The 117,372-nt window shown below is 40.7% G+C and overlaps 4 protein-coding genes across 9 annotated transcripts; 2 read left to right on the plus strand and 2 right to left on the minus strand.

Annotated features, from left to right (window-relative positions):
• Positions 1–16,171: 16,171 nt before the first annotated feature.
• LOC104099628 (MA3 DOMAIN-CONTAINING TRANSLATION REGULATORY FACTOR 2) lies at positions 16,172–20,959 on the minus strand. The gene is made up of 4 exons (XM_009606677.4): positions 20,438–20,959; positions 19,641–19,735; positions 17,491–19,334; positions 16,172–16,580 (listed from the first exon to the last, which is right to left on the minus strand). Exons 1-3 carry the CDS (start codon positions 20,685–20,687, stop codon positions 17,502–17,504), a joined length of 2,178 nt encoding a protein of 725 aa, XP_009604972.1. The 5' UTR covers positions 20,688–20,959; the 3' UTR covers positions 16,172–16,580; positions 17,491–17,501.
• A 1,165-nt stretch (positions 20,960–22,124) lies between these two features.
• LOC104099629 (uncharacterized) lies at positions 22,125–30,902 on the plus strand. Its single transcript, XM_009606678.4, has 15 exons — positions 22,125–22,280; positions 22,382–22,441; positions 22,524–22,608; positions 22,898–22,970; positions 24,490–24,535; positions 24,889–24,999; positions 25,400–25,487; positions 25,900–25,993; positions 26,516–26,576; positions 26,669–26,799; positions 27,584–27,701; positions 28,306–28,429; positions 29,270–29,374; positions 29,518–29,592; positions 30,673–30,902. Exons 1-15 carry the CDS (start codon positions 22,224–22,226, stop codon positions 30,726–30,728), a joined length of 1,284 nt encoding a protein of 427 aa, XP_009604973.1. The 5' UTR covers positions 22,125–22,223; the 3' UTR covers positions 30,729–30,902.
• Positions 30,903–32,700: 1,798 nt separating this feature from the next.
• Positions 32,701–43,578, plus strand: LOC104099630 (pentatricopeptide repeat-containing protein At4g17616). Of its 5 annotated transcripts, none has more exons than XR_011415527.1 (3): positions 32,701–32,875; positions 33,794–42,171; positions 43,073–43,578. XR_011415527.1 is itself a non-coding variant. In XM_009606679.4 (2 exons), exon 2 carries the CDS (start codon positions 33,887–33,889, stop codon positions 36,029–36,031), a length of 2,145 nt encoding a protein of 714 aa, XP_009604974.1. In that variant the 5' UTR covers positions 32,701–32,875; positions 33,794–33,886; the 3' UTR covers positions 36,032–42,482. The 5 variants fall into 5 exon arrangements, 1 of the variants encoding a protein (XP_009604974.1); XR_011415528.1 differs by having other exon boundaries at positions 33,794–40,998; XR_687048.4 differs by having other exon boundaries at positions 33,794–36,600.
• Positions 43,579–44,090: 512 nt separating this feature from the next.
• LOC104099631 (co-chaperone protein p23-1-like) lies at positions 44,091–47,804 on the minus strand. 2 transcript variants are annotated; one of them, XM_009606680.4, is made up of 6 exons: positions 47,647–47,804; positions 45,046–45,232; positions 44,780–44,939; positions 44,654–44,691; positions 44,506–44,557; positions 44,091–44,390 (listed from the first exon to the last, which is right to left on the minus strand). In XM_009606680.4, the coding sequence occupies exons 1-6, from the start codon at positions 47,649–47,651 to the stop codon at positions 44,260–44,262; spliced, it is 573 nt and encodes a 190-aa protein (XP_009604975.1). In that variant the 5' UTR covers positions 47,652–47,804; the 3' UTR covers positions 44,091–44,259. The 2 variants fall into 2 exon arrangements, with proteins under 2 accessions (XP_009604975.1, XP_009604976.1); XM_009606681.4 differs by having other exon boundaries at positions 44,091–44,372; positions 47,647–47,803.
• Between the last annotated feature and the right edge of the window lie 69,568 nt (positions 47,805–117,372).

Genomic DNA, 117,372 nt, shown 5'->3' on the forward strand with positions numbered 1-117,372 from the left:
TTCTAACTCTTCTTTATTCTTTTAACTAGACTCCTCGATACCTAGAAACCATAGGTTGGAAGATATGCCACTGACGATGCCACTATAATTCCTGGATATTGAATTCACGCGCCTCAAGCCTTCTATCCGAAGTATGGACTATTCACAACCTTCTGCACTTGAGTATCTCGTACGTTGTTCACCTTTACGTTACTTGCCTTAAAATCTCGCATCACATCTTTTATTTCTTTCACGACCTTCCTTCCATATAGGTATAATTTACATCCATAACTTGAAGCTCTATTATAATACTTGTACCTCTAGTGCGTACACAATCCGGTGGGAGCTTCATACTGACTTCTTATGACCATGGTACTCTTCTAACTGGCTTTCTTGAGAGCCAGTATAGAATATAGTTGTTGTACTATCTCTCTTGTACCTCTGATATTAAGAGTGACTGTGTTATGTTCTCGATCACGGTTTCTATAAGTTTCTGGGTCCAATAATCAGACTCCTGATTTACTTCGTTGATGTAACTCTTTAGTTTCCTCTTCCTTCTGATCAGCCTTTATGTAGGCTTAAGCTATCTTCCGATTTGCGGCTCATGTTATTACTTTAGCCTTTCATGGATGCTATGAAAAATCATGATACAATATTCTAATAATTTAATCCTTTGTCTATGACCTGGACTCAATTCCTTCTTATAATTTATACCGGAGTCTTCTACGGCTGATCGATAATCGAATAATTCCTTTCGTTCCTTCTCAACTTTCTTCAAACGTAAGCAATTGCTTTTCCTGGTCTTTTTGCCCCTTGTTGGGTGCGTACTTAGCTTATCTGAGTTCTCAGACATGCCGAAAATTTTGTGCAACTCATATGGTCTCGAATATTACTTTTGGTTTTTTTCCTACTCATTAGCCATGGTAGGTGCCACTTTCTTTTGGAGTGCATACAACTGTGTAGTGAGACTATTATTACACGACCATTTTCGCTTTAGGTCATTGTGCTTAGGTTGAAACCTTCTTCCTTATTTTCTCAACTAGTCTTTCATTGTAGTACTTAGGGAGGATCCTCTGACTCTTGTAAAGCTACGACTTATTGCATCGTATACTTGATGGAATTTTTGAGGTTCTTCCTTGCCTATAATTATCTGTAGTTACTTATTTCCACGCCCTTGTGCTACTAGGGTTGCTCATGAACTGAAGTTTTGACTGTCTTCCCAGTGGCATTCTCTTTTATTTACCTTTAACTATCCCAACTCCTATCTGAATATATCTCAAGGATCACGATGTCATATCTGCGAGACTGAATTCCCATGTTGGGGTTCACAATGTTTATCTTGCACGATCTGTTGATTTGTCTGTAACCTCTTATCTGGCCATAACTAGACTCTTCATGAGTCAACTACTAACTGCTCGTTGGTCCATTTTCATATTTGTATTCCGCGCAATCCCTCTTGGGTTATTCCCTTTGTCTTAACTTACGTCTTGCACTGGCTCATTATTTATCAATAACATCTTGGGTAGGAACCCTTACTTCCTTTCCTTGACATCGTGTTTTCATAATATTCTGGGATCGTAGCATATCTGCAGGATAAGTACAATCTCATTCCTTTCACATTTTTTTATCGCATTCTTCCTTTACCATTCCATAGTTACTAAAACCACTTAATTCTGACTTAATGCCACATCACTTTATATTCCCCCCTTTAGGGGAGTACTAAGAGTTGGAGCTACGACGATCTACCTATAGATGTTTTACCTCTTCATCTTTGGCATCTTTCCACATCATCGACGACCCTTACTCACCTTGCGCTAATCCTTATGTACCAAGGATAATAAAATTCCTTACTCAAAAGGGTGACACTTAGTGTAACTGGAACATACAGTCTCTTAAGCTTAACCATTGTTTGCTTTAAGGAGGCATCTTCCTGAATTACCATTCTCTGAATTTCTCATGAATCTTCTTATGTTGTCCATTCTATTATCGCCGGAACAAAATCCAAAATTCTCATGATGTCGACCATTATCAAATCACTCAATCCCTACTTCATGTTTAGTTTACCTTGTTCACCAGTCCATACTGATTTCTATTACTCTAGGGTCTAACCTTTCCTTTTGGTAATCACGTTAGAGTCACGAACTTATTTTTCAAAATGAGGACATGACTTTATGGCCTATATTCTCTATTTATCTCAAGGCTTGTCACCTCTCGTCTTTTCCTTCACTTGATTATAGACTCTATAATACTGTCATCATTTTTTGTTTTCTACCATTATTATCCATGTATCATATCTTATTCATAATGCTTCATTGACCATCTTCTTGTTTTCCGCTAGCATCTATGTCTATTACTTTATTCTGAAAACTTCAACAAGACATTTTTTTTGCTTTTAGCTCCCCTTACTCCATCCATTGGCACTTTGAATCGCCTAACATTCTTTCTCTACTAGGGACGGGAGTCACACTAAGATAATATTTATCCTTTTCAGACTTCCAATGTCCATCTTTGTAGTACTCATATCTAGCTGTACCATTTTAGAGTACACCATCTGGGTGTCTCACAAGGAGATCTATTGGCGCATTTGCAATATCCTTCGAAAATGTCAGCTAACGCTAACAATCCATCCACTATTTTGGGTTACCCTAACCCCAGCTAGATCCTGACATCTTGCCTTCTCTTATACTAATTCTGTTAGCCCCCATAGGGCATAAATGAGATGGGTGTGGCCGATTGTACATACCTCTACTACTGTTGAAGGTAACTCAAAATGCTTATATCTCCCTATCTGAATGGTAAATAATGATAATCTTCACTAGCTGGGTACCTCGTACCCTTTTTCATCTTGCTTCTTTTACTTGTTGAAGCTTGTATCTACCTTCTGAATCTCTTGTTGCTTTTTACCATATGGGTGGATAGGTATTCATGCCTTAGGTCTCCTTTTCCAGAAGCTTACACATCTTAGTACACACATGATCTGCTGAATATCTCATATTTATCCATCATAAGCATGATGCAAAAATCGAGCTCCTCTGACTCAATTCTTCCACAGTTATATCTCTTACCAACCATCTTTCTGGATGTAGGCATCGTCGTATTATGAACAAGATAGAGTTTAGGAAATGGAGTTCTTACAACTAAGCTCTACCACACGATCTAGAGTAAGAAGAAAGAGTGACAGTCCTAAATTCTATGTAGCCTCCTGCTTATAAGTGTGGTGCACGACACACCCATAAACAAGACTCTACTAGACATGCCTTGTAGACTCCCTAGGACAGAACTGCTCTGATACCACTTTTGTCACGACCCAAACCGATGGGCCGTGTCAGGCATCTGGTGCCTTACTCAACCGAGTACCAACGTACCGTATCTTTCATATCGTACTATCATTGGCAAATGGGCCAAACGGACCATCATGGGCTAACCAGAATAAACATAGAATGACCCAACATGATATAGAAACTTACATACGTGACATACTAAGGCCAACATGATCATTTGTAAACTCAAAATATAGGCTGACAAAGCCATACCAGTATCCGTACATGACATCTGTCTACAAGCCTCTAAGAATACATAATTGTCATAAAGGTCGAGACAGAGCCCCGCCATACCAAACAATACACATCTAAATCATACTGACCAAACAAGAAACTCCGGAGCAAATGAAGTGCACAAACATCTTCCGCTGAGCTGATCGCCTACTTGGAGGACTCTCGACCTATCTATCAAGACCTGCGGGCATGAAACGCAGTATCCCCATGCAAAAGGGACGTCAGTACAAATAATGTATCGAGTATGTAAGGAAATAAAAATCAGTAAAAAATAGACATGAGAGAAACATGGAGTAAAAGACTTGATATGTACGTTTGCATAGCTCTGTGAATTATTTCATTTTTATAACGTCATGCATATGCGTATAAATGTCATACCATGCATAGGTATATGTATTCATAACATCATTAAGACTCTAAGGGCATCCCATCATATCATTTCGGCCACTGTGGGTAAATCATCAATGTATACTAGCTGATCAGGTGGTGGTGCGTATATAATGCCATAACCTTTTTTTCATATCCCATATACATATAATATATGCGTATATAATGACATCTGATCATGGGTCAATGTAAATGAATGCAATTCATGCGAAGTACGTTAATAAAATCTCTCGGAATGTCATAAGACCATTATGCCTTTCAGATAAACTTTATCAAATACGTATTTTTCTGAGACCCATGAATAAAAGATATAATAATAATTCACGTGGGGAATCAAGAATATAGACACCCCTAGTACTTCTATGAATAGAGTCATTTATGAAAGTTGCGTATTTTGCTCGTTTTATTTGTATCATTTGTATCATGCCAAAAGGAAAGATGGGATAGCCTTAACATACCTGGAGTAGGGAAAAATCCGTATGATATTCTTAGGAAAGATTGTACCGTGCTCTCTTAGAATCACAAAATCCCGTTACGATTACATAGTATAATTTTGTATGAGTTCCTTTACTAACCAAGAACTCCCGTTGCTGTTGTAATATGAAGTCTCCTATGAAATTCTAAATCTCTTCCAAATTGAATTTTTTGATATTCAAGACAAAGTGTAGTGTGACTAACACAAAGTCCACTTATTACGTGTTAGTATGTAATGATTAGGATATTGTCCAAATGTCTTCTTAATTCAATGGTCTAAAGGCTTAGTCACTTAGTTTGAAGGGGAGGCTGCAACCTAATGAAATTAAATCCTTATCCAATATACCCTTAATTAATTAGGTAATATCCCATTACCCAATAATTAACTAATTACCCACATAATGAGAATTATCCAAGATTACTTAAAATACTACTGACTTTTAATATACCCCATACACCTTACTATCATAGTCATGTGGTACGTTGTATGACACTAGTCCATAAATACCGTGTATTATAGCTTGGACCGTATTTTATCTCAAAATGTCAAACTTCGACAAAACTCATTTTCTTTGATTTGTTTATCCTCTTACCTTCACGAATTTACTTATCACTTGTTTGAAATAGCATAATGCTTATAATCTCAAAATAATCTTATTCCCGAACTTACGTCGATTAACTTACGACGAAACTTTAACGTACGAAAAATGCGGGATGTAATATCTCATTTTCGAGCTTTCATCAATTTACTTATGGCGTACTTTTACGTACGAAAACATGGGGTGTAATAGCCTCGTAGTTCCAAAGTAAATATACAAGACAGGGGGATCTCCCGAGGTACCGCCTCGTAGTCTCAAAATAAATATGCAACAACAACAATGCCCCCAGGATATCACAAGTCATCACAATTCAATTCCCGACATAGCCCACCTTGTCTCGCCACACGCGCATAATAATATTCCCACCTTGTCTCGCCACATGCGCAAACCCCCCTCCCCCCACACACACACACACACACACACATATATATATATATATATATATATATATATATATATATATATAGAGAGAGAGAGAGAGAGAGAGAGAGAGCGCCTTGTCACGACGCATGTGCATAAATCAATAGTAATAATAGCACTGCAGAAACCTCGTGCAAACACCCGAACAAAACTTTACAACAATATAACGTGTCAATATCACATCTCATAAATTGCACCTCAAGTGCTCAAATATTACAACATATCATAGATTTGTACATCAAGTACTCAAATATTATAATTTATCACAGATTTCACATCAAGTGCTCAAATATTACAACTCGCCACCAAATTCAACAATACATTATTTTCCACAATAAGGAGCCCATGGCTCGACCATAATGTGCACAAAAATCTTAACAAATATATCCGGGAGTGAACAACTCAACAAAATAATATTTCACATAAAAATCAAGGTGGCAATAACACCAAATTATCATATAAAAACAAATCCGACAAAATAAGAATTTAGGCAAGACAATTAAAGGATTTAATAAGTGCCAATAATTTCCAATTTAATACATAAGGGCGTCTAAGGATCTTAACCAATGTAAATTGCACATATAAACCAAGCACGTACTCGTCACCTCGCGTACATGGCTTTCAATTACACAAATTACACATAAGACTCAATGCCTAAGGGAAATTTCCCCCACTCAAGGTTAGGCAAGATACTTACCTTTTTTGGAGTTATGCCGATATTCCAAAATCGTCTTATTACTTGAATTGACCTCCGGACCGATCAAATCTATCAAAATTAATTGTATAACTTCATTACAATTCATCGGAAATAATTCCGGATAATAAAACATCGACTTAAAAATTTATTCTAGAAAGCCAACAAAAGTCAATGCAGGGCTCGCCTCTCAGAACCTGATATAATTTTTACCAAATCCGAACCCCCATTCCGATACGAGTTCAACCATACCAATTTTATCCAATTCCGATAACAACTCGATCTCCTAATCTTAAATTTTTGGTTTTGGAAGATTTTAAAAAATCTTGATTCCCTCCATTTAAAGCCGAATTAAACGATGAATATAATCATAGATTCATGAAATATAATCACTTTAGGATATAGAACACTTACCCAAGTCAAAGTCGTGAAGAACCTGTAACGACCCGGCCGGTCGTTTCGAGAGTTATAGCCTCGTTTCCCCCAATTCTGCTTCTTTTGTGCTTTACAGTTGTATTATGTCTTACCGGGTTGGTTGGTTCGGGTCCGGGGTTGTTTTGGAGTGAATTGAGACACTTAATCTCTTAATTGGAAGCTTAAGTTGGAAAAATCGACCGGATGTCGACTTGTGGGAAAACGACCTCGGATTTGAATTTTTATGGTTCTGTTAGCTTCGTTAGGTGATTTTGGACTTAGGAGTGCATCCGGAATGTGATTTGGAGGTCCGTTGTAGAATTAGTCTTGAATTGGCGAAAGTTAGAATTTTGGCGATTTTGGTCGGCAGTGGAAATTTTGATATCGGGGTCGGATTGGATTTCCGGAAGTTGGAATAGGTTAATGGTGTCATTTTTGACTTGTGTGTAAAATTTGAGGTCAATCGGACGTGGTTTGGTAGGTTCGGTGTCGTTTGTGAAAGTTGAAAGTTTAGACATTCTTTAGGCTTGAATCCGGGTGTAATTGGTATTTTGTTGTTGTCTTGAGTGATTCAAAGGTTCGACTAAGTTCGCATGGGGTTTCATGACTTGTTGGTATGATCGGTTGAGATCCCGGAGGCCTCGGGGTGATTTCGGATGGTTAACGGCTTGATGGGAGTTAAGGAAATGCAACTGAAGCTGCTGCTACTGGTGTAACCGCACCTGCGGAGTGGGAATCACAGGTGCGAGTCTGCATAAGCGAAGAAGGAGCCGTAGATGCGTCCAAGAAGGAGTTGGGCAGGAGTCGCAAGTGCAAAGATTTTCCCGCACCTGCGAGGGTCGTAGATGAGGGCAGCTGGGCATAGGTGCGGAGGATGGCCGCAGGTGCGATGGATTCCCGCACATGCGATAGGCGTAGATGCAGTCTTAAGCCGCAGGAGCGAGGTCAAGATTTTTAAGTGAAATCCGTAACTGCGATAGAATTTTCGCAGGTGCAGCATCGCAGAAGCGACAAGATGACCACAGCTGCGATATTTCTGGGCAGAAAAACACCAGCTCGAGGGTTGGACTTTCATTTTCGATTTTTGGACTTGAGAAGCTCGGGAGAGAGGCGAGTTTTCGAGGATTTTCAAGGAAAACGTTAGGTAAGTAATTCTAAACCGGATTAGTCTAAATTTCGTGAATCTATGGCTTCCTTCATTACCTAATTATGGATTTGAGTTGGAAATTTTGGGGTTTAGGGCTTGGGAATTAGAGAGTGAACTTTGGGGTTGGGAGGGGCAATTGAGTTTGGATTTTTATAAATTTGGTATGGTTAAACTCGTGAGTGAATGGGCTTTCAGGTTTTGTGACTTTTGTCGGGTTTCGAGACGTGGGCCCGGGGTTGAGCCGATTTCGGATTTTGGGCTACATTTTAGTAGTTTTCTTGTGGAATTGATCCGTTTAACCAATATTGATTATCTTGTACTGCTTATGGCTAGATTTGGAGCGTTTGGAGATTGATTCAAGGAGCAAAGGCATTGCGGAGTAGGATTTTTGCGCGTTTGAGGTAAGTAACAGTGTTAAATCTAGTTTTGAGGGTGTGAAACCCTGAGGATTGGTATGATGTGAGTGTTTGGAGGTGACGCACATGTTAGGTGACGGGCGTGTGAGCGTGAACCATGAGGGATTGTGACTTGGTCCGCCTCGTGAGACTGTAAAGTCGAATAGCCATTGTTATTACTTGTTTTTTCCTTGCCTTTGAGCAATTGAATGCCTTTCATGTTAGAAACCATGCTTAGGCCTTATGATATCACTGTTGGGACCCGCAACGGTCGTATACTAGTTGAATTGACTGCTAATTGTTGTCTTGTACTCAGTCACAGTCTTACTTGTGTGTTATATCTCTGTTCCCTCTCGTTTCTTGTTGATACTTGTTGTATTCTCTGTTTGGGTCGATTATTATGATATTCTGTGAGCCCGAGGGGCTGGAGAGGTTAGTGACTGAGATAGGGTCTGAGTGCCGAGCTGTGAACTATGTGAGGGTATATGGATCGGGTTGCACGCCGCAACGAGCCTGATAGCTACTTATATGATTGGGTCGGGCTACACGTCGCGGCGATATAGTGCTTGGGCTGGAAGGAGCCCCTCCGGAGTCTGTACACCCCCCAGTGAGCGCAGGTACCTATTGAGAGTGTGTATTGAGGGCTGAGAGCCGAGAGTATGAGCTGATGAGATGAGTTGAGTGACTGCTGCCTTGAGAGGCTGTACTTGCTTTTATTTATTGTTGCACTTAGTTGCTATCTGATGTTGTTGTGAAATTTCTGGAAGATTCATATCTGTTTTACTTGGGCTCGAATTGATTTGACTTATACCACCGGATTTGAAAGCATGGTCACTCTTTACTGAAAACTTTTGAAATGATCTGTATTATTATAGTTCGTCACTGCTTCTCGGTTCCTTATTTAATTCTGTTACTTGCTGAGTTGGTTGTACTCATGCTACACCCTGCACTTCATGTGCAGATCCAGGTGTGTACGGTCCTGGCGGTCGCTGAGTTCGTGCGCGGGCTGATTATCGAAGACTTACGAGGTAACTGTCGGCGTCCGCAGTCCATGTTTCTCCTTTCTTATTATCTTTTCTCTCTTGTATTGGCATTTGGCATACACTGTAGTAGACTCTGTTTCTAGATTGGCTATTAGATGCTCATGACTTAGTAACACCCCGATGTCGGGCTATTTTTACGCACTTATGTTTTATTTGGGTTTACCCCCCATTTTTATGAAAAACTCCGGTTATTTAAAATATCTTAATTTATTTCTGTTAAATTTTGAAAGTGTTTTAGGAAGGTCGGCTTGCCTAGTATCACGATAGGCGCCATCACGACGGGTTAGGTTTTGGGTCATGACAGAACCCCTCCAAAACCGAGCTCCAAAATCTTAATCGAAAATGGCAAAATGACCAATTTTGGTCCTTAATGTTTCTGTCCATTTCCGCTTCTATGGATAAATTGGTCGTATTTGCGAGCTCGCTTCTGCGAAGGTGCACTGTCCAGCCAAAGGTCACACCTGCGGACAGAGTGCCGCTTCTGCAGTCCCGTAGGTGCGGAACATGCATTGCACCTGCGACCTCTGCCCAGGCTTCCCAATGTCGCTTCTGCGAGCTCGCTTCTGCGACGAGGCTTCCGTAAAAACGAAAACACCAGCAGCAGATTTCTAGCAGTTCCTTCAAGTCCAAAATCAATCCGTTAACCATCCAGAATTCACCCGAGGCCCTCGGGACTTTAACCATACATACCAACATGTCCCAAAATACAATACGAACTTAGTCGAGGCTTCAAACCAAGTCAAACAATGCCGAAATTACGAATTGCGCATCGAATCGAATTATGAGCTTTCAAATCTTCCAACTTCTATATTTTATGCTGAAACGTATCAAATCAATCCGGAATGACTTCAAATGCACACAAGTCATAAATGACATAATGAAGTTATTCCTATTTCTAGAATCGAAATCCGACCTCGTTATCAAATATTCAACCTTCGGTCGGTCTTTCCAAAAATCTTCTATTTTCCAACTTTCACCAAAATATGTCGAATTGTCCTACAGACTTCCAAATCCAAATCCGGATATACGCCCAAGTCTGAAATCACCATACGAAGCTATTGACATCATCAAAATTCCATCCCGGGGTCATTTGCTCAAAAGTCAACTCTCCGGTCAACTCTTTCCATTTAAGCTTCTAAATAAGAATTGTTCTTTTAATTTAATTCTGAATCTTCCGAAAATCAAACTCGACCACACCCGCGGGTCATATACATATTAAGAAGCTGCTCGAGACCTTAAGTCACTGAACGGGGCTTAAATTCTTAAAACGATAAGTCGGGTCGTTACAAGTTGCGTAAGGGGTGAGATGCTTTGTTGTTAGTCCAAGTACCCGTGTGAAAGGTCTAGAACTTTCCCCGAATGTGTTTCAAGACGAAATCCTAAGTTTTGCTTAGCTTGAGAAGTGATTGTAGGCTTTACTTGGCCTATTTGAGTTCTCTATTGCCTACCAATGATGTCATCCCTAGTCAACCTCTTCGGGCCTTTAACCTTTCTCATTTGATAACCACGTTACAAGTCTTTACCCATTTTATTGTGAATCTCTCTTGGCACGCGGACTTTACTTAACACTCATGTGAAACAAATGGATAAAAACATAAGTTTGGGGGAGAGACGAGGAAATTGAAAAAGGGTATCAAGGTACAAAAAGAGAAAAAGAAATGATGAGAAGAAAAGGCAAAGAAAAGGAAAGAACAAAAAGAAAATTGCAACAAAAATGAATAAGTAGAAGAGTTGAAGGGATTCAAAGAAAGGCAATGAGCTCACACATGGAGAAATATGAGTGTAATGATCAAGAAAGAGTGATGTTAAGTCTTTCTAGGCCCCTAAGGAAAAGAAAATGTCTCAAAGAATTGGCAAGGTATGAGCCAAGAATAAAAAGATGGAGTGCTTAAGGAAAGGTATAACTACTCAACCATATTGTATTCATCCCTAACCCAAAAGCCTTCATTACATCCCGAAAGAAGTCCTACCTAATTTCAAGCCGAGTAAGCTTACATTAGTGGCAATCTACATGAGGGGCAAGCCTATGGTACTTGATGTCGTACTTGCGACATTCTCTTGAGAGAGATGAGTGAACCTTTCATAAGCCTTTGGATTGAGTGCGAAAATTCTTCAGTGAGCTATGCAAACAGAGAGTAGAGGAGGATGAGTTTAGAATCCATAATGACCTACATGAGAGAGCGAGCTTCTTTGATGAATAAAGTCAATTCTTGATGCTCAAGTGTCACATTAGAACTATATGTGTATAAATGTTCAACTTGTCGCCTTGTTGATAATACATAAGTAATGTGGGTAATTTTTGGTCCCAACTGATGTGTGAATGGCTCACCTTTGAATGGCTGAAATGACCCTCAACTTGTGGATGTGGGAACTATTTTGTTTGCTTGAGGACAAGCAAAGACTTAAGTTGGGGAGAGTTGATAAGTAGGGATTTTGACTACTTATTAGCGCCTTTTAGCTTTTGTTTTAGTCTAAAAGCAGGGAATTGCGTTCCCGAAACTAATGAAATGTGTAAAATTGCAGGAATATTGGAAGTTGGACTCCCGAGATGAAATTCGGCTCAAAGAGGAGTAGTCCGAGCACAAGGCAATAAAAGGGCACAGAAGCATACAAAGTTCAGTCCGCAGAAGAAATTGCGGTCCGCAGAATTCCACCTGCGGCCGCAATTAACGAAGGAAAACTCATTAGACTTTCTAGAAAATTGCGGACCGCACATGAATTGTGCGGCCGCAAAAGAAGAGCTTGAGACCAACTTCAGAGGGTGTGCAAAATTTCCAAGTTCCGAGTCCCTCAGAATTGCGGACCGCACAAGAATTGTGCGACCGTAGGGGAAGTGCCTTGCGGCCGCAGACATAAAAGTGCGGACCAAAGAAGACTAGGTTACGGTCATAGTTCTAAATCTGCGGACCGTAGAAATGTTATCTCGCGGCCGCAGTTCAGAATTGTGCGGTCGCAGAATCCTAGCTCCTGCAAGACGAAGAATTCTGCTGACCGCACATGAAATTTTGTGGCCACAGAACCTCCAGAAGGGCATTTTTGTCCGAAATTTCCAGCCTTGTATAAATAGACGAGTTTCATAAAATTAGGTTAAGTTTTGACTTCAGCAAGATTTGTAGCCATTTTTCTTTGCCTCTTTTGGAAGTTTTCTATATTTTGGTGTATTTTACTGTAGATTTTGTCATTTTAACTTTACATTATGAGTTTAATTAGTATTTCTTCTTCTCTTTCTTCAATTTCAAGCATGAGTAGCTAGATTTTTACTAGGGTTGTGACCCAACCCTAGTGTGTTCACCTTATGGGTAATTAAATTAGTGCTTGTTTATGATTGAGTGTTTATTATTTAGCCTAGTTCATACTTTAATTTGTGGAATTAATGGTTGAATACATTAGTCCATGCCTATTTGACTTAGTTTCTACTTGAGAAAGAGAGATTTAGTCTAGAAAAACTTGGCTAACAAGGAATTGGGTCAATCGAGAGATTGATTAACCCAATTAAAGGGTTCAACCTAGAGATAGTAATAACCCAACTTGAGCTTTTATCAATTGTATTGTGTGATACCCATTTGGTCTTGAGAAAGCCAAATTGGGCAAAACTATTCTCTGACCGAGAGGTATTGAATGTGAAATTGAGAGTTGATAGCTATAATACACCCCGATCAACAAAACAAGCATTAAGATTTTTATCCCATTAGGCAAACACCTAGGTAATGGTCACATCCCTAGGCCTTTACCTATTTGAAAAAATATCAAAAATAATTATCTTAGTCTTATTTCTCTATTTTGTAAACTTTAGTGTTAAAATAGAAATAGAAACAAAACATTTTCATGTGGAAGCGCAAATTAAGATAATTCAATTTCACGCATTAGAATATATACTCCTAACTCCCATCTAGCTCCCAGTGGACTCGATCCTGACTCTTCGTTGGATTACTATAATTGCAATCAACTATTTAATACCTTATTTTGAGGTGTGCATTTGAGCACGGTTCAGCGGTCCCGGGGTTGAATTTTTTGACTTTTGTACGGGGTTAAAAATTATTTCTAATTGATACGTTATGGGGTTTTGAGTATGTTTTGACTAATTAGCATGTTTTTGACTAGTTTCGGGTTGTTCAACATCGGTTTGAGGTGTTAGAGCTGCGTACTAGCCAATATCGGATTTCGAAACGAGGTAAGTCTCTTGCCTAATTTTATAAGAGGGGACTCATCCTCGTAAGTGTTCTATCTGCTATTTTCTACGTGTTATGGAAGCTACGTACGTACGAGATAATGAGTGTATGTGCGTATACTAGATTTTGACATGTCCTGGTAGACTTAGAGTTATACTATGCTTTAGATATACTACTTGAGTTAATCTTGCCTGTTTGAATGCTTTAATTCATGACTTAGCCTGAGAATAGACTTGCGTAGTCTACCGAGCTTTGCCATTCTAAAAACTTGGCGTGGTACTAGATTAGCCGTAGAATTATACTTTCTCTTGCGAATTTACTCATTGGTTGTACTTATGTGTTCAGAAGTATCATTACTCCTGACGGGATCGGGCTATCGTCTCAACAATACACTTATGAAAATACCTCAGTGTTGTTCTTATGGGATCGAACTGATCGCATTAGCACCACACTTATTGGATTGGGCCATTTGCCTCGACAGGATTATGTGAAGTATTTTCATTAGGAAGTCAATACGTACATGAGCACCTTGACTCGGATTTAACATTTGCACCCGACATTAGTTCCATTTACTACATTCAGACAGTAATTGGTACTTGACAGTTTTGTATTTGGTTCTTTTATTAAATAGCATATTGTACTTATTTATTTGCTTTGTTGCTACTTGACATGCCTCATACCTGATTTAATTTCTCATGTATATTTGATTCTTTTTGGACCACTAGTAAGTGTCAGTGTCGACTCATCGCTACTACTTCTTAGAAATCAGACTAGATACTTACTGGGTACGTATTAATTTACGTACTCATACTACACTTCTGCATAAATTGTGCAGGTCCTGAGACAGGTCCACCTGGTGGTTATACAGGCACGTATGCACAACTGCTGAGGAGACTTTGTAGTGAGCTTCTTTCTAAGCTCCGATCTGCAGCACATGAAGTCTCTTTCCAATTTATTTACTGTATTTTATCTATGTTTTTATTCCAGACAATTGTTATAGTACTATTGTATATTACAGTAGATGTTCCTACACTTGTGATATTGAATTTTGGGATTGTGGACTGCTTGATCTTATTTTTGATATTGGTTGATTTAGCATTTGGCTTGTAATTGGATCGTAGTACAAGTTTTTTTTTGTTAAATGCCTGATATCTCATGTATGGTTTAGAATGTTTTTTGTCTCAAAATGTTTTAAGATATGTAATGAACTATTCGTTGTGGTGATTAGTTGTTGGTTTATCTAGCAGCGGCGTCATCACGTCCTATGGTGAGATTTGGATCATAAAAGACAACGAATTTGCCATTAGTACAACTTTGTTCCTTATTGAATTCGACTCTGAAAAAATGACTCCCAATTTCTTCCATGTGTTGTGGAGTTAAAACTTCATCTAATTCCGCTCTAGCAAAAAACATGGCCATGTCCTCAACAACAATTGGAATGTCCAAAGTCATATCCTCTGCTGAGACTATTAACACTACAAATCCATTTACCTCCTTTCCATATGAGTATGCACTTTAGTCAAGCTAGTGTTCCTTACCTAATTAAACTGAAGTTGTTGTTGTTACCCGCATGATCAAACTTGGTCGATGAATATCGTGGTAGTGTTTTTCTTTTATCTCCTTTCCATATGAGTATGTGGTTTCAATCAATCTAACTGCCTTAAAAAAATACAAAGAGAAACTAGTAATAATATGATTTAACTTCAAGATATTAAAGTAACCTGATTATTAGCATTCAGTTCTCTTACCATAGATGTGAGTTCGAGTCACCCCAAGAGCAAGATGAGGAGTTCTTGGAAGGAGGGAGCCGGGGGTCTATCGGAAACAGCCTCTCTACTCAGGGTAGGGGTAAGGTTTGCATACACACTACCCTTCCCAGACCCCACTAGTGAGATTATACTGAGTTGTTATTGTTGTTGTCTCTTACCATAGATGTATTGACTGAGTTTGAAAATAAAGCTTATAAAAGTAATGAATAATCCATTAAATGTCAGGCCAAAATTTCCTTTAGAAGGTTGATCTTACTAAAGGTAACTAAATTATTTAATTCCATTTCCACAGATTTTGGCAGTCTTACATGCCTTGAAGTTTTAAATGGAACTTGCAAATAAGGCCTATAGAACTCCTATATAAGAAGTGTAAAAATGATATATACATCCATTCCCATTGAAAAGATAAAGTTGGCAAAAGAAAATGGAGCTTGACAAAGCAAAATTGCTTGCAATTATCAGCCTTATGTTATTTTTTCCATCATCCTTTTGTACTTCCATTGACAATGAGATCAAGTGGCTTGTTCCTAGTGGTCCAGATCCGATTGAATCTCCTTTGACTCCATTTTCGAAAAGGCATCCTTCAAACATAGAGAAATTGTATGAGTTTGATATCAAGAGGCGTGTTCCTAAAGGTCCAGATCCTATTAAATCTCCTCCAACTCCTATTTCCAACTCCAGGCCGAGTTTAAGTAATTATATTAAGGTCAAAAGAGGGTAGTTTTAAACTATGGTGTTAAGACAAAAGATGTTCATTGTTATTCTTCAAAAATAAGCATTCATATAAAATAATGTACTAGCTGGTATGAAGAAGGATTTTTCTTTGTTTTATTTTCTTATTCCACTTCTATTCAGTTATTTTATTATTCGCATGTAAAATCTTCATTACCCCTCACTCGCTCGCACGCATAGAGATAAGGGCAGTCCTGCGCAAGGCATCCTGCATACACGCATGGTCCGGGTAAGGGCTCCACCCAAGGAATGTAATATAGATAGACTACTCTAATACAAACATTAGTAGCTTCTTCCACGACTCGAAAACTTTTTCTTTTATAATGGTGCCTCGGTCTAATTGGAATATAAGAAAAATTAATCATGATCTTTGTCTCTACATAATGGAATGAAAATTTGAAAATGGAAAAATATTATATTAAAAATATTCATTAGTACATGTAACAAGTCAATCACACTACAAAACAATTTATTAGCGGTTCTCATAACCCTATTGTTGGAAGGTATATGTTATAACTAGAAAGAAAGAATGCAGTTATATCAAGCCTAGTTTCTTAACCATTTGATATGGTTCACATGCTTGTAATAAATTCACAACATCAAGCAATTAACTTAGACATATAAAGATTATGTAAGTTGATCTCTTCTGCTGAGCACTTGTTTAGGGCTTCAATCCCAGCTTCTTCGAATTTTAGAACATATTCATGATTGTCACCTCTTTTTATAATCTCTACTGGCCATGTATAGAAATCCAATTTGCTAGAAGAAAACACTTTGGTTGAAGTTGTCAAAAAAATATGGTTCCTGAAAAGAGAAGAGAAAAAACGAAACTTAAAGTTTGAATTAGTGAAAAAGAAAAATATGAATCACTTGAACTTTAATAGATGGTTGAACTTGACTAGTCTCACATTATCCATTTTAAAGATATATATAGAATATTAAACCATATTCTTCTTGTTCTATGAATACTTGATGCTTAATGATTCACTTTTAATTTCTTGCTTTTGACTCAGAAAATACAAAGTCAAATCAAGCCCTGATCCTTCTAAACAGATCTCTGATCTTTTTCGTGTGATCAAGAACGGAAGAGAAACTGAACATATATACATAAAAATACTGAGATGAACCACATTAGAGACGAGAGAAGTATTTACCACATCATGTGCGCGCATTCATATGCAGTTATGCACAAACTACAGTTTCATGCAACATTTACATTCACCTTGTAGTACTATTCTAAGTTGCGCAAACTTGATTATGTTCTAAGCATTCCTACGCATAGCGGAAGCTTAGTACACCAGGTTGCCCTTTTAAATGCATTCCTATGCACCTAGCTAAAATATTACACCTACAAGAGTTTTTAGGTAAGATACATTCACCTTGTACTTTTTCAAGTTGTAAATATGGTTATGTTCTAATAAATTCAATATAAAAAGATATTTATTTTATTATATTCCGCAAGAGAAAGAAAGAAAAAAGGATCTAATTTAAGATCACCTTATAAAAAATGGCAGCCCGGTACACTAAGTTCCAGCTATGCGCGGGTTCCGGGGAAGGGCCGGACCACAAGGGTCTATCGTACGCAGCATTACCCTACATTTCTGCAAGAGGTTGTTTCCACGGTTCGAATCCGTGACCTCCCGGTCACATGTAATGCCGCTCAAAATACACAGATAGTGAAGTTTGCTCAAGTAACTAAAATAACAGAATGTACCTTGAAATCAATCAGCAAAAGCCATTTTCCATTGAATGTCCAAGCCTGTTGAAACTAACTGTGGAGTCTAACCATCCTTCAACTTTTGCTCTTTCAACATAATCTTTAAATTGTTTTTCAGCATCTGGTACATCTAGAGCCAAATCATCAAGAGATTCTGCAACTCTAGCAAATCCCTTTGTCATCTGATACATAGTTATAAGTCCCATACTAAAACATTCCTTAAGAAAACCCCATAACCTCTCATTTTTCTTCTCAATAATAATCACTAATGATTTTTTAACAACTTCATGATGAAAAAATGGCATCCCTAATTCCTTTATGCATCGATACGCTTCCTTTGCATCTCCTCCAGATTCAAACTCCTCTAATAGTTTTCTTATTTTATCCTTAACATCTTCTATTGCCCATCCATTTGAACTACTTCCACCACCACCCCAACACCTTAATATTCTCTCACCCGATAATCTACCTTTTAATAAAGATTTTGCCATTAGTACAACTTTGTTCCCTATAGAATTCGGCTCAAAAAATTGACTACCAATTTCTTCCATGTGTTGTGGAGTTAAAACTTCATCTACTTCTGCCCTAGCCAAGAACATGGCTAAGTCCTCAACAACTATTGGAATGTCCAAAGCTGTATCTTCTGCAGAGTCTATTAACATTACAAAGCCATTTACTACATCATCTGCTGGAAAACAAACAGATGATAATAAAACAGAAGCCATTTCTTTCTCTCTGTTTTTCCTGTCCATAGCCAAAGTGATTAACTTCTTAACAAATATGGCATTTAGCTCGGCCAAACACGAACTGTTCTCCGATTCTAAAAACCTACTAACTTCTACAATTTCACCTGACAGAAAATACTCTTTGATCATTGATTGTGCTTTTAGTTTGAATTCTTTCACTAGCTTTTCATCAATTTCTTGTTTTTCAATTTCCTTTGATAATGACTTTAGAGATGAAATACATAACCAACCCTCAGATGCTGCCTTAGAAATTATAGACTGCAAAATCACCCTTGCATTTGGTATATCAAGTGACAAGTCATCAATATTGTCAATAATCCTATTAATTCCCTTTGATAATTGGCTTGAATTTATCAAACCTTCTTCTGCAGCTTTCTTTAGTAGATCCAAAAGGCGATTTTCGGCTTGTTGCTTTTCCATTACCATAATAATAGCCCTCTTAACAATTTCATGGTGAAAAAATCGCATATTCAAATCCTTAATACATCTAAAAGCCTCTTTTTTCTCCCCACTTACCACATACTCTATAAGTAAATTGTTGATCTTGTCCTTAACATCTTCAACTGTTTTATTCTTACTTCCACCCCAACGACGCTCGATAATCTCAGCATGTAAAGGAGCTGATAAGTAACTTTTTTCAGCTCTTTTGATAACCTCAATTCCCTTTGAATCTTTAGGTAGAGAAGAATTTGCTTTTGCTAAAAATGCAGGAGGAAGTATATCATCAACTACTGCTCTTGCAATGAACAACGCAAGAATATCGATTGCATCAGGTATGTCTACAATGAAATCATCTGCAGATTCCAAGAGTTTACTAAAACCTTTGTAAACTTGTTGGGGTTTAATAACTTCAGCATAAAGAGCGGATAATAAAACAGCTGCCATTTCTTTTTCCTTGTCATGTCTATCCATTGCCATGGATACTAATTTTTTAACAAAGTAGAAGTCATAAGAAGACGTCCCAAGTTCTCTTAATTCGTTGGCTGTGGAAGTTATATCATCATTCTGAAAATATTCTTCCACTAATATTATAGCCTTCTTTTTGTAGTCCTCAAATGTTGCAATCATATCTTTACTACTTGTTCTCTCAATATCCTAAAAACAAGTTAACAAAAAGTTTTAGTTAGTTAATGATGTGTTGCAATAAGAACAACAACAAACTCAGTGTAATCTCACACGTGGGGTCTGGAGAGGATAGAGTGTACGAATACCTTACCCCTACCTTAAGAAGATAGAGATGTTGTTTCAGGTAGACCCTCGACTCGGTGAGGTAACAGCAGTTAGTTAATGATGTGTTATTTATGAAAATTTCTAATACCATGAGAAAAATCCTAAAGTCAACAGAGTTTGCTCTGAGGCATAGGAAGCCTATCTTCAAATATGATAGCAAAAATTACATACCTCACTACTAGTGTAGTTTGGATCATTGGGGTCAATAGCATGGACATCATCGGTATCCATTAATCCACCCCAAGTGCCTTTTCCTCCACAACCTCCTGTATAATCATAAATATAATGAGAAGAGTCAATTTGACAACAACTGCTACTACTAATACAACTCAATACCAAGCTAGTTGGGGCCGGCTATATGAATCCTCAATATCATAAATGTTGTTTGGGATATAATATTTCAATACTCCATACTTAAGGATTATCTAACACTAGAGGTTCTTTAATATACAAAATTAAAATCTTTACTAAATGCAGTTTCAATGTTTTTTGTTTTTGGTTTCTCACCCGATGTCTGGTACCAGTATTGGGACCCCACTAACTATGGATTATGCCGGGAAGTCCCATGTTGGAGGATAAAGCGCTTCCTAACAAAGGGGACTCCATACCCAGGACTTGAATCCGAAACTTCTGGTTAAGGATGAAGGAGTACTTATCACTCCACCACAACTTTTGTTGGTGTAGTTTCAATGTTATAATGAAAAAGAAGAAGCAAACAGATATAGTAGCATACAAGAGAATGACATGAGTAAAATCATGTTTATGCATGATAATATAATATGATTATCCATTGACGGATTGAAATTTGAAATTACATGGTTTTAAATACAAGGATCATGAGCATTATAATTCTTACTTAAAGTTAGTTATTTTTGTACCATTATATTGCTTAAATGCAACGGTCTGAATAATCTTGTCAAAGAAAAACTATCCCGTTTCATGTGCAATTGAGAAATTACTTAAGTTACCTTTCTTTGGACGACCATCTCGGGGAGAATGAGAGTTTCTTCTATTTTTGAGTGGACTTCCCCTCTCTGTGACAGGCTTGCTCTGACGATCACCGGGAGATCTAGGAGACTTCGGGGAGCGCGGTGATTTTGGAGATACTTTTAATGGAGATATCTGTAATGGAGATACTGACAATGGATCTGCACTTTCTGAAGCAGATCGCAGTTGTTCTTTATGCTCATTTGATAATTTCCCATCAGTAAATTCCATATTAATAATACTGTAAGAAGTAGGATATAGGAAATAACTGCATATATATGTCTCTCTCTCTCTCTCTTCTTTACTTCCAACTCCAAGCTGCTGTAAGATTTGCAATGTCGCAAACTAATTAAAGACCCTATAACTAAATGGATAAGTAAGCAATAGCCAAAAGCAGTCTCAAATTCTTGAAGTGATGCGCTCACTACATAGAGAGTGTTTTTGGCTTAAGTTTTTAATCTTAAACTTTTGGTTACAATTGTTGTGATTAGTTAGATAACAGCGGAGATCTGTAAAAGAATTAATTGATTAGGAAGAGACAGAGAGTACTTAGGTTGCGCCTTTTGAAGCGGCAAGTTTGGACAAGTTGATGGTCGAATAACTGTCATTGTAACTGAAAGCTTTGACATCTGTACGTGTGTACATGTTCTTTTTTCTTCTTTTCTTTTTGTTTCACTACAAAGAAAAGTTGGACAATGAGTGAATCCACATTTCTTGTTTTGTGGCCAGTAGCATTAAATATATTGAACTTATTAAGTACTTACGGCATCAGTAAAAGGTTATCTGGCAAGATCTATCCGTACGTCTATGGTAAATCGGATATTTACCCATAATCAAATAATTTAATCTGAATAAATAAAAATTAAAAGTGACAAAATATATCGTTTAACTAAAATTAAGTAATAAATATGTGTATAAAAGACATATCTTTCCATTCGTTAATTTGGCATAGACAACCGATGAGAATAAGTTTTGAACATATGTGTATTGTGTAACATATGTGTATTGTTTTGTACATAAGCCTACACACTTACGACGCTTGAAAAATACATTTTAGTTTAATATTAGACCATCACCTATAGGGCTATAGTCAAACATAAATGATTAAATAAATAAATTGAGAGAGAAAACATATAAGTAATTAAAGAAAATCTCGTGACATAATCAAAGAAATATAGGAAGTGATTTCGTCTAATTTCAATACTTCTTTAATAAAAAGAATTTGTTAGTATTTGTCTAGCTTTGGATTATTAATGCCATCTTTGCAAAAGCAAACAAAATCATGATATTCATCTTATTCTAATAGTAATTCATGTAGGGATACTCTAATTAGTTTATTGAAACGTAATTATTTATTAATAAACTACCTTATTGGTTGCACCTTTTAAGGAAGTTTTTTGAAAATTGCTAGGTAAACTCATTCCAAAATAAACTTTTTACCTTAAACACTTGTACGTTAAAGTCGAATGAATAATTTGGGGAAATTAATTCTTACAAAAGAGTTTAAACAAGATAAAATTTCAATATAACTTAAATCCTAATAGTACTTGTTTAAACCCTAAATTTCATCATTATTCTTAAACTCTTAATTTCATTCCGTTTGTTTTATTATTCCTTCTTTTGAAAGAAAAACAAAAACTAAAATAATGATTACACTAACATAGAAATCCAGCTAAACATTTTTTATAGGAGTACTATACTTATAAAATAACTCGTCGGAGCTCCGTCTCTGAAATTTGGAGCTCCACAAAATATCCGGTGCCGGAGATGGACCTCGTAGCATCCCTACAGTCGGAACTCGAGACTCTTCGAAGCAGGATTAAGGTAACCTTTTGTTGCTAATTGCAAAATAAATTATTTCAAATAACTCTTAATGTTCCAAAATCACTATTTAATGTGTTTAAAATCTTCAATTGGAAACACAGGAATTGGAATCCGAAAATGTTAAATTATCTGCCCGGCTCTCGCATTGCAGTTGTCAAGAGGTTATTGCTTCTTCTTCCTCATAATTCAACCACATTTATAAAATTTTAATGTGAATTTTGATGTGCTGTTATTTCTATGTAGACAAAAGAGAAAAGTAACGGCAGCCTTGTGAAGAACGGAGTTTTGGATGGTCATGGAAAGAAGAAAGATAAGCTCAGAGATTTAGGTTTGTATAAATAAAAGTTTAGTGACTGGAATGTGTTGCTGTAGTTTTACGTGCAATGTGAAAGTTTTCGCGATGGTAATTTAAGTGTTAAAATTAGTTAAAAGAGTTGATTCGTGTTGCTAAGGTTGTTCTTTTTTATGTACTGAATGAACTATAACTTTCTTGTTTAAAAATAGAGTTTACTGTGTTAGCTATCTTTGCAAGTTTGATACTGTAATTCGAATAGAATATGCTGAAATGTCGTAATATGGAAATGGTTTTGCTGAAATATTCCTTTTTTTGTTTATAGGCTGTGGCGCAATGGTTATGCATCAGTTCCCAAAAAGATATGTCGCTTTGAAAGTCATGTATTTTGGTCCAAGGTATTATTATGCTACTAATAGTTTAGTAGGATTGTGTTGTCAATGTAGCAAATGGAAAGAGAGGAAGAAAGTTCTTAGTTGAGAACATGCAAAAGGCTTTCATTTGCTATTTGCCTCGGATTAGCTCTTCATCAGTAGCAGTTAACTGTGAACTACAAGTAGAGCAAAGAAGTTTCAGCAGAAAGGCTAAAAGGGGTTTTTGAATATTTTGGTCAAGATAAATTTGAGCTGTTCCTTGTCTTTAAATTTCTTTTAACCCATAAGACCATCTTGTTAGTCTTAAGCACAAAGGATATTAGATCTCAAAAGGGACCAAAAGAAGAAAATAAGAGGTAACAAAGAGATTATACAAATTTCAATGGATTACTAAATGTTAAGTTCTGAAATCTGAAGCGCAATACTGTCTTCTTCAGAAGATATCAAATTGTAATATAGATACATAAAATTAGGTGTATAAATGAAGTGGAAACATTGGAAACAGTTGAAGAAAAGCTAAATGAGTTTGAAAGAAGAATACTGGAAAAAAGGGGCAAGGATCCTTGATTTCTTATTAAGCCTATTTTGCATTGAACTCTAAAAGACTTCTCGCACCGGAGAGTTTACTTCAGTCTTAACAAAGCCTCAAACAAGCCAATATTTCATAGCACAACACTCTTTAGGAAGCATCTAATCTGTTTATTAAGTAGGGTTCCACAACTGAATAGTTTAAATTTAAACACCAAAAATAGTACTTATTGTAATTCTTGGGTTTATTCAAAGGCTTTTTCCATCTTAGTTCCCAACAATAAGGATATCACAAAAGATATCTCATCCATTAACCAAACATCATCTTGTTTGATCATATTTTGTAATTTGACATATCACTTTAGCCAAAGGTGAGCCACGTATTAGAAGACATTTGTAAATTTTAGGTATATAATTTTATTAAGGAGTTTCAATCTTCTTTACTAAAATAATGCCAAGATGAGATAAAAGTGTTTCGGAAGAAAAAGAAAGAATTGTGTTGTTCTAATTTGTCAGGAAAGATGTTGAATGAGGTGGATTAATTCATGGAATACACTTCCAATGTTTTATCTAGTATTACCTCAGTTTTGTGATAGTAATTTTTTCTACATATTTCATCTAGAAACAAAGATGAAGGCCATCTATGTTACCTGGAAAAGGGGTTATATATAAAACCACTTTAAGTATTGATTGCTAAAACTGCCTCCTGGTCCTAACTCTAAAGTGTCCCTGTTAATAACTTTGCATAGATGGTCTAGTGGTCACGTGAAATATGAGGATGGAGCTCCTTATTTCATTCTGGAATCTAATGGTTGCAGGTGGATCTGTCACTTTTTTAACCCTATTCAGTTTAAGTATAATTGACGTATTAACTAACCAGAAGGTGCATGTTACATTGCGTTTCTACCATTCTCTTTTAGTAGGATTGTGGATTTTTTTTTTCACTTTGCCCAAATTTTAGCAAGTACTTGTGTCTTGTTTAATACTGTAACCGTGTTCTCATGCTGCATTACAGGTTTTATGGTTTTGCTTCGGAGGCTCAAATGGATCCCACTGTTGAGGTACTATGTTCTCTTATGAGATGATGTTCTTTTAAGAATCAGGCCAGCATTTAATGCAATGAACATGTAACTATGCGTTCTAAATGTTCTTTATCTTACTCCTCTCTTGTTTTAATCATAGTCCATGTTTCCCGTCCTTTAGATTGAGAGAAACTAAGGAAAGAATATAATCTGGTGCTTTTCTGTGAGCACACTTTTTTTTCCTTGCATATATTGCACAATGAACTGTTCAATCTTAGCACAAGCTGTTTTTGAGGCCTCCTCTGGTAGCACTTGGCTGACTTTATTGTCTGCACTTTAGCATCTCAGTAGAGTATTTTTCTTTGCATATTCTGATGGTTTTCTTCATGCAGGGTGAACTTTTCAAAGCTCTAGAGAGGACAAGACTGATATCTGGAGACAAGAGGGAATTGCAGTACTCAAGATGTGGTAGAACGGACAAGGGAGTTTCCTCTGTTGGTCAAGTGAGTTGAATTGAGCAATTAATTTGTTGAATGTTTGATTTACTAGTAGTTTAGATATAATGTGCATTTGATGCGAAAGTGTTTTTCTTTAACAATTTCAAAGAAGAGCTCCCTGCAAGCAGATAAAAAGTTCATATGCAATTCATTCAAGTAAATATCTATAACCAGACATGTATCATTTTCTAATTCTATTTTTTTGGTGGGTTATAAACTCTGTGTTGTTATTGCACTTTTGATTCCTAGTGGCAGCTGCTTTCCATCAAATTTCATTGAACCATTTTTTCCCCTTCCAGTTCATTTCCTTGCTTGCACATCCTTTTCTTTTTATGTGCCTTTGAGAAAAGTTTTATGGATATATCTCTTTTTATGTCTTTTAAAACATGAGAAATACTTGTTGCAGGTGATTTCTCTCTTCTTAAGGTCAAAACATAGGGAGTCAAGAGGAGACAATAAGTATTCTGGGGAAATTTCTGTTGAAGAATCTTGTGGTCTGCTGATATCTCCTTACCATGTACTACTATGTTTAGCCTTTCTGATTAGTGATCTGACATGTACTTACTGTAATGAGATTTGGCACACATCAATTCTACTCCCTTCCTGCAACATTGCCCACTCTTTCTTTTTATGCAAGTTCTGCTAGTGTAGTTTTATGGCTGTTACCTGTTAAGTTGCCATTTTTAGAGAATGATCATGTTGGAGTACTTGGATGGAATTTTTATAAATGGCCTTGTGTATTTCACCCCTAGACGGATATTTTCAACTAATTCTACGTGTAACCAATTCACCTTTTTAAGCAAATCTTAGTTCTTATAGTTGCTGACTTCCCTCACAATCATTTTGGTGCTTTGGTCTTTAGTTATTACTAACCTTTTGACACCATTATATATTTTCTTCACCCAGGAGAAATGGACTATGTGAGGGTACTAAATCAAGTTCTGCCAAATGACATTTGCATTATGGGCTGGTCTCCTATTCCAGTTGGTTTCAGTGCAAGGTTTCTACTGCTTCGTATAACCTTTGCTCTCAGATTTCTGTAAGATAGTGATAGTTTGCTGGTTAAAAGCATTTAAAATTACCTAGCTCTTTCCAAAGTGTCATGTTTTCTTTCAGTAGGTATATCGGAGCTTATGGTATCATGCTTTTGATAATACATAGGACATAAATATTTCGCATTCAAGTAGTAGAGAAGGCTTTGAATACAGCCTGTGATTAGTTATTTGTTTTAGTTACAGGGGAAGCTCTTTCACCTTCTTACGGAATCTTATGAGGAATTATTCTTGTATCAAAGTATCAACACTAAGTTTTATTTGGTAACTTATCATTGGCACAATTTATGAAATTGATAGGGGTCTCCAGGTATATTAGGTGCACTCATGGCTAAACCTGAAAAAGTATGTCCTGGATCCCCTAGAAGTCAACTTGACATCTTCCTATCCTCTAGGTTGAGAAGCTATACCATAGTTTGTTCAGTTCTTCATTATAGTTTAACAGCGATTTTGCCTTTCAATAATTGCAGGTTCAGTTGTTTGAGCAGGGTGTACAAGTACTTCTTTTGGCATGGGAATTTGAATATAACAGTGTGTACCTTTCCTTCTGAAATCAAAATTGACCTGGTTATGCTGATTTACTCCATAGATTTTCAACATTACACTCTTGAATTGCTCCACAGGCAATGGAAACTGCTGCTGAGAAATTTTTAGGGGAACATGATTTCAGAAATTTTTGCAAAATGGACGCGGGCAATGTGCACAACTACCGGAGGCACATAATATCATTTGAAATTCTCCCCTTTAGTGAAAGGTTTTCTACTATTAGCTTGACACTCAGCTATTTCTACTTTATGTCCCTTAGTCTACTTAGCCTTTACTTTTAGAGGGGAGGATTATTAAGTAGACCAGTCTGATCTTCTTGGAGTTTTTAGATGTTTAAACTTATTTTTTCTCTGGTGGTAAATTCTGTAATTATCTCCTTTGGATCTGCGGTGCTCTTGTTTCAAAATGTAACAAAAGTTGCTAGATTAGGTAGATAAATGATGTTGTTAGGGAATACTATATCTGTCCATGAAAGTTGATATTACGGATTATTAGGCTATATTTTAGGATGGGATGCAATGTGGAGATTGAGAAAGCATAGACATTGTTTTCCCCTGATGGCATTTGCACCTGTCATACAGTAATGTAAAAATGATTGCAAATACTTGTAAATATGCAATTGGGTTTTTATTGTTGGATAGGTGTCTATTTTATTTTTCCTTGTCTTTTTTTCGGTAACCTTTAGTAACATTTTATGAATATCCGTAGATCTTGAATCTAACTGAAATCTGCTTTCTTTTGTCTTTTCTCTGCAAGTGCTTTTGAGTTTTTGGGTATATGTACTTTCAGATAGAATTCTATTGAATGAATCCTGTTTCTCAAAAGATAGCAGAAAGGAAAGGAGACGAGGGAAAAAATAAAACGGATAGGAAAATCAGAGGGGAAAATCCCAAGTATATAATTATCATCACTCAGCAATGAATTACAAAAGGTTTTTTCACGTTATACGTATTGAAATGCTTCGCAAGCCTTTATTATTTCTTTTATTGCAGTTACAAAGCTGATCAACTCATGATTATGAAAATCAAAGGTAGTGCTTTCCTTTGGCATCAAATCCGGTGCATGGTTGCTGTACTATTTCTGATTGGCCAGGGTCTTGAGTCCCCTAATGTACGTAATCTATATCTCATAGTGACCTCTAATGTACGTAATCTATGTCTCATAATGATTAGCTTAGAAACCTGCTAATGAAACCTTTTTTAATTGAATATGATTTGTTTTCTGCAGAATTTAAGTTTTTCCCGTCTCTTTTCTTTTAGAACCATAACTAAAGTTTTATCAACCTTGTGATGAAAATAGAAGCAGCTTGTGGAGTTCTAGAGTCATAATTTTATGTAATACTAGATCACTGGTCATCAGTGTCTGCTCAACTTTCTAGATAGAATGCTTTTTTTTCTGGCCTCGCCACCATGTGATTGTCATCCCGCTAATTCTTGTATGCTTCTTCTCGTAGACCTGTTCAGATTTTTCTGAGTCGATCGTTGCTTTCTGCTTTGTGCAAATCTCTTTGATGACTCATTCTTAAAGAAAATAAATAATTTGTTTAATCGTGACTTTGAGGCGTAGTTGTTGTTGCTTGTTACTCAATTTTTCCTCAATGTCCACTTGGTTATTGCTTTCAGGGTTGACTACGTGAGTTAACGGACCCTATGGGAAGAATTTTTAATTGAGTTATCTTGTCATAAGCAATTGTCAAGTACGATTTTGATTGTAGGTAATAGATGCACTTCTGGATATTGAAAGAACACCACGCAAACCTCAGTTTCTAATGGCTCCAGAGATACCTCTAGTTCTTCAATCGTGTGAATTTGAAGGTCTCAAATTTATTTGTTCATCAGGTACTTGAATGGTGTTCTATATTCAGAATCTTTTAGTCTTGTTTCATTTACATTTTTTCTTTCTAAGAATTTTTAAGATCCTTGAAAACTAAATATCCCCTGTTTTTATTTTAGTTGATGTTAGATATGGGAAGCCGACTCCAACTTGTTTTGGACTGATGCATAGTAGTATTTGTTGTTGGTAGATATGACAAATCATGTTCTCATGTTGTTGTTTCTTATGGTTCCTTCTCTTTTCCTGGATCTTGTCAGTATGGCTGTGTGAATTATCAACTTTAGCCATTTGTTCCAAATATGCCCTGGTATTAACACAAGAAATTGCTATAAGCAGCACTCGAATCTCATTGAGAAGTTTTTGGCACTATTGCATTTGTTTTTTTTCAAAAACAAAATTCACTGTAGAACCACTATTGATGATATGGCCAACTTGATTGTGAGTCTATTATTTCGAAGTTGTAGTACCAAACAATAAAAATGTATTGTTGAAAGGTTTTCGTCAAGTTTTGGTTTTCTGGACTTGTTCCATAAGGAGCTGTAGTGTATCCCATATATATCCTTTCCTTTTCTTTTTGTGAGTGGCATAGCATGTGGCCTCTCTTCACAGGAGTGCTTTTTGTGATTAAATGTATTATTCAAAAGAGTGCTTTTGTAACTATGATTTCCTTTTATGTATCCTTCCTCTCCTTTCTCTGTGACTGAGCGAAGGGGCTGTTTGGGGAAAATTTAGACATCAATATTTTATAATTGTTCGTGGATGTATATCATATGTGTTCTTTTGGATAGACAAATTTCGTGCACAAATTGGATAACCTAAAACATTCTTGCGGACCTTTTCTGCAGATGCAAAGCAGGCTTTGAATGAACATTTGGAGCGGGAATGCCGAAGTTATAAACTTCAAGCCGCAATTTTTCATGAAGCTATCATAAGCACTTCTGTTGAAATTGGTAGGTCATGTTGTACCTGTACTATTATAGACAATAACTTGCAGCACATAGCTAAGCTAATAGAACTTCCTTTTTACTTGGTAAGTAAAATAAGCTGATTCTTGTTATGATTAACATAAGTTGATTGAGTTTTTCCATTTTAGATGACAATATATCAAGTGAGCGTACTAAGAAGAAAGAAGCTTCCTACACTCCTCTACTGTCTCGACCAACTGAGCGTGAGTTCTTCTTCCTCTGGTCTTTCCAGTCATTTGATAGAACCTGTTTAAATTTGGGAGTTTTGACTGCTATAAACATCAATATTAGCATGTTCTTGAAAATGAACAATGTTGAACTAATTATTTGTGCCTATGAGCAAACTTTGTCCTAGTTTAGTGTCTTAAACTCGCATTGTTGACTTCTTGATTAACAGTTGCGAGGGCGATTTAGTTAACTTTCGTCCGGGGTTATTTAAGCAGAAATGTTGAATAGTATCTCACTATCCCTGGTGTTCACAAATACTTTCTTGTTTCACTGATAGCATACAATGCTAGTCGAAGGGATATCAAGCCTTCTCTCACTATCCCTGGTGTTCAAAAATACTTTCTTGTTTCACTGATAGCATACAATGCTAGTCGAAGGGATATCAAGCCTTCTCTAACTCTTGCCACTCCTTGAGAAAAAGGACTCTAATTCGTTAAAAACCATGAAAAAAGAAACCTCTTTTTTATTTAAGGAAAAAGGAAAGAGTCTGTACACTGATGTCATCTGTACCATTTCCTAGGGGTATTTGCTCAAACTTTGTTTTCTTCTCATTTTAACAAATGTGAAGTGAAAGAGGCAGTTTTGACAAGAATCTTTGTATCATCATGCTGGTTTATCCATTGCTGATGTGACACAGAAAGCCGTTGAGAATAGACAACTAAAGTACTATGTAATGGGGTGGAGTATTACAGGTGTGGAAACTATACAAACATCGGTACCCTCTTCTACTCTTTTATCCTTCGGGGAGATATTTACATAGAGAAAAGATTGTTTTATAAAAGCCAAAATAGGAAAGAAAAAATTAGAACAAGTTTTCTACGTTACCTATGTGCTGCTCTTCACTGTTCATCTGCATGAAGTCCGTTCAGTTTTCTTTTGACATGTCAATTCCATGGATCATAAGTTTCTGTCAAAAATAATCCTTGTACCTTCCTTTTTCGTGTGCTTCATAATCCAGCTGCATGTATACACAGCTTAATACATACAATTTTTTTTCAATGTACACGTATGATAGTCGTACATTTGATATCCACTAACGTTAGAACATTTGTCAGCATCATATGAAGAGCGGCGTAAAAAGCTGGATGCAGGAGTTAGAAAGCCTAGATAGGAAGTGAATTTTGGGAGACGAAATAAATGAGGGTGCCAATGGTGTTTGTCTTGTAATATTATCTTGTTGTAACATTAACTTGTAACCTTAATATGCTTTTGCATTTAGCCTACCGTGTAATAGGGATTGTACTTCTATTGCCCTTCACCTTAAATCACCAATTCGTTTTGCTCGTGTTCTATTTGCAACTTGGTACAAGCGTCCTAGAAAACATTTTGTACTTTTTTCTTATGAAATTGTTTCAAAAGATCCATAATTTCTTTAAATTCATATGACCTTAACCAATAAGATAACTCAGTGGAAACAAAAAATTTATATTAGCATACCAACTAAGTTAGCATTATTAACTAGTTGGTATGCTAATATAAATTTCTATATGTTCCTTAATTCCTTTTAGATTTCAAGAAATAAATCGAAAAAAAAACGTGATTTTCAGAAAGGGGACAGATTGGTGACTTGGGATATGATTTTTTATATCTTTCATTTTGACATTTGTTTTGTTATCGTTATCTTTTGTACATCCTGTTTTTACCTCCTAAAAACTTCGTCAAGGCATGCCGGAGCATCTTGAACCTCATCATACTATGAGTTTATAAGAAAATTCGCACGTCCTGTTGAATTATAGATAAAATTTAATTTCTTAAATGACTAATCTAAATTCTAGAATGGCCTCTCATTCTAATCGAGTTCAAGATACTTCAGCTTGCTTCGTCCATCATAAGCAAATAATTTATCTTCGAGTTTGTCTCCTCTTTCCTTTAATTAATTAGGAAATAAATTTTAAAATTTAAACAATATTTTATATAAAAAGGTGGTGCTCTTTGTAGAATGTAGAACTATGAGGTTATGTCATACGCGTTACTTTTCCAACTAAAAATTAAAAGAAAAAAGGAATGACAAATCATCTCGGACTAATTGTATGAAAGTTTCCAAAAATTTGCACGGCGTCCCCCCAAAGGGACTAATTTGGCAGAATATCCCCGTTTTGATTGAACTTAGCAAAATGTCCCTGCTTTTGACTTGTACACCATAGTTCTTCAATTTTAAAAGCTTGAAATTCTTGTTTTGGTGGTAAAAAATTGAAGTTAACGATCTATTATTGTTAAAATCATTTGAATGTTAATACTTTGTACTAAATTTTTAGTTCAAACATAAATTTGATGATTTATTGTAAAGATCTTAAAATTCTATTGTTGGACCTTAAAAAGTGTTGAAGAAGATAAAGTGAGTCTTTTTGATTTGGTATTATTTAATTAAAATGGTGATTGGAGATATTTATATTGGTATTTGGAAGTTTTGTTTTAAATTTGAGATCATTTGGAGCAGATTTAGGGTGGTTTAATCAAAATTAAAGTTGCAAATTCGAAGAAGACTTTGTTAAAACAACCTAGAAAAAGTATGTCAATCAAGTAAAGCAGAGTAAATATAGTATCAACTCTATTAACCCCGTAGAGAAATCTCTGAAAAGCAAAAGTATGACAATAAGGTAGACTTCGATGAACAACTAAACAAATAGGTAGAGTAATAATAACATCAACTCTGTTAATCCGGTAGAGAAATTTTGAAGAGCAAAAGTGTATTAATCAGGTAGACTTCGATGAACAATTTAATCCAATAGAAAAACTCCCGAAGAGTTGGGTCAGGGTTCATTTTTTAAATATCACCAATTTTAGGGACATTCGGCTGATACGAGCCCCTCGTGAGGCCATTCCTGTCAATCTCTCGAAAGTTTCAAACGGAGGCCCAACTTTTGTATAGAAATGGCATTAGGAGCCACTTTTAGCACTTCTATTTAAAACATATTGATTTCTGTCAACCTTAAAACTTCAGATTCGAGTTTGAAGTTAGTCTTTGTCAAAGACCAACGGATTTTTCGTTGAAATTTCTAATACTATAATGGTTTAAAATTTAATTTTGAGGCGGATATAATGGTTTGAAATTTAATTTTGAGGCGGATAAACTATAAAAACTTTGTAAATTTCAGCTAGTTCTTGACTATTGGTCCTAAAAAGGGCTATTTGTGCAATCCGCCCAAATTTTGGCCGGCAAAGTAGAAAAACACAATAAATGGAGACCCGAAACCCATTTCGAATAACCGCTGTTTCTCCGGGCACCTGCGTTCGAACATTCTCCGGCGAACTTGAGTTGTTAGTTTATCCCTCTCTATTTTCTGTAGATTTAAATCCTAATCCCTTTTCGCAATCATTTTTAAGCTGAAATAATAGTTGTGAACTGTTCTGCAATGCACTGTGTAATTGTTTTCTGTAAGTTTTTCATTATTATTTGCTGCTATATCAGTCAATTTTCTGAAAACCTCGCCTACAGCATTGTCAGCACTTGGACTTATCAACAAAAAAAAGGAGGGAAAAAAGCATTTTCAGCACTTGTTATAATGTTTTGAGTTTGCAAATGTGTTCCTTTATTCTTATGAACAGCCTATTTCAATTTCCAGTCATCTCAAATCAATTAATATTAAATACCTTTTAAATTCTACTCAGTTCATATAATTGAGGTTAATTTGTCAAAGAAACTTATCATAATAATATCCATAAAATCCAACTTCCTCCATCAGTACAGTTTTTGAGTTAAAGGTTAGTATGTAAGGAAACTTCGATTTTGTTTGGTTGCATAGTAGTATGTTAGAAATTAGTGAGTATTTATATAGCTGTCCGCAACTTGTTACTGACTAAGGTTTAGTTGCTGTTGTACTAGCAGTAAGTTAGAAAACTAGATTATTACTAAGCCAAAATCTTAATTTACATTACGAATGAATTGCAGTATTTGAAAACATAGATCTTTGCACATTTCTATGCGGATTATGTTTTTTTTTGTCACATATTTCAAATGTTTGTAAGGTCAACAGGATGAGTTTAATGTTAAAATCGTTGCGCTACCTGTGATCAATGCTAGTTTGAACAAGATTCTTTATTTATTTTTTGGATAGAATTGTGGAATTGGAGTAGTTTCTGGTTTCTGTTGTATATTTTAGTGGCGAATTTAGGTTTTGAGGCTATCACACTCTATTCCTTATTCATTTTATGGTATCTCTGGGTTTATCTTGGCAGATTGTGGTATAGAGTGCTCTATTTTGATTGGCATATTTCCAGGATACAGTGCTATAATTCTTTTATTCGTGATTTTCTGGATGGTGTTCCTTCATGGCATGCCCCTTGAGAAAAGCTATCGCAGTTTGCTCCATCTTCAGGAAAAGCTACTCTTCCATTGTTGATGTGGCTTCAAAGGCCAGTAGAGGGACCTGCAACAGAAGGTGTACTGTCTTCCCGAGAACAGAGTCCTCGATTTCATATGAAAACGCTAAACCTGGAAGTGAGCTGTTTCCTCGACAGTTCTGTTCAAGTAGAGAGCCAGAGACGTTATCTTGGGGTGTGTCATCTGACATTGTTTTGCTGGGAAAGCTTGAAAGCGCATTGAAGAATCACAACTTGGAGGAGGCTTGGGAAACCTACAAGGATTTCAAACGTCTTTATGGTTTTCCTGACCCCTCTCTTGTAGGTAGGCTGCTCACTGAGTTGTCGTACTCATCTGATTCTAGGTGGCTCCGAAAGGCATACAATATGGTAGATTCTATTCTGAAAGAGAAAAGGGAGTTACTACGTTCAGAGTTAATGACCAAGCTCTGCCTATCGTTGGCTAGAGCTCAAATGCCCGTTCAAGCATCATCAATTCTCAGGCTGATGTTGGATAAAAGAATTCTCCCACCAATTGACATGCTAGGGATGATAATATTTCACATGGTGAAGACTGAGAGTGGAATGATTCTGTCATCGAATATTTTGATCGAGATTTATGGTAGCTCTCAACAATTAACCACAAAGAAGTCAGCTTACGCCAAGATTAATAAGCATGATACACTTGTTTTTAATCTTGTTCTTGATGCTTGTGCAAGATTTAGATCATCCATTAAAGGCCATCAGATTATTGAGTTAATGGCTCAAGTTGGAGTGGCAGCCGATGCTCATACTATTTCAATTATTTGTTTGATTCAAGAGATGAATGGTATGCGAGATGAATTGAAGAAATTTAAGGAGCATATAGATCAGGTTTCAACAACATTGGTCCCCCACTATCGGCAATTCTATGAAAGTCTTCTGAGTTTGCATTTCAAGTTTAATGATATAAATGCTGCTTCTGATCTTGTACTGGATATTTATAAACTTCAAGAGTCTCATAACATGCATGGAGATGAGACACCACCACCTAAACCGTGCCTTGTCTCTATCGGCTCTGATCATCTAAGGATGGGATTGAAACTACGAATTTTTCCTCATTCATTATCAAGGGAGTCTGTTTTCAATGTGGGACATAATCAGGTGCTGGTTATGTATAAGAATGGGAAACTTGTCCTTAGCAACAAAGCGTTGGCCCGGCTTATTGTATGGTACAAGAGGGGTGGGAGAATTAATGAGCTGTCAAAGCTTCTCTGCAATATCCAGAGGAAAGGCTCATTTGAATCCAGCAGAATGTGCTCTGATGTGGTTGCTGCTTGCATTTGCATGGAGTGGCTTGAAACTGCTCATGATATTTTGGATGATTTGGATTCTGAAGGAAGTCAGCTAGGCACTAGTTCATACATGTCTCTGTTGACTGCATATCGCAATAAAAATAAGCCAAGGGAGGCAGAGGCACTACTAAAGCAATTAAGAAAATCAGGTGTTGTCATAAATGCATCTGATCCGTTGTTAACTCCTGCATTGTGTCAACTGGAAGATAAAAGCATCGCTAAGTTGAAAGAATTAGGCTCTATGGCAAAAGGGGAGTTGGCTTACCATATTGTTGAAGAAATGAGGGGAGAAGAAAACGAGGCTTCTTTTATGATGCACGAATTAAATTCTTCTATCTACTTCTTTATGAAGGCTCACATGGTCGAAGATGCCATAAGGGCATACCGAAAAATGCAGGCAATGAAGATCCATCCTACAGAGTCAACTTTCATGAATCTACTTAATGGGTATTCTTCTTTAGGGATGTATCGTGAAATTACAATCTTATGGGGAGATATTAAAAGGAACATGGAAAGTCGTAATAAGCTGAATACCAGGGATTTACACGAGTTCTTGTTGTTGAATTTTCTTCGAGGTGGTTATTTTCATAGGGTGATGGAGGTTATTGATTTTATGAAGGAGAATGGTATGTATTTGGACAAGTGGATGTATAGACGTGAGTTCTTGAAGTATCACAAGGGTCTTTACCGAAGGATGAAAGTATCTGATGCTACAAATGACGTACAAATTCAGAGGATTGAGCATGTGAGGCAATTTAGGAAACGGGTTGGCTTGGATTAAATTGCTTTAGGTATCAAATAATATTCTTCTTGCATGTTGGGGAACAAAAAAGAGCCGAGAAAATATTGAGTTATCCTTTGCCAAAATTTGGCAGGCTTCTCTCCATTTCGTCTACCTGAGAAGTGATGTACCCTACCCCATGGGGTCAGAGTTGCATTGTAAATTATGTATTTCAATCGAAGTCAAAATGCTTCCAGGAAAGGACATCTTTCTTTTTACTTGAACCATTGGCATATTGTATCTAATAGGTCAATGCTTCCAGGAAAGGACTTTGATTGAAATACATAATTGACAATGCAACTCTAACCCCATGAGGTGGGGTACATTCAGGCTTCTCTCCATTACCTGAGAAGTGTAGTGCCTTTAGGTTGGGGGTCAGTATTTTATGGTAAATTATGTATATCAATCAATATGCCCCTTGCCAGTCTTGAGTAGTTGTTTGAGTCCAAACAGATACTCCTATATGCTTTGAAATTGGAGATTTTTCATAGCTCCAATGTCTAATCCAAGCCTGTAGCTAGGTGTTGAGGAGCTAAAAGAAGTTGCAACGGAGATATCTGAACCACTGGGTATGTTAGCCAGAACTACCTGCCTCTATCTGTACATTCTCATTGCTATATTCAGATATTTGTATGTTTAGCTAATATTCAGTTTTCCTAGTTCCTTATCTGCAAAATAGGTGGCTGGCCATATGACAGTTGCTGTTTTTGAATTTGATGTCCTTGATCCATCATTGTGGTCATAATTACAATAAATGATCGAAGAGCACTTGTTGGGATACATCTTCATTATAGTGATGGAAGAAGGGATCTCAGTGCGCTTGGGAACTTTACTAATAGATGTCATCTATGTTTTAGTATACTGCACTTAATAACTTTATTCTGTTGGATTAGAATGGAAATGGCTAAATTTTTGGCATCTCCTTTTTTGAGAATGATAACATTTTATAAATATAAAACAGCACAAAGTTTGTGCTGCTAAAAGTGACAGAATACATCCCCAAAAAAGTAAAAGAATCCCCCGCTACAAAAACTTACAAGGATTCTATGATATCAAGTATGGAGTCACTATCATTTAAAGGGCATTCTTTACACCAAAAAAGAAAAAGTACTAAACAGTTCATTTTGATTTTCTGAATGAAGTTGCTAACATCCTCAAAACATTCGGAGTTCCTCTCGTTCCAGACTGACCACCAAATGCAGGCTGGGATCTTCTGCCACCATTTCTTCTGTCTGACCCCACCCGTCACACCAGCCCAGCATCTCAAGAGGTCGGATGTATCTTTTGGCATGACCCAGTTCATTCTGACAATACTTAGAAACATGTGCCACAGTTAAGAGGTAACAATGCAATGAAGAAAAAGGTGGGAGTTGTCTTCTGCTTTCTTTCCACAGAGATAGCATCTGGAGGTCAGTTGATATCCCCTTCTCTTAAGTTTTTCATCAGTCAAGCAAGCTTTTCTAGCCACCAACCATACAAATCATAGCACCTTTGTGGGTGCATTTACCTTCCAAATTTGTTTCCAAGGCCAACTCCTGTCAGAATGAACATTGCCTATTAGGCTTTTGTAAGCAGAATTCACCGAGAAATATCTGGTGCTTGACCCCTTGCATACCAAAGAGTCCTCGCAATTTGAGAGGCCTTGCAGTTGGTCAATTTGGTTTATCAGTGTAGCAACTCTATCCACTTCCCAATCATTCAGCAGTCTTCGAAAGTTCAAATTACATCCCTGTTGTCCCCTTATTTCTTCCACCTTGGCATGAGGATTTGAAGCTAACAAATTTAGATCAGGATATTGGTCTTTTAGAGGACCATGTCCTGTCCAGTTGTCATTCCAAAAAGCAGCCTTCCTACCATTTCCTAGCTTGACTTCAGTGTTCTGGAGGAAAATAGGCCACAGATTCCTAATTGCCTTCCAGTTACTAACCCCATAAGAGGAAGTAACTCTCTTAGTACACCATTGGGAGTCTTGACCATATTTTGCTTCTATTACTTTTCTCCATAAAGCCTGCTGCTCATGGTTGTATCTCCAGAGCCACTTAAATAGTAAGCTTCTATTATGTAGTCTCAGATTTCTGATGCCCAAGCCACCATTAACTTTGCTTGAGATGACATTCTTCCACTTCACTAGGTGAAAAGCTTTTGTTTCCTTGTTACCTTGCCAGATAAATTTTCTTCCGATAGTATCCATTCTCTTTTCCACCTTAGTTGGTAAAGGGAACAGAGACATCACATATGTTGGTATAGAGTCTAACACACTGTTTACTAGCACCACTCTGCCACCAAGCGAAAGATATTGAGTTTTCCACTTTACCATTCTCTTTTCACTTCTTTCAATTACCCCATCCCATATTTCCAATGCTTTATTTTTAGCCCCCAAAGTCATACCCAGGTAGGTAGTTGGTAGGCTGCCAATTTCACAAGCCAGAGTTCCAGCTAATATGTGCATATGAGACACCACATTAATGACGAAGAGCTGACTTTTCGTCCAATTGACATGGAGCCCAGAAGTTGCTTCAAACACAATTAAAATCAGTCTGATGTGCCTCAGTTGATCAACCTCAGCGTCACACAAAATCAAAGAGTCATTTGCGTGTGGCAAATGGCAAATATCCATCACAGAGTCAGGTTTGTTGGATACCTTGAATCCCTTAATCCGACCATTTACCTTTGCCCTTTTTATCATACAATTTAGACCTTCCATGACTAAGATAAACAAAAAAAGGGAGAGAGGGTCGCCTTGCCTAAGGCCTCTCTGCGAGGGAAAGAAACCTTCAGGTGAGCCATTAATCAAAATAGAAAACCTGACAAAGCTAATGCAGAACAATATCCATTTCAGCCACTTGCTCTCGAATCCCATGTCCTTCATTATTTTGATTAGAAAGTTTCAATTGACATGATCAAAAGCTTTCTCTAAATCAAGTTTACATAGGATTCCGGGTTTTTTCCCCTTCTGTCTAGAATCCACACATTCATTTACTATTAGAGCTGCATCTACAATCTGTCTTCCCTTGATAAATGCCATCTGTTGTTTATCCACTAGCTTGTACATTACACACTTGAGCCTTTCTGTTAACATCTTAGAAATAATTTTGTACACACTCCCAATTAGGCTGATAGGTTTGAAGTCCCTCAACTCCTTGGCTCCTTTCTTCTTTGGAATTCGTGCAATGTAGGTTGCATTAATGCTTTTTTCAAAGAATTCCTTTGAATGAAAATTCTCAATAGTTTTCATGATGTCTTCCTTCACTACTGCCCAGCATTTTTGAAAGAATCCCATAGAGTAGCCATCAGGCCCTGGTGCCTTGTCAGAGGCACAAATTCTAATAGCAGCCAGAACTTCCTCTTCCTCAAAAGGTTTTTGTAGACATATAGCCTCCTCATCAGTCAATTTTGGGCAGTCAAGATAGTTGAAATCTGGTCTCCATGTCTCAGTTTCAGTGTAGAGGTTGGTGTAATACTGCAGAATTTCATCTTTGATAACCTCTGGGTCAGAAACCTGCTCTCCATTGATCTCGAGTTTGTCCAAGTTGTTGGCTCTCTTATGTGAATTTGCCATTCTGTGGAAGAATCTTATGTTCTTATCTCCCTCTTTTAGCCATAGTATTCTGGACCTTTTCCTCCGAGCAGTCTCCTCAAACTGACATCTCCTCAAATTCCATCTCTAAGCTTGTCTTGAGAACAAGTTCATCTTCAGTCAGGTTCCTCTGCTCCTGTAACCTGTCTAGGCTTTGAACTTCATTCAAATTTTCTATTTTTCGGTTCTCCAAACTGTCATAGTTGTTAAGATTCTACTCTTTTAGTTTCCCTTTCAACATTTTTAGCTTAACTGCTAAAATGTAGTCTGGTGCATCTGTGACGTCAAATGAGCTCCACCATCCATTAACCATCTCAGAGAAACCTTCTACTTCCGGCCACCAGTTTTTGAATTTGAAGTAAGATTTTTTCTACTCCCATTCTCCACATTGCAGCAGGACAGGTAGATGATCAGAGTCTAGCCTAGGCAATAAGGACTGCTTGATGTTGCTAAATTCTTCATCCTATTCAGTCGTTATCAAAAATCTATCTATTCTTGACGCTGCAATATGATTATTTCCTTTGTACCATGTATAAATACCTCCTGCCGGTGGAAGATCAATCAGTTCTAGTTCCCCTATCATGTCTGAGAACTCCTGCATAGCACTATTGTATCTCCCCCTACTTTTTCTTTCTTGTGTGTATCTGGTGGTGTTAAAATCGCCACAAACCACCCTTGGACCCTCGCATACCCCCCCACCCCCCTGTAAGCTGCTAATTCCCACCAAAGATCCTGTCTTTCTTTTCTGCTATTTGATCCGTACACCCCTGTGATATACCATGTAAAGTTTTGAGAAACAGAGGATAGTTTACAGGATATGCTCTGTGTCCCGTAACCTTCTACTGACCCTTCCCAAACCCTCTTGTCTCACAGTAGTAAAATCCTCCCACTTCTCCCGTTAGACTCTAGACAAGCCCAATCAACCCATCTTCTCCCCCATAATTGTTTAACTTCCCTTGTCATGTCCCCTTCCAGCTTTGTCTCTTGTAAGCAATAGACATCAACATTCCATTTATGAACAAGTGCTTTCACAACCCTTCTTTTTCTCCTCTTATTCAATCCCCTAACATTCCACGATATAATTTTGACCTTCATTGGATAACAGTGATGATGTTTTTCCCCCCGCTCCTCGATCCACTCTCCTTGAACTTCATCCTAATTTTCAGGTTCTTAACTTCTCTATTGATTTTTGGCTTTGGTGTATCACAGATTGCAAGTGTCTCCTCTACTCTGTTCTGCAGTCTTCTTTTGTCAATTTTCAAGAATAAAGAAAGAGCCTCCCATTCGCAGCCGTGGAAATCAACCCCTTATTGTTTGCTCATCTTGATAACGTTCTTATGTACCCATAAGGGTGCATCTTCTTCAGCCATCTGATTTTTTATGTCTAAAGGTATGACCTCTTCTTCCTCCCAACATTGTGTGCCATCGTACAGTAGAGGCTGGTATTTATTTTGTACTTGTACCGGTTGATTCTCCAAACATAATTCCTCTTCCTAGTTAGTAACATAATCATCGTGTTGTGTCTCATGCATAGAGCTCTGAATTTGGACAGGTCTTGATGAGCTTTCCCTCTTAGATATGTATTCAGCAGGTGTTAACTTTGAAGTCATCGAACATATTGATAAGAGCGATGAGTTCGCTTCAATTTCAAGACCTATTGGATCGGGTCTTGGTCCAACTGGATATGGGCCTTCATCTGATGCATATAAAATGTTATCAAAACATTTTGGGTCTTCCACAGAAGCAAGAGGAATAATATCAAGACCTATTGGGCTATCAACTTCTTTTAAAATTTGGGCCCCTTGAGGGAGGCCCAATAGTGTGCTTTCCTTTTCCTTATTTCCTCCAAGACCAGAAGTTTGCCCCACTTCAAAAGATGGTGTGATACAGCTGTCCCTTTTTTGAATTATATGAAACTTATTGGCTTCCATGTGCTCTGCCCTGTCAGTCCCAGCTACCGCAGACCTAGAGTGACTTTTTAAGGTCTTTGTGCTATTAACATCATTCATCGATATTCGCTGGGTTTTAACTGCCACCGGATGTTCGCTCCACATCGGCAATTGGAAGATTAAACTGTCGTTCTCCACCTCTACTTCCTTCGGAATAATTGCTGGTGGCCCTTTGACTTTGATACGAGCCCAACGGAGGTGGTTTTTAAGTTATGTTTCCTCTTCTGTCTCAATCCAACCTCCGCATTTATCACCAATGGCTTTCATGATGTCAGCAGACCAGAGATATAGAGAAAGGCCGAATATTCTGACCCAAACCCAAGCAGGTTTAATTTCTGCTGGAACACAAGCCGTCGTTGGAGTCCACCATTTCAGATTCAATATTGCTTTCCCCCATCTCCACGTGCCTTCTAATACTTCTTCCGCCATTCGTCTGGTTGGAAACTCGAACAAGAACTGACATCCATTCAACTCGTATACCCCAATAGCATTGCTCCACTTGTTGCTGATCCATTTTCGGACTTTGTTTCTAGTGGGAATTTCGTCAAGCTCCTTGGAGAATCTGCCAACCAAACACCTGCTCAAGAGTTTATCATCCGAGATTTTTGTCCCCTGTATTTTAATAATGCCCTCCTCAGTTTGATTGATTATCTGGGCCCCATTCATTTTGGACCATTTGCATTCACGAGTTGTATGAGCATAGGTGTTTTGTAATAAAGGCATCTGTGGATCTGTAATAACTGCTCTTCTATTCATGAAATTCTTTATTTTAATAGCTAGCTCTCCCCATCCCACATTAAAGGCCTTTTCTGGGATAATAATGACTGATCAGTTAGTTCTATGTACTGCTATAAGGCTGATAAATCTGCCATATACGTTGTATTTTTGTGTGCAATAAAAGGTGATGATATTGTCTCTGATGTTCCATCTGTTGTACGTGTTTCCCCTTCTCCTTGACGCTTTCTGCAGTACTTCACTAACCCATGAAAGTGCCTTCCCACTTAAGGTCATTCTTCTAAGCAGCTGGTTTCTTCTCTCCACCCATTCAAACCAAGCTTCTGGTGCTGTTTGATTCTCTGTGATGTCGTATGTTTTGTCCCCCGCCCTGAAATAGATTCTGTTCTCCATAATGCTATTATAATTTATAAACTAGTTTTTACTCAATCATCTGTGATTGGGAAAAAACTCAGTTTCTCCGGTGGCAAAAGTCGTCGGAAAGACTAAGTACAGATTTGAAGATTGGATACCTAGGAACCTGTGCCTGAGAGCATTTTTGACAAAGGACTATTACCACAAAACCCTATAAATTAAAATGTCATTGTACAAGGATTTTTGGCATCTCCTATAGATCAACTTTTCTTGGTGGAGATCTTTGATCTCACTAATTGGATGACCTATAAACTTTCTTATGGATCTCTGTCTACTTGTATTTCTTGGTGATTATTAGAACCCTTTGGCTAATGGTTTTGTACTTCTTCGTTCTCTCACCCCTTCCCACTTTTTTCCCATTTGCAGGCAGAAGACTTAAAAGAGGCTTAGCCTCCAACAGTTCTCCCCAGTCATGTCCAAGCCAAGTGTGAGTTTCAGTGCCAGTTGATCTTGAACTAACTACTTCATATTGAGATCTCTCTCTGCCGACTGCCATAGGCACCAACTTTATTTGTCCTGGGAAGTATATAAGATAGGATGGGATAAAAATTATTCCTAATGCAGTACTTCTGAACCACTTTTGCCCTCATCATAATAGACCGACAACAGATTTCGTTGTCCTTGCCTACAAAATGCTACAGTTTCTTGTATGGGAAAGTTACTAGTTTTCCAGAATAGCTTATGAAACGTTAAAATTGTAAAGATAGGCCTCATTCTGGTGCAGTAGTATTGTTCGCTGTGTGAAGAGGACTTCTCTTCATATAGGTTAACGTAATGTTAAAGTTCTCCAGTGCATCAGCTGAGGTACTAACAAAAAGATCCCCTATTACTGGATGCAACATAATAGAAATACAGACTGCAGCTTCATTCTATGCGTACCTGTCATAAAATATTGTTGAAATTGTATTTTCTTATGCGTCCAATTGTGAGCAGAACACTCTATTTCTCTTTTCACATCCTCATAAGATCTTTTTAAAGAAAAAGAAACAAGCGTAACAGCATAAACCTTGGAGGTATAGTCCAACTTGTAACCAAAACAAGCTTTTTCGTACTATTTTAAAAGAGAAGAAAACGAAATAAGACAAAAAAAGGATACACCGTGCTAACTAGTAGAAATTGAAAACGTAAGAACCCCAAGTAATCTACTGAAATGTGATGAGTTTGCTAAAAGTATTCTATGTCACCATTTGGGTACAAACACTCGCAGCTTGGAGTCGGATTAAAGTTGCCAAATGACCTGCGAATCATCTGGAATAAGCAAATACTTAAGGCCATACGTGCACAAAGATTCATTCAACTAGGGCATCTCAGCCTCGAATGATTTTCTTTTTGAAACGAAATCCTTCAGAAAACACACAGACAACAGGATTGAACACATCATACGTTGCCAAATAACAAGAGCTATATGATAACAAAATTCAATCACATGGAACGTCTAATCCTTCAAATATAACATAAACTAACATCAATTCCTACACAACTGCTCTAACCACAACTAACAGTACTACAGTAAAACTCATGCGGTTAAAACGCTTTTCAGATATTACAACGCATCAAGCTTTTGCTTCGGGTTCTGTGCTTGGAGGCACTGCTGCCTTAGGTTCATTATGTGCACTATCTTCTTCCTCCTTGACTTCTTCTTCCTCGGTGTCACTGTCATTGTCTCCTGCAGAAACAATGTGAACTTACATAAGACAAGAACAGAACACAATTTACAACTGACAAATCAAACGGAGAGCAGAAGATTTGAAGCTGAAAATACGGGATGGACTGTTGCTGGGTAACCAAAGCTGACTTACCCTCGGGCACATCAGCATCAAAATCACTAGGACCTCCTCCCATGTTGAGTTTCTGAGAGAATAATAATAAAGGGGTCAAGTTAAAACTTCGGCATAAATATAGACGAAAATAAACTTTGCTGGCTATAATATCTCTAGAGCTGCTTACCGAAAAGTCAATGTCACCAAAATCCATATCTGTCCCAGCTGAAATATTAGTATCATGGTTAGCAAATATACATACCAAGTGGTTAATATCAACAGTATAGCATATTCCTAGTGACATTATACTTACGTTTAGTGTCCTCTTCATCTTCATCAACCCATTTGTCCCAGTCAACTTTCAAAAATACTGGACGTACACCTTCCTGCTTTATCAGTCTGCTCCACCACTTGTCTTCTGCCTTCTTCACAAGATACACGATACTTCTGGAAGTAGTACTAGTTTTGCTCTCCTGAATGAACATTTTACAGTAAAAGTAACATTATTTTTTTTAGTTGTTACAGTAAAATTTACATTAATTCTCACATGCAGATGTGAACTGAGGGAGCTTCACTTACATCAACATTAATTTTATCAAAGAGATCGAGATCCACTTCATACGGTACATTATCAGCTCCTGCAATTGCAGAAAAGAAGAATTTTCCTTCTGGTTCCAGTTTCAGCTTCACATTCTTGGCATCCGGCAACTCCACCGTGATAAACAGCTTGTCGGACCTCTGGGCCCACTTGACAGCAGGGTGTCGGCTAAGATAGAGAAGCAGAAAACAAATGGATCTCAACCAAGTCACACAATAACAACCATTCAAGACAAAATCAGGAAAAGCAAACAATTGGATGTCTCCAATTACAAAAAATTCCAGACTTCCAGGCAACTTGAGATTTGTATAATCAGTCGGAGAACTCATAAATGATATTTCAAGAAGAGGAATTTTGAGGAAGGTAAGTGAACAAATTATCCCGTGTATAATTGTCTCCTTTGTCATTTTTACCTGCGTCTGATTATCCCACTATATGCGGGGAATAAGAACTTGGAGCATGATACGTAACGGTAGATCCCGAATTGCTATATTAATTACATGCAGAAGTTAAAAAAAAATAAAAAAATAAAAAATTCAAGCAAGCACCAGATGAAGCTCTCCATATGCAATTACGAATAAATGAGGTGCAACGGTTCAATAAGAGCCCAACTTGACATAGGGCCAACAATATGAGATGAAGGTGGAGACTCCACCATATTTCATGTTTGAACAGCTGGTGATGAGCATAGTGATGGGTGCACAAGAGCACCATGATAGATTATTGTGGAATACAAACTGAAACACTCCATAGTCCATAGAGAAACTGCAGCTTGATATTGAAACTTTATCAACTAAAAAATTTCTTCCACTTACACCCCCTTGCATGTCAAACCACTGATGTCTCCAACATCCAAAGGTAACGAGATGAGATGTACAAAGTTAGGCACCAAAACTGTAAAGCAGAACGAACCTGACGCTCACCCCAAATTTAACATCCTCAACCTTTTGGCACTTCCCTTGTATGAAGGTCTAAACAAAGTTGACCCAAAATCAACTACACCACTTATACTGCCAACAGAAAGGCCATCTTCCTGAGGTTGCGTTATTAGTTGGCAATTGATAAGTGGTATTTGGAGCATAGCAGACAATATCGTACAAAGTGAATTATGTACTATACGCAGTTGGAGAAGAGAAACACAAAGAACGGAATATTTCTGCCCTGATCTTCAGTGTGATCCTATGGAAGGACAGAAATAAGGGTGCTTTTGAAGGAATAGAGACTAGCATGAACATTTGAGGAATGAATTCTTGTTTTTGGTCAACTTTTGGAGCACCCATGAGATTATTAGGTACCTTTGGGAATGTATTTCATACTTTTTGGTATACCGCTCACAGATGGCCGTTTCTCAAAATACATAAAGATATTAACCTTATTTAAATTTTTAAAAAAAGAACAACAAAAGGTTTGCTTCTACTCCAGAAGTTTGTATCTAAAGGAATAAGACATAAATACCAAAATAGTGCCTTGATTAGATTTATTTTGACACATAAGTTGGTCACTTTTAGTTCATAACTAAAAAAAAACTTGGATAAACATCATAAAAGAACACAACTAACAATAAAGCTAACGTCCTATGATAGGGAACAAAAAGAAAACAGAGAAAAGCTAAGCAAGTATTCCTTTGCAACCTCATTATAAAGCCATTGACCGGAACCTAAATAAATTTTGAAGGCATTTTCCAAAGCACTAATGGCCAGGAAATGTAGTTGATTTGAGATACATTGTGCTTGGGTATAGTGCAGATGCCAAAGCATCAATGCTTATTTGTTTAGTGGAGACATTATTGAGCAAGAATGTCTGCAAGCACCCAAAAACTCTGTAGGTTCGGATCTTATAGTATTTTCTTATTTATTACATGTGTCTACTATTTAAGCAGAATATTTGATATTCACGTTCACGTTCACGGGAGGAGACGCACAGAGCATGTGTCATCATTATATCTCTACAACAATCAGTTGGACGCCTGCATGATTACATCTCAAGAAAATTCCGTATGGCATTTATGGTTCCTATTTCCTAAATAATCTCGTCTTACTGCAATCAGTAAGACAGAAATTGGTCTCCAAAAACAAGAGTAGATATACCATATCTATATTTAGTACTCACCGCTCACCAGAGACCTTCCTTTCCCCTTCCTTTATCCCGGCCATCCCCAAAACGAAAAAAGAAAAAGAAAAAAAAAGAGATAGATAAATTGCTGCACGTATATCATTTAAATTCAAAAAATGACAAAAACAGACTAATTACAAAAAGCAATGTGAGTAGATTAGTTTCTAACAGACTAGAAATAAATGAAATATGATTCCCGGGGGGGGGGGGGGGGGGGGTTGAGGAGCAACATAAAAATATTCAAATACAAATTTCTTTTCGTTAAAGTTCAAATACAAAACTCTAAATCCTAGGGTTTGATTTAAGCATTTCGAGTGAAAACTTGAAAACACCCAAAAACCTTCTAGTATGTACGACTCTTATGCAATGGGTGAAAAAAAACTGTAGAAACAGAGATTATAGCCCAGTACACAAAGGAAGATAAATACATGTAGTAAAACGCAAAGGAAAAGGAAGATTGAAGAACATACCTCATGTTTAGAGTCTTTTACAGAGGGGAAAATTAAGCGACTGATAGAAATAACTGCGTTAAGAAAGACAAATGGCAGTTGGTTTGGTATATATATATCTATAATGGAGGGGGGAAAAAGGAGGCGCTACTGGAAATGTCTAGATGCTTCTGGGCCCTTCTGTGAATTTACTGAAGGGATTCAAACTTTTTCTTCCTTTTTTGAAAAAAATGTTAAATAGGATGAATTTTGTAAATAAATACATATAGGTAACTTTTTTAACCCACCTAAGTAGTCATGTAACAACAACAAAAACAACAATCTAATATAATCCCACTAGTGGGGTCTGGGGAGGGTAGTGTGTACGCAGACCTTACCCTTACCCTAGAGTAGAGAGCTATTTCCAAATGACCATCGGCATCCTTCCCTCCAAGAACTCCCCACCTTGCTCTTGGGGTAACTCGAACTCACAACCTCTTGGTTGGAAGTGGAGGGTGCTTACCATCAGAGCAACCCACATTGTAAAAGCTTCTTTTTTGTACTACTATTCAATTTCGATACTTACCTTCGTGTATAGAGCCTAATAAAAACGGAAATATTTTCTATTAGTATAAACTAGTTTTAGGATATGTGTGTTGCACGTGTGTATAATGTCTATCAATTAAAAGTATATACATTGACGTTAAAATAAAATGTAATATTTGTTTAAACATTGAAAATATTTTTTTCTCACACTAACATAGTAATTGTATTCAATTGAATTTAGTTATACATTATTTTTGTAGTTATACATGTAACAACCCAACTTGTCGTTTTAAGAATTAACGCTCCGTTCAACGACTTAAGGTCTCGAGCAGTTTCGTAATATGTATTATAACCCCGCGTGTGTAGTCGAGTTTGATTTTCGGAAGATTCAGAATTTAATTTGAAAGAACAATTCTCATTTTGAAGCTTAAATGAAAATAGTTGACCGGAGAGTTGACTTTTGAGCAAACGACCCCGGAATAGAAATTTTGATGACGTCAATAGATTCGTATGGTGATTTTGGACTTAGGCGTGTGTCCGAATTTGGATTTGGAAGTCCGTAGGACAATTCAACGCATTTTGGCAAAAGTTGGAAAATAGAAGATTTTTGAAAAGTTCGACCGAAGGTTGAATTTTTGATAACGAGGTCGGATTTCGATTCCGAAAATTGAAACAATTTTATTACATCATTTATGACTTGTGTGCAAAATTTGAAGTCATTACAGATTGATTTGATATGTTTTGGCGCAAAATATAGAAGTTGGAAGATTTGAAAAACTCATAATTCGATTCGATGCGCGTTTCGTAATTTCGGCGTTGTTTGGCATGGTTTGAAGCCTCGACTAAGTTCGTATTGTATTTTGGGACATGTTAGAATATTTGGTTAAGGTCCCGAGGGCCTCGGGTAGATTTCGGAAGGTTAACGGATCAATTCGGACTTGAAGAAAAGATGTTGGAAACATTAAGGACCAAAAATGGTCATTTTGCCTTTTTCGATTGAGATTTTGGAGCTCGGGTTTTGGGCGATTTTGGAGGAGTTTTTCATGACTTTGACTTGAGTAAGTGTCATATATACGAAAATTATTATATTTCATAAATCCATGGTTATATTCATGGTTTAATTCGGATTTAAATGGAAGAAATCAATATTTTTGAAAAACTTTTCAAGAACGAAAGTTTAAGATTTAGAGATCGAGTTGTTATCGGAATTTGATAAAATTGGTATAGTTGAACTCGTATCGGAATGGGTGTTTGGATTTTGTGAAAATTATATCGGGTTCCGAGAGACGGGCCCCGCGTTAACTTTGGTTGACTTTTTAGAATAAAATTTTAAGTCGACGTTTTAAGAGGTATAGTTCACCTACCTCCAGTGGCACAGCTACCAAGGATGCCCAAGGATTTCCAGGAAAAACAAATGTCACCATATTCTCCGCACCATGGGTATTATAGAAGTGAGTATAGTTGCCTTTACTACATTTCAGTTGTCATGAGCACGTATCAGTGGTGGCAAGTTTATGAAGAAGGTAGACCAGCCGGTGCAATGCCACCAACTTGGGCTCAATTTTCGGAGATGTCTTTGAAAGAGTTTGTTCCCTAGACTCTCCGGGATGCGTGGCGCACAGAGTTTGAACGGTTGCGCCAGGGCACTATGACGATGTCAGAATATGCTATCAGGTTCAGTGAGTTAGCCCGCCATGCACCTATCTTGGTTACTACGGTTAGAGAGCGAGTCCGCAGATTCATTGAAGGGCTCGATTATGATTTTAAAATATGTATGGCTCAAGAGTTGCAAACTGACATTCCATTTCAGCAAGTAGTAGAGACTATCAGAATGTTAGAATGTGTTCGAAGTGAGGAAAAGGAGTCTAAGGAGGCCAAAAGGTCTCGAAACTTTGGAGGATTCAGTGGATTCTACTTTGCAGCTATGACTCATTATGACGGAAGCTCGGGCAGTCGTTCATCCTAGTCTGCAATTCAGAGTACTCGTACTGCTCTAGTTCATACTTTTAGTGCACCACATGGGCACAAACTCAGTACGAGAAGCCGCGACCTCGGAGGGGATATTATGAGTGTGGTGATACCAGGCACATCATGAGAGATTGTCCCGGACTTGGGAGAGGCGAATTTCATCAAAACACTCGGGCTACATGCTTTATTCCAGTTAATACCCCACGTGTACAACCAGTTAGGGGTGGAGGACAGGCAGGTAGAGGGCGCCCAAGAGGGGGAAGCCCGACCCGTTGATATAGGTGCTATGAATTGGCTGAGGCCGATACACCAAATGATGTCGTTATAGGTATGAATTAATTTATATTAAAAGGAGCACTATTCTTATTTTGATTCGATTATCGAGGTGGGAACTCCTTTCATGCTCCTTATATGGTGGATTTGTGAATTTGTACTCCACTTTCGTGTTTATCCCTGTTGGGAGACTTGATGGTGTTAGCCGTGTTTATCATTTTTGTTTTGTACATTATTGTGGGCTATGAGTCCAAAAGGTGATTTCGTGATAATTGATTACAATTTTATGAATTATATGTCATACATGTATGGGGGTTCATTATGTGTAGTGAAAACTGTTTACGGAATTTATTAGAAAGAAGAAAGAAAGGGAATGGAAAATTTCAGTTGGCACAATGTGTAAAATACTTGTGATTCAGAGTTGAGGACGAGATCCTTTCATTTTTATATGGTATGAAATATTTAAACCAGGCTACAAATGGCAGTGGAAGTTATATAAGGACGAGGTCCTTGTAGTGAAAAAACAAATTGAGTTTAAATTCCTCCTCTATGAAATTAAAATTTGTACTATAGTATTAATTGGGAGTCATGCCTGTTAGGCTTATTTGATAATTTTGTATGTATTTTGTGTGCATATGTAGCCATATTCGTATTGTAAATATTGAGTTTTAGCCTACGAGATGAGTGCCCATGTGGCGTTAAATGTGACTCGTTAATTCGGGTAAATAATTATGAGGTCTTCATGCCTCGCGTGTTGTTGTCAGTGTTGTGAAAAATTTGAAATGAGATTTTGTTAATATAAGATTAATTGATGATGCTGGAACCAATTATGAATAGTTATTATGACCAGAGATGTAATTATGGGCATATGTATAATGTGTGTGTAGGCACGAAATTGCTACCACCAGTTGAGACTAACATAGTGTGTTAATATGGAAAATCAGGCTTTTTGAAATTAATTGGAGTATAAGAAATTGGCTTTAAAGTGTATAAATGAGGGTAAAAAGGAATAATCTCAGCTGAGAGAGTATTGTCGGACCCATGTTAAATTGCGGGGACGTAAAATCACCTGCGAGTATGTGTGTAAGGAACACTCAGTAATTTAATGTCCTCAGAATAATTTTTGGCACGTTCGAGGACGAATGTATGTTTTAAGAGGGGGAGAATGTAACGACCCGACTTGTCGTTTTAAGATTTTATGCCCCGTTTAGTGACTTAAGGTCTCTAGAAGTTTCGTAATACATATTATGACCCGCGTGTGTGGTCGAGTTTTGTTTTTGAAAGATTCAAAATTTAATTTAAAGAACAATTCTCATTTTTGAAGCTTAAATGGAAAGAGTTGACCAGAGAGTTGACTTTTGAGCAAACGAACCCGAAATGGAATTTTGATGATGTCAATAGCTTTGTATGGGGATTTCAGACTTATGTGTATGTCCGGATTTGGATTTGGAAGTCCGTAGGACAATTCGACGCATTTTGGCGAAAGTTGAAAATAGAAGATTGTTGGAGAGTTCGACCGAAGGTTGAATTTTTGATAACGAGGTCGGATTTCAATTTTGGAAATTGTAACAACTCCATTATGTCATTTATGACTTGTGTGCAAAATTTGAAGTCATTCCGGATTGATTTGATATATTTCGGCGCAAAATATAGAAGTTGGAAGATTTGAAAACTCATAATTCGATTCGAGGCGCGATTCGTAATTTTAGTGTTGTTTGACTTGGTTTGAAGCCTCGACTAAGTTCGTATTGTATTTCAGGACATGTTGGTATATTTGGTTAAGGTCCCGAGGGCCTCGGGTGGATTCCGGGTGGTTAACAGATCGATTTGGACTTGAAGAAAGTTGCTGGAAATTTCTGAACTGCTGGTGCATCGCTTCTGCGATGTTCTGGTCGCAGAAGCGACCTTGCAGAAGCGAGGAAATCACCGCAGAAGCGACCTGGGTAGAGCTGGAGGGAGGTCGCAGATGCGGACAGTCTTGCGCACCTGCATAATCGCCGGTGCGATGTCTTGAAGACGCAGAAGCGGACTGAGGCAAAAGCTGGGCATGATGCTCGCAGAAGTGATCCTTCATCGCAGATGCGATGCTTCTGTCCGCAGGTGCAAAAATTGGATTGCTCGTGAGGATTGCAAATGCGAATTTTGGCCCGCAAAATCGAGGCCGCAGATGCGACATTTCTGTCCGCAGAAGCGAACTGGACAGAAACATTTAAGGACCAAAAATTAGTCATTTTGCCATTTTCGATTGGGATTTTGGAGCTCGGTTTTGGAGGAATTTTTCATGACTTTGACTTGGGTAAGTGTCATATATCCAAAAGTGATTATATTTCATAAATTAATGATTATATTCATCATTTATTTCGGATTTAAACGGAAAAAATCAAGATTTTTGCAAAACTTTTCAAGAACGAAAAATTAAGATTTGGAGGTTGAGTTGTTATCGGAATTTGATAAAATTGGTATAGTTGAACTCGTATCGGAATGGGTGTTTGGATTTCGTAAAAATTCTGTCGGGTTCCAAGAGGCGAGCCTTGAGTTGACTTTGGTTGAGTTTTTAGAATAAAATTTTAAATCGACGTTATATTATCCGAAATTGGTTCCGATGAATTTTAATGAAATTATACAATTAATTTGAATAGATTTGAGCTGTACGGAGGATTAATTCAACCAAGACAGCTATTTTGGAATATCGACATAACTTCAAAAAGGTAAGTATCTTGCCTAAACTTGAGTGGGGGAATTACCCCTTAGGCATTGAATCGTATGTGGAAATTGTGTGATTAGAAGCTGTGTACGCGAGGTGACGAGTACATACTCGGGCTTATATGTGCAAATTTTATTGGTTTAAAGTTTTATGTATTTTTATATATTAAATTGGATAATTGTTGGCATTTAGTAAATCCTTGAATTGTCATGCCCCATTCCTTATTTGTTGAGTTTATATTTTATATGATAATTTGGTATTATTGTCACTTGGATTTTTATGTGAATTCCGCGTGTTTGCTGATTTGATAATTTGTAATGACCCGATCAGTCGTTTTGAGCATTTGCACTTCGCTCGGTAGTTTACAGGCATGAGTAGCTCTATATGATGTATTATGACTTATGTGAATTGTCAGTTTTGATTTTCAGGTTATTCGGAATCGATTTGAAAGAATGAATTTTATTGTTGAAGCTTTAAAGTGGGAGAGTTGACCAAGTTAGACATTTTGTGAATTTGAACTCGGAACAGAGTTTTGATGGTTACGTTAGCTCCGTTGGGTGATTTTGGACTTAGGAGCATGTCCGGACTGCGAATGTGAGGTCTGTAGCTGATTTAGGCTTGAAATGGCGAAAGTCAAATTTTCGGAAGTTTGACCGAGGAGTTGACTTTTTGATATCTGGGTCGGATTCCGATTCTGAAAGTTGAAGTAGGTCCGTATGTTGAATATGACTTGTGTGCAAAATTTGAGGTTAATCGGGCGTGGTTTGGTATGATTCGGCATCGTTTGTAGAATTCGGAAGTTTAGAAGTTCTTTAGGCTTGAATCCGGGTGTAATCGGTATTTTGGTGTTGTTTTGAGTGATTTGAAGGTTCGACTAAGTTCGTATTGGGTTATATGACTTGTTGGCATATTTGGTTGAGGTCCCGGGGGCCTCAGGTAGATTTCGGGTGGTTAATGGACTTGATTTTTTGAGTTGATGAAGCAGCTGAAGAGCTGCTGCTACTGGTGTAACCGCACCTGCGGAGTGGGAACTGCAGGTGCAAGCACGCAGAAGCGTGTCATGAATCGCATATGCGGGAAAGGCCATGAAAGACAGGGGTTGCAGATGCGAAGAATTTCCCGCAAGTGCGGGGGCAGCTAGGAGAGATTGACTCCGCAAAAGCGAGGCCAGGGCCGCAGATGTGCGTTTGCAGGTGCGGAGCCTGGAGCGCAGGTGCGGGCCCTGAAGGTGCAAGTGACTTCCGCAGAAGCGGCAGTTTCACCACAGATGCGGCGTCGCAGGTGCGACAATAGGTCCGCAGATGCGAAAAGTCTGGGCAGAAGGTTTATAAGCAAGGGTTCGCGATTTTTGTCTTATTTCAACACTTTGGACTCAGACTTAGGCGATTTTGGAGAAGATTTTAGAGGTGATTATTGAGGTAAGATTTTTGTACTCGTTTTGGATCATAAAACTTATTTCCCCACTGATTTCCCCACCTAATTAGTGAGATTTTGAAGTGAAATTTGGGGGTTTAGGGCTTGAGAATTTGAGAGTAGATTTTGGGGATTTAGATGACCAAATGGTGTCGGATTTTGATAAATTTGGTATGGTTAGACTCATGAGTGAATGGGATTTCGGGTTTTATAAACTTTGTCGGGTTTCGAGGTGTGGGCTCGGTTTGGGCTTTTGGCTGATTTTGGGCTTTTGATTCAAGATTGATCTTTTTCGATCGGGATTGGTTCCTTTAGCATTGTTTGATGCATTTGAGTTATTTTTGGTTAGTTTTGAGCCGTTTGGAGGTCAGAACGCGCGGGTGGCATCTTTGGAGCATCGCTTGGCTTGCTCGACATTGGTATTAGCTTATTCGAGGTAAGTAACTCTTCTAATCTTAGTGCTGAGGGTATAAAACCCCAAAATACGTGTTATGGGATTGGTATTGAGGTGATGGACATGTTAGGTGACGGGCGTGTGGGCGTGCACCATGTGAATTGGGACTTTGTTATCTCCATGGCACTGTACAGTGGTCCTACTTTTTTGATATCCGTGTTTTCACCATGTGATAAGATAGTTAAGCTGTCAATCAAGCTAGATATCATGTTTAGGCATTATGCTGATATTGTTTGGACCCATAGTGGTCGTTTCTTACTGTCATCTCACTGATTTCATTGATATTTCGTACTCAGTCATATTCATGCATTCATATCATATCTCAGTCTCAGTTATTTATTGATACATTACATCATTATTGTCGGGCTAGTTTCATGATATTGTGAGCCCATGAGTGAGATTGGAGAAATTGATGACTGAGTGAGGCCAGGGGCCTGTTTGTGAGGAAATGTCACTATAGCACGTGAGTTGTCCATGCGATTCCAGATATTGATACTATAGCACATGATTTGTCCGTACGACATGTGAGTTGTCCGTGAGATTCCAAATATTGATATTATGGCACGTGAGTTGTCCGTGCAGATTATAGCGCTTGGGCTAAAAGGAGCCCCTCCGGAGTCTGCACACCCCAGTGAGCGAAGTCGACTATAAATATGGACCACCCTGCATGCCGCAACGGGTATTGTATAACGCTAAATGATTAAGTGTGCTGAGCATAGTGAGAGAGAATGCGATACAGTGAGATTGAGTACTCTGAGAGTGTGAGTACATGAGCTCATCATCGAGATGCATTGCATTTGACATGCGTACTTGAAATACATATATAGAGGTGCATTTCCTTCTTCTACCCAGTTGTGGGGACATTTATGATTTTACTTGTATCTTGACATGTAGGCATAGAGAAGTACTTTCCTCATGCTATCAGAAAATGAAACATCTTACTTATTGTTGAAAGGATTTTGGGAAAAATCACAGTTTTCAAACTTACTCGTATTTTGTCTCTTTCGGTAAAAGATTTGGGTTTTCACTAAGATACTTGAAAAGAAATGCCTACTTTTCTGGAATTGTGAACAAATTGAGCCTTTTATTTGAGATACTCTTTTGTTACTTGTACTATGCTGTTATGAACTGTTGTGGAATATTGGTATTGGACCCAACCTTTTTGTTAGCTCGTCACTACTTTCAACCTAAGGTTAGGTTTGTTACTTATTAAGTGCATGGGGTCGGTTGTACTCATACTACACTTCTGCACCTTGCATGCATATGTTGGATGCTGTTAATGTTGTGTTCGATGGGAGCTGGATTTGAAGATGTACCTGCATCCCGGTTGTAGTTGCCTCTTGTTCTTTGTAGCCTTAGATCTATAAAACTCTGTTTATGTACTTTTCAAACATACGATGTATTTATTTCATTTCCTTTTTGTAAACTCTATTCTTAGAAGCTCATGATTTGTGCTACCAGTTCTTGGGGAATGTATCAGATTCAGATAATTGCTTTATAGATTGTTATTGGACTGGTTAGTGGTTAATTGGCTTACCTAGCGGATTGGGTTAGGTGCCATCACGACTAGTCAGATTTTGGGTTGTGACAAGTTGGTATCAAAGCTCTAGGTTCATAGGTTCTACAAGTCATGAGCAAGTGTCTAGTAGAGTCTTGCGGATCGGTATGATGACGTCCATACCTATCTTCGAGAGGTTATAGGACATTTAGGATATACGTCCCATCTTTCTTTCCTTATTGTGCAGCATTGATTCAGCTTGAAGCATAACTCTTTGAATTCCTTCCACGCATTCATATGCGCATGTGAGCGCTCGGTATCGGTTGTGTGCTGGTGGCTTGTGATTCTATGAATGAGGTTCAAGATGTGTATTCGGTGTTTTGGTGATGGGCCAGTCTGGAGGACTTGAGGCCATGGTTAGACCGCAACTTAAGCTTGGTAGCTTCAGTGGTAACTTGTACATTTGGACTCATATGTCCGGTAATTTCCCTATGAGTGGAATTTGTGGCTCGATGAGCAGTGAAATGGCTATGTGGTGAGTAAGATGTGACTGCGAGATGTGTTCAGATTGTTCGAATGTGATGAGAAGTGTTTACTTGAGAGGTAGCAAGGACTATTGGGTGTTTGATTTCTGTCTTGATATGGCGTATGGTCTCAAGTTATGGGTGTGTTGAGAGATCTCTCATGTTGTTTAGTTATGGAGTGAAGTAAATTCTCATATCTTGTTGATGAGTTCAGAATCAATAAAATTAAGTGATTGCGTAGTAGTCGTGACTGTGGAAGGGTATAAAGAGATGTGAGTTTGAGGCAGAGCAGGTGGGATATCTCCTGCGAGGTGTCCTGAGGTTGTGTGGTCCTTATGATGTTTTGTAGAGAGTTCTCTTTTACCAGTAAATGATATATGTTGCAATTTGAGTTTGTATCTCTTATGGAGGTTGGCTTGACTATTACAAGGGTGAATGTGAGATTTGCAGATAATGTGAAGTATTAGATGGTTTGCATTACAGGAGCTCAGGAAGGATTTGGTTGAATCTCACTGCGGTATTATAGCAGTAATAGAGTATGGGCATTGTGAGTTGTGTGTTTTGATCTATGGCTTTGAGCCAAGTGGGGGAGTCTGCTATCGACAAGCTGATTGCACGATTATGTGTTGTATTGGGTTCAGTTTGAGGTATACTGGTGAATCAACTATGACTGCAAGGGTTGAGATTTAGGATAACTCGAGTAAAGGAATTTCTGGATATGAGTTGTATTACACTCTATGGGTATATGGGAATTATGGAATGATTGAGTGGTTAGTCATGAAAGATGTAGTGTGCATGGAGTAGGAATTTGCTTGGTCGCGTTAAGGTGGGGTTACTCCTTTGGGTGTCATCATGCCAATGGGGCACCAGTCGTTTGGCCCGTTTGGGCGGTGCAATTGAGATTTGAGCAGAGTGGATGACTCTCGAAAATGGTTCTAATGGATTCAAGATTTATATGTAGCGATTTGAAATTTTTGAGATTTGTATATGGCTAGAAACTAAGAGTTACATTGGATGGTGTCGAGACTTGTGGAATTCTATACCGTTGTGGATTATGTATTTCAGCATCAAGAAGGTGAATGACACAGTTTTAGGTTGACATAAGGTCTCCTTAGAGTGGGTGTCGCGGTTGTGGTGTTTTGGGTTGCTTAAGAGGGAAGTTAGCAGCTTATGGGCCTTAGGGCGTTGTGGTTTTATACTAGGGTCTCTTGTGTGGTGAATTTTGGTTAAGAATCATGGTGTTCCAGCAAGGAGAAGTATCAATTTGAAGGCAATTTGGAAGGGACTTAGAGAAATAGGACACCGTGGTAGTAGGTTGGATCAGCACAGTAATGGATATAATCGGTTCTTTAGGTACCTATGATGTGGTTAGTCTCCACAGGTGTTTCGTGGCAATGCTCTTGGGTTTTGGCGACCTGCATGGCTGGGTTGAGTTAGAGAAATTCAGATATGATAGCTTGGTTATGTGCAAATGGGTTTCAAAGAGTTCTCAATGGTTTTTACCACGGTTCGAGGAGTATATTTCCTACCGGCGTGAGGGATATGTTGCGTATTGGGATTTTCTCCGAGATAAGATCAAATGGAAGGTTTCTGACTGATCGGGTATGTATTCTGCTTGGGACTCAGAGTTGATTATGAGATTCTTGTACTCTTCACAGGATGGCATGGTAGATGCGGTGTAGTGTGGGATTGAGATTTGCATGTGCAAGGTCACGAGTAAGTTTGGAAGGGAAGGGCATAGATTCGTAGGCAGCATGGATGGTTTCAGATGACTAGGTAACTGACATTACTAATCGGTGTGCCTTGATGAGAGTATACATTTCAGAAGGGACAATGTGTTTTGATTTATGGATACTTTATTGGTATTGCGTCACTCTCCTGGTTGATCGACTGCTGATATTCAAATTTTGCTATGTGGCATGGAAGAATTTTAGAAATATTCCTTGTGGGATGATCGTGTATGAGAGATGTGTTAGACATTTGGGCGGTGGAGTTGGGATCAAATATTGTGATTCGTGTGTTTTATGGATTTTGAGATTGGGAGTTCTCAGGAGCAAATTATTTCATGGTTGTGGACTATGAAGTTGTGGCCGAAGCTAGCTAGATGATAGTATGTGTTATGATTCAGTCATTGTATACTTTCGGAGGTTATTTATCTATTTGTGGGTGACTAGAGCTGATTTGGGGGTCCATTGGTAGGCCCAATTAGGATGTGTATTCTACACCGAGCCGGATTGGTTGGCTCCATACTGCTATTGTTGAGGGATGTGCCATTCGGTTGGTGTTGAGCTTATTTGTGTTCTAAGATGATATGTGAGTTACTCTTCTTTGCTACAAGGAGTTGTGATTCGTTGGTTATATGCACATATGGTGCGGTTCTATTAGGGCCTTATAGCGAAATTTGAGCGAGAAGAGTATTGGGTATTGCTTGGTTGATAGAGTATTGGTTATGTTCTTTCGGGTTTTGTGTGGCATTGTGTCATTTGCTTCTCCGTGATTATGGTAATGCACTTGGAGTACTTGATGTCAAGTTGCGCATGGTTATTGATTTTTAGCAGGGTGGCTTGAGGTATTTCATATGGACCATTATTTGCATAGGGTTACGCATTACAGCGGAGTTATGTTATGATCTGATCCTTTGTGTTAGATTCGTGTGTTTTGGTTCTACAGTGTGGGATAGTTTCTTAGCATTGAGTTGTGGTGGTACTTGTGGAGCTTGCGGGACAGTTCTCCCGTCTGAATCAGTTTTTCATGATTTGGGTATATTTGGAAGGATAATATCGAAAGTCGGCTTAGAAATTTGCTATGGTTCTTGTCGAATGAGAGGGAGCCCTACAACTGGTGGATTTGATGAATGGTGATGAGTTATACATGTTTCTTTCATCATTGGCAGTGTGCGAAGGTTTAGAACGAGGCTTTGTTTGATATGAGGTTGTTACCGACATTGGGAGGTTTTGAGCAGCTACTGTGACTAGAAATCATTGCTTCGAGCATCTGAGCTATGTGGTATTTGAGTTTTGAGTGTTTGAGTCATGGTTACGATTTTTGGTACAGCTTGTTCAGACTTATTCAGTGTGTAGGTTGCGAGATTCAGATCTATAAGAAATTTCGAATGTTGAAAATTGGATTCTAAGGCTTGTGGGCTAGGTTGAATTAAGAAATTTCAGTTATGCGGTGTTATCAGACCTATTTGGGATAGGGTGACGTGGGGTCATCCCCGGGTATATGCATGGTAAGGTTATACGATGGTTTGATGGCTTTGAGAACAACTCTGGGCACGTTCGAGGACAAACGTATGTTTAAGTGGGGGAGGATGTAATGACCCGACCGATCATTTTGAGCATTTGCACTTCGCTCGGTAGTTTACGGGCGTGAGTAGCTCCGTATGATATATTTTGACTTGTGTTAATCGTCGGTTTTGGTTTTCAGGTTATTCGGAATCGAATTGGAAGAATTGATTTCATTGTTGAAGCTTTAAATTGGGAGAGTTGGCCAAGTTTGACTTTTTGTAAATTTGAACCCGGAACGGAGTTTTGATGGTTCCGATAGGCCGTTGGGTGATTTTGGACTTAGGAGCACATCCAGATTGTGATTTGGAGGTCCGTAGTAGAATTTTGCTTGAAATAGATAGATAGATAGATATAGATTTTTCTATTCCTATAAGTAATTCAATCATATGTACAAACGTTGAATAAACCTCATTTTCATTTACAAGTCAAGCGGAAAATATATGATTTCTTGCATGAGTGAACCAACTTATGCCCGCACCTATTCAAATCTCTCCACAAACATTACTAGTAGTCTGGTACCTCAAGATTCTTGCTAACATTTGGACTGCATTCCTTGTAACAGGTTAGTTTACGATTAGTTATGTCAATTTACAACGCATAAATTATTATAGTGCATAAAATAGTTCTTTATACTTTGACTAATGTATGTTATTCTTACAAATTCTTCTGTTTTTATTTTCTTTTACCCCCTAATGTATTTATTTTTTACAAAATCATATTAAAATTTATTTACGAGAAAGTTAAAATATGAATTGCGTGATTACTAGGAAAAAGGAGTTGGAAACGAGTGAAGGAGGAGGAAGAAGGGGAGGAGGTGAAGGAAACAAAGTTACTTCGAGTAATCAGTGCTTGGTCCAAAGACATTTGAGATGGTGTGATGTTGTCTGACTTAATCCAACTCGCACGCTTTTATCAAAAATGCCTTACATCGACTTGAAGATGAATACATGTTTTAAAAAAATGTCAATTTTAAAAGAGAGGAGAAGGAAAAAAGATAAGTGTGCAAGAGTTGGGAAGCTCACATTAAGAATACCCCGCCTTTACATGTCACGACCCAAAATCCGTTAAAGATCGTGATGGAGCCTAACACCGCTGTCAGGCAAACCAACAATAATTGATTAACTTAATTACTCATTTTAGTATTGTTGAAATCATAATTTCCCTCAATTAAATAATAGGAGATAAAATTTACAGAGTAAATGGAAATGTCTCCACAACTACCATACTGAACAACCCATAAGTACCCCCAAAATCCGGTGACACAAGTGCTGAGCATTAAGTAGGAAGTAAAATAAGATACAGCATTTATCCGGAATACAAATTGGACAGGAAAAATATATAAGTAACTCTGAAGGAGACTCTGCTGGCTGCGGATCGTAACATGGGATGCAGCTCACCTAAGACCCCGCAATAATCGCGTCTCTGCACTCACAAAGCCACTAGACATATATGTACCTGCATAAATATGTGCAGCAAGTGTAGTATGAGTACGTAAATTAACGCGTACCTAGTAAGTATCTAGTCTAACCTCGAAGAAGTAGTGACGGGGGGTCGACTCCAACGCGCTAACAATAAATACCGATATTATACTTAAGCATGGATTGTATGAAACAGCTTGTAATGACCCGGCCGGTCGTTTTAAGTGTATTAGCCCCGATCCCTGTTTACTACTTCCCCTGTATCTTTTTCTGCTTATATGACTTGCCGGGAGGTTGTTGTTGTGGTTTCAGAGTGAATTGGGACACTTAGTCCCTAAACGGATTTGACCGTAGTTGAGATTTTGTGAAGAAGACTCCAGAATGGAGTTTCGTCTGTTCTGTTAGCCCCGTTAGGTGATTTTGGACTTAGGGGCATGTCCGGATTGTGTTTTGGAGGTCTGTAGGTGATTTTGGCTTGAATTGGTGAAAGTTGAATTTTTGAAGATTTTGACCGGTAGTGGAAATTTTGATATCGGGGTTGGATTCCAATTCCGAAAGTTGGGGTAGGTCCGTAATATCAATTATGACTTGTGTGCAAAATTTGAGGTCCATCGGACGTGGTTTGATAGGTTTCGGCATTGGTTGTAGAAGTTTGAAGTTTCAAGTTCATTAAGTTTGAATCGGAGGGTGATTCGTGTTTTTAGCATTGTTTGATGTTATTTGAGGGCTCGATTAAGTTCGTATGGTGTTTTAGGACTGGTTGGTATATTTGGTTGAGGTCCCGGGGGCCTCGGGTGAGTTTCAAATGCTTAACGGATCGAAGTTGGACTTGTGTGAGTTGTTGAAGCTTTCAAGCTTCTGGTCTAATCGCACCTGCGGTGGGGTGTCCGCAGGTGCAGATCTGCATGTGTGGAAGGAGGAGCGCAGGTGCGGAAGTGAGGAGGATCAGCAGAGTCCGTAGGTGCGATATTCTTCCCGCACCTGCGATAGCGTAGATGCGGATCATAGGTCGCAGGTGCGGAGGCAGGTGGGAGTAAGTGGTTTGCGCAGAATCACTCATTTTTCTGAACAAGCGGATGCGTAGTTGAGAGCCCAAGCTCCGCAGTTGCGAAAATGCCTGGGTAGAACCTACTTAAGGAGCCTTATTATGCACCGTCAGTATCGGGTGCTTTTAGCGGTCAGTCCAGCAGACCTGGCCCGAGCCTGTCACAGCAGCCACGCTCTCCGAGAGCTTGTTTTGAGTGTTGCGACACTCGTCATAGGGTGAGGGATTGCCCTAGACTTAGGAGGGGTGCACCTCCATAGACTTCTTAACCACCGCATGCTTCACCGGGTCATCAAGCTATGATTCCAGCACCAGCTACCGCCCCACTTGTTCAGCCAGCTCGAGGTGGAGGTCTGGGAGGTCGAGGTCTCCCTAGAGGGGGAGGCCAGGCCAGATATTATGCTCTTCCGGCTCGTACTGAGGCAGTTGCTTCCGACTCTATCACTACAGGTTTTGTTCAGGTCTGTCATAGAGACGCGTCAGTCTTATTTGATCCAGGCTCTACATATTAGTATGTGTCCTCTTATTTTGCCCCGTATTTGGGCGTATCTAGGGATTCCTTGAGTTCCCCTATTTATGTGTCTACTCCTGTGGGAGATTCTCTTGTTGTGGATCACGTGTATCGGTCATGTTTGATTGCTCTTAGTGGTTTTGAGACCAGAGCCGATTTATTATTGCTCAGTATATTGATTTTGGCATTGATTTTTTGTCGGGCACTCAGCCTATCTCTATTCCTCCATATCATATGGCTCCTCCCGAGTTGAAGGAGCAGTTACAGGAGTTGCTTGATAATGGCTTCACTCGGCCCAGTGTGTCACCTTGGGGTACTCCTGTCTTATTTGTGAAGAAAAAAGATGGTTTTATGTGTATGTGCATTGATTATTGCAAGCTGAACAAAGTTACAGTGAAGAACATGTATCCATTGCCTCGTATTGATGACTTATTTGATCAGCTACAGGGTGCCAGGGTATTTTCCATGCGGATCCGAAGAAGGTGGAAGCAGTGCAGAGTTGGCCTAGACTGTCATCAGCTACGGAGATCCGAAGTTTTCTTGGTTTGGCGGGGTATTACCGTCGCTTTGTAGAGAGATTCTCATCTATTGTAGCACCTATGACCAGGCTGACCCGGAAGGGTGCTCTGTTCAGGTGGACAAATGAGTGAGAGGAGAGCTTTTAGAAGCTCAAGACTACAGCCCCAGTACTGGTATTGCCTATAGGTTCGGGGTCTTATACTATATATTGTGATGCGTCACGGATTGGTCTCAACGCGGTGTTGATGCAGGAAGATAGGGTGATTGCCTACGCATCCAGACAACTGAAGGTGCATGAGAAGAACTATCTTGTTCACGACCTTGAGTTAGCAGCTATTGTTCATGCCTTAAAGATTTGGCAGCACTATTTGTACGGTGTCCCTTGTGAGATTTACACCGATCATCAGAGTTTGTAACATCTGTTCAAGCAAAAGGATCTTAACTTGCGTTAGCGGAGGTGGTTGGAGTTACTTAAGGACTATGATATCACCATTTTGTACCATCCGGGGAAGGCCAATGTGGTGGCCGATGCTTTGAGTCATCGGACAGAGAGTTTGGGGAGTTTAGCATATCTACCAGCAGCAGAGAGGCCATTGGCGTTGGATGTTCGGGCCTTAGCCAGCCAGTTTGTGAGATTGGATATTTCTGAGCCGAGTCGAGTATTGGCCTCTGTGGTCTCTCGGTCTTCTCTTTATGATTGTATCAGGGAGCGTCAGTATGATGACCCACATCTGCTTGTCCTTAAGGACACGGTGATGCTAAGGAGGTCACTATTGGGGATGATGGTGCATTGAGGATGCAGAGCAGGCTATGTGTGCCCAATGTAGATGGTTTGCATGAGTTGATTTTCTAGGAGGCACACAACTCGCGGTACTTCATTCATCCGGGTGCCGCAAAGATGTACCGGGACTTGAGGCAGCATTACTAGTAGAGGAGGATGAAGAAGGACATAGTGGAGTATGTAGCTCGGTGTCTAAATTGCCAACAGGTAAAGTATGAGCATCAGCGGCCAGGCGGAGTACTTCAGAAGTTAGAGATTCCGGAGTGGAAATGGGAGCGGATCACTATGGATTTCGTGGTTAGACTTCCACGGACCAACGAAAGTTTGATGCAGTTTGGGTGATGGTGTATAGGTTGACCAAGTCAGCTCATTTCATTCCTGTGATGACTACTTATTCTTCCGAGTAGCTGGCTCGTATTTATATCCGTGAGATCATCAGGCTTCATGGCGTACCGGTATCTATCATCTCTGACCGGGGTACGCAGTTTACATCATGGTTCTGGAGGGCCGTACAACATGAGTTGGGTACTTGAGTGGAGCTGAGCATAACATTTCACCCTCAGATGGACGGACAGTCCAAACGCACTATTCAGATATTAGAGGATATGCTCTGTGCGTGTGTGATGGAGTTTGGAGGTTCGTGAGATCAGTTCTTTCCACTTGCGGAGTTTGCCTACAACAACAATTATCAGTCGAGCATCCAGATGGCATAGTATGAGGCTCTATATGGTAGGCGGTGTCGGTCTCCAGTGGGTTGGTTCGAGCCGGGCGAGGCTAGATTATTGGGTACAAACTTGGTTCAGGATGCCCTGGATAAGGTGAAGGTAATTCAGGATCGACTTCGCATAGCCCAGTCCAGATAGAAGAGTTATGCAGATCGGAAGATTCGCGATGTTGCATTCATGGTTGGAGAGCGGGTCTTGGTCCAGGTTTTGCCTATGAAGGGCTTTATGAGGTTCGGGAAGAAGGGCAAGTTGAGCCCTAGGTTCATTGGTCCCTTTGAGGTGTTGCGGCGTGTTGGGGAGGTTTTTTATGAGCTTGCCTTACCTCCCAGCCTAGCAGAAGTTCATTCGGTATTCCATGTTTCTATGCTCCGGAAGTATCACGGTGATCCGTCTCATGTGCTGGATTTCAGCTCAGTCCAGTTGGACAAGGATCTATCTTATGTTGAGGAGCCAGTGGCTATTTTGGACAGGCTGGTTCGAAACCTGAGGTCAAAGAACATTGCTTTCGTGAAGGTTCAGTGGAGGGGTCAGCCAGTCGAGAAGGCGACTTGGGAGACCGAGCATGATTTTGGCTTGAATTGGCAAAAGTTGAATATTGGGAGATTTTGACCGGTAGTGGACTTTTTGATATTGTGGTCGGATTTCGATTTCGGAAGTTGGAGTAGGTCCTTAATGTCAATTATGACTTGTGTGCAAAATTTGAGGTCCATCGGACGTGGTTTGATAGGTTTCGACATTCGTGTTTTTAGCATTGTTTGATATTATTCGAGGGCTATACTAAGTTCGTATGATGTTTTAGGACTGGTTGGTATGTTTGGTTGAGGTCCCGGGGGCCTCGGGTGAGTTTCGGATGCTTAACGGATCAGCAAAGTCCGCATGTGTGATTAATTTCCCGCACCTGTGATAGCGCAGATGCGGATCATAGGTCGCAGGTGCGGAGACAGATGGGAGTAAGTGGTTTGCGCAAAATCGCTCATTTTTCCGCCCAAGCGGACGCGCAGGTGCGAGCCCAGGCTCCGAAGTTGCGGAAATGCCTGGACAGAACATACTTAAGCGAGACTTTGAGATTCTGGCCATTTTCATCATTTTGAGATCGGACTTTGGAGGTTCTTGAGAGGGTTTTTGAAGAGATTACTGAGGTAAGCTCCTTGTATTCATTTTTCTTCAATAATGATGTTTCGCCATTGATTTCCCACCTAGTTGGTGTGTTTATGAGGTGAAATTTGGGGGTTTGAGGATAGGGATTTGGAGAGTGAATTTTGGGGTTTCGAAGGGCCATTTGGTGTTGGATTTTAATAAATTTGATATGGTTAGACTCGTGAGTGAATGTGTGTTCATATTTTGTGACTTTTTCCCAATTCCGAGACGTTGGCCCGGGGAGATTTTTTGGGGCGATTTTCTAATTTCTTGCTTTAGCTTTGATTTCATTAATTATATTAGTTTCTTATAGTTGTATTTATGGTATGTAATTGATTTTGGCTAGATTTGGGCCATTCGGAGTCGGATATTCGTGGAAAAGGCATTGTGACCGATTGATTAAGCTTGGTTCGAGGTAAGTGGCTTGCTTAACCTTGTGTGGGGGAAATCCCCTTAGAATTTGGTACTGTTGTGATATGCGAGTGCTGTGTACGTGAGGTGACGAGTACGTACACGGGCTATTGTTGTAAAACCCGATTTATTTTACTGAGTAGCAACCTGTTATTTCTTTAATTTTAGTTATACCGTTTAAATGAGTATTAGTCTGTTTTCATTCTTAATTGACCTATTCCAATATGGGTAGTTATCCTGTTTAGTCTAATACCGCATGTCTACGTGCTTTAATTGCTTGTTTGAACCTTTTGAAGCATTCCTAGTTGATTTTTCCTACTTTTCCTTATTCTTTATAAGTATAACTGTAGAAATCTTGCTGTTAACTGTTGTATTTATCGGTTTGAGCTGTGTGTTTATTTTTGAGACTACGAGGTGGTTCCTTGTGAGTTCTCCCTGCACATTTACTTTTGAGATTACGAGGCGGTTCCTCGTTCTCCCTGTACATTTACTTTTAAGACTACGAGGCGATTCCTCGGGAGTTCTCCCTGTATATTTATTTTTTACTTTTGAAACTACGAGGCGGTTCCTCGGGAGTTCTCCCTGTATATTTACTTTTGAGACTACAAGGCGGTTCTCGGGAGTTCTCCCTACACATTTACTTTTGAGACTACGAGGCGGTACCTCATAAGTTCTCCATATATATTTTTACTTTTGAGACTACGAGGCGGTACCTCGAAAGTTCTCCCTATATATTTATTTTGGGACTACGAGACGGTATCTCGGGAGATCCTCTGTTGTTTACGTCTGTGTGTTGCACTATTTCCTTGCTGTGTTCCCTTTTGTTAAATTCTAGTCTCTTATTATATTGTATATTCTCCTGCCTTATTTATCATTTACCAAAGGGCCTGACCTGACCTCGTCACTACTCGACCGAGGTTAGGCTTGGCACTTACTGGGTACCATTGTGGTGTACTCATGCTACTCTTCTGCACATATTTTATGTGCAGATCCAGGTGCTTCTTATCAGCCCCGCTATTAGCTGAGAGTGCTTATTGTTGTACGGAGATTTCAAGGTACATCTGCCGCATCCGCAGACCTCAGAGGTCCCTTCTATTCTCCCCTATGTCAATTACCTTATGTATTTTTTTTATTAGACTCTAATGTATAAAGATACTAGTTTCCTCTTGTAGCTTGTGACTTACGATGTTCCGGGTTTTGGGAAGACTGTGTATTTATAGAGTATTGGTTATTGTACATGATGAGCGACATTGTTACTTGTTATTCAGTTATCCACTGCTATTAGTTGCCAAGTTTTACTTTTGTTTTGTTATTTTCCGCAATTTGTCAGGCTTACCTAGTCGTACAGACTAGGTGCCGTCACGATGTTATACAGAGGGAGTTTGGGTCGTGACACGTTGGTATCAGAGCTTTAGGTTTATAGGTGTCGTGAGTCACAAGCCATTTTATTAGAGTCTCGTGGATCACTACGGAGACGTTTGTACTTATCTTCGGGAGGCTATGGAACTGTAAGGAAAAATTACACTTCTTTGATTCCTTGTCGTGCGAAATTGTTGACTTCAAAGTTCTAAACTTCTGTATTCTATTCTCTCATAGATGGTGAGGACACATACAAGCGGATCTGATGACAAGGCACCCGCGGCCCCTGCTAGAGCCGCGAGAAGCCAGGGCTGGGGTAGAGGCCGAGGACGTCCACGCGGTGCAGCTAGAGCACCAGCACGAGTTGCTATAGAGGAGCCCCCAGTAGCTCCAGCTGGAGGGCAGACACTGAGGTACCTGTTGTTGCACCATCCCTCTAGGAGACTCTAGCCCAGTTCATGAGCATGTTCATCACCTTAGCTCAGGCTGGATTGATTCCACTTGCTCCTGCCACATCTCAGGCCGGGGGAGGAGCACAGACTTTCGTCGCTGGTACCCAGAGCAGAGAGTTTAGATAGACCAGGATCCAAAGATCATACCAGTGCAACTGGTAGCTCCAGTTCAGCCCGAGGTTAGGGTAGCAGTTTCTGAGGCGGAGCAGCTCAGACTTGAGAGGTACAAGAAGTACCACCCTCCTACCTTCAGTGGATTGGCATCAAAGGATGCCTAGCATTTTCTGGAGGATTGTCACCGTATTCTTCGTACTGTGGGTGTAGTGGAGTCGAGTGGGGTTTGTTTTACTACATTCCAGCTTAGAGGAACAACCTATCAGTGGTGGCGTGCTTTTGAGTTGAGTAGTCCAGCTAAGGCAGCTTCACTTACGTCGACTCAGTTCTCGGACATGTTTTTGAGAGAATATGTCCCTCAAAGCCTCAGGGACGCATGGCGCGCGGAGTTTGAGCAGCTGCGCCAATGTGCTATGATTGTGTAAGAGTATGCAGTTTGTTTTAGTGATTTGGCTCGACATGCACCGATCTTGGTTGCCACAGTTCGAGAGAGGGTTCGTCGGTTTATTGAGGGACTCTACCCCCATATCAGGATTAGTATGGTCAGGGAGCTTGGAATGGATGTTTCTTACCAACAGGTTGTGAGTATTGCTAGCTCGCTAGGGATAGAGATGAGAGGGAGGCCAAGAGGACTCGAGAGTCTGGCACTTACAATGGTACTCGTGCCCCAGCTACAGTTCGCCATGGTAGGGGTTATGTGAGTCGCCCCAGTTCATTCAGCTCTTCTAGCCGGCCCCTTCTAGGCCCCAGGAGCCTTATTATACACCGCCAGTGTCTAGTGTGCCTACTTTACGGGGTGCTTTTAGCAGTCAGTCCAGCAGACCTAGCCCGAGCTTGTCACAGCAGCCACGCTCTCCGAGAGCTTGTTTTGAGTATTGCGACACTCGCCATATGGTGAGAAATTTCCCCAGACTTAGGAGAGGTGCACCTCACAGATTTCTCATCCACCGCATGCTCCACCGGGTCCTCAGGCTATGATTCCAGGTCCAGCTACCGCCCCACCTGCTTAGCCAGCTCGAGGTGGAGCTTGGGGAGGTCGAGGTTGCCCTAGAGGGGGAGGCCATGCCAGATATTATGCTCTTTCGGCTCGTACTAAGGCAGTTGCTTCCGACTCTGTCATTACAGTTATTGTTCAGGTTTGTCATAGAGACGCGTCAGTCTTATTTGATCCAGACTCTACATATTCCTATGCGTCCTTTTATTTTGCCCTGGATTTGGGCGTATCTAGGGATTCCTTGAGTTCCCCTATTTACGTGTCTACTCCTGTTGGAGATTCTCTTATTGTAGACCGTGTGTATCGGTCGTGTTTGATTCCTCTAAGTGGTTTTGAGACTAGAGCCGATTTATTATTGCTTAGTATGGTAGACTTTGATGTTATCTTGGGCATGGATTGGTTATTGCCCCATTATGCTATTCTTGATTATCACTCTAAGACCGTGACGCTGGTTATGCCAGGATTATCACGATTAGCGTGGAGAGGTACCTTAGAGTATACTCCCAGCAGAGTTATTTTATTTCTTAAAGCTCAACAAATGGTTGAGAAGGGGTGTGATGCGTATCTAGCTTATGCGAGAGATGTCAGTATTGATACCCTTACAGTTGAGTCAGTCCCAGTAGTGAGAGATTTTCCAGATGTTTTTCCAGCTGATCTTCCGGGCATGCCGCCTGACAGCGATATTGATTTTGGCATTGATTTGTTGTCGGACACTCAACCCATCTCTATTCCTCCATATCGTATGGCTCCTTCCGAGTTGAAGGAGTTGAAGGAGCAGTTACAGGAGTTGCTTGATAAGGGCTTCATTCGGCCCAGTGTGTCACCTTGGGGTGCTCCTGTCTTGTTTGTGAAGAAAAAGGTTGGTTCTTTGCATATGTGCATTGATTATCGCCAGCTGAAGAAAGTTACAGTGAAGAACATGTATATATTGCCTCATATTGATGACTTATTTGATCAGCTACAGGGTGCCAGGGTGTTTTCCAAGATTGATTTACGTTCCGGCTATCATCAGTTGAATATTCGGGAGCCAGATATCTCGAAGACTGCTTTCAGGACTCAGTATAGTCACTACGAGTTCCTTGTGATGTCATTTAGGCCGACCAATGCCCCAACAGCTTTATGCACTTGATGCACAGTGTGTTCCGGCCCTATCTTGACTCATTCATCATTGTGTTTATTGATGACATTCTGGTGTACTCCCGGACTGGGGAGGATCATGAGCAACACCTGAGGACTGTGCTTCAGACCTTGAGAGAAAAGAAGTTATATGCAAAATTTTCAAAGTGTGAGTTTTGGCTAAACTCAGTGGCATTCTTGGGCCATGTAGTATTGAGTGATGGGATCAATGCGGATCCGAAGAAGGTGGAAGCAGTGCAGAGTTGGCCTAGACCGTCATCAACTACAGAGAGGGATTGGCGGGGTATTACATCGTTTTGTAGAGGGATTCTCATCTATTGCAGCACATATGACCAGGCTGACCCAAAAAGGTGCTCCGTTCAAGTGGACAGAGGAGTGTGAGGAGAGCTTTCAGAAGCCCAAGACAACTTTGACTACAGCCCCAATATTGGTATTGCCTATAGGTTCGGGGTCTTATACTGTATATTGTGATGCGTCACGGATTGGTCTCACCGCGGTGTTAATGCAGGATGGTAGGGTGATTGCCTACGCATCCAGACAGCTGATGGTGCATGAGAAGAACTATCATGTCCACGACTTTGAGTTAGCAGCTATTGTTCATGCCTTGAAGATTTGGCGGCACTATTTGAACAGTGTCCCTTGTGAGATTTACACCGATAATCAGAGTTTGCAGCATCTGTTCAAGCGAAAGGATCTTAACTTGCATCAGCGGAGGTGGTTAGAGCTACTTAAGGACTATGATATCACCATTTTATACTATCCGGGAAAGGCCAATGTGGTGGTCGATGCTTTGAGTCACCGCACAGAGAGTTTGGGGAGTTTAACATATCTACCACCAGTAGAGAGGCCATTGGCGTTGGATGTTCAGGCCTTAGCCAGCCCATTTGTGAGATTTGATATTTCTGAGCCAAGTCTAGTATTAGCCTGTATGGTCTCTCGGTCTTTTCTTTATGATTGTATCAGGGAGCGTCAATATGATGACCCCATCTTCTTGTCCTTAAGGATATGGTAATGCTAAGGAGGTCACTATTGGGGATGATTGTGCATTGAGGATGTAGGGCAGGCTATGTGTGCCCAATGTAGATGGTTTGCATGAGTTGATTCTCTAGGAGGCTCACACTCATGGTACTCCATTCATCCGGGTGCCGCGAAGATGTACCAGGATTTGAGGCAGCATTACTGGTAGAGGAGGATAAATAAGGACATGGTGGAGTATGTAGCTCGGTGTCTAAATTTCCAACAGGTAAAGTATGAGCATCAACGACTAGGCGGATTGCTTCAGAAGTTAGAGTTTTCGGAGTGGAAATGGGAGCGGATCACTTTGGATTTCGTGGTTGGACTTCCACGGACCCAGCTGAAGTTTGATGCAGTTTGGGTGATGGTGGATAGGCTGACCAAGTCAGCTCATTTCATTCCTGTGATGACTACTTATTCTTCCGAGCAACTGGCTCAAATTTATATCCGTGAGATCATCAGGCTTCATGGCGTACCGGTATCTATCATCTCTGACCGTGGTACGCATTTTACATCATGGTTCTGGAGGGCCGTACAAATGAGTTGGGTACTCGAGTGGAGCTGAGCACAACATTTCACCCTCAGACGGACGGACAGTTCGAACGCACTATTCACATATTAGAGGATATGCTCCGTACGTGTGTGATGGAGTTTGGAGGTTCGTGAGATCAGTTCTTGCCACTTGCGGAGTTTGCCTACAACAACAGTTATCAGGCGAGCATCCAGATAGTACCGTATGAGGCTCTGTATGGTAGGCGGTGTCGATCTCCAGTGGGTTGGTTCGAGCCGAGCGAGGCTAGATTATTGGGTACAGACTTGGTTCAGGATGCCCTGGATAAGGTGAAGGTGATTCAGGATCGACTTCGCATAGCCCAATCCAGACATAAGAGTTATGCGGATCGGAAGGTTCACGATGTTACATCCAGGGTTGGAGAACGGGTCTTGCTCCGGGTTTTACCTATGAAGGGCTTTATAAGGTTCGGGAAGAAGGGAAAGTTGAGCCTAAGGTTCATTGGTCCCTTTGAGGTGTTGCGGCGTGTTGGGGAGGTTGCTTATGAGCTTGCCTTACCTCCCAGCCTAGCAGGAGTTCATCCGGTATCCCATGTTTCTATGCTCCAGAAGTATCACGGTGATCCGTCTCATGTGCTAGATTTCAGCTCAGTCCAGTTAGAGAAGGATCTATCTTATGTTGAGGAGCCAGTGGCTATTTTGGACAGGCTGGTTCGAAACCTGAGGTCAAAGAACATTGCTTCCGTGAAGGTTCAGTGGAGGGGTCAGCCAGTCGAGGAGGCGACTTGGGAGAGCGAGCATGATATGCGCAACCGCTATCCTCATCTTTTCACCACTTCAGGTATGTACGAACGATCCCGACCGGTCGTTTTGAGTGTATTAGCCCCGATCCCCTATTTACTGCTTTCCCCGTATCTTTTTCTACTTATGTGACTTATCGGGAGATTGTTGTTGTGGTTTCGGAGTAAATTGGGATACTTATTCCCTAAACGGAAGCTTAAGTCTTAGGACTTTGACCGTAGTCGGGACTGTATGAAGATGACTCCGGAATGGAGTTTCGTCGGTTCTGTTGGCCCTGTTGGGTGATTTTGGACTTAGGGGCGTGTTCAGATTGTGTTTTGGAGGTCTGTAGCTGATTTTGGCTTGAATTGGCGAAAATTAAATTTTTGGAGATTTTGACCGGTAGTGGACTTTTTGATATCGGGGTCGAATTTCGATTCCGGAAGTTTGAGTAGGTCCTTAATGTCAATTATGACTTGTGTACAAAATTTGAGGTCCATCGGACGTGGTTTGATAGGTTTCGGCATCGGTTGTAGAAGTTTGAAGTTTCAAGTTCATTAAGTTTGAATCGGAGGGTGATTCATGTTTTAGCGTTGTTTGATGTTATTCGAGGGCTAAACTAAGTTCGTATGGTGTTTTAGGACTAGTTGGTATGTTTGGTTGAGGTCCCGGGGGGCCTCGGATGAGTTTTGGATGCTTAGCGGATCGAAATTGGACTTTTGTGAGTTGTTGAAGCTTTGAAGCTTCTGGTGTAATCGCACCTGCGGTGGGGGTGTCCGCATGTGCGGAAGGAGGAGCGCAGGTGCGGAAGTGAGGAGGATCAGCAGAGTCCGTAGGTGCGATGTTTTTCCTGCACCTGTGATAGCGCAGATGCGGATTATAGGTTGCAGGTGCAAAGGCAGATGTGAGTAAGTGGTTTGCGCAGAAGCGCTCATTTTTCCGCCCAAGCGAACGCGCAGGTGCGAAAATACCTGGACAGAACATACTTAAGCGAGACTTTGAGATTTTGGCCATTTTCATCATTTTGAGCTCGGACTTTGGAGGTTCTTGAGAGGGTTTTTGAAGAGATTATTGAGGTAAGCTTCTTGTATTCATTTTTCTTCAATAATGATGTTTCCCCACTGATTTCCCACATAGTTGGTGTATTTTTTAGGTGAAATTTGGGGGTTTGAGGCTAGGGATTTGGAGAGTGAATTTTGGGGTTTCGAAGGGCCATTTGGTGTTGGATTTTAGTAAATTTGATATGGTTAGACTCGTGAATGAATGAGTATTCATATTTTGTGACTTTTACCCAATTCCGAGACGTCGACCCGGGGAGGCTTTTTGGGACGATTTTCTAATTTCTTACTTAACTTTGATTTCATTAATTAGATTAGTTTTTTATAGTTGTATTTATGGTACGTAATTGGTTTTGGCTAGATTTGGGCCATTCAGAGTCGGATATTCGTGGAAAAGACATTGTTACCGATTGATTAAGCTTGGTTCGAGGTAAGTGGCTTGCTTAACCTTGTGTGGGGGAAATCCCCTTAGGATTTGGTACTGTTGTAATATGCGAGTGCTGTGTACGTGAGGTGACGAGTATGTACATGGGCTATTGTTGTAAAACCCGATTTATTTTATTGAGTAGCAACCTGTTTTTCCTTTAATTTTAGTTATACCGTTTAAATGAGTATTAGTCTGTTTTCATTCTCAATTGAGCTATTCCAATATGGGTAGTTATCTTGTTTAGTCTAATATCGCATGTCTACGCGCTTTAACTGCTTATTTGAACTTTGTGAAGCATTCCTAGTTGATATTTCCTGCTTTTCCTTGTTCTTTATCAGTATAACTGTAGAAATCTTGCAGTTAACTATTGTATTTATCGGTTTGAGCTGTGTGTTTACTTTTGAGACTATGAGGTGGTTCCTCGAGAGTTCTCCCTGCACAGTTACTTTTGAGACTACGAGGCGGTTCCTCGGGAGTTCTTCCTGTACATTTACTTTTGAGACTACGAGGCGGTTCCTCGAGAGTTCTCCCTGTATATTTACTTTTGATACTACGAGGCGGTTCCTTGGGAGTTCTCCCTGTATATTTACTTTTGAGACTACGAGGCAGTTCCTCGGGAGTTCTCCCTGTATATTTACTTTTGAGACTACGAGGCGGTTCCTCGGGAGTTCTCCCTGCACATTTACTTTTGAGACTTCAAGGCGGTACGTCATGAGTTCTCCCTGTATATTTACTTTTGAGACTACGAGGCGGTACCTCGGGAGTTCTCCTTGTATATTTATTTTGGGACAACGAGACGGTATCTCGGAAGATCCCCTGCTGTTTACCCCCGTGTATTGTACAATTGCCTTGCTGCGTTTCCTTTTGTTAAATTCTATACTGTATATTCTCCTGCCTTATTTATCATTTACCAGTGGGCCTGACCTGACCTCGTCACTACTCGACCGAGGTTAGGCTTGGCACTTACTGGGTACCATTGTGGTTTACTCATGCTACCTCTTCTGTACATGTGTTGTGTGCAAATCCAAGTGCTTCTTATCAGCCCCGCTATTAGCTGAGAGTGCTTACTGTTGTACGGAGACTTCAAGGTACATCTTCTGAATCCGCAGACCTCGGAGGTCCCTTCTATTCTCCCATATGTCAATTACCTTCTGTATTTTTTTTATTAGACTCTGGTGTATAGAGATACTAGTTTCCTGATGTAGCTTGTGACTTACGATGTTTTGGGTTTTGGGAAGACTGTGTATTTATAGAGTATTGGTTATTGTACATGTCGAGCGGTATCGCTACTAGTTATTCAGTTATCCATTGCTGTTAGTTGCCAAGTTTTACTTTCATTTTGTTATTTTCTGCAATTTGTCAGGCTTACCTAGTCGTAGAGATTAGGTGTCGTCACGACGTTATACAGAGGGAGTTTGGGTCATGACACAGCTGTAAACTCAATAACAAGAAGAGAGTGGACAATTCTTTTATTAATAGGAATTTTTCCCAAATTTATTCTCATCATTTAACAATTCATATTTCAAGCCAAAGAAGCGATATCAATTATAATTGGTTCCAAAGATTTATCATGCGCAAATTATGTCAAGGTCGTACGGCCCGATCCAACATAATATTTAAACTGTACACTGCTGAGGGTCAAACGACACGAACCATAGATGCATCTATATGCTACCGAGGTGTTCGTCCCGCTCTACAAATAGAAAATATTTTAAGGAAAACATAAATTCTCAATAACAGTCAAGTGTTCCATTCACAACTTCAAGTAAGTGGAATTTAATTCTTTTATCAGGTTTCAAAAGACTTAAGCAATTAAGTTAACAAGTAGGGTACAAACATTGTAAGTATAGCATGATATGGGTCCTAGACTACCCATACAATAGCATAATTTATAGCTACGTACGAACTCTCATCACCTCGTGCATACATAGCCCCCATAAATAGAAGCACCTTTTAATTCAATTCACCTATGGGGTTAATTCCCTCTTACAAGGTTAGAAAAGAGACTTACCTCGCTCCAAAATTCCATAACCAGGTCCAAAGCCTTTCCAACAACTCAAACCGATACCCATCGCTCCAAAACTAGTCAATAAATGTGTAAATCCATAAATATATACTCTAATACTCATTATAATTCAATTTACAATAATTTCCAACTCCGCTCGAAAAGTCGATAAAAATCACCCTCGGACCCACGTGCCCGAATTCCGAAAATTTACGGAGGTAGTCGCTACTCATAACATCATGAACTCGAATATATGATTTATTCTCAATTCCATGCCCAAATTTGTGGTCAAAATCCAAAAATATAAGTTTCTAGGTTTTCCTTCAAAATCCCAAATTTCTACAAATTTTCATGCTTGAATCCATATAAAAACCATGTATTTATCTTGCAATGGATGGGAATAACTTACCTTGGCATAGATGATGAAAAGCCCCCACTTGAAGCTCTCCAAAAATCGCCCAACCAAGAGAGAATGGAAGAAAATGGGCGCAAACCCCGTTCTAAAAGAACCCTTCTTCCCAACGACTTCTCGCACCTGCGGTCACTTGACCGCTTTTGCGGTTCCGCAGGTGCGACAAATATTCCGCTTCTGCGGAGAAGCCCCCAGCTGCCTGCTTTCGCTTCTGCGCCTTCCTTTCTGCAGGTGCGGTCTCATCTGCGCCCCTTTTGGCCGCTTCTGCGGCTACGCACCTGCGGCCAAAACCTCGCAGGTGCGGTTACACCAGAAGACAGTTGCTCCAGCACTTCTTCCAAGTCTAAACTCGATCCGTTGGCCATCCAGAATCCACCCGAGACCCTCGAGACCTCAACCAATTATAACAACACATCCCAAAACACATTACGAACTTAGTCGAGCCTTCAACTCATATCAAACAGCGCTAAAAACATGCATCACCCTCCAATTCAAACTTAATGAACTTTGAAACTTCAAACTTCTACAATCGATGCCGAAACCTATCAAATCACGTCTGATTGACCTCAAATTTTGCACGCAAGTCATAATTGACATTACGGACCTACTCCCACTTTTGGAATCGAAATCCGACCCCGATATCAAAAAGTCCACTCCCGGACAAACTTATCAAAATTATCCAAATTTCTAACTTTCGCCAAATGACCCTAAAATGACCTAAGGACCACTTTTGGATGTGCTCCTAAGGCCAGAATCATCATACAGAGTTATTCCCAGATTTGGAATTCCAAACGGACATCGATAAAATTGAAATGCACTTCAACCCAAATTTATTAAATTCTTCCAAATGCCAACCTTCCGTAATAAGCGCTGAAATACTCCCGGGTCATCCAAAACCCGATCCGGACACACGTCCAAGTCCAAAATCATCATACAAACCTGTTGGAACCTTTAAATCCCGATTATGAGGTCGTTTACTCAAAACAACTTAAAGCTTCTAAATTTAGAATTTTCTCTCCAAATCAACTTCGAACTTCCTGAATTCCAATTCCGACCACACGTACAAGTCATAATATTCGAAGTGAAGCTACTCATGGCCTCAAACCTCAGAATGACGCGCTAGAACTCAAAATGACCAGTCGGGTCGTTACATTCTGTCCCACTTAAACATACGTTCGTCCTCAAACGTGCTAAGAACTGCCCTAAAGTTGTCCAAAATCACTGTTTAACACCTCGTACACCTACCCGTGCTACCACAACCCAGCTGAGCACATTAACTTGAGCCAGTCTAAAGATCTTCCCCTTTATTGAGTCAAGTAAGCCTCAGAGTCAAATTCCAACATCTGAAATCCTCCACCAGGCATGTTTCCAACGTACGAACACCGTATCAATCACTACACGATGCACCAATACATGATTGCATACTTTTGCTGAATTCATACCATGCACTGCATAATTCACATGACCATAATAACGTCCTCTGATAACAATAGCCGAAATTCCACGAATCTGATTCCCACACAACACCTAATGACACATATAAGTCTTGTTCCAACTCTTTTAATGCTTCCACGATGGAAGAGATGTGTAGAAATTCATAACCAACTGCCGAGTTAACAAATCATTGAGTTTCTCCTCTCGACAAGAACCATTACCTCATTCTGGACTGAATAACAATAATTACTCTTTAATATGTCTTATATAAATCTGATCACACTGATCCTAGGTTCAATAATCTCGTTTCACCCAGTACAAGTTGCTCAGGCAATAAGCCACCTCAGATACTGCAAAATCCTCATATGATGCCACATTGTGCTAACAAGCTACAAACTCGAATGTGATACATAAGGAAAACGAACTCTGGAATGAACTACACGACCCACGTAACTAATTTAATAACCGAAAAGATGTTATGAACCTTCCTCAGAAATGAGACACAAAACACATAAGAATAGCTATGGGAAACTGTACTCAACGTCACACTGTTGCGGCGTGCAACCCGACCCACACATGATACCATTGCGGCGTGCAACCCGATCCAACCATGATACCCGTGGCAACGTGCCACCCGATCCAAACAACATACCCGTGGCGGCGTGCCAACTGATCCACACATAATAATATAAAGAAGACACACATCGAGTCGTAACGCTTATACTCACGAAATGCCCGAATATCAACCATAAGCACACCAAGTACATAATACAAATCCTGGGGAGACGGGTAGAGTCATACAGTATAAAACTCAAGCACAACTAAGGTGCGATATATGATCTGCATCTCGAGAGCCATCCTGCTCACATAACAGCACCGCTACATGGGACCTCAACACATTGTACAAATAATCAAGCCGTCTCACAACCCACATGGCACAATAGAGTATTACATGAAATAGCTGGCGACGAAATTAACATCCCACGCCCGTATTCTCTTCCATAAGGAATGTTATGCTGAATGAACACACCCAGGCTGGTGTAGAGTACACATCCACATTTGGACCCATCAACGGACCTCAAACCAATTCTGATCATACCTTGCTTGGGCAAATAACCTCTCAAGGATTCACAATGACCCTTTTCCCATGACACGCAAGAATAACCGTCGAATTCGGAACAAACTTCCACAATTCACAACCAACTGAATAGAACGCCTTTTCAGGCCTAAACCCTCACATTAGCGATAGTACAAAAATCTTCATACTCGATTTCAATCTTTAATCAATCAAGTGACTACATGTCACACTTATACAATCTTCCTAAGGGATATGCTCCCACGACCTTCCGCACCAGGTAACTAGTCTGTACCTCTATACTGCCAGCCACATTAATGTTGTAAAGCAAATCAAGAATCCGCAAATCAGTACAAAAAGCCTCTTACACAGGACACCGATCTTAGGTGACACTAAAGACAATACCCGCTGATTCAAACCATCTGAATTCTTTCCTGCTCGTTTGAGCTCATGACATTCTTGTCAACACCGAACCGCAACCTTGATCCTCAGCTTCCGATTTCCATACCGCTCACTGCATCTAACACGACAATACGTGAGAGTACAAGAATTCCATAATAACCCCTGATCCACCAATAGAATAAACACTTCGTCATATAACAACCTTTCACTTAACTCATTTCAGGAGAACCATTGTAACACGCGACCGAATTCTCATAACCACAGAAAATACAACCCTAAGTAGTGGTCTAAACCACCATGACCCTTCCGAAATCCATCTACACATAACAGGACATAATAACTCGAATGCCTCTAAGTAAAATCAATTACGGTGGCCGTCAAGCCTCGCATGTACCGCCACAACCACCTGTAAAACTTAACACATTGAAGGAACTGATCATTGCCACATCATGACGATTCAACCATTGCTAACCGATCCGACTTCTTCTAATTTACTCTGGACTTGCCTTAGGAATAATAATAGCTTCATTCAAAACATGACGAACCCAATTCGCACTCAACTAGAAGGACCCTATTTCACGAGACCACGTTGTCTCAAAATGCACAAACCATCTCATACCCTCCTTGTGCACACATTCATATATTCAATTGGTACACCCATTCTGATATTTCCTTTATGAATCTGAAGTTATTATCTCCCATTCCTCCAGTGCTACGCCGCAGACCGATGATAACATAGAACACTCCAAGCCCCTTTTCGTAATCCGTTGCAATGCTCGATACTTAACCATACTACATACTCGAAATCCTTAGGCACCACACTTCTTATTTTTGTTTTGAATCTACTAGGACTGTTGTTGAGAGTCACCCACTCTGAGTTGTTCCCAAATATGATCAAACTCCAAGGCTCTGCTAGCACATGAACGCCCTCTCAAAGAAGCACCCGGCTGAATCACCTTTCTTATACATCACATCTACACGAAGCATAAATCCTGAGTCTTCCCAAAGCCTGAACATGAATCGATAAGGCCAATTGAAGCACACATTCCTCAAATCACCACTGATGTTCTCTTTCCTTAGTCGTAATAAACCACCAATATGCCGATAACCAGAAACCTCGCAAGTAGACAACCATGCAATCTAATCGTAGGCGGTGGGGCTCTCCCACTTAGCTTGAAGCTACCATTACATGACCCTGGAACCAAGATTCCTTCTTCCTCACTGACATGATCTCGCGCAATCGACCTGCCAAATTCCTCAAAATCTTCATGTTAACCATTTCATGAACGCTCTGAATCCCTAGCCACATTCACATGTTCGACCTCATACCGTGTAGCCAGTAGAATTCTTCGCAGAAGTTTCGTCAACATCACGCAGCCGTTAACCTGCTCACCGGAAATAACCCACCTGTGGAAATTCCATGCCGACATCTTCCAACAACACTGCACCGAGTACAATTACCACGAAACCAATAAACTATCCTAAGCCCGTGCTCATTCAGAAGCTGTACAAGTTCATTCACTCCTCATGGACATTAACTAAAGGAGCGATAATACATTCCAATCCAAAGTCATGTTGTATCCTTCTTCATATAAAGCAACTCTTTTCCGTCGTATCCAACCTTTCTCCGTATAGCAGCCAATATTCCAAATTAAGTTCGTAGACTTAGTCACTATCCACCATGAGTTCCAAATCACTCTACACTTTCCTCAACGTATGTAGCTATCCTACCACATAACCCATCTGATACTCTGCCACTTTCCCACTTTCGTCAGACCCTCTCTTCTAAGCAACTACTCGACTTCTGTTTCCTTACACTTGGCCTTCTAGAAGTTTAACTACCGCAAGACACCTCCCACGTGTCCTTCCTCATCCTTCGCTGCCCAGTTGTTGCCTTAAATAAAAATTCATCTCTGTCGCACCCGAACCAACAGATCACCGCCAACTCTAAACCTCCCCGAAGATCATCTTCCTTGAGCCATCAACATTAGGATTACCGATTCGATTCTGAACCACAACACACTGCGACCTCTGACAGCCACTTCCTTGGCACCATTCACAATACTCTACCCCAAAGGCGATTTGAAGAAGGCCATAACACCGGCAAACTTAACACATTCAATCAAGGACGACGACACCACATCACGAATGAAGATTCCACCACGCTCGAAAATACCATGTCTCGTTACTCCATCAACCTAAACCTGAACATTCTTAGTCTGATTGCCTTTCTTCCGCAGGAAATAAAACACTGAACCTCTGAATCATGCATTGAGAAAAGCCTCCTTTCAAATCATTCACTGCCCCTACATATAGACAAGTATCCTACCATTACTTTAATACTGTGTGATAACAAATCATGAATATCATAGCAATTGGGGCAAAGCGCCAAAACCATCGGAAATATAGTTACTGAGCTGACATGACAGAATTTCCTTTCGCAAGTGTCATGACCCAAACTAACCCCTGTCGTGATGGCGCCTATCGTGGAACTAGTCAAGCCGACTCATTTCCAAAACAAACTGATATTTTCATTTCAAAGATAATTCCAATGTTATTTAACATAAAAACCTTCATAAAGGAGTTCCAATCAAAATAAAAGTGCGGAAGGAAGAGCCCGACATCGGGGTGTCACTAGTCATGAGCATCTACTACAATCTGTCTAACAATATCAAGGCTAACTCAGCCTGGAAAATAGCTAAATACAACTAGAGGAAGATAAGAGGGAGAAGAGCAGGGGCTGGGATCGCCAAACAGCTACCTTGCTATTTCCAAGAAAATCTGCCACCAGAACAATCAATAACCGCTACCGTATCCAGCTACACCTGGATCTGCACGCAAGGTGCAGGGAGTAACGTGAGTACGCCAACTCAGTAAGTAACAACAATAAATAAAGACTGAGCAGTAGTGACGAGCAGTAGAGCATATAACATTCATATCAGGAAATCTCAGTAAAATACCACATGATTTTAAAATCAGGATTTGAATCAAACCATCTCGTTTAAACCCAGTTCCAGTAAAAATCATTTAAAGATATTTTTCAATAGTTTTCAAACAGAGGAAAGATGCAAAGGTGAGCAAAAATGATGAAATCATAAACAGCCCCTCGGGCAAACCTCACAGTCACTCGTGCCACTCGGGCATACCTCACAATCACTCTTTGCCACTCGGGCATACCTCACAATCACTCAACACTTGGCACTCGCACTCAGTAGGTACCTGCGCTCACTGGGGGTGTGTACAGACTTCGGAGGGGCTACTTCAGCCCAAGCGCTATAATCTGCACAGACAACTCACGTGCTATAATAATAAAGTATGCTGCAGGCGAAAAACCCCGATCCACACTCATCCTCACAAATTAGGCCCTCAGCCTCACTCAGTCATAAACCTCTCAAGCCCCTCGGGCATTTCAGTAAAACAGGGCATTCGGCCCAAAACATTTATATGCATCAAAATAGAGTCATAAAACTGAGTTATGCGGTAAACAAGTATAAACATGACTGAGTATAGATTTTTCAATCGAAGACAATGAGAGGATAGTAAGAAAAGCCCCTAAGGATCCAAACAGCACTGGCGCAAGGCCCAAACATGGCATTCAACCCGATTTACAGAAACTCTTTCTAAAATATATAAGTATCATATAGTTTCAACAAAGTATACAACTTTACAATTGCTACGAGAAGGACCAAGTCACAATCCCCAACAGTGCACGCCCACACGCCCGTCACCTAGCATGTGCGTCACTAAAAATAGTAAAATGATACAACATCCGGGGTTTCGTACCCTCGGGACTAGATTTACAATCGTTACTTACCTCAAGCCGTGAAATTCTTATTCTGCAATGTCCTTTCCTCGTGAATTGGTCTCCAAATGCCTCGAATCTGGTCATAAATAATTCGTTTCAGTCAATTAAATTCATTGGAATTAATCCCTTAAGAAAATAATGATTTTCCATAAAAATCTGAAAATTAGCTCAAAAATCGTCCGTGCGGCCCATGTCTCAGAACTCGACAAAAGTTACAAAATCCGGAAGCCCATTCAACCACGAGTCTAACCATACCAATTTTACCAAAATTCGACCCCAACTCGACCCTCAAATCTTCAATTTAAACCAACACAGTTTTCAAATTTTCCCAACTCAATTCACCAATTAAATGATAAAAATAACCATGGATTCGGGTAATTTAACCATTATTGAGTTAAGAACACTTACCCCGTTGTTTCCTCTGAAAATCACCCAAAAATCGCCTCAAATCCTAGCTCTAAATCGTCAAAAACTGAAAATGGGACTAAGTCCCATTTTCAGAACTTAAACTCTCTGCCCAGACATTTGCTCTACGCGATCGCGGATTTTTCCACGCGATCGCAATGCACAACATCACAGACATACGCGATCGCGGACTAGTCCACACGATCGCGAAGAACAAAACGCGTGACTTTTACTCCGCTCCACTTACTCTACGCGAACGCGACCTTCGTCACGCGTTCGCAAGTCACAAAATTCCAGAGCTACGCAATCGCGAAGCACAAATTGCCACTGCCTCACATTAACCCTGCGCGATCATAGATATCCCCACGCGATTGCGTAGAACAAAAATCCTCACTGACCAACTAAGCCTACGTGATCGCAAACGCATTCACGCGATCGCGTAGAAGGAAAACATTATCAGATATCAGAAAATTCCAGCAGTTATTCAAGTCCAAATTTTTGATCCGTTAACCATCCAAAACTCACCCGAGCCCCTCGGGGCCTCGACCAAATATACCAAAAAGTCCTAAAACATCATACAGACTTAGTCAAACTCTCAAATCATCTCAAACAATGCTAAAATCATGAATTACACCCCAATTCAAGCCTAATGAACTTTGAAATTTATAATTTCTACAAATGACTCCGGAACCTATCAAATCACGTCCGATTGACCTCAAATTTTGTACACAAGTCATATATGACATAACATAGGTGTTCCAATTTTCAGAATTGTATTCCGACCCCTATATAAAAAAGTCAACCCCCCAGTCAAACTTCTAAAAAATTAAACTTTCGGCATTTCAAGCCTAATTCCTCTACGGACTTTCAAATAATATTCTGGACACGCTCCTAAGCCCAAAATCACCATACGAAGCTATTGGAATTATCAGAATTCAAATCTGAGATCGTTTACGCATAGGTCAACATCCGGTTGACCTTTCCAACTTAAGTTTCTAGTTAAGAGACTAAGTATCTCAATTCACTCTAAAACCACTCCGGTCTCGAACCAACTAACCTGATATAACATAATATAGCTGAATAACACAAAAAGAAGTAGAAATGGGGAAAACAGGGCTACAATTCTCGAAATGACCGGTCGGGTCGTTACATCCTCCCCCTCTTAAACATCTGTTCGTCCTCGAACGGGTCTAGAAACATACCTGGAGTCTCAAATAGGCGTGGATATCTGCTCCGCATCTCCCACTCGGTCTCCCAGGTGGCCTCCTCCACAGGCTAACCTCTCCATTGCACCTTCACTGAAGCTATATCCTTTGACCTCAACATTCGAACCTGCTGATCCAAAATAGCCACCGGCTCCACCTCATAAGTCATATCACCCTCCAACTGAACCGTGCTGAAATCCAAAACATGGGACGGATCTCCAATATACTTCTGGAGCATGGAAACATGAAACACTGGATGCACACTCAATAATTTGGGTGGCAAGGCAAGCTTATAAGCCACCTCCCCAATCCTCTAAAGCACCTCAAAAGGCCCAATGAACCGGGGGCTCAACTTGCCCCTCTTCCCAAACCTCATAACACCCTTCAAGGGTGATACCTTCAGCAAAACCTTCTCCAAAACCATAAAAGACACATCACGGACCTTCCTATCCGCGTAGCTCTTCTGCCTAGACTGCACCATGCGAAGCCGCTCCTGAATCAATGTCACCTTATCTAATACGTCCTAGACCAAGTCTGTACCTAAGAGCCTAGCCTCACCGCTCAAACCATCCAACCAGAGATCTACACCTCCTCCCATATAAAGCCTAGTACGGAGCCATCTGAATGCTCGACTGATAACTGTTGTTATATGCAAACTCCACGAGTGGCAGAAACTGGTCCCATGAACCCCCAAAGTCAATGACACAAGCACGCAACATGTCCTCCAATATCTGAATAGTGCGCTCAGACTGCCTGTCAGTCTGAGGGTGAAAAGTTATGCTCAACTCAACCTGAGTACCCAACTCTCACTGCACGGCCCTCCAAAATTGCGATGTGAACTGAGTACCCCTATCTGAAATGATGGAAACTGGGACACCATGCAGGCGAACAATCTCCCGGATGTAAATCTCAGCCAACCGCTCTGAAGAGTAAGTAGTACCAACTGGAATGAAGTGCGCGGACTTGGTCAGCCGATCAAAAATAACCCAAATAGCATCGAACTTCCTCGAAGTCCGTGGGAGCCCAACTACAAAGTCCATGGTGATCCGCTCCCACTTCCACTCTAGGATCTCCAATCTCTGAAGCAAGCCACCCGGTCTCTGATGCTCATACTTAACCTGCTGACTGTTGAGACACCGAGCCACAAACCCAACTATATCCTTCTTCATCTGCCTCCACCAATAGTGCTGCCTCAAATCCTGAAACAACAGATGTTTAGTTACTAGAATCAATAGATTCGCACGACAAGAATTCAAGAATGTTGAGTTTCCTAAAGGTTTTGCAGCCTCTCGAAGATAAGTATAGACGTCTCCGTACCGATCCGCAAAACTCTACTAAACCTGCTCATGATTCATGAGACCTATGTAACCTAAGCTCTAATACCAATCTGTCACGACCCAAACTAACCCTTGTCATGATGGCGCCTATCGTGGAACTAGGCAAGCCGACTCATTTCAAAAACAAACCGATATTTTCATTTCAAAGATAATTCCAATGTTATTTAACATAAAAACCTTCATAAAGGAGTTCCAATCAAAATAAAAGTGCGGAAGGAAGAGCCCGACATCGGGGTGTCACTAGTCATGAGCATCTACTACAATCTGTCTAACAATATCAAGGCTAACTCAGCCTGGAAAATAGCTAAATAAAACTAGAGGAAGATAGGAGGGAGAAGAGCAGGGGCTGCGATCGCCAAACAGCTACATTGCTATCTCCAAGAAAATCTACCACCAGAATAATCAATAACCGCTACTGTGTCCAGCTACACCTGGATCTACACGCAAGGTGCAGGGAGTAACGTGAGTACGCCAACTCAGTAAGTAACAACAATAAATAAAGGCTGAGCAATAGTGACGAGCAGTAGAGCATATAACATTCATATGAGGAAATCTCAGTAAAATACCACATGCTTTTAAAATCAGGATTTGAATCAAACCATCTCGTTTAAACCTAGTTCTAGTAAAAATCATTTAAGATATTTTCAACAGTTTTTAAACATAGGAAAAATACAAAGGTGATCAAAAAAGATGAAATCATAAACAGCCCCTCGGGAAAAACATCACTCATATACAGCCCCTCGGGCAAACCTCACAGTCACTCGTGCCACTCGGGCATACCTTACAATCACTCTTTGCCTCTCGGGCATACCTCACAATCACTCATGCCTCCCACTCACTCAATACTCGGCACTCGGCACTCGGCACTCGCACTCAGTAGGTACCTGCGCCCACTAGGGGTGTGTACAGACTCCGGAGGGGCTCCATCAGCCCAAGCGCTATAATCTGCACGGACAACTCACGTGCTGCACGGACAACTCACGTGCTATAATAATAAAGTATGCTGCAGGCGGGAAGCCCCGATCCACACTCATCCTCACAAATCAGGCCCTTGGCCTCACTCAGTCATAAACCTCTCAAGCCCCTCGGATATTTTAGTAAAACAGGGCATTCAGCCCAAAACATTTATATGCATCAAAATAGAGTCATAAAACTGAGTTATGCAGTAAACAAGTATAAACATGACTGAGTATAGATTTTTCAATCGAAGACAATGAGAGGATAGAAAGAAAAGCCCCTAAGGGTCCAAACAGCACTGGCGCAAGGCCCAAACATGGCATTCAGCCCGATTTACAGAAACTCTTTCTAAAACATAAAAGTGTCATATAGTTTCAACAAAGTATGCAACTTTACAGTTGCTTCGGGACGGACCAAGTCACAATCCCCAACAGTGCACGCCCATACGCATGTCACCTAGCATGTGCGTCACTAAAAATAGTAGAATGATACAACATCCGGGGTTTCGCACCCTCAGGACTAGATTTACAATCGTTACTTACCTCAAGCTATGAAATTCTTGTTCTGCAATGTCCTTTTCTCGTGAATTGGTCTCCAAACGCCTCGAATTTGGTCATAAATATTTCGTTTCAGTCAATAAAATTCATTAGAATTAATCCCATAAGAAAATAATGATTTTGCATAAAAGTCCGAAAATTAGCTCAAAAATTGTCCGTAGGGCCCACTTCTCGGAACTCGACAAAAGTTACAAAATCCGGAAGCTCATTCAACCATGAGTCTAACCATACCAATTTTACCAAAATCCGACCCCAACTCGACCCTCAAATCTTCAATTTAAACCAAGAGGGTTTTCAAATTTTCCCAACTCAATTCACCAATTAAATAATAAAAACAATCATGGATTCGGGTAATTTAACCAATATTGAGTTAAGAATACTTACCCCATTGTTTCCTCTGAAAATCACCCAAAATCACCTCAAATCCGAGCTCCAAATCCGAGCTCCAAATCGTCCCATTTTTAGAACTTAAACTCTCTGCCCAGATATTTGCTCTACGCGATCGCGGATTTTCCCACGCGATCGCGATGCACAACATCACAGACATACGCGATCGCGGACTAGTCCACACGATCGCGAAGAACAAAACACGTGACTTCTACTCCGCTCCACTTACTCTACGCGAACGTGAACTTCATCACGCGTTCGCGAGTCACAAAATTCCAGAGCTACGCGATCGCATCACGCTTCACGCGATCGCGAAGCACAAATTGCCACTGCCTCACATTAACCCTGCGCGATCACAGATATCCCCACGTGATCGCGTAGAACAAAAATCCTCACTGACCAACTAAGCCTACGCGATCGCAAATGCATTCACGCGATCGCGTAGAAGGAAAACATTATCAGATATCAGAAAATTCCAGCAGCTATTCAAGTCCAAAGTTTTGATCCGTTAACCATCCAAAACTTACCCGAGCCCCTCGGGGCCTCGACCAAATATACCAACAAGTCCTAAAACATCATACGGACTTAGTCTAACTCTCAAATCACCTCAAACAACGCTAAAATCATGAATTACACCCCAATTCAAGCCTAATGAACTTTGAAATTTCTAATTTCTACAAATGACTCCGGAACCTATCAAATCACGTCCGATTGACCTCAAATCTTTGCACACAAGTCATATATGACATAACAGAGGTGTTAAAATTTTCAGAATCGTATTCCGACCCCGATATAAAAAAGTCAACCCCCCGGTCAAACTTCTCAAAAATTAAACTTTCGGCATTTCAAGCCTAATTTCTCTACGGACTTCCAAATAATATTCTGGACATGCTCCTAAGCCCAAAATCACCATACGGAGCTATTGAAATTATCAGAATTCGAACCTGAGATCATTTACACATAGGTCAAAATCCGGTTGACCTTTCCAACTTAAGTTTCTACTTAAGAGGCTAAGTGTCTCAATTCACTCTGAAACCACTCCGGTCTCGAACCAACTAACTCGATATAAAATAATATAGCTGAATAACACAAAAAGAAGTAGAAATGGGGAAACAAGGCTACAACTATCGAAACAACCGGCTGGGTCGTTACAGGAAAGTGACGACATTAGCCCAATCGAATACGTAGGGAGAAACATCCTGCACTACATCAGTAGTGCCATTAAAATTCCTCGATTCCAAATTTATAGCAAGCGCTTCACGTCGCATAAGATTGAATAGGAAGGAAATGAAGGCATAAGCCTCAAAGGAATCAAATTGCACGATGAGGAGTCAAGAAGGGAAGTGCTCCTAACAGTCATGTAGCCTCTCGAAGATAAGTACAGACGTCTCCGTACCGATCTGCAAGACTCGTTCATGACTCGTGAGACCTAAGTGAACCTAGTGCTCTGATACCATGTTGTGACAACCCAAAATCCGTTAAAGGTCGTGATAGCGCCTAACACCACTGTCAGGCTAGCCAACAATAATTGATTAACTTAATTACTCATTTTAGTATTGTTAAAATCATAATTTCTCTCAATTAAATAATAGGAGATAAAATTTACAGAGTAAATGGAAATATCTCCACAACTACTATACTGAACAACCCATAAGTACCCCCAAAACCCGGTGTCACAAGTGCATGAGCATCAACTAGGAAGTAAAATAAAATACAGCATTTGTCCGGAATACAAATTGGACAGGAAAAGTATATAAGTAACTCTGAAGGAGACTCTACTGGCTGAGGATCGTAACATAGGATGCAGATCACCTAAGTCCCCGCAATAACCGCGCCTCTACGCTCACAAGGCCACTAGACATATATGTACCTGCACAAAACCAGCAAGTGTAGTATGAGTACGTAAATTAATGCGTACCCAATAAGTATCTAGTCTAATCTCGAAGAAGTAGTGATGCGGGATCGACTCCGACGCTTACTATGGGCTAACAATAAATACCGATATTATACTTAAGCATGGATTTTATGAAACAACTGTAAACTCAATAACAAGAAGTGAGTGGACAATTCTTTTTTTAATAGGAATTTTGTTTTCCAAATTTATTCTCATCATTTAACAATTTATATCTCAAGCCAAAGAAGTAATATCAATTATAATTTTTTCCAAAGATTTATCATGCGCAAATTATGACGAGGTCATATGGCCCAATCCAACATAATATTTAAATTGTGCACTGTCGAGGGTCGAACGACATGAATTATAGATGCATCTATCTGCTACCGAGGCGTTCGACCCGCTCCACAAATAGAAAATATTTTAAGGAAAACACAAATTCTCAATAACAGTCAAGTGTTCCATTCACAACTTCAAGTAAGTGAAATTTAATTATCTTATCAGTTTTCAAAAGACTTAAGCAATTAAGTTAACAAGTAGGGTGCAAACATTGTAAGTATAGCATGATATGGGTCCTAGACTACCCATACAATAGCATAATTTGTAGCTACGTACGGACTCTCGTCACCTCGTGCGTAAGTAGCCCCCATAAATAGAAGCATCTTTTAATTCAATTCACTTAATTCCCTCTTATAAGGTTAGAAAAGAGACTTACCTCGCTCCGAAATTTCATAACCAGCTCCAAAGCCTTTCCAACAACTCAAACCGATGCCCATCGCTCCAAAACTAATCAATAAATGTGTAAATCCATAAATATATACTCTAATACTCATTATAATTCAATTTACAATAATTTTCAACTCCGCTCGAAAAGTCGATAAAAATCACCTTCGGGCCCACGTGCCCGAATTTCAAAAATTTCCGGAGGTAGTCGCTACTCATAACATCATGAACTCGAATATAGGATTTATTCTCAATTCCATGCCCAAATTCGTGGTCAAAATCCAAAAATATAAGTTTCTAGTTTTTCCTTAAAAATCCCAAATTTCTACAAATTTTCATGCTTGAATCTATATAAAAACCATGTATTTATCTTGCAATGGATGGGATTAACTTACCTTGGCATAGATGATGAAAATCCCCCACTTGAAGCTCTCCAAAAATCGTCCAACCAAGAGAAAAGAGAAGAAAATGGCACAAACCCCGTTCTAAAAGAACCCTTATGCCCAACGACTTCTCGCATCTGCGGTCACTTGACCGCTTCTGCGGTTCCACAGGTGCAACAAATATTCCGCTTCTGCGGAGAAACCCCCAGCTGCCCGCTTTCACTTCTGCGCCTTCCTTTCCGCAGGTGCGGTTTCGCTTATACGGCGCAATGCCTGCATATGTGGTCTCAGCACTGCCTAGCAAAAATCGCATATGCGCCCCTTTTGGCCGCTTCTGCGGCTCTGCACCTGCGGTCAAAACCTCGCAGGTGCGGTTACACTAGAAGGCAGCTGCTCCAGCACTTCTTCCAAGTCTAAACTCGATCCGTTGGCCATCCGGAATCCACCCGAGGCCCTCGAGACCTCAACCAATTATACCAACACGTCCCAAAACAAATTACGAACTTAGTCGAGCCTTCAACTCATATCAAACAACGCTAAAAACACACATCACCCTCCAATTCAAACTTAATGAACTTTGAAACTTCAAACTTTTACAATCGATGTTGAAACCTATCAAATCACGTCTGATTGACCTCAAATTTTGCACGCAAGTCATAATTGACATTACGGACCTACTCCTACTTTCGGAATCGAAATCCGACCCCGATATCAAAAAGTCCACTCCCGGTCAAACTTATCAAAATTATCCAAATTTATAACTTTCGCCAAATGACCCTAAAATGACCTAAGGACCACTTCTGGACGTGCTCCTAAGGCCAGAATCATTATACAGAGTTATTCCCAGACTCGAAATTCCAAACAGACATCGATAACATTGAAATGCACTTCAACCCAAATTTATGAAATTCTTCCAAATGTCAACCTTCCGTAATAAGCGCCAAAATACTCCCGGGTCATCCAAAACCTGATCCGGACACACGCCCAAGTCCAGAATCATCATACAAACCTGTTGGAACCTTCAAATCTAAATTCCGAGGTCGTTTACTCAAAATCAACCCTTAGTCAATTCCTCCAACTTAAAGCTTCTAAATTTAGAATTTTCTCTCCAAATCAACTCCGAACTTCCCGAATTCCAATTCCGACCACACATACAAGTCATAATATCCGAAGTGAAGCTACTCATGGTCTAAAATCACTGAATGACGCGCTAGAACTCAAAATGACCGGTCGGGTCGTTACATTACATGTAGCTTATTTTGTTATCAAGTTTCAATATCAGACTTTACTCCCACATCAAATGATATCTTTCTTGAACTACGTTACCACAGTATCACAATATCCTAAGACTCATGGATTCATTTTGTGGCACTCATTTGAGCTTTGTTGAGGTTTGATTCTTAGCTCTTCATGGGTCCCAATTAGAGCCGTCAAAATAGGCTTGGCCCCTACTTGAGTAGGGTTGGATTAAGATTTTTTACGCCCATTTAAAACTGAGACTCATAAGTTTGACCTAAATCAACCTGCTAGCCCTTGAGGCTTGACCAAGTTGGGCCCGGGCCGACCCATGGACTAAAATTTTTATTAAGTTTAAATTTAAATATTTAATATTTAAAATAAAATGTAAAAAATGAGTAAAAACTAAAAAAAAAAAAAAAGCTATTAACTAAAACTCACATTTCCCAACCCTAGATTGCTCATTGCCCTTCCATATAAACTAGAATTTAGTTTTTTTTATATGCATGTAATATGGCAAGATTAATTTTTCTTTTACTTAATCAATAACAAACTAGGAAAGTTTTAAGTGACCAATAATATTTTTTTTGAACATAAAATATTACTTTAAGTGGTCTATGATTAGTGTCACGGCCCAAAATCCATAATATGTCGTGATGGCGCCTAACACCGATGCTAGGCAAGTCAATCATAATTAATTAACTTAATTACTCCTTTTAATATTTGAAATCATGATTTCCTTCAATTTAATAATAAAAGAAGAACTTTACAGAGTAAATAAAAATATTTTCATAATTTCAATACCAAACAACTCATAATCACCCCAAAATCCGGTGTCACAAGTGCATGAGCATCAACTAGAAAATATAATAAAAATGCAACATCTGTCTGGAATACAAATTAGATAGGAGAAACGTAAATAACTCTGATAGAGACTCTGCAAGCTGCGGATCGTAACATGAAATACAGCTCACGATAAGTCCCCGCAACATGTACGTCTCTGCGCCCAAAAGACCACCGGGTATATATGCACCTGCACAAAATGTGTAGCAAGTGTAGTATGAGTACATAAATCAACGCATACCCAGTAAGAATCTAGCCTAACCCCAGAGGAATAGTGATGAGGGGTCGACATCGACACTTACTATAGGTCCAGTTAAATAAATAATATGATAATTCATACAATTGTAAAGTACACAGCAATATGGGAGAAATTTGAAGTTTCATAATGCTTCAATTATTTTCTTTTTATCAAAAATTTATCGATCATGTATCCTACCTCGATATCTCAGAGTAAATGCCAAGTGTCAATGCCAATCAAATAAGAAATACCATAAAATACCGGGCATCAGTGAAAAGTTTATCTCATGAATATTCGGACTATTAGCGGTATAACGTACGATTCTGCCGAGGTCGTTCAGCCCGATCCGGAGTAGTGTGTACACTGCCGAGGGTCGAACGACACGAACCCGAGATGCACCTCTATATACTAGCGAGGCGTTCGACCCGCTCCACCAGAAAGAAAGGAATTTATCTCATTCCGAGAGATACTGTCGAGGAGTTTGACCCGCTCCACAAGAAAGGAAGGAAGTTTCCGAATCACAAGATACGCGCTTACAAGAAAGTACATGAGCACAATAAAAAGTACATCTCTTTACATTTATCGAATACCTTAGCAACAACTCAGGGTTTTAAAGCTTAACCTGATACTTTTATTTCTAAATCAATTTCAGTTATAACTTTAATTAAATAAGCCAGCAGAACAAGTTCAAATAATTCAATTATTACAGGATAAGGTCCTACGTCTAGCCGGACATAGACATGCTTTAGCTACGTATGGACTCTCATCACCTCGTACGTACGTAGTGCCCACAACTAGTTGCACATAACAATAAGTATCACCTAGGGGTGGTTTCCCCCTCACAGGGTTAGATAGAAGACTTACCTCGCTCCGAAGTTCCATAACCGTCTCCAAAGCCCTCTAACACCTCAAATCGATGCATGTTGCTCCAAAACTAGTCAAACAATGTGAAAACCAATAAAAATATACTCTAATACTCATAACAAATCAATTTAGACAAATTTCCAACTCCGCTCGAAAAGCCGATAAAGCAAACCCTCGGGCCCACGTGCCCGAATTCCGAAAATTTTTGAAGGTAAAAATTACCCATAACATTACGATCTAAAATATATGATTTATTCTCAATTTCATGCCCAAATTCGTGATCAAAATCCAGGAATACCAAATTTCAAGGTTTTTCTTCAAAATCCCAAATTTGTACTAATTTTCATGTTTAAATCCATATATAAACCATGTATTTAACCCAAAATGAGAAGGAGTCACTTACCCTATAATAGAGGATGAAGATGGCTCTCCAAACCTACTCCAAAATCGGCTCACATGGACAAAATGAAGTGAAATTGAACCCAACTCTTGTTTTAAGGAAAACACTACCCAACCATGATTTCCTCTTATGCGGTTCATCAGCCGCTCCTGCGGCTCCGCACATGCGGAAATTCCATCGTAGGAGCGGTTCAAGCTCGGCCCAACAGCCCCCGCATCTACGATCATCAAGCGCATCTGCACGCGCGCACCTGCGCGATGTGCTTACTTCTGCGACCCCAGGCCTTTTGGCCAACTTTGCTTATGCGCTTGCCTTGACTCTTCTGCAGCGTCGCACCTGCGGCCCTTTTTCACAGGTGCGATTACACCATAACTCATGCCCTTCAGCAACACAACAAAACTCAAAGTTGATCCGTTGACCACCCAAAACCACCCCGAGGCCCTCCGGGCCTTAACCAAATATACCAACATATCCCAAAACACATTAAAAACTTAGTCGAGGCCTCAAATAATGCAAAACAATATCGAAACTATGAATCACCCTTCAATACAAACTTAATGAACTTTAAAATTTCAAACTTCTACAATCGATGCCAAAACCTATCAAATCACGTCTGATTAACCTCAAATTTTGCACACAAGTCATAATTGGCATTACGGACCTATTCCAACTTCCGGAATCGGAATCCGACCCCGATATCAAAAAATCCACTCCCGGTCAAACTTCTCAAAAACCTTCAAAGTTCCAACTTTCGCCAAAAGACCCCGAAATGAACTACGGACCTCCAAATTCACATCCGGATGTGTTCCCAATACCAGAATCACCAAACGGAACTATTCCCAAACTCAGAATCCCAAACGAATATCGATAGCATTGAAATTCACTCCAACCCAAATTTAAGAAATCCCTCCAAAATGCCAACTTCCACAATAGGTGCTAAAACGTTCCCGGGTCATCCAAAACCCGATACGGACATATGCCAAAGTCCAAAAATCATCATATAAACCTGTTGGAACTTTCAAATCCCGATTCCAAGGTTGTCTACTCAAAATCCCATTTTAGTTAATTCCTCCAACTTAAGGCTTCCGAAATTAGAATTTTCTTTCCAATTCAACTCCGAACTTCCTGAAATTAAATTCCCACCATGCGTACAAGTTATAATGCCTTAAGTGAAGTTTCTCAGAGTCTCAAACCACTTAGTGACACGTTAGGGCTCAAAACGACCAGTCAGGTCGTTACATTCTCTCCCACTTAAACATACGTTCATCCTCGAACGTGCTAAGAACTGCTCTGGAGTTTTTCTGAAATCATTGTTTAACACCTCGTGCACCTACCCGTGCTACCAAAACCCAGTTGAGCATATTTTCTCGAGAAAACCTGAAAATCCTCCCTTTTATCTAGTCAAATAAGCCTTAGAGTCAAATTCCAACAGCTGAAATTCTCTACCAGGTCTGTTTCCAACATACGAGCACCGTATTATTCACTACACGATGCACCAATACATGTTTGCATACCTTCGCGGAATCCACACCATGCACCGCATAATTCACATCCGCATAATTCACATGACCATAATAACACCCCCTGATAACAACAACCAAAATCCCATGAATCTGATACTCACAACACACCTCGTGACCCATATAAGTCCTGTTCCAACTCTTGCAATACTTCCACGACGGAGGAGATGCGTAGGAATTCATAACCAATTGACGAGTCAACAAATCATTGAATCTCTCCTCCGGACAAGAACTATTACCTCATTATGAACCAAATAACGATATTTTCTCTTTAATATGCTTCATATAAATCTGATCACCTTGATCCCAGGTCCAATAATCTCGTCTCACCCAGTACAAGCTGCTCAGGCAATAAGCCACCTCAGGCACTGCCAAACGTCTCATACGATGCCATAATATGCCAACAAGCTACAACCCCGAATGTGATATATAACGAAACGAACTCTGAAAAGAACTACTCAACCCACGTAGATAATTTAAACAACCAAAAGGATATCATGAACCTTCCTCAGAAAATGAGAAGCAAATCACAAAATAATATACATGGGAAATTGTACTCAATATCACACAGTTGCGGCGCGCAACCCGATCCACACATGATTTCATTGCAACATGAAACCCAATCCAACTATGATACCCGTGGCGGCATGCCACCCAATCCAAACAATGTATCCGTGGCGGCGTGCCACCTGATCCAACCATATACCCATGGCGGTGTGCCACCCGATCCACACATAATAATCGAAGAAAACACACATCAAGTCATAACGCTTATACTCACGAAATGCCTGAATATCAACCATAAGGATGCCAAGTGCATAATATAAATCCTGGGGAGACGGGTAGCGTCATACGCTATAAAACTCAAGCACAACTAAGGTGCAATAAATGACATGCATCTCGAGAGCCATCTTGCTCATATAACACCACAAACTATACGGGATCTCAATATGAGTGCGAATAATCAAACTGCCTCACAACCCACATGGCATAATAGAGACTACATGGAAGGGTCGACAACAAAAATAATATCCAAGGCCCGAGGACCCCTCCGAAAACAGCGCTATGCTGAAATGAACACATCTAGCCTGATATAGAGTTGTAATGACCCGATCGGTCATGTTGAGCATTTGCACTTCGCTCGATAGTTTACGGGCGTGAGTAGCTCCGTATGATGTATTTTTACTTGCGTGAATCGTCAGTTTTGATTTTCAGATTATTCGGAATCGAATTGGAAGAAAGAATTTCATTGTTGAAGCTTTAAACTGGGAGAGTTGACCAAGTTTGAATTTTTGTGAATTTGAACCCGGAACAGAGTTTTGATTGTGCCATTATCTCCGTTGGGTGATTTAGGACTTAGGAGCACGTCTGGATTGTGATTCAGAGGTCCGTAGTTGAATATGGCTTGAAATGGCAAAAATTGAATTTTTGGAAAAGTTTGACCAGGAGTGGACTTTTTGATATCGGATTCGAATTTTGATTCTGGCAATTGGAATATCTTCGTTATGTTATTTGGGACTTGTGTGCAAAATTTGAAGTCATTCCGGATTGATTTGCTATGTTTCGGCATGAGTTATTGAATTTGAAAGTTCAAAGTTCATAGATTTTGATTTGAGGTGTGATTCATCGTTTTGATGTTATTATGCATGATTTGGGGCCTCAAGTAGGTTTGTGTTATGTTATTGTACTTGTTGGTATCTTCGGACGGGGTCCCGAGTGGCTCGGATGAGTTTTGGATGAGGTTCGGATCATTCTTCACTTCATGTTGCATTTGCTGAAGGTTGTTGGTTCTGGTATGATCGCACCTACGGTTGGTTTACGCAGGTGCGATGTTACGCGGCGCCTTCCTGAAGTTCCTTGGAAGGGCGACATAAGGCTAAGCAACTGATGTCAATGCGATTGTTATCCGCCAACTAAGGTCCCCTCCGTACGCTAGACTAGATTGTCAGTGTTGTACGGGAAAACCAATGTCGTGATCAATTGAGAGAGAGAGCAGAAAAGAGAATTGAGAATGAAAGAAAGCTTGATTGCATTGAATGAAAGCTATTACAGAAAAAGAACACGGTGTCGGGGGAGAGAGACACCAATACAGAGAATTGTTTGCTTGATTGAAAGTTTGATTGCTTGGTCCCCCTTAATAATGCTTAAAAAAAATAAACCAAAGTTACATGACTAGACCTATGAAAGATAGAAAATCACACTTAAAGAAAATGCAGTAAAACTACTCTATATTTACAATGAAAAGGACTTAGTCTTCTACAAACCAAAAACAAATCCGTTGGCAGCAACATTGTCTTTAGCATCAGGGTCTGCGCGCGCGGCATTGTCTGCGTGTGCGGCGCTGCTGGCATCTGCTTGTGGCTGGGCGCTGGCGATGGCTATCGGTGGGGTGACAAAGGCACATGCGCGCTTGTCACTTGGAGCTCCCGAGACCACGGGGCCAACCATGGCAATGGGTGTTGGGAGGCTTGCCAGGACGCCACGGGGCGCATCCAAGGGGTCATGGGGCATGGCTGGAAAGCTGCCCATGACATTCTCCCCCACCTGAGTTGGCGACGTCCTCGGCGCCTTCCTTGCAAGGTAATCATCAATCAGGCTCTTGTAGGCTTTGAGGTTTGTTCCCCTCTCCCAAGTATTCTCCTTTGCGTTACATCCCTGCCATTTCACCAAGAACTCTTGGTGATCTTTCCTTGAGGCGTGAATCACTCGATCATCAAGAATAGCTTCAGCACGTCTTTTCCCGGTTGAATTGGGACCTCGAATACTTGGTATTGTGAGTTGGCTTCATGGAGGATCCTCCATATCTTCCCGAAAAGGTTCCAGGAGACTGACATGGAAAACAGAATAGATTTTCCACCAAGATGGGGTATCCACCCGGTATGCAACTTTCCCAATGTGCCTTTCAATGGACAAGGGTCCAATATATTTTTACAATAGGCGAGGGTCATGGACCCCTGCAAACAAGTACCGCTTTGGGATTTTGACCATCACTTTGTCTCCCACTTGGTTCAACAAAGCGGCGATTCTGATCAGCATGCCTCTTCATCCGCTTTTGGGTTTTGATAAGGTAGCTCTGTACTATCTCCAAATTTTGCTTCCATTCTTTTGAGAAGCTAGCAGACCGAGGAGATTTTGATATGTTTGGTGCGTTCACAGTGTGTGGGAGTAGCGGTTGCTGTCCGGTAACAATTTCAAAAGCGCTTTTGTTGGTACTTGAGCTCTTTTGTGAATTGAAACACAGTTGAGCAGCATCCAGAAGCTTCACCCAGTTCTTCTGCGATCCGGTCACAAGGTGTGGGAGATATCCTCTAGCATGCCATTGAATCGCTCCGTCTGGCCATCCGATTGTGGATGAAAACTTGAGTTATGACTCAATTTTGACCCGAGACACTTAAAGAGTTGGGTCCAAAAATTGCTAGTGAAGCGTGAGTCGCGATCACTAACAATGTCTTTAGGTAGGCCCTAATATTTGACGACATGAGAGAAGAAGAGTCGAGTTGTATCTTCTGTTGATATATATTGTGGGGCTGCTATAAAGGTAGCATACTTGGAAAACCGATCCACCACAACCAAGATAGTTGTGAGATCTCCGACCTTGGGCAATCCGGTGATGAAGTCCAGGGAAACTCTTTCCCAAAGTCTTTTTGGGATAGCTAGTGGTTCCAAGAGCCCTGCCTGCGTCAAGCGGTCTGACTTATCCTTCTGGCATACTAGACAAGTCTTCACATACTGAGCGACGTCATCGACCATTTGAGGCCAATAATATGCACGGTGAAGCAATGTCATGGTGCGTTCCTCACCGGGATGACCGGCCCATAAAGTATCGTGGCATTCCGCCAGAAGAACCCTTCGCAGATCTCCTCCTTTAGGTACATAAAGTCGATTCCCTTTCACTTTCAGGAAACCATCTTTGGTGTAGAACTGGCGAGTCTTGCCCTATCCTACCAAATCAACAAAATACTGTGCAGTAGGATCCTTGATGAGTAGATCCTGTATCTGGTCTTTTATGGTGGTGGTTACTTTGCTTCCCCTTAGGGCGGCGAGTACACACACCGATGCTAGATATGCTCTCCGACTGAGTGCATCAACAACATGATTGGTCTTCCCACTTCGGTACTCCAGGATGAAGTGAAATTCCGCTAGGAGTTCCTGCCACCTAACCTGTCGACCATTCAGCTTTGGCTGGGTCATGAAATGGCTAACGGCTGTGTTATCTGTCTTGACCAGGAATGGGGCTCCCAGTAGATAATGCCTCCAAAGGCGTAAGAAATGAACGACAGCTAATAATTCTTTCTCATGGGCGGCATAGCGCCGCTCTGCATCCTTCAGTTTCCGGCTCTCGTACACTACGGAATGCCCTTCTTATAGCAATACTCCACTAAGTGCATAGTCGGAGGCATCCGTTTGTACTTCGAATGGCTTGGCCAAGTCAGGGAGATCCAAGACTGGGCTACTAGATATAGCCATTTTTAATCCGTTGAAGGCCTCTGCTCGCTTGGGCCCCAATCCCACGGTGTGACCTTCTTGAGAAATTCTGTAAGGGGCACCGTAATGAGGGAATAACTTTTCATAAAACGCCGATAGAAGTTGCATAGGCCAAGGAACGACATCAAGGCATGGATATCCTTGGTAGGCGGCCATTCTTTGATGGCCTGAATCTTCTGCTGGTCCATCTTGATCCGCCCTTCCTCGATGACATGTCTGAGGAAGTCAATTTGTTTCTGATAAAAGGAGCACTTGGATAGCTTCGCATATAATTTGTGCTCCCGCAATCAGGCTAGGACCTTCTGCAAGTGCTCCAAGTGTTCTTCCAGTGTCTGTCTATATACCACAATGTCATCCAAATAAACCACGACGAATTCATCAATGTATTCTCAAAAGACTTGGTTTATCAAGGTGCAAAATGTGGCTGGCGCATTAGTCAAGCCAAATGGCATAACCAGGAAGTCGTACGACCCATATCTTGTCACACAGGTCGTCTTGTGCTCATCATCCTCTTCAATCCAAACTTGACAGTAACCTATCCTCAGGTCTATTTTGGTGAATACCGTCGCACCACCCAGTCTATCAAACAAGTCTTCCATTAGCGGAATAGGGTACTTGTTTTTCACGGTGATTTTGTTTAGAGCCCGGTAATCCACGCAGAGTCGTAAACTACCATCATATTTCTTTTGGAATAGAACAGGGGACCCGTATGGGGAATTGGAGGGCACGATGATTCTTGTGTCTAGCATTTCTGTCAATTGTCTCCTCGGTGAGTTCGGGTTGTGACATTATGTACGACGCCCGGGCAGGTGGCTACGCACCCGGCACCAACTCAATCTCATGGTCCACATTTCGCCTAGGCGGAAGACGCTTTGGCATGTCTTGTGGCATGATATCTTCAAATTCCAGAAGCAACTCGTTTACGGGTGCAAGAATGGGACCCGAGGAGCGTTCTATATCTTCCATGCAGAGGGTAACCAGGAACGTGGGTTCAAGTCTTTTTACCCCCTTCTTCAACTGCAAGGCCGAGATGTTCTCGGTGGACATCTTCATGGGAATGCACGGAATAATGTAGGGCTTGGCCCCATTTTCTCTCATCATCAGTAGCAGGTCTTCATACGGTGCAAGCATGGTATTGGTCTGTCTCAGGAATTCCAACCCCACTATCAACTCGAAGTCATCTATGATCACCACGCGCAGGTTGAACTTTCCTTCATAAGGGCCAAGTTTCACCGGTATTTCTTTGGCTATTCCACCCATTGGCTGAGGTGGTGAGTTGATAGCCTTGACACGACCTTTGCCCTTTCCTATAACTAGGCCAAGGTGCTCCACCTGAGCCGAGGCTAAGTAGTTGTGGGTAGCACCCGTGTCTATAATCGCCCGAATGGGCTTGCCATTTACCTTCATGTCAACGAATATTAAGGTCCTCTCTTGATGAGGAGGAGTCCTCTCGTTTGCCTTCTTTTTCCCTTTCTTGGAGATTGGACAGTGGTCCTTCTTCTTACGGATACCAGCACTGGTTCCCGCTAGGGGTTCAGAAATAGAGCCAACAATGGCATTGAATGCACCTACTGGTTTGGTTTGGTCCGCATCATCGGCATCGTCATCCGTCACATCCTCAAAAGCTTGATGGGCGTTCATCTGTGCATGTGGGCATTCATTATTCCAATGTGGTCCGCCGCAATGACGGCATCCTGAGGGGGGTTTCCTCCCCCAATCATTGTTGTTAGATGCAACGCTAGTACTGCCTGAGAAAGGAGCCTTAGATTTGGTTGCACTCCGGTCTCTTCCACTTCCTGCTAGGGCCACCAGTGTTTGGCTGGCCTCCTTTGTATTCACCTCGGACAGGCTGTTGAGGCCTGTCCTCCCGGGCTTCCACTTGATAATCCCCAAGGCACTCTGCTTCTTGGATTGCCTTAGGTAACGTGTCTACCCTTTGTCTTTACAACTCCATGCGGGCATAAGGTTTCAACCATTCCAGGAAGGTGAAGAGTTTGTCTTTGTCCCCCATATTGCGGATGTTTAGCATAAGCATAGAGAATTCCCGTACGTAATCCCGCACTGATTTGGTCTGGCGGAGCTCCCGTAGCTTTCTCCTAGTATTGTACTCAATATTTTCGGGGAAGAACTGTAGGCGTATGGCTGCCTTCAATTCTGCCCATGTCTCGAGGGCATTTTCACCAGCCTTGATGACTTCGTATTTCACCCGTCACCAGAGTTTGGAATCACCCTGAAGATACATGGCAGCAGTTGCTACCTTCTTAGCTTCTTCTAGGCCCCCCATGGCATCGAAGTATTGTTCGATGTCGAAGATGAAGTTTTCCACTTCTTTGGCATTCCGAGCTCCACTATATGGCTTTGACTCAGGAATTTTCAATTTTTGGACAACAGAGGCGAGGTTCATAATACCCCCGATTTGGTTTCCACCTCCTCGAACCAGGACTTGTAAAGCAGCATTGACAACGTTGAGCTGGCCTGTCAAGTTGTCTATAGTTTGTTGCATGGCAGTCACCCTGTCTGCCTCTTGTGCCCTGTTGGCTAAATCCTGAGCGCGCTCCTGTTGGAGGACCTCGAATTTACCAAAAATTTCGGCTGGCTCTTTGGCTGTCATTTGCCGGTCAACTTCAGAATCGCGACTGATGTTTTTTATGTCAACTTCGGCCTGGATCATTCTGCGGTCCAGGTCATCCAACCTTTGCACTAGGTTGGTCTTTAGGTCAGGCACCATTTCCACGATGGGCCGTAATGCGTCAACCGTTCCCTCAAGGGTCGCGATGCGATCCCCATAATTCACCATGGTCAGAAATAGTGGTAATTGCAATGTAATCCCTCGTCCGATGTCAAACCTGGCTCTAATACCAACTGTTACACGGCCCCTTCCTGAAGTTCCTTGGAAGGGCGACATAAGGCTAAGCAGCCGATGTCAGTGCGATTGTTGTTCGCTAACTGAGGTCCCCTCTGTACGCTAGAATAGATTGTCAGTGTCGTACGGGAAAATCAATGTCGTGATCAATTGAGAGAGAGAGAGCAGAAAAGAGAATTGAGAATGAAAGAAAGCTTGATTGCATTGAATGAAAGCTATTACAGAAAAACAGCACGGTGTCGGGGGGAGAGACACCAGTACAGAGAATTGTTTGCTTGCTTGAAAGTTTGATTGCTTGGTCCCCCTTAATAATGCTTAAAAAAAATAAACCAAAGTTACATGACTAGACCTATGAAAGCTGGAAAATCACACTTAAAGAAAATGCAGTAAAACTACTTTATATTTATAATGAAAAGGACTTAGTCTTCTACAAAGCAGAAACAAGTCCGTTGGCAGCAACTTTGTCTTTAGCATTATGGTCTCCGCGCACAGCATTGTCTGCGCGCGCGGCACTGTTGGCATCTACCTGTGGCTGGGCGCTGGCGATGGCTATCATTGGGGTGGCAGAAGCACATGCGCACTTGTCACTTGGAGCTCCCGATACCATAGGGCTGACCGTGGCAATGGGCATTGGGAGGCTTGCCAGGACGCCACGGGACGCGTCCAAGTGGTCATGGGGCATGGCTGGAAAGCCGCCCATGACATTCTCCCCCACCTGAGTTGGCGACGTCCTCGGCGCCTTCCTTGCAAGGTAATCATCAATCAGGCTCTTATAGGATTTGAGGTTTGTTCACCTCTCCCAAGTATTCTCCTCTGCATCACATCCCTGCCATTTCACCAAGAACTCTTGGTGATCTTTCCTTGAGGCGTGAATCACTCGATCATCAAGAATAGCTTCAGCACATCTTTTCCCGGTTGAATTGGGACCTCGAATACTTGGTATTGTGAGTTGGCTTCGTGAAGGATCCTCCATATCTTCCCGAAAAGGTTTCAGGAGACTGACATGGAAAACAGGATGGATTTTCCACCAAGCTGGTGTATCCACCCGGTATTCAACTTTCCCAATGCACCTTTCAATGGAAAAGGGTCCAATATATTTTTGCAATAGGCGAGGGTCATGGACCCCTGCAAACAAGTACCGCTTTGGGATTTTGACCATCACTTTGTCTCCCACTTGGTATTCAACAAAGCGGCGATTCTGATCAGCATGCCTCTTACATCCGCTTTTGGGCTTTGACAAGATAGTTCCGCACTATCTCCAAATTTTGCTTCCATTCTTTTAAGAAGCTAGCAGCTCGAGGAGATTTTGACATGTTTGGTGCGTTCACAGTGTGTGGCAGTAGCGGTTGCTATCCGGTAACAATTTTAAAAGCGCTTTTGTTGGTAATTAAGCTCTTTTGTAAATTGAAACACAGTTGAGCAGCATCCAGAAGCTTCACCCAGTTCTTTTGCGATCCGATCACAAAGTTTCGGAGATAATCCTCTAGCATGCCATTGAATCACTCCGTCTGGCCATCCGATTGCAGATGAAAACTTGAGTTATGACTCAATTTTGACCCGAGACACTTAAAGAGTTGGGTCCAAAAATTGCTAGTGAAGCGTGAGTCGCGATCACTAACAATGTCTTTAGGTAGGCCCCAATATTTGACGACATGAGAGAAGAAGCGTCGAGTTGTATCTTCTGCTGATATATATTGTGGGGCTGCTATAAAGGTAGCATACTTGGAAAACCGATCCACCACAACCAAGATAGTTGTGAGATCTCTAACCTTGGGCAATCCGGTGATGAAGTCCAGGGAAACGCTTTCCCAAGGTCCTTTAGGGATAGCTAGTGGTTCCAAGAGCCCTGTCTGCGTCAAGCGGTCTGACTTATCCTTCTGGTATACTAGACAAGTCTTCACATACTGAGCGACGTCATCGACCATTTGAGGCAAATAATATGCACGGCGAAGCAATGCCATGGTGCGTTCCTCACCGGGATGACGGGCCCACAAAGTATCGTGGCATTCCGCCAGAAGAATCCTTCGCAGATCTCCTCCTTTAGGAACATAAAGTCGGTTCCCTTTCACTTTCAGGAAACCATCTTCAGTGTAGAACTGGCAAGTCTTGCCCTGTCCTACCAAATCAACCAAATACTGTGCAGCAGGATCCTTGATGAGTAGATCATGTATCTAGTCTTTTATGGAGGTGGTTACTTCGCTTCCCCTTAGGGCGGTGAGTACACACACCAATGCTAGATCAGCTCTCCGTCTGAGCATATCAGCAACTTGATTGGTCTTCCCACTTCGGTACTCCAGGTTGAAGTCAAATTCCGCTAGGAGTTCCTGCCACCGAGCCTGTCTACCATTCAGCTTTGGTTGGGTCATGAAATGGCTAATGGCTGTGTTGTCTGTCTTGACCATGAATGGGGCTCCTAGTAGATAATGCCTCCAAAGGTATAAGCAATGAACGACAGCCAATAATTCTTTCTCATGGGCGGAATAGCACCGCTTTGCATCCTTCAGTTTCCGGCTCTCGTACACTACGGGATGCCCTTCTTGTAGCAATACTCCACCAAGTGCATAGTCGGAGGCATCCGTTTGTACTTCGAATGGCTTGGCCAAGTCAGGGAGGGCCAAGACTGGGCTACTAGACATAGCCATTTGTAATGTGTTGAAGGCCTATGCTCGCTTGGCTCCCCAATGAGGGAGTAACTTTTCACAAAATGCCGATAGAAGTTGCATAGGCCAAGGAACGACCTCAAGGCATGGATATCCTTCGGAGGCGGCAATTCTGTGATGGCCTGAATCTTCTACTGGTCTATCTTGATCTGCCCTTCCTCAATGACATGTCAGAGGAAGTCAATTTGTTTCTGAGTAAAGGAGCACTTGGATAGCTTCGCATATAATTCGTGCTCCCGCAATCGAGCTAGGACCTTTCGCAAGTGCTCCAGGTGTTCTTCCGGTGTCTGGCTATATACCACAATGTCATCCAAATAAACCACGACGAATTCATCAATGTATTCTCGGAAGACTTGGTTCATCAAGGTGCAAAATGTGGCTGGCGCATTAGTCAAGCCAAAGGGCATAACCAGGAAGTCGTACGACCCATATCTTGTCACACAGGTCATCTTGTGCTCATCACCCTCTACAATCCGAACTTGCCAGTAACCTATCCTCAGGTCTATTTTGGTGAATACCGTCGCACCACCCAGTATATCAAACAAGTCTGCCATTAGCGGAATAGGGTACTTGTTTTTTACGGTGATTTTGTTTAGAGCCCGATAATCCACGTAGATTCGTAAACTACCATCATGTTTCTTTTGGAATAGCACAGTGGACCCGTATGGGGACTTGGAGGGCACGATGATCCATGTGTCTAGAATTTTCGATAATTGTCTTCGAAGCTCGGTGAGTTCGGGTTGTGACATTCTGTACGACGCCCGGGCAGGTGGCTTCGCACCCGGCACCAACTCAATCTCATGGTCCACAGTTCGCCTAGGCGGAAGACGCTTTGGCATGTCTTATGGAATGATGTCTTCAAATTCCAGAAGCAACTCCTTCACGGGTGCAGGAATGGGACCCGAGGAGCGTTCTATATCTTCCATGCAGAGGGTAGCCAGGAACGTGGGTTCATGTCTTTTTACCCCCTTCTTCAACTGTAAGGACGAGATGTTCTCGACGGCCATCTTCATGGGAATGCACGGAATAATGCAGGGCTTGGCCCCATTTTCTCCCATCATCAGTAGCAAGTCTGCATACGGTGTGGGCATGGTATTGGTCTGTCTTAGGGCCAAGTTTCATCGGTACTTCTTTGGCTATTCCACCTACGGGCTAAGGTGGTGAGTTGATAGCCTTGACACGACCTTTGCCCTTTCCTACAACTAGGCCAAGGCGCTCCACCTGAGTCGAGGCTAAGTAGTTATGGGTAGCACCCGTGTCTATCATTGCCCAAATGGGCTTGCCATTTACCTTCATGTCAACGAACATTAAGGTCCTCTCTTGATGAGGAGAAGTCCTCTCGTTCGCCTTCTTTTTCCTTTTCTTAGCGATTGGACAGTGGTCCTTCTTCTTACGGATACCAGTATTGGTTCCCGCTAGAGGTTTAGATATAGAGCCAACAATGGCATTGAATGCACATAATGGTTCGGTTTGGTCCGCATCATCGGCATCGTTATCCGCCCCATCCTCAAAAGCTTGATGGGCGTTCATCTGTGCATGTGGGCATTCATTATTCCAATGTGGTCTGCCGCAATGATGGCATCCTGAGAGGGGTTTCCTCCCCCGATCATTGTTGTTAGATGTAGCGCTAGTACTGCCTGAGGAAGGAGCCTTAGATTTGGTTGCACTCCGGTCTCCTCCACTTCTGCTAGGGCCACCAGTTTTCGCCTGGCCTCCTTTGTATCCTCCTCAGACAAGCTGTTGAGGCATGTCCTTCCGGGCTTCCACTTGATAATCCCCAAAGCACTCTTCTACTTGGATTGCCTTAGGTAACGTGTCTACCCTTTGTCTTTGCAACGCCATGAGGGCATAAGGTTTCAACCCTTCCAGGAAAGTGAAAAGTTTGTAACCCTGAAGATACATGGCAGCAATTGCTACCTTCTTAGCTTCTTCTAGGCCCCCCACAGCATCGAAGTATTGTTCGATGTCGAAGATGAAGTTTTCCACTTCTTTGGCATTCTGAGCTCTACTATATGGCTTTGGCTCAGGAATTTTCAGTTTTTGGGCCACAGGGGCGAAGTTCACAATACCCCCGATTTGGTTTCCACCTCCTCGAAGAAGGCCTTGTAAAGCAGCATTGACAACGTTGAGCTGGCCTATCAAGTTTTCTATAGTTTGTTGCATGGAAGTCACCCTGTCTACCTCTAGTGCCTTGTTGGCTAAATCCTCGGCGCGCTCCTGTTGGAGGACCTCGAATTTACCAAAAATTTCGGCTGGCTCTTTGGCTGCCATTTGCCGGTCAACTTCAGAATCGCGACTGATGTTTTTTATGTCAACTTCGGCCTGGATCATTCTGCGGTCCAGGTCATCCAACCTTTGCACTATTTTGGTCTTTAGGTCAGGCACCATTTCCACGATGGGCCGTAATGCGTCAACCGTTCTCTCAAGGGTCGCGATGTGATCCCCATAATTCACCATGGTCAGAAATGGTGGTAATTGCAATGTAATCCCTCTTCCGATGTCGAACCTGGCTCTGATACCAACTGTTACACGGTGCCTTCCTGAAGTTCCTTGGAAGGGCGACGTAAGGCTAAGCAACCGATGTCAGTGCGATTATTGTCTGCCAACTGAGGTCCCCTCCGTATGCTAGACTAGATTGTCAGTGTCGTACGGGAAAACCAATGTCGTGATCAATTGAGAGAGAGAGCAGAAAAGAGAATTGAGAATGAAAGAAAGCTTGATTGCATTGAATGAAATCTATTATAGAAAAACAACACTGTGTCGGGGGGGAGAGACACCAGTACAGAGAATTGTTTGCTTGCTTGAAAGTTTGATTGCTTGGTCCTCCTTAATAATGCTTAAAACAAATAAACCAAAGTTACATGACTAGACCTATGAAAGCTGGAAAATGACACTTAAAGAAAATGCAATAAAACTACTCTATATTTACAATGAAAAGGACTTAGTCTTCTACAAAGCAGAAACAAGTCTGTTGGCAGCAACATTGTCTTTAGCATCAGGGTCTGCGCGCGCGGCGCTGTTGGCATCTGCCTGTGGCTGGGCGCTGGCGATGGCTATCGGTGGGGTGACAGAGGCACATGTGTGCTTGTCACTTGGAGCTGCCAAGACCACGGGGCCGACCGTGGCAATGGGCGTTGGGAGGCTTGCCAGGACGCCATGGGGCGCATCCAAGGGGTCATGGGGCATGGCTGGAAAGCCGCCCATGATAGCGATTGCGCATGTGAGATGACCGCAAAGCAACAAAGGCATCGCAGATGTGACATAAGAGCTAGATGAGGAGGCCCGCAAAAGTGGAGAAAAGGGCGCAGGTGCGGACGCTCTGGTGCACGTGTCTTCGTAGATGCGGAGCTTGATACCGCAGGTGCGGGGGTTGCTGGCCAAGGCCCTTTTTTTGCTGATATATGTTTCCGCAAAAGTGGTGGTCGCAGGTGCGACGAATTGTCTACAAATGCGGATTGACTGGACAGAACCCTTTAAGTTCGAGGGTTCGCAACTTTTCACCCATTTTCGGTTTTTGGAGCACGGTTTAGGCGATGTTTGGCACAATTTTCATCACAAGGATTAGGGTAAGTTTTCTACAATTGGTTTTGATCTTATTCCATGAATCTACCTTCATTTTTGGTAATTGGATTGTGAATTTTAAAGAGAAAATTGAGGGTTTTGGCCTAAAGTTTCATAATATGAATATTTGAGTTTTTAAAATCGAATTGGAGTCGGATATGAGTGAAACTAGTATGGTTGGACTCGTAATTGAATGGGTTGTTGAATTTCGTAAATTATTTTGGGTTTCGAGGTGCGGGCCTGGGTTGGGACTTTGGCCGATTTTGGGCTTTTGATTCAAGATTTGATCTTTTTCGATCGTGATTGGTTCCTTTAGCATTGTTTGACGTATTTGAGTTTTTTTTGTTAGTTTCGATACGTTCGGAGGTCAGAACGCTGGGATGGCATTTTGGAGTATCGCTTGGCTTGCTCGGTGTTGGAATTGGCTTGTTCGATGTAAGTAACTCTCTTAATCTTGGAGTTAAGGGTATGAAACCCTGAAATACATGTTATGTGATTAGTGTTGAGGTGACACACATGCTAGGTGACGGGCGTGTGGGCGTGCGCCATGTGAATTGAGACTTTGTTGTTCCTATGGCACTGTACAGTGGTCCTACTTTGTTTATATCCGTGTTGTCACCATGTGATAAAGTAGTTAAGTTGTCAATCATGCTAGATATCATGTTTAGGCATTATGTCGATACTGTTTGGACCCATAGTGGTCATTTCTTACTTTCATCTCACTGGTTTCATAGATATTTCATACTCAGTCATAGCCACGCATTCATACCATATCTCAGTCTCAGTTATTATTTATTGATACATCATATCATTATTGTCGGGCTAGATTCATGACATTGTGAGCCTGTGAGTGAGACTAGAGAGATTGATGACTGAGTGAGGCCGAGGGCCTGAGTGAGAGTGATATTTTGGTATCGGGTTGCAAGCCGCAGCATGTTATATTGATATTTTGGGATCGGGCTACACGCACAGCATGTTATATTCATTACATTTTATGGGATTGAGCTGCACGCCGCATCGATATAGCGCTTGGGCTAAAGGATCCCCTTCTGAGTCTGCACACTCACAGTGAGCGCAGTCGACTATATATATGTGGATCGGGTTGCACGCCGCAACGGGACTTATGGTCATATATGGATCGGGCTGCACATTGCAGCAGGTATTGTACAGCGTTAAGTGATTGAGTGTGTTGAGCATTGAGCATAGTGAGAGAGAATGCAAGACAAAGAGATTGAGTACTCTGAGAGTGTGAGTACATGAGTTCATCGTTGAGATGCATTGCATTCGACATGCGTACTTGAGATACATGCATAGAGATGCATTTCCTTCTGCTACCCGGTTTTGGGGACATATATGATTTTACCTATATCTTGACATGTAGGCATCGAGAAGTACTTCCCTCAAGCTATCTAAAAATGAAGCATCTTACTATTTGTTGAAAAGAGTTTTAGGAAAAACCATAGTTTTCAAACGTACTCGTACTTTGGCTTTTTCGTTAAAAGATTTGTGTTTTCACTAAGATACTTGAAAAGAAATGCCTATTTTTTTTTCTGGAACTGTGAACGAACTGAGCCTCTTATTTTCGAGATACTCTTTTGTTATTGTACTATGTTGTTATGGACTGTGGTGGAATATTAGTATTGTACCCGGCCTTTTTGTTAGCTCGTCACTACTTTCAACCTAAGGTTAGGTTTGTTACTTATTGAATACATGGGGTCGGTTGTACTCATACTACACTTCTGCACCTTGCGTGCAGATATTGACTGTTGATGTTGCTGTGTTCGATGGGAGCTAGATTTGAAGATGTGCCTGCATCCTGGTTGTAGCTGCCTCTTGTTCGTGGTACCCTTAGATCTATAAAAATTATGTTTATAAAATTTTCAAACAGACGATGTATTTATTTCATTTTAGCTTTGTAAACTCTATTCTTAGAAGTTCATGATTTGTACAATCAGTTCTTGGGGGAACGTTTAAGATTCAGATAATTTCTTTACTTAATTGCTTTATTAATTGTTATTGGAATTAGTTAGCGGTTAACTAGCTTACCTAGCAGGTTGGGTTAGGTGTCATCACGACTAGTTAGATTTTGGGTCGTGACAAGGTGGTATCAGAGCTCTATGTTCATAGGTTCTACAAGTCATGAGCAAGTGTCTAGTAGAATCTTGTGGATCTGTATAATGACGTCCATACCTATCTTTGAGAGGCTACAGGACATTTTGGATATACTTCCCATCTTTCTTTCTTTATCGTGCGGCATTGATTCAGCTTGAAGCTTAACTCTTTGAATTCCTTCCACGCATTTGTATGCGCATGTGAGCGCTCGGTATCGATTGTGCGCCGGCAGCTTGTGCTTCCATGGATGAGGTGCGAGATGTGATTTATGTGTGTTGATGAAGGGTCAGTCTGGAGGACTTGAGGCCGGGTTTTGACTGTAGCTTGCACACGAAGATTTCGGATGTGTGAGCACGTGCTTTTGGGACTTATATGTTCGGAGGTGTCCCTATTGGTGGAATTTGTGATTGGATGACTATGTGGTGAGTATGATGTGACTGCGGGATGTGTTCAGATTGTTCGAATATGATGAGAAGAGTCTACTTGAGATGTAGCAAGGACTCTGGGGTGTTTGAGTTCTATCTTGATGTGACACATAGTCTCGAGTTATGAGTGTATTGGAAGATCTTTCATGTTGTTCAATTGTGGAACAAATTAGATTCTCATGTCTTGTTGATGAGTTCAGAATCAGGAAGATTAAGTGATTGCATAGTAGTTGTAACTATGGAAGGGTATAGAGAGATGTCAGTTTGAGGCGAAGTAGGTGGGTTATAACCTGTGAGGTAATCTACGGATGTGTGATTTTATGATGTTATGTGGAGGCTTTCTTTTCTACCAGTGGGTTATATTTGTGCGATTTGAGGTATTATATGGTTTGTGTTCCATGAGCTTATGAAAGATTTAGTTGAATCCTATTGCGGTATTATGCCAGTATGGGGGTGGCTATTATAAGCTATTAGATGCTTTATTCCTTGGCTTTGAGCCAAGTGGGGGAGTTTGCTATTGATAAGTTGATTGCACGGATATGTGTTGTATTGGTTTTGGTTTGAGGTATATTTGTGAATAAGTTATAATTTGCAGAGGCTGAGATCGAGGATGACTCGAGTAAAGGAATTTCTGGATACATATTGAATTAGGCTTTATGGGTATATGGGAAACATTAAATGATTTTGTTGTTATTCATAAAGGATGTAGTGTGCAGGGAGTAGGGATTCACTCGGTTGCTTACAAGAGTGGATTACTTCTTAGGGTGTTGGTATGCAAATGGGGCACAGGTCATTCGCTCAGTTAGATTAGTTTAATTGAGATTTGAGCATAGTGGATGACTCTCGAGGATGGTTCTAATGGATTCAAGATCTATATGTAGCAATTGGGAATCTTCAGGATGTGTATATGGCTAGAAATTGAGATTTACATTGGATGGTGTCGAGACTTGTAGAATTTCTATATCCTTATGGATTCTACATTTCAGTGTCAGGAATGTGAAGGAAACAGCTTTAGAATTCGCAGAAGGTCTTTTTGGAGTAGATATCTCGGTTGTGATACTTTTGGTGTACTTAAGAGGGAATTTAGCGGCTTATGAGCCTTAGGGCGGTGTGGTCCTATGCTTGAGTTCGTGGGGCAAGTTTTGGTTAAGGATAGTAGTGTTCTAGAAAGGAGAAGTATCAATTTGAAGCCAATTTAGAAGGGACTTGGAGAAATAAGACAGCGTGGTAGTAGGTTGGATCAGCACAATAATGGATATAATCAGTTCTTTGGGTACTAATGATATGGTTAGTCTCCACAGGTGTTTCGTGGCAATGCTCTTGGGTTTTGGTGACTTGCGTGACTGGGTTGAGTTAGAGAGATTCGGTTCTGATAGCTTGGTTATGTGCAAATGGGTTTCAAAGAACTCTCAATAGTTTTTACCACGGTTCGAGGAGTATATTTCCTACCGGCGTGAGGAATATGTTGCGTATTGGGATTTTCTCCGGGATGAGATAAATGGAAGGTTTCTGACTAATCGGGTATGTATTCTGCTTGTGACTCAGAGTTGATTATGAGATTCTTGTACTCTTCACATGATGGCATGGTTGATACAGTGTGTTGTGTGGGATTTAGATTTGCATGTGCAAGGTCACAGTTCAGTTTTAAAGGGAAGGACATAAATTTGTAGGTAGCATGGACGGTTTCAGATGACTAGGTAAATGATATTACTAATCGGTATGGCATGATGAGAGTATACATTTCAGAAGGGGCAATGTGTTTTGATTTATAGATACTTCATTGGTATTGCGGCACCCTCCTGGTTGAACGATTGCTGATATTCAAATTTTGCTATGTGTCACGGAAGAATTTTAGAAGTATTTCTCGTGGGATGATCGTGTATGGGAGATATGTTAGACATTCGGGCGGTGGAGTTAGGAGCAAATATGGACATTCATTTGTTCTATGGATTTGGAGATTGGGAGTTCTCAGGAGCAGATTGTTTCATGGTTGTGGACTATGAAGTTGTGGCCGAAGCTGGCCAGATGATAGTATGTGTTATGAATCAGCCATTGTGGACTTTCGGAGGTTATTTATCTATATGTGGGTGATTAGAGCTGATTTTGAGGTCCATTGGTAGGCCCAATTAGGATGTGTATTCTACATCGAGCCGGATTGGTTGGCTCCATACTGCTATTATTGAGGGATGTGCCATTCGATTGTTGTTGAGCTTATTCGTGTTCTAAGATTATCTGTGAGTTACTCTTCTATGCTACGAGGAGTTGTGATTTGTTGGTTATATGCACATATGGTGCGGTTCTATTAGGGCCTTATAGCGGAATTTAAGCGAGAAGAGTATTGGGTATTGCTTGGTTGATGGAGTATTGATTATGTTCTTTTGGGTTTTGTGTGGCATTGTGTCATTTGCTTCTCCATGGTTATGGTAATGCACTTGGAGTACTTGATGTCGAATTGCGCATGGTTATTAATTTTTAGTAGGGTGGATTGAGGTATTTTATATGGACCAGTATTTGGATAGGGTCACGCATTGCAGCGGAGTTATGTGGAGATATGATCCTTTGTGTTAGATTCGTGTGTTATGGTTTTATGGTATGTGATGGATTTTCAGCATTTCGTTATGGCGATACTTGTTAAGCTTGTGGGGCGGTTCTCTTGTCTGAGTCATTTTTTTTCCTGATTGAGTACATTTGGAATGTTGCATATTTGCGCACAGATTGCACAGGTTGTGGCTTTAGATTATATGGGTGTGTCATGTCACTAGGGTGGCCGTGCTGGATGAGATGAGGTCATTGTACCTAGAATGGATATTATCGGAATTGATATCAGCATGGTTGGAAAAATAATATCGAAAGTCGGCTTAGAAATTTGCTATAGTTCTTGTCGAAGGAGATGGAGTACCATGACTTGTTGATCTGATGAAGGGTTATGATTTTTGCATGTTTCTTTCATCATTGGCAGTGTACGGAGGTTTAGAACGGGGCTTTGTTTGATATGAGGTTGTTACCGGTATTGGGTTGATTTGAGCAACTACTGTGATTAGAAATCTTTGCTTCGAGCATTTGAGCTATGTAGTATTTAAGTATTGAGTATTTGAGTTATGGTTATGGCTTTTGGTACAGCTTGTTCAGACTTGTGCAGTATGTAGATGCAAAATTCTGATCTTATAAGAAATTCCGGATGTTGGAAATTGGATTCGAAGGCTTGTGGGCTAGGTTGAATTGAGAAATTTCTGTTATGTTGTGTTATCGGACGTGGGGTCACCCCCGGGTATATGCATGGTAAGTTAATACGGCGGTTTAGTGGCTTTGAGAACAACTCTGGACACGTTCGAGGATGAACGTATGTTTAAGTAGGGGAGGACATAACGATCCGACCGGTCGTTTTGAGCATTTACACTTCGCTCGGTAGTTTATGGGCATGAGTAGCTTCGTATGATGTATTTTGACTTGTGTGAATCGTCAATTTTGATTTTCAGGTTATTCAGAATCGAATTTGAAGAAAGAATTTCATTGTTGAAGCTTTAAATTGGGAGAGTTAACCAAGTTTGACTTTTTGTGAATTTGAACCCGGACCAGAGTTTTGATTGTTCCATTAGCTCCGTTGGGTGATTTCGAACTTCGGAGCACGTTCGTATTGTGATTCGGAGGTCCGTATTTGAATCTGGCTTGAAATGGCAAAAATTAGATTTTTGGAAAAGTTTGACCGGGAGTGGACTTTTTGATATCGGATTCAGACTGTGATTCGGAGAATTTGAATAGCTTCGTTATGTTATTTGGGACTTGTGCGCAAAATTTGAAGTCATTCCAGATTGATTTGCTATGTTTCGGCACGAGTTATTGAATTTGAAAGTTCATATATTTTGATTTGAGGTGTGATTCATTGTTTCGATGTTGTTATGCGTGATTTGAGGCCTCGAGTAGGTCCGTGTTATGTTATTGGACTTTTGGTATCTTTGGACGGGGTCCCGAGTGGCTCGAATGAGTTTTGGACGAGGTTCAAATCATTTTTCACTTCATGTTGCATTTGCTGAAAGCTGCTGGTTCTGGTATGATCGCACATGCGGTTGGTTTGCGCAGGTGCGATGGCCGCAGAAGCGACAAAGGCGTCGCAGGTGAGAGATGAGATCTAGATGAGGAGGCTCACGGAAGTGGAGAAACGGGCGCAGGTGCGGACGCGCAGGTGCGTCGAGTGGAAGCGCAGGTGCGCGTGTCTTTGCAGATGCGGAGCTTGATACCGCAGGTGCGGGGGTTGCTGGGCAAGGCCATTTTTTTGAAGATGCGATATTTTTCCGCAAAAACGGTGGTCGCAGGTGCGACGAATTGTCCGCAAATGCGGATTGACTGGACAGAACCCTTTAAGTTCGAGGGTTCGCGACTTTTCACCCATTTTCGGTTTTTGGAGCACGGTTTAGGGGACCTTTGGAGCAATTTTCATAACAAGGATTGGGGTAAGTGTTCTACACTTGGTTTTGATCTTATTCCATGAATCTACCTTCGTTTTTGGTAATTGGATTGTGA

The sequence above is a fragment of the Nicotiana tomentosiformis genome, chromosome 4 (assembly GCF_000390325.3).
Source record: "Nicotiana tomentosiformis chromosome 4, ASM39032v3, whole genome shotgun sequence".
NCBI classification, from domain to species: Eukaryota; Viridiplantae; Streptophyta; class Magnoliopsida; order Solanales; family Solanaceae; genus Nicotiana; species Nicotiana tomentosiformis.

Bases quoted from the DNA above. Each gene is read 5' to 3' on its own strand.
- LOC104099628 (XM_009606677.4), bottom strand. From the start codon at position 20,687: ATGGAATTTACTGATGGGAAATTATCAAATGAGCATAAAGAACAACTG. The intron at 19,736-20,437 runs GTAACTTAAGTA...ATGATTATACAG, and splicing joins AGATGGTCGTCCAAAGAAAG to GAGGTTGTGGAGGAAAAGGC. The intron at 19,335-19,640 runs GTATGTAATTTT...ACTTGTTTTTAG, and splicing joins CAAACTACACTAGTAGTGAG to GATATTGAGAGAACAAGTAG.
- LOC104099631 (XM_009606680.4), bottom strand. The intron at 44,692-44,779 runs GTAAGTATAATG...CTAATATTTCAG, and splicing joins AGATGAAGAGGACACTAAAC to CTGGGACAGATATGGATTTT. The intron at 44,558-44,653 runs GTAAGCAGCTCT...TTATTCTCTCAG, and splicing joins TTGGTGACATTGACTTTTCG to AAACTCAACATGGGAGGAGG.
- LOC104099630 (XM_009606679.4), top strand. From the start codon at position 33,887: ATGGCATGCCCCTTGAGAAAAGCTATCGCAGTTTGCTCCATCTTCAGG.
- LOC104099629 (XM_009606678.4), top strand. From the start codon at position 22,224: ATGGACCTCGTAGCATCCCTACAGTCGGAACTCGAGACTCTTCGAAGC. The intron at 22,281-22,381 runs GTAACCTTTTGT...TTGGAAACACAG, and splicing joins CTCTTCGAAGCAGGATTAAG to GAATTGGAATCCGAAAATGT. The intron at 22,609-22,897 runs GTTTGTATAAAT...TTTTGTTTATAG, and splicing joins AGATAAGCTCAGAGATTTAG to GCTGTGGCGCAATGGTTATG.